The sequence below is a fragment of the Hemicordylus capensis genome, chromosome 14 (genome assembly GCF_027244095.1).
Source record: "Hemicordylus capensis ecotype Gifberg chromosome 14, rHemCap1.1.pri, whole genome shotgun sequence".
NCBI classification, from domain to species: Eukaryota; Metazoa; Chordata; class Lepidosauria; order Squamata; family Cordylidae; genus Hemicordylus; species Hemicordylus capensis.
Window position 1 is genome coordinate 20,637,399 of NC_069670.1, and position 141,445 is coordinate 20,778,843.

At 46.8% G+C, this 141,445-nt stretch overlaps 6 protein-coding genes across 17 annotated transcripts; 2 read left to right on the forward strand and 4 right to left on the reverse strand.

Annotated features, from left to right (window-relative positions):
* Positions 1-296: 296 nt before the first annotated feature.
* On the forward strand, positions 297-26,522 carry TMOD4 (tropomodulin 4). Its single transcript, XM_053277985.1, has 10 exons — positions 297-445; positions 10,703-10,887; positions 12,001-12,157; positions 17,255-17,377; positions 19,785-19,874; positions 21,224-21,354; positions 22,845-22,952; positions 24,251-24,394; positions 25,562-25,706; positions 26,212-26,522. The coding sequence occupies exons 2-10, from the start codon at positions 10,765-10,767 to the stop codon at positions 26,232-26,234; spliced, it is 1,044 nt and encodes a 347-aa protein (XP_053133960.1). The 5' UTR covers positions 297-445; positions 10,703-10,764; the 3' UTR covers positions 26,235-26,522.
* Positions 26,523-26,663: 141 nt separating this feature from the next.
* On the reverse strand, positions 26,664-44,478 carry SCNM1 (sodium channel modifier 1). 2 transcript variants are annotated; one of them, XR_008312213.1, is made up of 9 exons: positions 44,113-44,478; positions 41,484-41,554; positions 39,060-39,148; positions 38,465-38,562; positions 37,251-37,351; positions 36,907-37,076; positions 36,346-36,472; positions 34,858-35,047; positions 26,664-28,798 (listed from the first exon to the last, which is right to left on the reverse strand). XR_008312213.1 is itself a non-coding variant. In XM_053277987.1 (8 exons), the coding sequence occupies exons 1-8, from the start codon at positions 44,161-44,163 to the stop codon at positions 34,948-34,950; spliced, it is 807 nt and encodes a 268-aa protein (XP_053133962.1). In that variant the 5' UTR covers positions 44,164-44,478; the 3' UTR covers positions 34,810-34,947. The 2 variants fall into 2 exon arrangements, 1 of the variants encoding a protein (XP_053133962.1); XM_053277987.1 differs by lacking the exon at positions 26,664-28,798 and having other exon boundaries at positions 34,810-35,047.
* Positions 44,479-44,505: 27 nt separating this feature from the next.
* LYSMD1 (LysM domain containing 1) lies at positions 44,506-51,778 on the forward strand. Its single transcript, XM_053277988.1, has 3 exons — positions 44,506-45,421; positions 47,802-48,142; positions 50,758-51,778. Exons 1-3 carry the CDS (start codon positions 45,242-45,244, stop codon positions 50,918-50,920), a joined length of 684 nt encoding a protein of 227 aa, XP_053133963.1. The 5' UTR covers positions 44,506-45,241; the 3' UTR covers positions 50,921-51,778.
* Positions 51,779-53,302: 1,524 nt separating this feature from the next.
* TNFAIP8L2 (TNF alpha induced protein 8 like 2) lies at positions 53,303-76,454 on the reverse strand. Of its 3 annotated transcripts, none has more exons than XM_053277990.1 (2): positions 76,356-76,454; positions 53,303-55,592 (listed from the first exon to the last, which is right to left on the reverse strand). In XM_053277990.1, exon 2 carries the CDS (start codon positions 55,585-55,587, stop codon positions 55,027-55,029), a length of 561 nt encoding a protein of 186 aa, XP_053133965.1. In that variant the 5' UTR covers positions 55,588-55,592; positions 76,356-76,454; the 3' UTR covers positions 53,303-55,026. The 3 variants fall into 3 exon arrangements, with proteins under 3 accessions (XP_053133965.1, XP_053133964.1, XP_053133966.1); XM_053277989.1 differs by lacking the exon at positions 76,356-76,454 and adding an exon at positions 64,632-64,741; XM_053277991.1 differs by lacking the exon at positions 76,356-76,454 and adding an exon at positions 62,574-62,620.
* A 37,251-nt stretch (positions 76,455-113,705) lies between these two features.
* LOC128337707 (uncharacterized) lies at positions 113,706-121,376 on the reverse strand. Of its 9 annotated transcripts, XM_053278986.1 has the most exons (10): positions 121,082-121,376; positions 119,735-119,820; positions 119,483-119,608; positions 119,336-119,386; positions 119,197-119,253; positions 119,059-119,109; positions 118,906-118,959; positions 118,605-118,673; positions 118,280-118,351; positions 113,706-118,082 (listed from the first exon to the last, which is right to left on the reverse strand). In XM_053278986.1, exons 2-10 carry the CDS (start codon positions 119,760-119,762, stop codon positions 116,194-116,196), a joined length of 2,397 nt encoding a protein of 798 aa, XP_053134961.1. In that variant the 5' UTR covers positions 119,763-119,820; positions 121,082-121,376; the 3' UTR covers positions 113,706-116,193. The 9 variants fall into 9 exon arrangements, with proteins under 9 accessions (XP_053134961.1, XP_053134965.1, XP_053134964.1 ...); XM_053278990.1 differs by lacking the exon at positions 119,483-119,608; XM_053278989.1 differs by lacking the exon at positions 119,336-119,386.
* Positions 121,377-122,725: 1,349 nt separating this feature from the next.
* On the reverse strand, positions 122,726-137,141 carry LOC128337653 (zinc finger protein 420-like). The gene is made up of 2 exons (XM_053278884.1): positions 136,830-137,141; positions 122,726-128,841 (listed from the first exon to the last, which is right to left on the reverse strand). Exon 2 carries the CDS (start codon positions 128,609-128,611, stop codon positions 127,079-127,081), a length of 1,533 nt encoding a protein of 510 aa, XP_053134859.1. The 5' UTR covers positions 128,612-128,841; positions 136,830-137,141; the 3' UTR covers positions 122,726-127,078.
* Between the last annotated feature and the right edge of the window lie 4,304 nt (positions 137,142-141,445).

Genomic DNA, 141,445 nt, shown 5'->3' on the forward strand with positions numbered 1-141,445 from the left:
GAAATTGACTTGACGGGCACACCTTTACCTTTATAACGCAAAAACGCGAATCCTGTATTGTCTAGAAGGGGTACCCATTTCTGCTCCCCAAAAACTTCTGTTCTGCTCTCTGCCTTCTACATGCCCAGAGAAACGTGCAGGAGAGAGAATATTGTTCCCAGCGTCTCTCCTCTTTGCAATTCCATCGGGGCCTCCCTCAGGGCTGGCAGTTCACAAATGCGGCCGCTGGAGGTCTGACAGGGCCGTGGCCGGGCTCTGGAGTGATTGATAACAGAGTCTGTATATGTGATCTCTCCCTTGCTCCTACCCCGCCCATCTGCCCGGCTGGGAAGCTAAAATAATAAAATGCTGATCTGACACACTCTTCTGGCTGCCTCGCCTGTGCCCTGCCCGCTGGGTTCACACCGCTCAGAAAAAAGGCAGCGGCTGACACAGCCCACCAAAGGTAAGTCTGTCTTCTTTGGCCCTTGCCTGGTTTTTTGAATGTTATGAGATGAGAGAACGGGTCTTGAGAATACGGTTCTCAGCCAGGCAGGCTGCCGATGTTTGGGCGAAGTCCCTGTGGGGTGGGAAGTGGTGTTGAAGAATCAGTGGGCAGCTGTTCCTTACACACACATGCACACAGACACACAGATACACACACACACACACACACACACACACACACACCTGGGCTATTTGTGCAAAACATGGTGATGGAGTCCAAAGCGGTCAGGTGGGCCATATCTCTTGAGGCTGCAGGTGGACGAGGCCCTAATTCAATGCACCCCGGGTTTTGTCTTGAGCGGTCCTCGCAAGCAGAAAGCTGGTGCGTCATAGTTCGAAGAAAGCCGGTCTAAGCTAGTTTTCTTCTTGCAGGGCATTCTTTAAGCCAAAGTGATAAAGGGAAATGGGCTCGCCTACAGGTACGGTGTTAAACGGTACAGTCTGTTCGGCCACGGGAGGACTCGACCACTGGATGTTGCTGAGGGGGAGGGCAGGCCACACCTGTGGCTGGGGGCGGTGGGTTCTCCCAGAATTGGGTGGCTGCTTGCTACTGAGGACTTGGGAAAGGGGAGAGGGCCAGGATGGAGATCAAGTTACCCGCGTGGGTTGCTGAAGTGCTACCCTTTAAAGCTGGCTTTCCATGCTGGAAATCGGGGCGCTGGAGAGCAGAACAAGGTTCCCAATCCGCAATGAGAAAGGGTGTGAATAGAACCAGGTGGAGTGGGAGGGTGCCGGGTTGCTCCAGATGGGTTCATTTAGAATAAGAGGAGCGCCGTTTTTGCGCTAGGTGGCACCCCACGGCTTCTAGGAATGTGTGCTCAGTCGGATCCCGAGAAACAGTCTCTGGGGCTTTATGGGACAGGGCCTCCACAGGCTGCTGTTCTTACGTTTCTAGTGCCACCACGCCAAGGTAGGCTGGCTTGGCAGGGTGACGCTGCAAAACCGATACCCCCCCCCTTGCCCTGAGGGTCTGTAAGCCAAGTGTTGACAGTGGGAGCGGGCGGCAGAGGTTGAGGTGAGGAAGGAACAGGGCAGATGTCTCTAGGCGGGATCTGGTGTTATTTTGTGTGAGGGCTGAAGGGTTAAGCCATGGGAGAGGTGGTGCTTGAAGGAAGGGGGAGAGAGGTGGTACCATGTCGCTGATGGGAGGTGAAGGACTAAGGGGCAGCAGGGGTGGAGTCATTTAAGGACTAAGAGATCCCTGGGGGTCTGGAGGGTGGTCCAGGCATTCCAAGAGAAATAGCAAAGGAGTTTTTTCCCCCTCGGGTACGCCCCATTCCAAAATGCATATACTCAAGAGCATTGGCATTTAGAAGTTTATACTCCCAAATTCATAGGAAGGACCGACTTGCGGGGCAACACTGTTAAGCAGGGATTCCAGCACCCGTCATTCCGTTCCCAGCCAATCGCCCCTCATCTTGGCTGTGTACCCATCCCCCATGATTTCCCATATCCCCAGACTGCTGCAGATCCAGTGTCACACTTTAATGAAATTATGAAAACAGGTACGAAATCACACTGAGAATGCCCACCGAGACACACAGCCTGCACTTCAAATCCCAGTCAAAGAGCAACCTTATTTTGCCATCTTATAAACAGATGTATCAATAGAAGCATCAGTTACTCTTTATGTCATCAACTCGGTATCGATCATACTCGATCGAAGGAACCATTTGCTTTCCTGTGCGGACGTTTGCTGACTGGTTGGGCCCTGAGATGCGTCTGCTTCTGGGGTGGAACACAAAACTACTGTTGGATGAATGTTGAGACCCAACTTTGAAACGCAAAACTGCCCTTGAGAATTTTGAGATCCAACTTTGAAACGCTGGGGTCAGATCAGATGTTTCTAAGCAGGCCAGGGAGAGAAATGCACCCCTGTTAGAATCTGGCAAGGTCTTCATTGCAACAAATCAAGATAATTTCGTTCTTCTGGTGCATATGCTTCAGTCCCCATTTTCTGATCTGTCTCTGGTCAGTTATAGTCCTTCTTGTTTTGCCCTTCAGGAATCCCTTGATAAAAGATTGTTAGTGTGTGCTATGGAATTGCCATTCTTTCGGATTCAGCTCCCTCCTCGGGGGGTCTCCAAAAATTAAATCTCCGAAGGCAGATGTGTGTTTGTGAGAGAGAGAGTGTGTATGTGCAATTTATCTCTAGTGCGCATGCCCACTAAGGCACATAGGGCAATGTGCAATTTGTAGGCTAGGGTCTATTTTGAACTGTGATTGCACTTCGATGGTCACGTTCTTCAAAGACATCTCCAGCCCAAAGGATAAAAAGTCTCCAGACTTTTAAATCAGTGGAGGACTGGCAATTGCAGAATATATAAATACTGCATATAAATGTCAGAGGGCCATGTTTCTTAATATACCAAGTGTTTTACCAGCTTTAAAGTGTACGATTTGTAATGGCTGTTTGCTGAAAGATAGTGGCACAGCGCCCCCTGCTTTTGCTATGTTCAGATTTGGTGGGGTAGGGGGGTGGGGTTTTTGTGACTGATTTTTAGCTTTGATTGTGTGCATGCCAATATTTTATGGTTTAGATTTGTTTTTAAAAACTAATTTTCGATGAATTGAAATAAGTAGAAAACTATCCACTTACAACTTTAACTTCTTAAGAACATTTCTCAATTAAAAAGAAGATTGTACTATGAATAATCACAACATCTGAAGCCATATCTAATATCTTGTGAGGAGTATGCTTTATTCTGCCAATATTCAATAAATATAATCCAGTTTCCCACAAACTTAGCAAGCTTCTATTGACCTTCCTTCACCCTTGTGTAACATGCACGTTTTGCCATAACTGCATAACTGGATCTAAACTTGGTTTTATGCTTTGTATGGTTTTTATTACTTTGTTGTCTTAGGAACATAGGAAGCTGTCTTGGACTGAGTCAGACCCTTGGTCCATCTGGCTCAGGATTGCCTACACAGACTGGCAGCGGCTTCTCCAAAGTTGCAGGCAGGAGTCTCTCTCTCAGCCCGTGATAGAAGTGTCAGGTCAGGGGAAAGAGCGACAGTGTCTGAAAGGCCTGGGAGACCAGGATTCCAACAGTCTCAGTTGATGAAGCTTTTCTCTGCTCTCTGCCCTAAGAAAACGCTGTTCCTATTTTTGGCCTCTTCTTGGGGATGCCAGGCCTTATCACAATGTTGTTCAGGGGGACTTCAAGCATCACTCTTCAGGGTTCAATCCCCTTCCCAGGATCACTCGAAGTCAAATCTACATGCACGGACTCATAGGAACAGAGGAAGCTGCTATATACTGAGTCAGACCATTGGTCTATCTAGCTCTGTATTGTCTTCACAGACTGGCAGCAGCTTCTCCAAGGTTACAGGCAGGAATCTCTCTCAGCCCTAACCTTTGGGAAGCCAGGGCGGGAACTTCAAACCTTTTGCTCTTCCCAGAACGACTGCGGTTCCATCCCCTAAGGGGAATATCTTATGGTGCTCACACTTCTAGTCTCTCATTTATATGCAACCAGGGTGGACCCTGCTTAGCTAAGGGGACAAGTCATGCTTGTTACCACAAGACCAGCTCTCCTCTCCTAAGTGTAGGAATGTGTGAAATACGAATCAAGAGAGCCCCCGAGTGCATGCAGAGTGCATTTCCCATGCTACGGTGTAACCAGCAGAGGAGAGGGGTAGCAAGCATGACTTGTCCCCTTTGCTATGCAGGGTCCACTCTGGTCGCATATAAATGGGAGAGTACATGTGTGAGCACTGTAAGATATTCCCCTTAGGAGATGGGGCCGCTCTAGGAAGAGCACCTGCACGCTTGCATGCAGAAGGTTCCAAGTTCCCCCCTTGGCACCCCCAGATTGGGCTGAGAGGGAGTCCTGCCTGCAACCTTGGAGAAGCCGCTGCCAGTCTGTGAAGGCAATTCTCAACTAGATGGAGCAAGGGTCTGACTCAGTATAAGGCAGCTTCCTATGATGTTCCTATGGCTACATGTGTGAGCACTGTAAGATACTCCACTCAGGGGATGAGACTGCTCTGGGAAGCGCATCTGTATGCAGAAGGTTCCAAGTTCCCTCCCTGGCAGCATCTCCAAGATAGGGCTGAGAGAGACTCCTGCCTGCAACCTTGGAGAAGCTGCTGCCAGTCTGGGTAGGCAATCCTGAGCTAGAGGGACCAAAGGTCTGACTCGGTAGGAGGAAGCTTTCTATGTTCCTAACCAACCCCCAACATGTCCAAGCATAGTCAGGGGGAGCAGTTTCAAGAGAGAGAGTGTGGAGGTTGATTTCATGCAGACTTAGGGATGCCAACTCCCCCCCCCCACTCTCCCTTTTGGGCGCCAGTACTTTTAACAGGGACCAGGGCTGGCCCCGGGTTTTTTTTGGCACCCCGGGTGCCTCCGCAGCCAAGAAGTGCAGGGCCCCGACATTAACTTGGGCCATGCAGGTTTCTTGTCCATCAGGTCAAACCATCAGCCCCTGCTGGTTGGAGGATACAGTGGGAGAGAGTTCCCAGTCTATTATGAGGGCAAAATTCTAATGCCCCTTTGGGCGAGGCACTACGGAGGAGAACGAGGGTGAGGGCGAGGTGGTATTATTATGGCTTCTGTAGTTTTCAGATCCTGGGTGTTTCAGATGTGTCTTGGCTTGTCTGGGGATGGGGAGACAGGGGTTGTGTCCACTGACTATGGGGTGGCTATTCCGGTGCTGGTGGGGAATAGAAGAAGTAAAGTTGGCAGTTCAGCGAGTCGTTACAGGGGAAGGGAAGTAAAAAATCTATTAGCTGCTTCCCCTTCCGGTTGTCCTACCAGCAATTTGACCTTGGGGAGCAGTGCCAACCTCCCACAGACCCTCACCTTGCTCTTCTGTAGTGCTGGGTCTCTCCAGAATAACTCTGAAACCATCCATGATCTGATTCTGGATGAAGGGGCAGACCTGGTATATGTTCCAGAGACTTGTTTGGGGGAGGCTGGTGGCCCAATCTGGTCCCAGCTTCTCCCTCCAGGGTATTCTGTTGAGGAGCAGGTGCGGGGACATGGGCGGGGAGGTGGAGTGGCTGGAGTCTATAAGAATAACCTCTCCTTGACCAGGATCCCGGTGGAAGTGTCTGACCATATTGAATGTGTCTACCTAAGTGTGGGGACCAGGGATAGACTGGGACTTCTCTTGGTGTACCGATCGCCCCGCTGCCCAATGGAGTCCCTTCCTGAGCTGACGGACTTGGTCTCAGGTTTGGCGTTGGAGTCCCCCAGGCTTGTGGTGCTGGGGGATTTCAATGTCCACTTTGGGACCAATCTGTCTGGGGTAGCTCAGGAGTTCATGGCAGCCATGACAACTAGAGGCCTATTCCAAGGGGTCTCTCGGGACAGACACATGTTGCTGGTCACATGCTTGAGCTGGTCTGGTGGTGTTCTGTGGGTGGGGACTCCTGTGATTTCCCCATTGTCATGGATGGACCACCATCTGTTTAAGGTTGGACTCACAGTCACACCCCACCTTCGCAGGGGCGAGGGGCCCATTAGAATGGTCCACCCGAGAAGGTTATTGGATCCAGTAGGGTTCCAAGAAGCCTTGGAGGGATTTAGTGTTGGCTCTGCAGGTGTGCCTGTTGATGGACAATTGGAACAGCAAACTCACCAGGGCAGTAGACATGATCGCTCCTAAGCGTCCTCTCCGACCTGCTTCAGAATTGACCCCTTGGTATATGAACAAACTATGGGGGCTGAAGCGGCGAGGCAGATGATTGGAGTGCACGTGGAGGAAGACTCAACTCGAATCCGACAGATTACAACATAGAGCACATTTGAACATCTATGCTCTGGCAATAAGGGCAGTGAAGAAGAGATTCTTTTCAGCCTGTATTGTGTCTGCAAGTTCACATCCAGCGGAGTTGTGAGAAGGTTGTGAGAGGGCTAGTAAGTGCCCCTCCCTCAGTGTTCCCTTAGTAACAGGGATCCAGATGTTGTTGTCTACAACTCCCAGAATCCCCAAGCAAAAGCCATTGCTGCTGGGGATTCTGGGAGTTGTAGTCAACAACATCTGGGAATCCCTGTTAGAGGGAACACTGTCCTCCTCCCTTGAATCAGAACTTGGAACCATCTATTACCCGCTGGGATGTGCTTAATGATTTTTGTGTGGATACAATCTCTCGTATTCAGGCTGACTTGGATTTAGACTCCACCATTATTGCAGTGTCTGAATGTGAGGTGTCCAGTGACTCCTCTTATGTGGTCAGGCTGGATCAGTTACAGTTTGTGATTCGTGAGGATGTGGACAAGCTGCCTGGAGCGGTGCGGCCTACCACCTGTCCTCTTGACCCTTGCCCAACATGGCTTATACTATCTGGCAGGGAAGTTGTTGTAGAAGACCTAATAGAGATCATAAATGCTTCTCTGAGGGAGGGCAGGATGCCTCCTTGCCTTAAGGAGGCAATTATTAGACTACTTCTGAAGAAGCCTGCCCTGGATTCCTCAGAGTTGAGCAACTATAGGCCTGTCTCCAACATGCTGTGGTTGGGCAAGTCAATTGAGAGGGTGGTGGCCTCCCAACTCCAGGCAGTCTGGGATGAAACTGATTATCTAGACCCATTTCAAACTGGCTTTTGGGTGGGCTATGGGGTGGAGACTGCCTTGGTCGGCCTGTTGGATAATCTCTAATTGGGAATTGATAGAGGAGGTGTGACTCTGTTGGTCCTTTTGGACCTCTCGGTAGCTTTCAATACTATTGACCATAGTATCCTTCTGGAGCATCTGAGGGGGTTGGGAGTGGGAGGCTCTGCTTTGCAGTGGTTCCACTCCGACCTCTCAGGCAGATTCCAGATGGTGTCTTTCAGGGACTGTTGTTCTTCAAAATCTGAACTTCGGTATGATGTCCCTCAGGGCTCCATATTGTGTCCAATGTTGTTTAACATCTACATGAAACCGCTGGGAGAGATCATCAGGAGATTTGGTGCAGGGTGTTATCAGTATGCTGATGACACCCAAATCTATTTCTCAGTGTCAACATCTGCAGGAGAAGGCATAACTTCCCTAAATGTCTGCCTGGAGGCAGTGATGGGTTGAATGAGAGATAACAAACTAAGACGGAATCCAGATAAGATGGAGGTACTTATTGTGCAGGGTCGGAACTCGGGAGATTATTTTGATCTGCCAGTTCTGGATGGGGTCACACTTCCCCAGAAGGAACAGTCTGGGGGTGCTTCTGGACACAAACCTCTCCCTGGTGTCCCAGGTTGAGGCAGTGGCCAGAGGTTGGTGCCTTTTATCAGCTTTGGCTGATACACCAGCTCCATCCGTTTCTTGAGATAGATGACCTCAGAACAGTAGTACATCTGTTGTTCACCTCTCCAGACTTGATTACTGCCATGCGCTTTGCCTTTGCACGTAGTCCGGAAACTGCAGTTGGTCCAGAATGTGGCAGCCAGGTTGGTCTCCGGGTCATCTCAGAGAGACCATGTCACTCCTATCTTAAAAGATCTACATCGGTTACTGTTAGGTTTCCGGGCAAAATACAAGGTCTTGGTTATAACCTATAACCCTAAACAACTTGAACCCTGGATATTTAAGAGAACGTCTTCTTTGCTATGAACCACACTGCCCATTGAGATCATCAGGAGAGATTCGTCTGCAGTTGCCACCGGCTGGTCTGGTGGCTACTTAGGGACGGGCCTTCTCCATTGCTGCCCTGAGGCTTTGGAACATGCTCCCTGATGAAATAAGAGCCTCCCCATCTCTTACAACTTTTAAAAGGGCAGTCAAGACACATTTCTTCACCCGGGCTTTTAATTAGATACTGTTTTAATCGTTTGATGGTTTTTAATAGTTTCAACGTTTTAAAATTATAAATTGTTGTAATGTTTTAACCTTTTTATTTGTTGTTTTTATGGTTTTGTTGCAAACTACTCAAGAGACTTGCGTTTTGGGCGGTATACAAATACGTCAAATAACTAACTAACTAAATAACTCACTCACTCACTCTGTGGTTCCCAACTAGGGTTCCTCCAGATGTTGCTGAAGTACAACTCCCAACATCCCCAGCTTCAATTTATTATGGTTGGGGATGCTGGGAGTTTTAGTTCAGCAACATCTGGAGGAACCCTGGTTGGGAACCGCTGCTCTGAACCTTCAGAGATGAAAAGGTGCTTTTCATCAGAAGTGCAATGAGCAAAGAGGGACTCTGTCTTTGGGGCGCAGAGTGTGCAGGATTGGATCTTCCATTATGATGCCACTGTGCAGTATTTCAGGGATGCAATAAAAGGTGAAGTGGTATAGTCCCTGAAGCACCACACCCAGAGGTACACCTAGGTAATTTTGGAGCCTGGACCTAAAGGCCTTTGGAGGCCCCCCTCCTCTGCAAATTAAGCATCATCATGCTCTGCTGGGTGGCCAAACTACCCGGGACAGACCAAAGAGGATTGGGGGCCCCCCAGGGGCTGTGGAGGCTCTGGACTTTGGCCCCAAAGTCTAGGGGTAAGAGTGCCTCTAACCACAGCACATGAGCATCTACATGTCGGGAACTGGCCTCTAAAGAAGCCAGAAGAAGCAGATCCTCATAATCAGCTAGAGGGATAGGGAGAGTGGTTGGGGTGACATTCAGTCTCCTCCAACCTCACAAGGCTGTCTGTACACTCCTGGCAAATTGAGGGAAGTCCTTTCTGCTGGAAGGAAATGTTCAGAGCAGTCTGAAAGGCTGCCTTCATTTCTATCCATGCAGTGCCATCAGCAGCTGCTTAATTGAAGCTGTAAAAATGCATTGATCGATTGGTCTGGATCATTCTGCGAAGAACAGATTCACAGATTAAAATGGACCTGATGTGATTTAACACACACACACACACCCCTTGGGTACTCCATGAGTTTCAAAAGCAGCTTGTGTGAAATGGCTGCCAGGCCTGTTATCGGAGGGAACCCAAGTTTGAGAAAAAAAAGAAAAAAGAAATGGCAAATATCAATTTCTGGGTTTTAATTGACTTCAGGGTTCAGTCTCTGTACCTTTTTCTAATGCCAGGGCTTATTGATTTATTGATTGATTGAATGAATGAATGTATGTTTATAGTTCTATCCCACTCTTTCTCAGAGAAGAAAAGACCAGAGTGCTGTAAGTGGTTATGCTTATCCTTGCAACAACCCTGTGAGGTAGGTTAGGCTGAAAGAGAAGGGACTGGCCCAGAGTCACCCAGTGAATTTCACAGCTGAACTTGGGTCGCCCCGATCCTAGCCCGACACTCTAACCACTATATTGCACTGGACCCTGGGACATGAAATAAAGTTCAATGAGAGCATGCCTGAGCATGTGCAGAGTGCATTTCCCTTCCCTCACTTGGGTGACAATATCCATTTAGTTGTCTTATGTGAATAACTATATCCTCTGCTTTTCTATTATTGAAATAGCACCTAAGGTAGTGTATCAAATCATCATCATCTTCATCATCATGATCATGATGCTATTTACACACAGTCTACCAGATGTTATTGACTGGATTTGGTACTTTAATTATCGGGCCCTTTCCAAGGGTCTAGGATAACAAAATAAATATTAAAGATAGTGTCGTAGTATTTGTGCTGTCCCAAGTAGTGTGGTCTCCTGTAGTTGATGTGTTGTAATTTTATTGATGCCTAAGGTGTCAGGATGGTGTTTAAGTTCTTTTGGTACTGCACCAAGGGCACCCACAACTTTTGGCACCACTCTTGTTTTCTTTTTCCAGAGCCGCTCAATTTCAATCTGAAGGTCCTTGTATTTAGTTATTTTCTCCAACTGTTTTTCATCAACTCCTCTATCCCCTGGGATTGCAATATCAGTTATCAGAACCTGATTCTTCTCTATGACTATCAGAACAGGCATATTGTACACTAAATGCCGATCAGTTGATGATGATGATGATGATGATGATGATGATGATTTCTTGTTTACACAGTCAGACAGGTGTTATTGACTGGTTTGTTTTATCCAGACATCGAGTCCTTCCCAAGGACCTGGGATGGCTGAATTTTATCATCAATATTGTTGTTATTATTATTATAGATATCATCGCAAAATATAGGCTGTTCCCAGTAAAGTTGCTTTTTATAATTGGCTGATGGTGATTTCTGTGGCCCCTGTGTTGTTGTTGTTGTTGTTATTATGGGAGTTCCAGAGGTTAACACGGCAGAAGGTTCAGCAAGATGGGGCAGGGAGTTCCACTGGTTTGCTCCAAAAGTGCCCCATGGGACTAGATTCCAAAGGAGTCACTCACTGTGCTGCCTCTGTGCACCCCCCCCCCCCAGCTCCAGCCTCCTTTTTCTGCATCACCGGAGAGACGTAACCTTTGCAACAAGCTGCACCAGCCATGACTTCCTACCAGAAAGAGCTGGAGAAATATCGAGATATCGATGAAGACAAGATCCTGAAGGAAATGTCGCCGGAGGAGCTGGCTCAGCTGGATCTCGAGCTCCAGGAAATGGACCCCGAAGTGAGACCACAGAGGGGTTGGTGGGTGGGATTCCCGTGACCTCTGGGCCCAGCCCTGAGTTTTTGCAGGAGAGCAAAACCTAACAGGTGGGAAAGGGTGCCAAAATGACATTCCACGTGGAATTCAGCATCCCGCGGAAGTTAGCAACCTTTCCACATTTGAAAAATGTCAACATTCAACCACATTCAGGGAGACTTTGCTTTAAAAGGGGAGTCTTGGCAGTGCATTTCTATTGCTGATGTTTATTTCAAAATGCCCTGAAAAGGCTTGAACCCCCCCTCCCCTGCCCAATTTAGAATGTTTGCCTCTTTCCATTGGATGCCTGCTCCAATGGAACAGCTAGGGGACAGCTTTCAAAACTGAAAAGGCCAAAAAAGAAAAAGGATTACAGTTCAGAGGATCCTCATTTGCATGTTTGCAAAGCACAAAAGATCATTTTGCTTTTAAGGAGCCGGAGCATCAAAACTCCGGAGTTATTTCCCCCGTCTCTGGAGTGGAATGTGGCGACCATTTCCCTGCTTTTAGCAGGACAGGCCAAATTCCATCAGGTGAAGCATCTCTCCAAAAGGGAGATCCAGTGCTGTCAAAGGCTTTATCTGTTGAATTTATGATTCAGCTGCCTCGCGTTCCCTCTTCTGCACATCTGTGCAAGAGACCCAGAGGCGTAACTATAGGGGGGCAGGGGGGGCACATGCCCCGGGCGCCATCTTTTCTGGTCACGTGGGGGGCACCGCCATGACCAATTTTTTTTTTAAATTTTTTGTTAATACAAATGTTTCCTGCTCAGTGCAGTAGCGCTGCAGCAGTCAAGGAAGCGCTTCGGTGCCCCCTTCCCCATGAGCGGTCCCTTCCACGCCGCCTGCGCGCCCCCCACCCATTGCTTTGCTGGCACCTGGCGGCCAGTCAGTGGCCTGGCTTGGCGGCCGCGGCAGGCGCTTGTGAGAAAAAACCTAAGTATAATGTAGTATGTTGGGGGGCGGGGGGGGGTGCCATTTCAGTGCTTGCCCCGGGCGCCGTTTTCCCTAGTTACGCCTCTGAAGAGACCCTGTCCTATATTGTATCCAGATACTGCGAGCAAAATGCCTATTACCTTGATTCTACTCCACCTCTCAGAACGTGCTGCTCCCAGCCGGGCTACGCCAACGAGACCAGACCAAGAAGAGTCCCACTGGACCGCTGGATCGAGACGCCCTCATGCAGCATCTAGAGAAGCAGGCGCTGGAGGCGAAGGAGCGGGAAGATCTGGTGCCCTTCACCGGCGAGAAGAAAGGTAATTGGTTCAGGAGGAACAGCTTTGGTTGGTCTCAAAGGCCATGGCTTTCCTGACTTCATGCCTCCAGTGTCGTTTCAGGTGGGGTTGCTTTTCGACCAGTCATAGGAACATTGGGAGCTGCCATATGCTGAGTCAGACCATAGGTCCATCTAGCTCAGTACTGTGCACTGACTGGCAGCGGCTTCTCCAAGGTTGTCGGCAGGAATCTCTCTTAGCCCTATCTTGGATAGCCCCATCTTTGTGCTTTATGTATTATATTGTAAACCGCTTTGAGATTTATTTATTTATTTTAATGAAAAGTGGTATATAAATCGAAAGCTAGGGAGGGAACTTGGAACCTTCTTCAGGGCAGCAAGCAGGGAAGGTGCTCTTCCCAGAGTTTCCCCATCCCCTCAGGGGAATCTCATACAGTGCTCACATGTAGTCTCCCATTCAAATGCAAACCAGGATGGACCTTGCTTAGCAAAGGGGATCATTCCTGGTTGCTACATGGTCAACCCCTCCTGTATTCTACCAAAGACAACCACAGGGCTCTGTGGGCACCAGGAGTCAAAATCGACTCAACGGCACACTGTACTTTTCCCTTGACCAAAAGGTCAGCTGTTGCCCAGTCCTTGCAGCTGTGCTTTAGCTCAGTGACAGAGCCAATGCTTGGCATGGAGAAGGACTCCGGTTCAATCCTGGGCAGCATCTCCAGGTAGGACTGGGAAAGACTCCCGTCTGCAGCCTTGGAGAAGCCGCTGCCGGTCAGTGCAGACAATCAGAGGTGGAGCCACCATTGGGCGAGTGGGTTCCAAGAACCCGGGTCGCGGCCCCGACACGCCCCGCCCCGCATCTGATGTCAGAGTGCTGGTTAGCTCCCGAGCGGGGGCCGCACAGCCCCCGTCCGGCTGTTAAATGGCTGCTGCATTCGGCAGGGAAGAGCCACTCCTGGCTGCCCCAGCCTAACTCGCCAAGGGGTTAACTCGCCACGCATGCTGGCCTGACTCCTAACTCCCGAACGGAGCCATGGGGCGCCGTTCAGGAGCCAGGCCACGCCCCCAATGTGTCATCAGATGTGGGGGCGTGGCTACCCCCACCTCTGACATCAGATGCAGGGGGTGGGGCGAGTGGGCACACACAGGCCGTTGGCAGTCAGGCCTGCAGACGGTACTGAGCTAGATGGACCAAGGGTTTGGCCCAGCAGAGGGCAGCTTCCTAGGTTTGTTGTTTTACTCTGCCTCTCCATTGCAATTGCCTTCAAGGAGCAAAAGTAAAGTTCAGGCTAAACCATCCGGTTTGGGAAGCTGGGATGTTATTTGGGCTGGGACAAGAGATGCTAGAGGTACACACAGAGAGAGATACACACACACACACACACACCCCAGTGGGGTGCTAGGGACCAGCTGTGTTCCAGGATGGCGATGGACAAGAGCTGCTACTGGATGTTGCCAGTGTCCTACTGTGCATGCAGGCCCGGACTCGGGGTGGGATCAAGGGTAGGGAGTATATTTAGCTCAGCTGCAGGGCGGCGAGGCTTCAAAATAGCACGCTGTGTAGCTCAGATGTCCTGACCCCACGAGTTGCGTCTCGGCACCCCTGGAAAAGGTTGGCAGCATCGTTTGGCGTCGTAGCCTGTTCTTCCACACACCTGAAAACCCAGCCGACTGATCGCCTGATGCACATTGACAACAAGGGAAGTTGCACTGAGTTCCACTGGACTTTCTCCCAAGGAAAAGGATGACGTTGTTACAGACTTAGATGCCCCCTCGGTCACCACCGCTTGATGCATGACTAAAGGCATGAAAAGCAGGGAATTAGTTCTCAGCATGTCCACTCTGACTCTTGTCCTAAAAGTCCGTTAACATGAAACACATTCCGATGCTTCCTACTGCCTACGTAGGCAGTGCTGGAGGGGAGAGGAGTGCCCCCTAGACAATTAGCTTGTTGCCCTACCTGCCCCCATAATGTTGGACCCGTTGCCAAATAATACACTGAACATTAAAATGCGGCTGTAATCCTTAGCAGGCTTATTTGAAAGTTAACGACATCAGTAGGTCCGCCTTTGGAGAAAATATATTTAGGATGAGAGCATAAATGATGTATATAAAGCTGCCTGCTCCAAAGTGCATTTGTGTCTCGCAATCACGGGCACAGTATCCATTGGACAAGCAGGGACCAATGTCCCCGGGCCCAGAGGATCGGGGGTCCCCAAGGGGCCCCCAACCAGACTGCCCCGCTGCTTCTCATCTTTGCCCCTTTTGCGATGGCAGGCGCTGTGGCTGGGCTGGGCCTCTCCAGCAGTTTGGCCGGCCAGCAAGAGAGAGAGAGAGAGAGAGAGGCAGGCAGGCATGCCAGCTGGCTGGAGTCCGGCATCTTTGTCACAGGGGCAAAGATAAGAAGCAGCGGCGGGCAGGGGGTGGGTGGGGCAAGGGCAGCGGCAGCGGCAGCGGCAGCAAGGGCGGCTGTGCACGGCAGAGGCAGCAGGGGGGGAGATTTGTTGCCCCGCTCCTTCCATCTGACATCAGATGCAGGGGGTGTGGCTTGGAGCACACACACGATAGGGGGGGCCCCCTACAAAGATTTTGTCCCTGGGCCCCCCGGGGGGGAGGGTCTCGCTATGGCCCTGCTCCCAATTTCCCCCCCCCCCGAAGCCACCACTGACTGCTTTACATGAAGGGTGATTATATCATTCTTGATTATCTCACGCTGTTTGTGGACCTGCTCATTGGCTTGCTCCCTCAGTGGCTAAGAAGATCTCTCTGCCAGACTTTAGATCTGAGCTGTCTAGCGGCTTGCAGGACTTAAGATCTGAGCTGTCTAGTGGCTCTGCTTAACTTTGCCTTGCAAAGCTTTCTGCAGTGCACTTGCAAAAAAAACCAACAACATGCCATGCTTCTTTTTTGCAAAAGGACTGAGGACTCTTCTCTTGGCTCTCCTTTGTCCAAGCAGTGCCAGTTGGCAGGACCCATTTGGATTTGTTGGCCAGAGAGTAGTTGAAGGATTCACAGAATAATTCCCCCTCCTTGCTAAATAACCACAAAAAGTCCCTGCATATTTAGGATCATAGGCTTCTAGAGTTAATTCCTAAATGAGTAGCACTCACATCAGCCTGGAAAGCAAAGTTTCTGACCCAGAAGATCTTAGCAATTTTTTTGACCCAGCAAAGTTTCTGACCCCGATCTTAGAGACCATACATGCTCTCTAAGAGGATGCATGTGGGGGCTGATTGTTTTTCAAATTTTGTTTCATTTACACCAACATTCTGTTTGCCAGAATTCCCTGGGCAATACCTTCCCAGGCTTCCCCCCATTTACCCTCACAACAACCCTGTGAGGTAGGCTAGGTTAAAAGAAAGAGTGATTGGCCCAAGGTCATATAGTCCACTTCAGGGCTGCGGGAGGTTTTGAATGCAAGTCTCCGTCTAAATTTAACACTGTCTGCTACACCGCACTGCCTTTTTGCCCCCATCCCAAGTAGCTGAGAAAAGGAGATGAACTTCTCCAAGAGAGAACATTTGGGTAGCCTGAGGCAGGAGAATATCCTTCCCGGATATCTAGCCACCCCTGTTGAGCCAGGAAAGCACGGCTGATCTCGGCAAAGAGACGGCGGTCAAATACTCCAAGTGACTATGATAAGGAGCAACAGGTGGAGAGTGCCGGGAGATGGGGGCGATTTCAAGTCCGCCCGCTCTGTTTCCTCACTCGCTCAGTTCCCACGCTAATTTGCTTCGAACAGAGCGAGAACGAAGGAAGGATCTGAGGTCTGCAAGTGTGACTCTGGCCCTGTCTGGGGCCGCTCCCTGTCTTGTTAGGGGAATCAAGACATGAAGGCCGAGACCTGCTTTCCCAACGGTCATGGCGCCTGTGATGTCCCTTGTACAGCCACCACTGGCTAAATCCACAGCTCCAAGGAAGGCTGTTTTGAGGGCATGAGGGAGGAGGCCTGACAGACCGAGGTCTGCGATCCACGTGGTATAAAATAGACCTCAATACTGAATTTAAGATGATGATGGTGGTGGTGATGATGATGATGGAGGAGGAGGAGGAGGAGGTGGGGGAGGGGAGGGGGGCATGTTTCCTGATCTGTTAGCTTTCAAGCCATTATTCCCAACAGCTGTGCTGGAGACTAACTAGGGTGTTCCAAGAGGATGGCTTCTGTGCCTCGAGAAATATATAAATGAAACAATTAGAAGCTAACCCCGACATAGGTGGTTTGCTTCCACATTTTGGAGTCTTTAGTGCTGAAGTGTCGCTTTTCTGGGATCAGGTTGGGAGTGGGATTTAGATCCTCTCCATTTTCTGGCTGGGTATTAGTGATGAACAGCTTGTGAATTGCCCCTTGAAGAACCTCTAATTGCCCTGTTGTCAGTTTATGTTCCCACAAGGTGTGTAATTGTGTGTGAGAGGAACTAAATTACTGGTTTCCTTGCATCCCGCCCCCCCTTTTCAGTTTTTATAGTGGGACAATAAATAATTCTATGATTAGAAAAATGAAAGAAAAGTAAAAGAGCAAGTCGTTTATTCAGGGAGCAATTATGGAGCAATTTATCATTAGTCCTGCAGCCAAGCAGGAAAGCTGGCAGGACCAGCAAAGGGGAAGTGTTTAATTAAAAGCACAGAAGTTCTTAAAAGCCTCAGTCCTCTATGCTGGATAGGCTGTGCTGTGGTTGCTTTTGTTTCAACCCTTCCCCCTCACTAAAACCCTCCACCAAAAATTGGGTCTGAAAGTGCCGCATGCAACTATTTGACGTCATATTCTTCATGAAATGTGAGTGAACAGAGATGGCAAGTCCAGAAATGAGGACGAGTGCAGAAGCAACCATATGTTCAAACAACACTTGTACAGGAACGAGCATGAAGTGATGCCTCTGATTTTCATTCGGGGGTGGGTGGGTGGGGAAGTGTTTGCAGTCATTGTAAGTCTGGGAAAACCTGAAATCATGTGAAAAAATTAACCCCGTTCTGGAAGGATTTCAGAGCAGAAAAGGCAGAGGGGAACCAATAAAAAAACAACAACTTAGAAGTGATGTATCTTTTAATCCTTTTGTCCCCAGGCCTGCTTTGCCTTACCAGTGTTTAAGGGCTTTTTCTCCCTGTTTCCCCCCAATGCCAGGAAAACCTTTTATTCCAAAGAACCCCAAGAGAGAAATCCCCAAAGAAGAGCAGATCACACTGGAACCTGAGCTAGAGGAGGCCTTAGCAAATGCCACTGATGCAGAAATGTGCGATATTGCAGGTAAAAGGGAGGGGCAGAGGGGTGGGGACGGGCAGCAAGGGGAGAGGGAGGAAGTATGGTGCCTTGAACACAAATCATTGGCAGTAATTTCAGGACAGACAAAAACAGTAAGTTTTCTTCACATAACACAACATTAACTTATGGAATTCACTGCTACAAGATGTGGTGGAGATTCCTGTCTTAAATGGAACCTCCATATTCAACAGCAGCATGCCTCCAAATACCTGTTACTGAGAGGTACACAGCAGGGGAGCCTGTTGCCATCAAGCCTTGCTTGTGAGCTTCCCAGAGACAGCTGGCTGTCCACTGTTGGAAACAGGATGCTAGGCTAGAGGGCCTTTTGGTTTGACCCAGCAGGGCTCTCCTTACGTTCTTAAAAACGCTTGCAAAAGGGATCAAGCAGATTGAAAGAGGAGGTGCACTCTATCTGTGGCGATTAGATACCACATATAAATTAAAACCTCCGAGTCCAGAGGCAAGATGCCACTGAACGCCAGCGACAGGCTGAGGAAACATCCCGGTTTGAGGTGTGAGAACTAAGAGCACCTGCAATCATAGGAACCTAGGAAACTGCCATATACTGAGTCAGACCATTGGTCTATCTAGCTCAGTATTGTCTTCACAGACTGGCAGCGGCTTCTCCAAGGTTGCAGGCAGGAATCTATCGCAGCCCTCTCTTGGAGATGCTGCCAGGGAGGGAACTTGGAACCTTCTGCTCTTCCCAGAGCGGCTTCATCCCCTGAGGGGAATCTCTTACAGTGCTCACACTTCTAGTCTCCCATTCATATGCAACCAGGGCAGACCCTGCTTAGCTATGGGGACAAGTCCTGCTTGCTACCACAAGACCAGCTCTCCTCTCCAGGCTCGGACTGGCCCACAGGGCAACAGGACATATCCCCGGTGTACCCCACCCGTGCAGCGCCCCTGCGCCCCAACTCCCACCCTTAATTACCTATTCTGCTCAAAACCTGGTGCCCTCCCCACATACATTCCACCGCCCTCTCAGTGCCCCCAGCCCGGCCCTGCTGCAATCTTCATCTGGGGAGGGACTTTGTACCTCCACGATCTGAATTTCAGGAAACAATGAGCTAGGGAGATGGAATCCTAGCCAAGCCATTAAAATGGTAGGTGTGTGTGATACCCTGCGCTGCGAAAAGGGGTGAGTGGCAGGTCGCCCCACACTGGCTGCGAGGACTTGACCGGAAAGTCCCTTGATGTCACCTCCCTGCTGATGCCTCACGTATTTTTATTGCCGTAGCTGTACTCCGGCAGGTGTAAGCCGATAGTCCAAGGGGCCGGGGTTTCTGATTTTAGCTTCTGACTGGCGTCCAGGCACTCCTCCACTCTGTTAGCTGCTGAACACTGAGGAGGAGGGATTGAACGTGGCCGGGACAGAGCAGAAAGGGTCCCACTGACGAACCAGGCCTCCTGCCCACGCTGTGGCTCTTTTTAAACCATAATGCCCTCTCTCTCCCACTCACTACTGTCTTCCTGACATCAGTAGGATTTCCAAGATGGATTTGGAAAAGGAAGCCTTTGCTCACAGATGACTTAGGAGAAAACACAGAGAGTCGGTCCCCAGCCGGTTTGAACACGTGTATCCCTTCTGCTGCAAACCTTCAGTTCAGGCACCCCATAGAGATTTTGTCTGGATGCACAAATGTCAATGTTACGGTTATGAGACCGGCTAATCCCGTCACTGACTTACATCCAGACTCAGTTACTCATTGAAATCAGTGGGTAAGTAAAGTTGTCCACTCTCAATCTCAGTAAAACTGCTTATGAGTCACGTAATTTCGATGTGAGCCAGTGACTGAAGTAGCCCATCTTGTTACTGTAACATTTTTGTGTCTGTGTACATACATATATATACAGAAAAACATGGATTTAACTGTTTGGGAGACAGGTTGCTACAGTAAGTGGCTCACACCCACACTAAATTACTCATAAGCAGTCTTATAGATATTAGTGGGAGATGTTTATTCATCCTATCAATTTCCATGGGAGTCCTCAGTGCTAATTTTCTGATGCCTGTTATCAGGCTGAGGGGAGAGTACATTGAGCTTCAGCATGGAGCCAGCCAATCAGGAGAAGAAGAGGAGGGTCTTCACCCTCCCACCCTCCCCTTCTGCAGTGGATACATCGCTAGTAGCCATTGATAGACCTGAACTCCATGAATTTGTCTAAGCCACCCAATCTGGCGGCCACCACCACATCCCATGGCAGAGAATTCCACAGAATAACTATGCACTGTGTGAAAAGCACATAATTAATCTATGGAATTCCAGATTTCCAGGGTTCAGGAGGCAGGGCGAGGTCCACATCCAGCAACCTGCCCAGGAGTTGCTAAACCGGAATCCATAATGTATGAGGGCAAAAACCCCATCTCTCTTCTGCCTCCTTACAGCCATCCTGGGCATGTACACACTCATGAGCAACAAACAATACTATGACGCCATCTGCAGCGGCAACATCTCGAACACGGAAGGCATCAACAGTAAGCAGGTTCTAGACTGGGTTGTGGGAAGGGTTGTGGGTGCTTCCAGTTCAATTTAACTAAAGTCCCAAGTTTCTAGCTCTCATGTGCCGACATTTTCCTGTGGGCTGGTAGAGATATACCCCGTTGAGGTCACCACTCTTTTCTTCCTGCAGGGCTCCTGCATGAACAGGCAGAAATTCTGTAGCCTCATCTGCATGTTGGGAAAAGCTTTACCTTCTGAATTTCTGCCTGGCACATAGCTTCGGAAAGAGCCAGAAAAAGGTGGCAACCCTATACTCAGCAAGTTATTGGTATTCTTCACCCCACTATCCCAACTCCAGGCAATATTATGTCATCATGTGATATTATTCCCAGGCTGTTTTTATGAATGGAATTGCCCCAATCCGTCAGTGTTCCATGTAACAGGGATTCCCAGATGTTGACTACAACTCCCATCCAGGGGCGTAACTATCATAGGGCAAGGGGAGACAGTTGTCTGGGGGCCCATTGCCTTGGGGGGCCCTCCAGAGGCAAGTCACATGACTGACTCCCCCAGCCACGCACCCGCCTGGACTTCCTTCAGTTGTATTCATCTTCCGAAATTGATGTGAGTGTTAAGATCTGGAGCTGCCAGAACAGCATGTCTTTCTCTAGTACCATTAAATGACTTGCAGCGTCCACAATTTACAAAACCTTTTACAAAATAATTTAGGATGATGTTCTGTTGTGGCAAATGAGAGATAGATAGATAGATAATATATATAAATTTTACTATGTTTTTGTTTCCACTATTCAGCCTCATTTAAGATTTCATGAGCTGAACTTGGGGGGGGGCATTTTAAAATCTTGTCTCTGGGCCCACTCCAACCTTGCTACGCCCCTGCTCCCATCATCCTCAGCTGCAATGGCCTTTGGCTGGCGATTACCAGAGTTGTCTTCAACAATAGCTGGGAATCCCTGTTACAGGCATTTAGCCTCAACTTTTCCATCTGTAGTACTGGGATAATAATAGCTCTTCATTAAGCCTATTTCTAGGGATAAAAAGGAAGAGCCTTGATTTCTGCCTGTCTTCCCCCCCATCCCAGAGAAGGGACTACCAGCTCCGGAGGGGGGAATTTCAAAAATTCTCAAAGAGCTCAGTACCCCCTGCCCTGAACCGGTTCTTTTCCTCTTTGCCTGCTTTTGAGCTCCAAAAGGCATGTCAGGATTCCAGATCTCCTGCTCTTTTACCTCTGTGTTTGGCCCTGGGGCTGCACCAGCTTTTAGCACAGACTGGATCCGGAGTGTGGCTGGGAAGATGTAGGAGAACCGGCAAGGGAGGGGAATGTAGGCCCATGTGTGGACGTGTGGGTGCTGCTCTTTTGCAGGCGTGGTGCAGCCGGATAAGTACAAGCCCGTCCCAGATGAGCCCCCGAACCCTACCAATGTGGAAGAGACCTTGACGAAAATCCAGAGCAACGCCAAAGATCTGGAGGAGGTGAACCTTAATAACATTAAGGTCAGTGTCACAAAGATGCGCCGGGGAACTAAGCAGAGACGGACAAAATGTCTCCTCTGTTGGTTCTGTTGTTCAGTGCTGGAGCATCTGCTTTGAATGTGGACGGTTCCAGGGGCCCAACGCGTTTAAAATTAATTAATTAATCATATTTATATATACACCACTTAATAAGGTGGGCCTTGGGAAGGGCGGCAGCCTGACTCAATATGGCAGGCTCATTATTATTATTACTTATTATAGAGTGGCATGTATAGCAATAGCAATAGCAATAGCACTTACATTTATATACCGCTCTATAGCCGAAGCTCTCTAAGCGGTTTACAATGATTTAGCATATTGCCCCCAACATTCTGGGTAAGATGCTTTACAAACTACAAGAAGACAGGTCTCTGCCCCAAGGGACCTACAATCTATAATTGTACACAAGAGAGGCAACAGGGGAAGAGGAGGAAAATAGGGGAAGAGTGTGTATTTATCTCAATTATACATACCATATTTATCTGAACCCAAGATTAGGTCCCCCCCACCACGAAGTTCTTTGATGTTAGAAATTGGGGAGTAATCTTCCAGGAGTGTCGCTATAACTGAGTGGATGGGTTCAAAGAACCAGGGCCCCCCCCAGCTCCTGAGGGCCCCCCCAGCTCCACCACTCTCTATTTTCTTCATTCTGTCCCTCACTCCCGCCAGGGAGAGGGGTGAACAGAGGTACCCTCACCCTTAGCTAAGCCATGTCCTCTTCCTTTCAGGTAAATACAGGAATAATCTGTACTTAACCTCTGTTTTTAAGGGGGTTCTCTATTTGGGTACAGTACTTAAGCTTGGCTAAAGTGGGGTATAAATGAGAAAGTTTTGCCAGTTTGGTTAAATTCATTACTTAGAAAGGCATTGATTGACTAGAAACATATATTACAATGTGTTGTCTAGTTAATTGGAGAAGCCTTTCTAGTCAATCCTTTCTGATTAATGAGTTTAACCAATTTGGCAAAAACTTTCTAATTTATACCCTATTGTAGCCAAGCTTCTGTATTTACCAAAATAGAGAATATTTAATATTAGTACCTAAAAAAAATCATAGATGGCAAGTACCATCTCAGAAGAGATATTCTTGTTTCTCTTACAAACAGGAGATAATGCCTCTTCCAAGGTCTTCTGAAGGAACATAGGAAGGAATGTCTCATAAAATAGTGCCTTCTGCAGACATCGACTAGAAAAAAAGAAAGCAGGCGTCTAAAAAAGAAGAAAGTAGATCCTTCCCCCCTTTTAGAACTATAGTTTCATTCCCATGTAAAAAATACACACATTTAATCAAACCTGAATGCAACCAATGGACTAACGTTTCTTTAATCAGGCGATAATAATAAAACATAGTCTTAAGGAAATTACGAAAGGATTCTGTGATGGTCACCTGTATGTGTAGCTTTAGAGAATGGATTTCTCAGAATTGTGAATAGGTCTCTCAAAAGTATAATGTTTTCTCTTTCTTCTGACAGGACATTCCCATTCAGACACTGAAACAAATTTGTGAAGCCATGAAAAGCAACACTCAAGTGAAGAAGTTAAGCCTGGTGGCCACTCGGAGTAATGACCCCGTGGCACATGTAAGCATCCCGGTTGCTCCTCAAAAGGTTTCCTCCTTCTCCATGAGCTGCTTAAGGACGTTCTAGAGCCTAAGCTAGGACTGAAGTCTGGTGAGGAACTGGTACAGGAGAGTAGGAGCCAGAACTGGAGACCAGTTGGACAGATTGCTGGAGGGATGTCATGTATTGTCTGGCTGTGATCACCGATGGGATGTTCCAGACTGGGGTTGACCCCACTTGGAAGGGATTATTGGTTTCCTAGTTTAACTCGTGCAGAGCATCTGCACACTAGCACTTGATTGCTCTCCTCGCCACAGCCCCCTCACCTCAGAGATCTCTCCACCCTCACCTGAGCCATGCTCCTGCTCCTCCTCCTCCATTCCCCTCACCCCTCTTGGTCGCGGCTGCGGCATTGCCGGCGCCGATTGGCCAAGCCGCTGCCCCCTAACCCCAGAGACCTCCCCACCCTCACCCCGATCCTGCTCCTCCCTGCAGGAGCAGCAGCGGCTGACTGGGCCCTTCCTCACTGCTGCCGCCATGGCCACTCGTTCCTCTCAGGCCGCTGATAGGCCCAGGACGGTCCTTCACCCTTTCCCCTTTCTCTCTTCCTCTCTCCTCCGCTCGCTATTCCCCTCTGTCTTTCTTCCCCTCCCTTCCTTTATTCATTCTCTCTCTCTTTCTCTTCCTTCCTGAATTAACAGATCTTGTTCATCTTGTTTCCTCATCTAATTCACACAGTGGCAGCCTCCTTCTGCTGAAGGGGCTCTTTCCTCCCTCACAACCCCTCTCTTTGCAGACCCCTGCCCACTAATAGTTGCATTCCAACTGACCTTCACCATCAGAGGCTCCTCCTCCCTATCTGCATATGGAATCCCTACTCCCAATCACCACAGTGCTTTTGCTCTCACAGGCTCCTCCTCCCTATCTGCATATGGAATCCCCACTGCCCAGTCACCAGGTGCTTCTACTGTTCCCTCCAATTGGTAAAGCACTGTGTGGGCAGGGCTTGCCACGCACCATTTGCCACGGACCACCTAAGTGTGTGTGTGTGTGTATATATATATATATATTCATTCATATCTCACCTCTATGATACGATTGCATTCAAGATGGCTAAATCATATTTAGAACAGCTTAAATATAGCATTCCCAGCCAATCAGGGACAGAATACAGAGCTCCCAACCAAACAGAGACAGAGAGCAGTTGAACCAAGCTGGCCAACTTTCAGCCCAGCTACTGAAAATCTGTGGTGAAAATGCTACTTGTTATACTTTCTGTTACTGGGCTTTTTTTTGCTTTTTTTTTTTTTTTAAACCAGGCTTTGGCTGAGATGCTGAAGGAGAACAAAACCCTCCAAAGCCTCAATATCGAATCCAACTTCATCACCAGTGCTGGAATGATGGAAGTAATTAAAGCCATGAAGCAGAACACCACACTCTGCGAACTCAAGGTGGACAACCAGGTTAGGCAGCTTTCATTAGTGCAATTTTCATAGTGCAACTGCGGAGAGTTTCATACTTTATAGAGAGCCTTCTTTATGTTCTATTATGAACTTAAGAACTGGCCTTCTGAATCTGGTCCAAGTGGATCCATCTAGTTCAGAATCCTGTTTCCAACCATGGACAGCCAGATGCTTCTGGGAAGCATAGCAACAGCCCTCCTTTATTCCAAGCATCTGAAACTTTTAGATAGACTGCTCCTATACAAGAAAGTTCCACTTAGCTCTGAGTGGTCAACCAGATGTATCCTGGAAGCCCACAAGCAGGTCATGAAGGCAACAACCATCCCCTTGGTTTGCCCTCCCCAACTGGTAATCAGTGGTATACTGCCCTTGAACAGTATACCTTCATACTGTTCAGTATGAATGATATACTGTTAGCTTCATTTAGCTATCATGGCTAAGAGCCATAGATAGACCAATCCGCTGTCATTTGTTTAACCTCCTTTAAAAAAAAAACCCATCTAAGCCTGTGGCAATGGATTCCATCAATGAACGACAGGAGATATATTTTCAATTTCTTACTAATTTCATTGGGTGGCCTCAAGTTCTAATAGCATGAGGGAGCAACATTTCCCCCCTCATTCATAATTTCATAACGCTGTTGTGTTGCCCTTAAGTTGTCTTTCCAAAAAGCAAAACTTCAAAGGTTTTAGACTTTCCTCGTAAGGAAAGTGCTCCGGCCCCCTGATCACTGTGGTTGCCCTATCCTGCACCTTTCTCTGCCCTATGGCTTCCTTTTTCGAGATGGAACAACCAAAACTCTCCAAATTTATGTATGTATTATTTTATTTAACGTATTTATATACCGCCCAAAACTCACGTCTCTGGGCATCATTCCAAATGTAGCTGCATCATAGGTATGTATAAAAGGTATTATGATTTTGGCTGGTTTTAGTCCCTTCCCTAATTATTCCTAGCAGGAAATTTGCCTTTTTCACAGCGGTTGTACGCCTAGCTGACAAACTATCCACTATGAACCCAACATCTCTCTCTGATTTTGACCTTCATTGACTAAGGCAACTCTTGTATGCCTGGCCTGGGGACATATTTTTAAAATAAAAAGAGAGAGATGAGGCTCCGTCCCACTTCCGTCCAACGTAACACTGCCATCTCTCTCCCCACTCCCAGCGCCAGCGGCTGGGGGACTCTGTGGAGATGGAGATGGCCGCCATGCTAGAAAACTGTCCTTCCATTATCCGGTTTGGCTATCACTTCACGCAGCAAGGACCAAGGGCCAGGGCTTCGTTCGCCATAACCAGAAACAACGAATTACGTAAGTTGGCGATACGGAGGGCTGCTCTTTCCGTGGGCAAATCAAGAGGTCATTATAGGGGTGTTTGTCACAGTTATGGCTGGCGAAGAGACATGGTTCTGGTGTGTGCCACTGGCAGAGAGACTGGCGGAACTGTAAAAGCCGGCAAAAAAGGCATCAGGGCTGGGCCGTTACAAGACATTTTGGTGCCTGAGGTGAATTTTCCAAATGGAGGTTGGAGCCTCCCTCCTCAGGGCTCATGTTACATGATCATGAAATAGCTGCCAGTTTGCCATTCTTTAATGGAGGCCATGAAATAATGCCTCAGTCTAACGATAGGGCAGTCTAGCCTTCGTGGATGGCAGTGCTCTATGAGCCCAGGCTCCAAATGTCAAGGAACAAAACTTAAAGGCACCCAAATGATGTGCCCTTTAAAGGCAGCTGAGAGGCTTAGCTGAGCATGAACCACCAGCATGGCCTCGGGATTCTTCAACTGCTTCTTATGCTGCTTCTTTCCCCCTTGCAGGCCGCAAGCAGAAGAAAACATAATGACCCACTCCGTGACAGACTCCAGAGTGTCCTTAGCTCCCTCACGTGCCTAAAAAAAAGATCCTTCACGCTCCAGCTGCTCCCAAGACCAAACCTGGAGCTGCAGACAGAATTTTTTTTTTTTTAAGCCAAAGATTTATCAAATACATTTTTGCCCTGCTGTCCTCCTCAACTTGTACGCCACCTCGCTCTTACAATCTCAGGTTTCTTCCCTTTCCTCTCTCAGCATCGTAGTGCCATGCCCCAAATTTCAATTACCTCTGTAAATAAAGAGATTTCAGAAAGGTATCATTCACAGCGAAACTGTCTTTTTCTTCATAATGGACTCCAGGCAGCAAAACATTTTACAGTCTTTCCTAAAGAAGCTACCATTAACTGATTAAGCACCCATCTGGCATATATGCACCAGAAATCAAGAGCGGTAATAATTTTTCCTCAAGTTGGGCAACATTGAGTCAGGACTAAATCCCATTGAAATTAATGGGACTTAAACTAGATCCTTGATACTAATGTGATCCTACACTGCTTAAGTGGTGCAGCGGGGAAATGCTTGACTAGCAACCAGAGGTTGCTGGTTCAAATCCCTGCTGGTATGTGTCCCAGACTATGGGAAACGCCATTATGGGGCAGCAGCAATCTAGGAAGATGCTCAAAGGCATCATCTCATATTGCGGGGGAGGAGGCAATGGTAAACCCCTCCTGTATTCTACCAAAGACAACCACAGGGCTCTCTGTGGGTGCCAGGAGTCAACACCAACTTGAAGGCACACTTTACTTTACAGGATTTGTAGTGTGAAACTCATTTTCAGCCCATCTTGAGGAGCTGTGTGAGGGGATTTTGAGGAGATTCTGAGGGAAACGGAGGGAAGAAATCCCAGAAAGAGAACGCATTGGAGGTTTGGAGAAAGAGAGGAGGGCCAAGAGATCAAGAAAGTGAGCTTTTCCTGGACAGTAGTTTCTGCCTTTGCACTTTGTCTGACCAGGAATGAGAGAGGTTCCAGCCTCTGAGACTGGAGAACTGCTTTTAAGCTTGAAGACTCTGAAGAACTTGAAGAAAAGATTCTGTTCTCCATTAACCTGGGGGCCACTTTGTTGGACTCGTTTATCTCGCATTTTATGTTGCATATACACATGCTGTTACAACTATATGCATTTATTTGTATCATTCCTTTTGCTTCCTCACCCTTTGTCTGTGCTCCCCTCACAAATAAATCCTTCATGTTCTCCATTTCACTATGTGGCCCGCTGGTGTGTGTTTCCCCAATATCCTCTTAGAAAGAGTGGTGAGGCCAGTGGGCTGAAGGCCCTGCTAAATAACACAGGCTTCTGGTTTTCTTTTCCTTCACTCCATTGACTCCAGTTCAAAACAGAACCCAGGTCCCAGAGTTTCTTCCCCCACAACCAGGAGGTAGCTGATGGAGAATGTGGGGAGGTATTTGGAGGCATTGATGGGATATTGTTCTCAGTTCCTCAGCATGAGGAACATCTTATAGCCTTTATTTTTCAGCCAGTTTACCCTCTTGCATTTTAAAACCTTTACTGTTTCCCTGCAATTTACCCCACCTCTTCTCTCCCCCACCCCAACACCCTACTTCTCCTGATATGGAAACTGCTACGTTGGTTGATGGGTGCATGTGGGGAAATATGGAATCTACTCAGGCTCTTAAAATAGAGGGCATCCACTCACAACAGGAGTTTTCTATGAATGAATCTCTCCTCAAAGGTCTCCAGGTTTAGGGGAACATAAAAGCCAAGAGTTCTCTTCAAGAAATCCCCACATCTATGATTACCATCTTAATAGAATTTAATGTGGACATTGAGTTTCACAAGCCCTATCTACACACTATGTTCAAGGCATGTACAATCTGTGTACAGTGTTCACACATAGGTTATTCACATGTGGTGTTCAACACACATACATTTCCCATCTGTTTCTTGCTAAAAAGGACTGTTCACACAACCATTTGAATCTAAGGTTTAATGTGGGTTACCAACACTGAAGTTATGATGTGAACCCATGCCAAGGTGGGAACCTTGGGTCATAAGCTAGTTTGGCATGGGTTCACACAATCACTTCAATATTGGTGATTGATTACGTGCCATCAAGTCATCACATAGATAGATTCTCTCCAGGTTGATCTGTCTTCAGCTTGGTCTTTAAGGCCTCTCAATGGTGCATCCATTGCTGTCATAATCGAGTCCATCCACCTTGCTGCTGGTTGTCGTCTTCATCTCTTTCCTTCAACTTTCCCCAGCATTATGGACTTCTCAATATTGGTAACCCACATTAAACCTCAAGCGATTGTGTGAGCAAGCTTAATGTCTGAACAGAGCTACAGTTAGCCCCCAAACCTGAAAAGCTCACTAAAGGCGTTGAGTTGACTTCCCTCTCTCTCCTCAACACTCCAACAAGTTCTTCAGAGCAAGTTAGTTTTTGATTCATGGAAGTCTTTCCCCCTCAGGAAACGTTTCTAGCAAGTTTCATGCTCACTTATCACAGGAAGGAAAGATTTGCCAAGATGTTTGGGCTGGGATGAACCTCCTCTCTGCTCCTGCATCCACACCTGAAAAAATCACAGGGAACTTTTTCAGGAGGCTAAGAAGCCACACCACAAGACCCCTCCAAAAAGTTGCATTCTTCAAGTAGAATTAGATATATCACAGCAGGCAAAGAGGATTTGGGGTCTTAGCGGAATTAAATGTAACCTCACCTTCCCACTAGCTATATCTGGCTTTGAGGGGAAGAAACTGTAGGACCTGGGTTCTGTTTTGAATTTGAGCAATTTGGGTGAGGGGAAATAAAACTAAGACCCCACGTTCCTCTGTGAGGCCTCCAGTGTAGTTTAAAAGGATATAACACACACATATGAGCAACTTTGTGAAAGGGAGGGAAGAACATCAAGGATTTGTTTTTTGAGGAGAATGAACAGGGGAGGGAACCAAAGGGAACAACAGAAGAGTACGTGTGTGTGGTGTGTGTGTATATATATATATATATATATTGAAGGGTATGCTTAGGCACAACACAAAATGGGAGAGGACAGACACCTGCAAAGTGGTCCATGGGTTAATGGAGAACTGAATTTTCTGCAAAATTCTCACAGCAGTTCTCCACTCCCAAGTTGGGACATTGTAAGATCTTGTAATATTTACAGCAGATTTACTTAATTCAAACATATCTAACAGACATGGACCGCAGGTTGGAGTTTCTCTCATGTTTAGGCTGCAACCCCTTTTGGGACAGGGAATCTATTGACTATTTTTGCTATGTAAACTACTTTGAGAGAACTTCTTGTTGAAAAATGGTACATAAAACAATATCTATCTCTCTAATCACTCCTGATTAGGCAAGCTGAAAATGCATTTAAAGTTGTTCAGGAGATGCTTGTTCTCTTGGTCTCCTGGCTCCTTCTCGCTTCCTCAAAACCTCCCTCGCTTTCTCCTTCTGGGATCTCCTTCAGTTCTATCAGAATTTCTCTTCTTGGTCCTCTCAAATCTCCTTGGAATCTCCTCACTCAGCTCCTCTGTGGCAATTCATAGTCCCAAAGTGATCACACACTATACATCTAATTGGGTTACAACAGCAAGCATCCCTATATTGTGTTGAGTGTCCAAAACACTTCACACCCATTATCTCTGTCATCCAGACCATAGCCTGGTAAAGCAGGCTGTTGTTATCCTCAGATTTTATTTTTATTTATTTCATTTATATACTGCCCATGCCCAGAATGGCTCAGGGAGGTTCACATAAAATAAACATGTACTGGAACATATTTATTGCAAACATATTTATTACAGAGAGAACATCAGCTTGCCAACAGTCACCCCTATGTGGTTGAGGTGAGATTTGTAGAAATGTCTCATTCTTAGCCACTGTAATTGAGCCACTAGACCTCAATTATGATCGGAATGGAGCCCTGCTTCCAAACTTATTTTAAGAGAGATCATCCCTTCTTAAAACAATCCATCCATCCATCCATCCATCCAACCATCCCTTTTATTCTGGTACCGGTAGCTGACATATTGGAGCCTAATAAAGATTGAAGCCTTTTTGCAATTGCTCCTGTCTCCCCTGCTCCTTATTGATGGTGCTTACAACGCCTGCCAACACCAATCCCAGCAGCCCTGTTTCCATGTGATTCTGTACATGCTTGCACACTTAGTATGATAAATGGATTAAAGTGGAAATATAGCTCAGATAATTGCCACCAGCGTAGCAAGTTATAGGGAAGTTTAATTCGGCAATAATTGGCTTAGTACTAGAATATTCCGGAAAAACAGGCACTGAGGGGGATTGGTTTTCCCACACACTACATCTGCAAGTGCCCACTTACCTAAAATTAAGCCTATGTGCTTTCCCCATCTTGTAAAAGGGGAAATCCACTGCATGGGTGTAAGCTGTGGTAAATATAGCAAGGAAAGATCATAAGCAGCGACAGGCTTGGAGATCTGCCGAGGCTGCCTCCATGGAAGAGCTGACCAAGACAGGCCTTGGGTCTCTTCTGTCAGCTAATATCTGCCATCGGACGCCATGTGGGGCAGAGACGCACCTCCATTCTCCAAAATGTAATTTGGAATGGTTGGCTAAAAAGAACATGACATTCCCCCCACCCCGCTGTGGAGACAAACGCCGAAAAATCTTGAGCGCCAAAAGGATTGGATTCACTTTCCACAGCACTGTTGAGTGTGTGCGTGGAAATATGGAAACTGAGGGCATCCATCTCAGCCTGGGGAATCAACAAACAGCCTTTATTTTGGCAACGGCCAAGTGCCAGCTGGCTTTTCCCCAGAGAGCCCACGGGCCAATGGGATGACCATTTTATGGGTGCAAGGGATATTAGTCAGAAAGGCATTTACGGGTGCCTGAGGACATTGTAAACAAATTGTTTCCCTCTCTGTGCCCCATCTGGGTATCTTGTTCGGCGTTACCAGTCTCTGGAAGGGACACATGAGACAAGACCTACAATTATCAGACAACCGCAAAGGTTGCCTTGACAACAGCCGCCATCTTAGGTGGAGACTGGTGTTTACAAGTCCTGCTTTGGTGCCACTAGGGGGCAGCATGTCAAGCCATAAAAGCAAGAAGGAACATGTTCATGGATGAACAGAGCACAGCAGATTCCATTTTGGGTTGCTCTACCTTGCTGCATTTGATATAGAGCATCACCTTTCTTGTATTCTGCAGAATATAATAAAGTAAGTTAGATCTCCTCTTGGTGTAATCAGTTGGCATCGTTGCACCAGGTGCTTGAACCCTTTGCAGTTATCAGTTGCCTACATGTGACAATGCAACAGAGAGGGGATAACTCTGGGAAGGCACACCCAGAAAATCAAGTGGTGAAGGAGGCAATACAAAATTAGTGGGGTTGAGATAAAGAGAGCACCCAGGAGAGCTGGTCTTGTGGTAGCAAGCACAACTTGTGCCCTTAGCTAAGCAGGGTCTGCCCTGGTTGCATATGAATGGGAGACTAGAAGTGTGAGCACTGTAAGATATTCCCCATAGGGGATGGAGCCACTCTGGGAAGAGCATCTAGGCTTCCAGTTCCTTCCCTGCCATCTCCAAGATACGGCTGAGAGAGATTCCTGCCTGCAACCTTGGAGAAGTCGCTGCCAGTCTGTGAAGACAAAACTGAGCTAGATAGACCAAGCAGGGTTTCTCAATGTGTGGGTCCCCAGATGTTATTGGACTTCGACTCCCATAATCCCCAGCCCCAGTGGCCTTTGGTTGGGAATTATGGGAGTTGAAGTCCAATTACATCTGGGGACCCAAACATTGAGAATCCCTGGTCTAAAGGGAAAGTGGCTTATTTATTTTATAGATCTATAACTATACATCGATATCTAAGATGGAGTGCAGCAATCAGAGATTATTGCTTGAGAACAAGTGAAGTTGATGTGAAAAAGGTGAAAACGGCCCACAGTTGTATGAGATCTGAACCCAGATCTTTCCATGTCCATCTATGACACTCTTAACCACACTAGCACAAATGTGAATGCAGAAGGTGGGACTAGAAGGTGCCGAGATGAAACTTAGTAAAAGATGGATGGAATTGGATAGGTGTAATTAGGAGTTGTGCAATGGAGTATTAAGATGTGCATTCCAGGATTCCACTCACAAGATTTGGAGCAGCAGTCATAGAGCGCCTATCTCCAGGAACAAGACTCCTGTCCGAAACCCTGAAGAGCCCCTGTAAGCCCCTGTAGACTAAACTGAGCTAGATGGACCAGTGCTCTGACTGGTAGCTTCCTCTGTCCCCAATTCAGTTACTGGGACAGAATTCAACCTCTTGAGATCAACTTTCACTTAAGAAACAGAACACAACTCCCAAGTTTCTAGTCCTTGTGACTGAGAAAACAGGCCTCACAATGTAGATGCTGGATGGAGGAGCAGGGAGAAAGAGTAGAATTTGCACCATTTGGGGGCAGAAAGTCAGGGCCCAGCAGAGCTGCATGCCCCCACATGCCCTCCAGCGACAGAGGGACTTACTCAAAAGCATATGAATTTTTTTGCATTGTTTACACGAGTCAGAATGCAGCTTTTCTTGTGGTTGGTGATGTTTTCAAACAATCCTGGGCCCTAACCTTAGCTTTAAAGGAGAGGAGCGCAAACTGTCAAGTAATGGCTCAAAGCAGGAATCTCGCAAGGAGCTGCTGCTTGAATTATTCCAAGCAGGTGGTGTAGGGGCCAAGTAGCCCTCCCTCCCTGATGTATTTATACCCCCCGCTGGGATCAGCAGATGAACTGGAGACGTAAAGGATCAGGTTGCATGAAAGCTTGGAAGTGTTCCCACAAGGAGGAGAGAGAGAAGACCTTCAATACAGCAGCTCCTCTCTGCCCGGTTGCAATTTGTGGGCCTGAGCCGCTCTATCTCCGCCCCACACCAAGCGGAGGCTGGCGCCTCAAGCCAGAAGGCCTCCCCCTCCTAGTGCTCCGTGGTTGACGCCGACAGCTGAGGTGTGCGGAGAAATAAGGTCACAATCCCCCAAGCTGACGCAAGCGGGTGATGGAAATGACAGATCCAAAGGCCGCGGTGGCGTCAAAGATGCCAGCAGGGGGAGGCCATGGCGTTCCGGATGTCCAAACGCAGACCCTGAATGGCTTCGTTCCCAGAATGCAGTGCGGGCCCCACTTCCACCTTGTAACGTCGATCCCAGCTGGAAATAAGCCATCCAGGCAACGGAGTGGATTGGCGAGGTGGGCTCACTTGGGGATGGGGCAGGAAAGCACAAGTTTGGCAACCAGGCCCGAAGCTCACTTCGTGACCTCATCTCAGCCTAGCCCACATCACAGGCTGAGGAGGATGGGTGGGAGGGGAGGGAGGGTATGTTCGCCGCCCAGAGCTCCGTCAGGAAAGAGCAGGATAAAAAGGAAACCCAAGCTCTGCTGGTTACTAGTCTAACAGAAGGCAGACTGGCTCTGCTGGTTACTGGTCTAAGGAGGAGAGCTGGTCTGGTGGTCACAAGCATGACTTGTCTCCTTAGCTAAGCAGGGTCTGCCCTGGTTGCACATGAATGGGAGATGGAGCCATGGTGGGAAAAGCAGAAGGTTCCAAGTTCCCTCCCTGGTAGCATCTCTAAGAAAGGGCTGAGAGAGACTCCTGCCTGCAACCACGGAGAAGCTGCTGCCAGTCTGTGAAGACAATCCTGAGCTGGACAGAGCAATGGTCTGACTCAGTATATGGCAGCTTCCTATGTAAGTGCTACTGGCTACTATCATGTGGCTACTATTTTGGATGGCTATAGGCTACCTCCAGGCTCAGAGGCAGGATGCCTGAATTCCAGTTACAGGGGAGCAATGGCAGGAGAGAGGGCATCCCCTCAGCTCTGTGGGCCTCCCAGAGGCAGCTAGTGGGCCACTGTGAGAAACAGGATGCTGGACTAGATTGGCTATGGGCCTGATCCATGCAGGCTCTTCTTACATTCTTATATCGCTGCCCCACAAAAGGACCACTGGTAGCCTCAGACTACTCAGGAGGAGGAGGAGGAGGAGGAGGAGGAGAAGGAGAAGAAGAAATGGGGCTCCTGGCCTAATTCTCATCAAGGCCAGCAGCCCCACATGTTATTCCCAATGAGTCCACAAGCTCTGCTCTCTCTGCAGCTTCTCACTCAGCTGGCCTCTCCAATTCCTCCATTGACTCTCCAACGTTGCCTTCCCTTCTCAGAGCTTTCCTGGGCAATGACAGAACTGAAATGACTGGGTGGCTTCCTGCCTCTCCCACTGTTCAGGGAATCCCTTATAGCACATTTCCCGAGTACTAAACTTGCAGAGGTGAAGTCCTGCCATCCACATCAGCTCTCAAAATGGGAGCAGAGGCCAGAGAAGAGCTTCTTTCTTCCTCGATACCTCCCTGAGCCTTCCTAGGGAGGCCTGCCTGTGGATTGTCACTCCAGTGTACATCTTCCGCTCTTTTCATTCTCCATGATGTGCTCCTATAAAGGCCCCTTCCCACTCCCTTCCATGCCAAACGTGGCGCTGGGCAGAGCTACTGCTGAGATACCTTAAGGGGCCCAACAGAGGAAGCAACCCTGAAATGAAACCAGCAGGCTGCCTTCCCCAATATTTAACCATTGTAAGTACATAACAAAACCTTGGAATTTTAATTGCTGGCTGTGCCCTGCCTACCCAAGGACATTTCCCCAAAAGGTGCAACCTGTGGAGATTCAAAATGGCCACTCTGGGTTCATTCCCCTCAGAAAAGGAGCGATTGTGGAGTCAAGATGCAGACAGCGGTGGGGGCTCTTCTTCATCCGAGTCAAACTCCACATTCTCGTCTTTTACCCACTTGCCAGAGCCATCTGGGACCCAACCAGAGCTACCAGAGAAGGGAGGGAAGGAGACACGTATTAGAAGATTACTCAATTAATTTTGAGTTAATTGGCATGTTTCACAGCTGCTGCACACTAAGATGAATGAATGAATCTTTATTTTGATCACAGGCTAGGAGCAAAAGACACAGAAATACAATAGGTAAATTTATATACATCACCCAGTAACATTAACACTGACAACAAACTTAAAAGCCCACCCCTACATATATTACCTATACTGGTATCTATTCTGATGAAGCACACATCTTCTGTCAGACTCTGCTCATATTTTTAAATCATAAAATATGGTAAATATTAAACAAGACTTAGCAACACTGAAATATATCATATTGTTTGAATCAGATAAAATAATTTACATAAAAATCAAGCCCAAGTTGATGTTTCCATGGAACTAACCACTGTGACTTTAAGACCACAATCCTGGAGAAGCCCTCTTCAGACATTTTCAGTACATATAGGGGCACACATACATGTTTGTGTGTGTACACGCTTTAAAAAATAAATAAATCATTTTTTATATCCCGCTCTTCCTCCAAGGAGCCCAGAGCGGTGTACTACATACTTGAGTTTCTCCTCACAACAACCCTGTGGAGTAGGCTAGGCTGAGAGAGACGTGACTGGCCCAGAGTCACCCAGCTAGTCTCCTGGCTGAGTGGGGATTGGAACTCGGGTCTCCCTGGTCCTAGTCCAGCACTCTAACCACCACACTGGGCACATGCATCAAACATAATGGTGGAGGGGGGCTGGTCTTATGGTAGCAGGCTGGTTTGCTAAGCAGGGTCCGCCCTGGCTTGTCTTCCGATAGGAGACTACATGTAAGCACCCTAAGACATTCCCCTGAGGGGATGGGGCCGTCCTGGGAAGGAAGAGCCTCTTCCTGCTGGCATGCAGAAGGTCCCAAGTTCCCTCTCTGGCAGCACCTCCAGATAGAGCTGAGAGGGACTCCTGCCTGCCACCTTGGAGAAGCCGCTGCCAGTCTGTGAAGACAATACTGAACTATATGGACCAAGGGTCTGACTCGGTATATGGCAGCTTCCGATGTTCCCAATGTGTGAACAGGGCTAAAGTCACCTTCAATTCAGATCCCATCAGTGTTCATATGTTAATAGGATTGCTTGCCCCAACATGCAGCATTCTACTCTCACTCACAATGAACCTCCTATTCACCCCCAAATAACTGATCATGTGAATAGGCTCCCTGATGATTCCCAACATCTATCTTTCAAATGCAGCTACTGTGATCCCTGCAGCCACCCATCTGCCGGGCAGCCGGCTGACCTACCTTTTCAGTCGCAAATAGTGTTCCAAGGTCCGCCGCTTCTCTGGGGTGAGCTTGTCAGACCCAGTAGGAGAAGAAGTGGTACCTTTGCTTTTTTGGTCACTCTTTGGGGCAGCTTCTTTCGGTGAATCTAGAGTGGAGAGAGAAGGATTGACGACTGAGAGTGGCTTCTCCTTCCTAGTAGGCAATAGAAGAACATAAGAACAGCCTTGCTAGATCAAGCCTAAGGCCTCTTTAGGCCAGCATCCTCTTTCCCACAGTGGCCCACCAGATGCCTCTGGGAAGCCCACAGGCAAGAGGTGAGGGCATGCCCCCTCCCCAGCTGTTACTCCCCACAACTGGTATTTAGAGGCATCTTGCCTCTGAGGTTGGAGGTGGCCTTTAGCACTCAGACTAGTAGCCATTGATTGACCTGTCCTCCATGATATGCTCGAGCCAGGGATGGCATTGGCAAGGGAATCTGTAGATCACCTATATTTTGACCATGCTGAAATAATCTGGGGATAAGACGATAACAGGACGAAGCACCACGACCTCACCCTAACTGTTCAGACAGTTTTCTACCTGCCATTCTCTCCGGAGAGTCAGGCAACTGGGTAGCAGGCGTGGCTTCCATCCCCCGGGATCTGTCTTTGTGAATCTGCGTAGAACTCTTGGGCAACTCCTCTCCCTCGGCATTTCTGGAGCCAGCACCTGGCCTCGAAGAGTTAGGACCCGAGTTGCTTCTAGTGGTTCTGTACCAAATAACAGGCCACAGTGAGGCCAAGGAGCAGGCAGCATAACCATGGAGAAAGAAGCATTCCTATACCCACCCACCACAGCCCGCCACTCTCTAGGCATTGGGGAATATGGACACATTAACATTCAAGATCAGGGATGGATGTCATTTTCAGCTAAGCCTTAATTACCTGTTCCGCCCAGAGCAGCTGCTATAGGGGGCAGTTTTCAGCAAAGCATTCTGGGCAATTTTCCTGGTATGCACGAGCAAAGGAGCAGGGCCTGGAGTTGCCTAAAAAGGGGGAAAGGGGGTAAAAAAAACTATGCAGAGATCACAATACAAATATCATAATGCAACAAAAATCCATAGTAGCTCTAGCCATACAACTCTATGATGCAAGCCTTTTCTGCTCTGGCTGCCAGTTCAACAGCCACACTGAGTTTTTCTGAAGTGCCACAAAAACTTTACTGAGACTAGGAACCTTTGCTGGAAATATAGCTGGGATGTCAAAATGTGAAGGATACCAGAGATTACTTGGTCCTCCAATGTCTAGAATGGATTTGGAATGAAGTAATATTGTAAAGTCATCTGAGTGAATTTCAAGTGAATATCCGTCTTTCCCTTCCAACTCAAGAAAATTGTGAGAGATTGCCACCTTTCTTTCTCTAGACAGGCACCATTGCTGTATATTTATTTATTTTATTGTCAGGAGTGTATATCGCCTTTCATTTAAAAATAAATAAATCCCAAGGCAGTTTACAGTATCTTTAAAATAATACAAACATATTAAACAAATAATATAAAATAGTACAAGTCTATTAAAAGCATATACACAACAAATCAACACAACACAACACTACACTATCCAGAGCATATTGTCAAATCACTGACTGCCACAACAGGAAAAGCTTCACCTATTGATTTTGGCTTGTTATTTCATTTACCTGCCATGTTTTTATACCACTTTTCAATTCAATAATTTACAAAGCAGGTTACAACAGCTGTTAGCGCTGTTATAAAAGCACAGGAGCAGTGCTTTGAAAAAAGCTGGTTTTGAACAAGCCGATGTCCCTCATGCTAAATTTTAAGGCTGCAGTATGAAGGGGCAGTTACTAGCAAGTAAACCCCACTGCACTTAGTGGGGCTTTCTTTGGAATAAGCATGTCTAGGACTATACTTCAAGAAAACTTGGTTCTTGAATGCCAAGGCTGCCAGCCATGCTGAAGCCACTAGGAGGCGAAAAAGAGCACTCTAACCCAGGGTTTCTTAACCTTGAGCCCCCAGATGTTGTTGGACTACAACTCCCAGAATCCTCAGCTGCAATGGCTTTTGCTTAAGGATTCTGGGAGTTGAAGTCCAACAACACCTGGGGGCCCAAGGTTAAGAAACCCTGCTCTAACCAACCTGTGTGCCATCTTCTTCTGTGTGGAGGTATGCCTGGTGGTGGCGTTTCTGCACTTCCTTCTCCAGCGAGCGCTTCTTCCCATAAAACTTCTGCAAGCCTATGTGAAGAAGAGTGTGAAACACTGAGGGTGAGAGAGGCTGCTACAAAGTTCCTGGCGGAGCCCAGATTTAACCCAGGGACCTTGCTGGCTCACAGCTTAGCCAATATAGTACACTAGCCCTCAAAGCAATTCATGAGCTAGCCTTTACTTAGCGCAAGGAGCAAGACCTGCTGTTTATACACACTGTAACTATAGCTTGCTTCCTATCTCCAGTCAGGGATGTTATGCTGGCCTTGGGCCAAAACAAACAAACAATCAGGGATGTTGTTTATTCCCTAGCACAGCCAATCAGGTGATAATTCCGACACAGCCAATCAGAACACCCCAAACTACAGTGCTATCAGCAATATCTAGCGTCCAGAACTATGGTACTATCAGCAACATGGTGCCTTTGGGCTCCGTCTACCTCCAGCATCCAAGAGTTTGGAAGACTCACGTTTGAGACCTCAGCCCTGGGATGTTAAGGATTCAAAAAAGGGATTTAGAAGACTTACTGGCGATATGTTTCTTCCCAGAGCGGTGAACTGTGAGCATGTCAAGAGTGTCAAAAACTGGCCTGTGGAAGCATACGGTACAAGTATATCTGCAAGGGGAGAAGGAAGGAGTCAAGAGAGAGCCAAACGTCTGGAGTTTGGGCAACCCACATAATCATTTAAATTTAAAATAAGTGAATTGACTAAAAGGCAGATGATTATTCACCAAACATTCTATAATGAGTTTGACAGTATTGGGAGGAAAAACACGTTGATAAAACTTGGCTTGTTGAATGCGACATCGGAATGGAGGAAGCTGCTTTCTACCAAGTCAGAACCTGGGTCCATCTAGCTCAATATTCTCTACTCTGACCGGAGGTGGTTCTCCAAGGTTTCAAGCAGATTTTCCCAGCTCTATCTGGAAATGCCAGGGATTGAACCTGGGACCTTCTTCATGTCAAACTGCTCTGCCACTGCGCTTCAGTCCAGGCACACAGGAAGCTGCCATAAACTGAGTCAGACCCTTGTCCCCTTAGCTAATACCCTGGCTGCATTTGAATGGGAGACTAGAAGTGTGAGCACTGGAAGATCTTCCCCTCAGGGGATGGAGCTGCTCTGGGAAGAGCAGAAGGTTTCAAGTTCCCTCCCTGGCAGCATCTCCAAGATAGGGCTGAGAGAGACTCCTGCCTGCAGCCTTGGAGAAGCCGCTGCCAGTCTGGGTAGACAATACTGAGCTAGATGGACCAAGGGTCTGACTCAGTATATGGCAGCTTCCTATGTTCCTAGCTCCATATCGTCTACACAGACTGGCAGCGGCTTCTCCAAGGTTGCAGGCAGGAGTCTCTCTCAGCCCTATCTTGGAGATGCTGACAGGGAGGGAATGTGGAACCTTCTGCATGCTTGCTACCACAAAATCAGATCTCCTCCCTTTCCTTCGTCTCCTTCCCTTCAGAATCCCTCTCATCCCAGCCTTGCTACATTTTTTCCTCTGAGAATTTTTCTTCTGCCATATACACTGGATTTCTGCAATCACCCATATTGCTTAGCCTATATGTTTTTCCCAACATAACTGGGGGAAACTGTAATCAACACAATTTTATTACTGGGCGATAGAAATGTTGGTCAGCAAGATTCAGTTCCTCTAACACAACCCTAAATCATAAGAACACAGGAAGCTGCCTTATTAAGTTTGCCTTATCAGACCATTGGTCCATGTTGCTCAGTATTGGCTATTCTGACTAGCAGTGGGTTCTCCCAAGGTTTCAAGCAGGAGTCTTACCCAGCCCTCCCTTGAGATGCTAACAGAAACTGAACCTGAGAGCTTGATGCTCTTCCACTGAGCTACAGCCCCTAAAGAGAATATCTTACAGCACTCTCTGTAGTCACCCAGCCAAATGCAAACCAAGGCAGGCCCTGTTTAGCAAAGGAGACAGTTCATGCTCACTGCTACAAGTCCAGCAACCCTACAATAATCTTCAGAAGCCTTCCTCTGTCCCCGCCCCAACTTCTCAGTTTAGGCAAGTGGTTGCTGGAAAGCAGACCTTATTGGTGGTGGCCCCTAGATATGGAATACTCTCTCCAGGGAAGTTCCACCTGTGCCCAATTTGGCGTATTTTGGGCACCTATACCCAGTTTTGCGTATTTTGGTATTCATTCATTCGATTTATATACTGCCTTTCATAACACTCATCTCAAGGCAGTTTGCAAAAGTTAATACAATGAAATTCCATACAATCACATTAAAATATTAAAATCAATTAAGAGCATTATTCAATCAGGCATCTCACCCGAGTTACTTTAGGGAGGACAGCTGGTCTTGTGGTAGCAAGCATGAATTGTCCCCTTTGCTAAGCAGGGTCTACCCTGGTTTGCATTTAAGTGAGTGACCACATGTGAACAGTGGAAGATATTCCCCTTAGGGGATGGGGCCACTCTGGGAAGAGCACCTGCATGCAGAAGGCTCCACATTCCCTCCCTGGCAGCAGGTAGGGCTGAAAGATTTGCCTGCAACCTTGGAGAAGCCGCTGCCAGCCTGTGCAATATTGAGCTAGACGGACCAAGGGTAGAAAAGACATCTTCCTATGTTCTAAAAGCTGTTATTGATTTTACAAGCTCTAGCCACTTTCACTTTCTTAGTTTCTGCAGAGTTATTTTATATATTACTTTAAAAAAAAAATGACTCGGAAATCAGCTATACACTTGCTATAAACTGCCCAGGGAGTTTCTGTAGACCGAAGGACAGCATTTAAAGATTTTTGATATACATCACAGCCACCTGACAGTCCTCCTTGGGCCGGATATTTGGCCCAGGGTTTCCGGTTGCCAATCCCCACAATTGTGGTACAACACAAGGGAAAGATCATATGTGTTTGGCGATGGATGTCTATTTCTTAGCAGCAGTATCAACAGCAGCAAGGATTCCAGTCAGTATTCTACATTCCTCACCTTCCATCCCGCAAGAGTAAGGCTTCGTCTTCAGGAATATAGTTGGCCAAAAGATCAGCCACTCTTCTTTTCTGCAGAAAGAAGCAGCAGCAAATTTTGAGTATGTGTGTTCAGAAAAAGGGGAAACACATTAGGTATTCCTCTAGAGTGGTGTTTCTCACCTGCAAGGGTCAGGCCCCCAAACTACCCATGGTGCACCAACCTAGCTGCAAACATTTTTCATGCATTGATTGGCCAAGACTTTTCAGAGTGTGGGGGTCATAATATAGATATGGCAGCTTGGGAAAAATTATGGATAATGGATTCAAAGTTCACTGCATGTTATACTTTAAAAGAAAATTACTATAAGATGATGTATTTGACACCCCAAAAATTAGCGTTAATGTATAAAAATGTCCCAAACAAATGTTGGAAATGTGGACATTGTGAAGGAACTTTTTTTCATATGTGGTGGTCATGCAGGAAGGCCTTTGGGGTTATGATATATAATGAGTTGAAGAAAATTTTTAAAATGACATTTCCTAAGAGGCCAGAATCCTTCCTGCTCAGAATAACACAAGGAGAGTTCTCCAGAAGAAACTTAACATTTTTAATGTATGCAACCACGGCAGCCAGAATAGTATATGCGCAAAAATGGAAATACAATGAAATGCCCTCAAAAGTAGATTGGTTGATAAAAATTTTGGAATATGCTGAGATGGCAAAACCTACAGCACTCATAAGGGTTGAAAACTTGGAATGTTTCAAAGAAGATTGGGAGCTATTCTTACTATACTTAAAGAACTATTTTTCTAATATGGACCTTTCAGCAGGGTTTGAAATTTAGTAATAACAGCAGGTTGGGTAGAGTAAAATCGAGTTTGCAATGTGTAGGATATATGTTTTGAATTACTATAGCAATGGGTGACTTGTATAGTTAATGAATTGTGCAGATTGGTGAGTGGGAAGTCAATATTTACTTAATTAGATGTAACGAGATTGTTAAGATATTCTAAAAATCAATAAAAAATTTAAAAACCAAAAAAAAAGGCTTTTCAGAGTGTGGGTCACCCAAGAAACCTAATTCAACATGAACCTTAGGGATTGGGCCGTAGCTCAGTGGAAGAGGATCTGCTTCACACACAGAAGGTGCCAGGTTCAATCCCTGGCAGCATCTCCACATAGGCCTGGGAAAGACCCCCATTCTGAAACCCTGGAGAGCTGCTGCCAGTCAGTGCCGACAACACTGAGCTAGACGGACCAAGGAATTGACTCAGGAAATGGCAGCCTCCTGTGTAAGCAAAGCACCTGCTTCCAACAAAAGCAGACTGAAAGGAGAGAGGCAAAGACCCTGATTTCTTAGGCCTGGGAGCTGAAAAGCAGAAGGGGGGAAAGCCAAGAGGGCCACAGACGCACAGAGTGCAAATCTGGTTCCCAGGCGTCTATCAAAAACAAGATAAAATCTTTGCCAAGCAATTTACTCAAAGAGCTTCACACATGTTTATCTCACTGTTGTGAAGATTTTATATAAGCTTTTCAACCAAAAAAAGGTTCTCCAGCCTTCTTAAGTGTTTGCTTCTTTAGAATGTTTATATACTGCTTTTCAGCCCAAACAGAAACCCTTAAAGCAGTTTACATAGCAAAAGGAATGAGAAACAAGGGTTCCCTACCCCAAAGGGGCTCCCAGTCTAAAAAGAAACCCAAAGAGGACACCAGCAACAGCTCCTGGAGGAATAGGGATAGTTGCTCTCCCCTTGCTATGAATATTTATATATACTGATTGAGAGAGAGAGAGAGAGAGAGAGAGAAAACAGCCCCCTGTCCCCAAAGGGCTCACAATCTGAAAAAGAAACATAAGAGAGACACCAGCAACAACCACTGGAGGGATGCTGTGCTGAGGATGGAGAAGGCCAGTGGCTCTCCCTCTGCTCAGTAAAGAGAATCACCACTTTTAAAAGCTGCCTCTTTGCTCAGTTAGCAGAGGTACAGGTTATAAACCTCACAACAGCCCTTTTAAACCCCTGCTAACTGGGCAAAGAGGCACCTTTTACTGTGGTGATTCTCTTTATTTAGCAGGGGGAGAGTAACTGGCCCTATCTACCCCCAGCACAGTACTTCCAATGACTGTCGCTGGTGTCTATCTTAAGTTTCTTTTTAGAATGTGAGCCCTTTGGGGACAGGGAGCCATCTTATTTGCTATTTCTCTTTGTAAACCACCCTGAGGAGGGGCGGTATAGAAATCGAATTATTATTATTATTATTATTATTATTATTATTATTATTATTGGAAGGTCAGGACTGTTTCTCCTCTACTACTTATGGGAAGGCTGAGAGACTAGAGGCTTGCCGAAATCCACCTAGCAAGATCACGGCAAAAGCAAGAACCAGCAGGAGAATTCCTGATTGATGGCTCAGTTTCTTAACTTCTAAGCAAAACCAGCACTCTAGGACAGCGAGCATGTGCAGAGTGCAAACCTCGCTCAAGTTCTCTAGCATTGGAGCATGTGAAAAACACCCCCCCCCAACTAATCAGGGTCTGATTAACCTCGGGTTAAGAGCATGTACAAAGTGCTTCCCTTTCCAGGGAACTGAGCCCTGAGAAAATATGTATGGCTGGAAAGCTCATCTCCCCACTTGATGCCCCGCTTACCTTGAGCACGTTGAGTTGACTGGGGTCGTCTCCCTCTCTCTTGAAGGACATGGCCGCACAGCAGCCAGCTCCCACCTACCTTTCTCCCTTATTCAGACCAACCCAACTGAAAAGGAAGCACTCTGTCCTCTCCCCGCTGCTTGGCAGGAAAGACTCCAACTCCCAGCAGCATGCAGCGGGTTTCACGCCACCAATCGGGCTTCACGGACTACATTTCCCAGCATGCCATCAGGAGTAGGCCCGGTGTGGTCCATTGAGTTTCCCAGCATGCCTCAGGAATTCTGGCTCGGGGCGTCGCTCTCTTCCAAGCCCCTTGAACTGGGCCTGCTCCGCACCTCGTGTCCCCACCCTCCTTTAAATTAGCCTTGCTGAGTGCGTGCTTGTTTGTCTGGCTCTGAAGGACTGCAACTCCCATCATCCTCCGAGACAGGAAATGCCCCGCTACGCGTGGAGCATGATGGGCAATGTGGTCTTCCCTCTCCCCTTCCCTCTCCCAGGATCTCATAGGGTTTTTTTGTGAGCTTAAACTCGAGGTTAATAAAGTGTATAAGAAAGTGGAAATAATCCCTTAAAGGCAAAAAGGGGGGGTGGGTGGGGCTTAGAGTCGCAAGAAGAGTGGATTTCTCAACACAACAAACTACAACTTCCAGAAGGCTTTGCGTGGGAGGGAAAGCTGGGAGTCAGGCTGGGTTCTGTTCAACTGCCCGGAGTGGAAGGCACAGCAGCCAGGCACTTAGGGGGCAACTGACTTATGGGGACTTGTTTTTAAGGGGATCTCCAGGAAAATGGAGGAGTTAAAGCCAGAAGGAAATTAGGACCCCCTTTTTGTGCCCATGTTTTGGTTTCTGGAATAGGAGGGGGCGGGGAGGAGGAGGCTGCAGCTGGGTTGGTTGGAAAGAGACAGCTGAAAGTGAAAGACTGTGGAAAGGGACAGATCTGTGGGATTTCAGGTGGGGATAGAGCCTGGGGTGAGCTGAGCGTTTCAGAGAGAAAGGAGCTTCAGTGTGGTGTGGGGGGCTGCCCTTGAAATGGGTCCCCTTGATGACAAGGATTGGTGGCTGTAGTAGGGTCAGGCTGTGGGGGGGAGGCTGACCCCTAGCTGCTGTGGCAGCGGCCAAGGTCGAGGAGAATGGCTTCGCCTTCCAAGAAGGGCTCCCCCGGAGGAGGTAGGCTGCTGCAAGGGAGCAGGACCCGATCCTACGGCAGTTTGGTCAAGTCAGTGAGCTCACCGGTGCGGGAGAGGCGGGTGGAGCATCACCTAGAACCGGGTGACACCTTGCAGGGGCTGGCGGTGAAATACGGGGTCACGGTGAGTCCATTTGCTTAACAGGGGGGGCTGTCACAAAGGGGGAGTGTGTGGGGTGATCACCCGTGGAATTAATGGAATGTGGAACAGTGTTGCCCACTGCATAAATTAAATAAATACATTTAATTTATTCAATTCATTTCACACATTTTTATAGCACTCCATAGAGAAGTCCCTGGGTGGTTGGTTCACAATAGGGCGGTTCAGTTGTGGGTTTGTGGTGTGCCTGTTTGGAAATACGATTAATTTGAGCATTCATATATATACATACCACCTTAAGTGGCGCAGCAGGGAAATGCTTAACTAACAAGCAGAAGGTTGCCGGTTTGAATCCCCGCTGGTGCTATATTGGGCAGCAGCGATATAGGAAGATGCTGAAAGGCATGATCTCACACTGCGCGGGAGGAGGCAATGGTCAACCCATGCTGTATTCTACCAAAGAAAACCACAGGGCTCTGTGGACGCCAGGAGTCGAAATTGACTCGAGAGAGAGAGCGTGCACAAGAGGCCTGGTCTCTGCCCCAAGCTGCTTACAATCTAAAAATAGACTCAAGGGAATAGAAAAGGAAGTATAAATAATTATTTCATATACACTTACTGTATTTACCTAAATCCAAGACTAAGATTTTTCCAAGTTTTTTGATATTAGAATATGGGAGGTCATCTTAAATTCAGAGCCCTATTTCTTTTGAATAAATGCAGGTATAACCTGCGTTTAATCTCTACTTTTTAAGGGGCTTATCTTAAATTCAGAGTCATCATCGATTCGGGTAAATACGGTATTTAGATTTAGTTATGACTTCCCTGGAATTTGGGGAAAGAAGCAATCTGAGCAAACAGAGGTCAACCCGTAACTACAGGGGCAAATTTTTAATGTGAAGGACAAATTTATGAGCCTCCATATCTCTTTTAATTCTCCAGTACTGTGGATTTACCTCGAAACATGTTAAATATTAAAGTAGTGCCTCTGAGCACATGCAGAGTTGCTTTCTTCCTGAACTACAAAGTACCCATTATTTGCTTTGTTATCTTTGTGATTAGGGGCCTTTGGATCAAAAAGGGAAAGGAAACTACTGGTGACCACAGAGCCATGTGGTTTTCTTGGTAGAATACAGGAGTGATTTACCATTGCCTTCTCCTGCGCAGCATGAGATGATGATTTTCAGCACCGTCCTATATTGCTGCTACTGATCTAGGAGTTTCCCATATTCTGGGAAACACACCAGCGGGGATTCGAACCAACAGCCTCCTGCTCTCTAGGCAGGTTGCTTCCCCACTGTGCCGTGAGGTGGCTGTTTCAGGTCAAAGTGGGGTGACATTTCCTAGCATTCTTGCATTCTGGGTGTCCATTTAGCACTGGCGGGATGTGTGGAAAAGATGTACCACGAAGCAAGTATGTGTGAACACATGCTCTTGACATTTTTTTTAAAAAATGTGTTTAAGATGTCATTTTATAGCAAAAAAGTTGTGTTTTTCGCCAACTTTACAAAATGGATGAGAAAGCGTTTTAGGATTAAATAAGTTATATTACTTATAACCACTTCGCTTCATTCATCACAAGCGATTGATGCTTCCTCACGACGTTTGTGTTGATTCTTCCTTTCTAGGACGTCAAGTTCATGACGGCAGCCATTTACCAAACTTTCGATAACTATAATTGTGCTGTCAGAAATGGGTGACTATTCTAGCGTTTAAGCCAAAACAAGTTGAGCTGCTGGATTCATGTTTGAAAGCATTTCTGACTGTTTTGTAAGGAACAATGATTCAGCAGTGAGGGGGAAACAGGCCAATCACATTAGATTGAGAAAGGCTAGAGGAAGTATTGTTCCATACTATGGGGATGGCCTCTTGAAAAAAGTCTAGAGAACTCAATCGGGAATTAGACACACTCAGTGTTTTTCAACCAAAGTTCCCAGAGTGGTTTATATAGATATAAATAAACTGGTCCGCTGTCCCCAAAGGGCTCACAATCTGAAAAAGAAACATAAGATAGACGCTAGCAACAGCCACTGGAGGGATGCTGTGCTGGGGATGGACAGGGCCAGTTGCTCTCCCCCTGCTCAATATTGAGAATCGCTACTTTAAAAAGGTGCCTCTTGGCTTAAATTTGTACATTTAAAACCCTGCATTCAGGTGATTCACATATGTAAGAGCATATGTGAACGCATCACTTATAAGAAGGCATAAGGTTCTTTAACCTTATGCCTTCTTATAAGTGATGCGTTCACATGCGCAGTTCCTACTACTTTGTGTATCACGGCGGTCTTGAAGACTAGGAACTTGACTTTGTATTTTAGACAGATTAAGATGGAAATGATCCAGCAGAGCAGTATATGTATATGTATGTACCGCATTTCTAACTGCCCTTTCGGTTCCGTTCCAGACAGAGCAGATCAAGAGAGCCAACCGGCTTTATACCAACGACTCCATCTTCCTGAAAAAGACTCTCTACATCCCAGTGGTATCCAAGGCCGTGACGAACGGATTAAATCTCGATGAGGATGTAGAGGAGGTGGAGGAAGAGGTGGAGGAAAAGGCGGAGGCGGCCGCGGCCGCAGAATCTAGTCACCCTGAGCCTGTCAAGATGCAGAAGTCCCAACGGAAGAACGGTGCCTCGGCCTCCAAACACGATCTCTCCGCCTCGGATTTCCTCTTCAAGCTGGACTCTGAGATCCGCCGCTCCAAGCAGGCTGCCACCAAAAAGCTGCGGGATGGCGAGAGCGTGTGAGTGTGCCCTGTCCTTTCCCACAAAGACTAGCCAGGATCATAGAATCCGAAGGCCCAGAAAGGCTGCCGCCAAAGTGGAGGGAAGCCCACCACCAGCTCCCAGCAGATTAATCCGCACAATCCAGGCCGTGTTGTGCAGCAAGCGGCTTATGGCAGCACTTGTGTTTAGGTGGCTCATGCAAGCCAGTCCAGCTGAATTTTGGAAAGGTGTCATCTGGGTTGCGGTGCTTTTGATATGGGTGTTCCAGGGATGTCCCCGGTTGACGCTCCACCAAGCAAATGAGAAACCTCACCTCTCTCTCTTCTCCGGGGTGAAAAGCCTAGAGCTATCCCATCTCATCCGCTTCCTCCTCTCCCTCCACCTTGGCCTGAGCCACGTCTACACCAGGCCTGCTTAACTTTGGCTCCCCCAGCTGTTTTTGGAGTACAGCTCCCATAATCTACTACTACTAATAATAATAATTTATATACTGCTTTTCAACCAAAGTTCTCAAAGCTGTTTACATAGAAAAATATGTAAACCCATTAAATTAATTAAAACATAATTAATTAAGATGGCTAAGGAGGGGGAGCTTAATTAAGATCCACTAAGGAGGGGGAGCTGGTCTTGTGGTAGCAAGCATGACTTGTCCCTTATAGCTAAGCAGGGTCTGCCCTGGTTGCGTATGAATGGGAGACTAGAAGTGTGAGCCCTGGAAGAGATTCCCCTCAGGGGATGGAGCCACTCTGGGAAGAGCATCTAGGCTCCAAGTTCCCTCCCTGGCAGCATCTCCAAGATTGGGCTGAGAGAGTCTCCTGCCCGCAACCTTGGAGAAGCCGCTGCCAGTCTGAGCTAGATAGACCAATGGTCTGACTCAGTATGGCAGCTTCCTCTGTTCCACAAGGGCTCACAATCTGAAAACGAAACATAAGCAGCCACTGGAGGGATGCTGTGCTGGGGCTAGATAGGGCCAGTTGCTCTCCCCCTGCAAAATTTAAGAGAATCGCCACTTTAAAAGGTGTTGCTTTGCTCTGTTAGGATCCCCAGCCACAGTGGCCAATAGCCAGGGATTATGGGAGATGTAGGCCAACATCTGCAGGAGGGCCGAAGTTGAGCTGGCCTGGTCTACACAGACTGGCAGCGGCTCCTCCAAGGTTGCAGCAGGCAGGAGTCTCTCTCAGCCCTCTCTTGGAGATGCTGCCAGGGAGGGAATGTGGAGCCTTCTGCATGCAAGCAGGCCCCATCCCCTCAGGGGAATATCTTACAGCACTCACATGTAGTCTCGCATCCAAAGGCAAGCCAGGGCAGACCCTGCTTAGCAAAGGGGACAATTCATGCTTGCAACCACAGGACCAGCTCTCTACAAACCTCCTTGTCCCAAGGTCTCAGGTGTGGGTTTCAGTCTTATCCCAGACATCTAATGTCTTTTTCTGGAGTTTAATTACTATACAGCGAGATGCTAAGCCTTCAGCTAGCCTCGAACCCATGACACGTCTGCTCGAGAGGCTCATGCCCTTAACCTCAAATCTGGAAAAAGAGGCCAGTTACAGGCATTACATAGCAAAAGGCACTTTGCCTGTGCTTAGAAGCCTTCTGGTTCCTCCATACGTTCCAGGGCTGAACCCTGGCCTTGGAAGTGGAGCTCAGCCCTGCATGCCCCAGCTTGAACGAAGCCCTTGTTTTACTTCCTAAAACATTCTTGCAGAAAAGATAAAGTGTGCCGTTGAGTCGGTGTTGACTCCTGGCGACCACAGAGCCCTGTGGTTTTCTTGGTAGAGTACAGGAGGGGTTGACCATGGCCTCCTCCTGCCCAGTATGAGACGATGCCTTTCAGCCTCTTCCTATATAGCTGCTGCCCGATATCGGCGTCTCCCATCGTCTGGGGAACATACCAGCGGGGATTTGAACCGGCAACAGGGATGGAATGTGCTTGGTGTCAGAGGTTGTGGCCACCAGAGGGCGGCATTGCTCTGTAGAGGTCTCCACCACATTTTATTCACAAGTGTGTCATTTTGATTCCATACAGCCCCCTTCCCACTTCTTACTGCGTTTCGGCAAAATGCATACTTTATCACAAGAGGTTTGCAACACTGCAGGAAGCAGGATGTTGGACTAGATGAGGGCTAGGCAGCCTTGGCTCTCCAGCTTTTGTTGAACTACAACTGGGGGTGATGGGAGTTGTCGTTCAACAGCAGCTGGAGAGCCAAGGCTGCCTAGTCCTCAGCTAGATGGACCCTTGGTCAGATCCAAAAAGGTGTCTCTTAGGAGTGACACACTCATAGGAATGCAGGAAGCTGCCTTCTACTGAGTCAGACCATTGGTCCGTCCAGCTCAGTCTTGTCCACACTGACTGGCAGCAGTTTCTCCAAGGTTGTAGGCAGGAGTCTCTCCCAGGCCTACCTGGAGATGGTGCCAGGGAATGAACCTGATGCCCTCCCACTGAGCTATGCCCCATCCCTTAAGGGGAATGAATATCTTACAGCAGGCAGAACTCTCATGTAGTCACCCATCCCAGTGCAAACCGGGGCAGACCCTGCTTCGCAAAGGGAACCATTCCTGCTCGCTACTGCAAGACCCAGCTCTTCTCCCAAGAATCTGACCTCTCCCTCTCTCTCCCTTTTCTCTGCTCCAGCATTCTTCGGGATGAGTCAGGATGCAGCCCTGGGCCCTCCTCCTATCAGAACCAGCCTTCTCCTCGCTCCCAGCAGCGGGCCGTCCTTGGTCCCGTGCCGCTCACCAAAATTGCCCGCGCAGACAGCCTCCGTGACCAAGAAGATGAGATCTTCAAGCTCTGATGCCTGCCGCTTCCCTCTCTCTCTGTCCTGGCAGCCCCCCGGGGACATGCGTCACATCCTAACCACCTCTAGTGAGTGTCCCTCCAGCCCTGACGTTTTCCCCAAGGGTGCGAGTGGCTCTGGAAAGAGTCAGGGGATGGTGATGGTTTTTCCACTTGAAGAAAGAACATCCATGGGACCCGAGAGAATGCCCCAGAGATGGGCAGCCGAAGGGGCCACGCCTCCAGGAAAGGAGAGAGCAACGTTGAGCGAATGTCCCCCATAATTCCTTTCTTTGTCTCCCCGCAGACTCTGGACGGCCCCTTTGGGGTGTGTTTCCATCAGTGTTCTGAGTCCCTTTGCTGCTGTGTCTCCCTCCCTCCCTCCCTCCCACCCCCACATCTCTATTTATTGCCTCTGCAACCCAAGTGCTTTTTGACCCATCTAGGCTTCTGTCCTTGTACCGCCTCAGATCTGAGGCAAAGATTCTCACAATCCTTATTAGTCAATCTTAGGGGTGGCACGAGGCCTGCTTTAATGGCAACGGCAGTGATCACACTGAGCAGGCAGATTCCTCTCCACCCCAAGGGTAAGCTTTCCGGCAGGACAGGAATGGCCGCCAGTGGAATTCTGGGCAAGACTCTGCCATCTTGGTTTCGCGCTTCACTCGCCGGCCACTTGCAGGGGGTGGGCGATACTGCCTTCTGATTGGCTGAGGGGAGGATTTCTGAGCTGCGACAGAGCAACCCTCCCACCTCGAGGCTTTTTCTCCTGTGATCTCAGAATATTATTGTCACAGCCCCCCCCCCCCCCCCCGGCCAAGGTTGTATAGCATACCCTGTGATTAAATAGCCAGCAGGTTTTGCTGACGTTCGGGAATTGCGTTTGTATTCCTTTTCTTCCCACAGCCAAAGAAGAGCCTTCGTAGTGTTGGTGGTTTAGGGTGGTGATTCCTAAAACGTGGCCTTGGGCATATCGCAAGCCGGCAAGGGGCGAGCTAATTCCAAGCCCACCCACAGAGAGGAGGCTGCATAGGTCTGGCCTTGCCAGATCTTCAGTTATATATCCGTATCTGATGTGACGGGAACGTTGAATCAACCCCCCACTGCAAAGGCTGAAGAGAAATTCTCAAAAGCGTCGATCTGTGGTTCTGGCTGGGCCTCCTATTCAGCCTTGATTGAGTGATTGGACGGTTCAGTCGCTTGCAGTGCAGAGCCTCAACAGTGTGACCCACCCTGGGGGAGGCTGTCTGCAGTGATTCACAGCAAAACGCAAGGTGCAGGAATTAATACTCTTTTGCACTCCAACAGGAGGCCTTTTGGGCTGCAAGGGAGAGGCGTTATCCTAACTTTAATTTGGGAAGAAAGTGCAATTCAGCCATGGGAGGTTTGAGAAATGCCGGCTTAGTGGGGGAGGCATGTTTGGAACCTCCATGTCTTCCAGCAGTCTACCAGTGAGTACCAGATACTGGGGATCTGCAATGCAGGGAGGGCTATTTATTATTATTTTAAAGGGAGCTTACATCTCTGTCTACATCCCTGATTGCCTGGGGGCTGAGCTCAGACCTGAGCTCAGATACTGCCCCCCCTCCGCCGGTATCACTCCCAAACTCTTAAGTACCTCTGCTGTTTTCTTTCAGGCTGACCAAGAACCGACATAAAGCTCTTATTGAAGGTTTTAAGAGTCAAGACAGAGGAAAACAGGGAAGAGAAGCTCAGGGGCATAACTTGAGCAAAGGCCTCTGTCAGAGCCTCTATAGCAGGGATTCTCAACGTGTGGGTCCCCAGATGTAATTGGACTTCAACTCCCATAATGCCCAACCAAAGGCCACTGAGGCTGGGAATCATGGGAGTTGAAGTCCAATAACATCTGGGGACCCACATGTTGAGAATCCCTGCTCTATAGTCCTCCCCATTGGGGATTAAAGAGCCCTTTGTGTTTCAGTTTGGGAGAAAGTACCTAGCGTATGTAACTGGGCAAAGGCCTTTATGGTTTCCCCCATTAGCTCTTTTATTCTATTTGGGAGAAAGTGCCCAGAGTACATAACTGGCCAAAGGCCTCCATGGCGACCCCCAGTGTGGGGTCAAAGAGCCCTTTGTGTTCATATTTGGAGAAAGTGCCCAGGGGACATAACTGGGCAAAGGGCTCTGCCATGGCCTCTATTGCTGCTTGCACTGAGGAGGAGTTCATTAAAGTGCCCTTCGCATGCGCCTCTGGCCATAGCACAGTGAGTGAAGCCAGTGCCCCATTCAGAATACAGCCCGGGGTTCTGAAAGTAATTGTCGGACAGGATCCCAGGAAGAGGATGGTCTGCGCTCTGAGAAATTGCATCCTCTGCATGCGGATTATTTCTTGCCATCCTGCTTTCCCCAACAAGCAAGCAAAAAAACCCTGGCACACTGCTCTTTGTAAGAAAAACAGAAGAGAGCGAAACGTTTATTTTCAGTCTCTGCAATCCCTGAGGCAGATTTTAAGGGAGGAATCTGGCTGGCAAGTATCCCTGAGATGGCACCCTGCCTGAAGGGGGGAAGACAGATTTCCTGTGGGCCAAGGAGGGGAGGGGAGAGCTGTCCAGGGTGCTGACCATTTAGCCATTGGACCAGGCTATCCCGGATGAGATTCTGTTTTCCGTGCTACTTTCTTTCGCATTTACTCCATTCCTGCCTTTCTAATTCTGGGGAAGAGGAGAGGGAGGCACCTTGTATTTGCATCGCAACCACAGCGCATAATCATCACCCAGTGCTTTAGCACCCACCAGGGCCCATGACTCAGGCTAGGCAATAGCAATGTGCTTCTCCGCTTTTCTCGCAACCAGAAAAAATGGCCAGCTTGGAGTTACATTCCATTACTGGCGACTTAGATGTCCAGCCGTTCCCTCCCCAAAGAAAGGGCATGGAAATAGCCCAGAAATACGTCTGAAAAAGTTTCTGTGACTTCCCTGGTTGGCTATGCTCTGCCTTCCGCGCCCCCTGAATGTAGGTTTAACTAGGAGAATGTCCGAAACGGGCTCCGGCATCGGAGCGTGTGCTCTGTGCCCTCCCCAACCGCTTCCAGGTCTCCTGGAACCAGATTACTCCTGCTGTCCCATTCGGGGCACTTCCTCCCCTTCCTTGGCCTTCAAAACAAAATGGGCAGCTGGGGATACTCACGGAAGTGATGGGAGGGTGTGGCCAGCTGACATCATTTCCTCCAAAGATTGGTGGAGGGGACACCAAAATAGGGCAGGCATGCCTCTGGTAGCCAGAGTGTGGGGCACAGACAGCTAATAGGCTATTCTAGCTGCAGGGATGGAATCTCCAGTGAAGATGCCCAACACAGGATCGGTGTTGGCCCAATATTGGCTGCAAGATTTCAGACAGAGAAAGGTCTTTCCCAGTGCAGTCCTTTTAATAGGGGATGCTGGAGTGCAAAGCAGACGCTTTACCTGTTGAGCTAAGGCCTTGGCTAGTGTCAGCTTGGAACTAACTTTGGTGAAGGGGAAGGGAATATTTCAAGCATCCACAGCTTGGTAGGAAAAGCAAAATGTGGCCTAGTAAGAGAGGGTAACTCTCACCTTGCCCCCGGCTCCCGCTTTGAACATCATAAAAGTAAATGTTAGCTAAATACAAATATAAAACAAGATACATGTCTTCTAACCAGTGGTGATGCAGGAAAATTTTAGAGCAGAGCTAGAAGGGCAGGGTTCCCCATCCAGAGATTGGTTCCTCGCTCCCTGCCCCTCACTTGAGCATGTTTGTCAAAATCTCAGCTCTCTCTTGGAACAGCATTGCAAGTTTCTAGTCCTTAGGGGTCACAAAGATGAGCTGGCATGCAGAAAGGCTGCTAGTGGTCCCAAAGCCCCAGAAAGGAGGGTTGGGCATGGCCTCTAGAAACTGGGGGTGGGTCTTCTGCGGAGCCATGCCCTACTCTGAAATTCTGTGGATGCCACTGGCCAGGGTATGCAATCTCCATGGTGGTGGCCATGGACAGGAGTCCATCCACCACGAGGGTCAGCAGTTGACTTATGTTCTGTTAGCCTCTCACTGTGGAGTGGGCCTTGTATGGCTTTCCAGTTGGGAAGTCTGTGTCTGTCAGAAATTTGGCCAATATTTGCATTCCAGCATTTCCCTTCCTTCCTTCTGCCGGCTTCACAATTTCCCTTCGTCAATCAGCCGGTTCAGCCCGTCGCAGATCTTCTTCAAGCGAGGCTGGTAAGGTTCCCCGGGGCTGTACAGCAGGGTGAGGAGTTCCGTGTTGGCGAAATGATCGAAGACGTGGCGGATGCGCCCGTGAGACTTGGGCGTCAGATGTTTCTCGACCAGCTTCAGCAGCAAGTCCCGGCACTCGTGGAGGAGCTGGGCCAAGATGGCGTTCTCAAAGGTGAACTCCACCTCGTAGAAGCTGATGGCCGTCATGGCCCCGTGGTGCAGCTTCTGTTTGAAATCTTCCGCTAAGCTGAGCTCTTGGTCGCTGAAGCGGTTGTTGCGGTAGAGGACGGAGATCTTGACGGCCACCTTGATGAGGTTCTTGATGACCTTCTGGGATTCATTCCGGTTTTGCGTGAACTCCTTGGAGACGCGGTACAGCTCATCCAAGATCTCGCTGCTGGTGTCGTCGATAAACATGTTGACCATGGATTTGCTGGCCATGCGGCTGAGAATTTTCTTCTCGGCCTGTAGGGCCAGGTTACGGGAGCTGAAGGACTCCATCTTGGCTGTGGGGAAGAGAGAAACACAGCTGTTTAGGAGGGTTTTTTTCCTTCCATTACCCTGAGTTCCTCCCCTGATTCAGATTGGCATGCATTTACCAGCAGAAGAAAACTGGGAGTTGGTGTAAAAAAACTCTTTAAAACCTGGTGGTCTTGGTTGTGCCGTACCCACCAACAGTTCTCTGATGAAAACCAAACCAGGCTGTGGATGTATAGGGGGTGTGGTCAAGCCTTCTGGGAGGTGTGTTCAATGCGAGGGGTGTGGCCAGGCCACCTGAAAGGCATGGTGTGCAGTGAACAGGGGGCGTGGCCCAGCAACTCCGGAGACGTGGCATACAGCTCTGACTACAAGCATGCCACAAATAGAAGGCAAGTTTTAAAGCACATGCAGAGTGCATTATTCCAGATAATAGATGAGACAAGCCCATACACTCCAGCATTTCACAGACGAAAATAAGGATACGTTTTCACAACTAATTCTCGTCGCTAAAATGTGATTTTAGCAGCGAATCACTGCTTTTCTCCCTTTCATCCTACTTGAACCCGGGGTCTTCCAAGGAAACTGATTGGCAGGAGACACAGGACAGACAAAGGACAAAACCCTTTGGCATCACACATAATTAACTTCTTGAACTTCTTGAGGCCTACCATTGTTCTCTTGACCCTTGTCCAACATGGCTTGTTCTATCTAGCAGGTGCTGTTGTAGGCGGCCTGGTGGAAATCATAAATGCTTCTCTGAGGGAGGGCAGGATGCCTCCTTGTCTTAAGGAGGCAATCATTAGACCTCTTCTAAAGAAGCCTGCATTAGATCCCTCAGAGTTGAGCAATTATAAGCCTGTTTCCAACCTCCCATGGTTGGGCAAGGTGATTGAGAGGGTGGTGGCCTCTCAGCTCCAGGCAGTCTTGGAGGAAACGGATTATCTAGACCCATTTCAAACTGGTTTTCGGGTGGGCTACGGGGTGGAGACTGCCTTGGCTGGCCTGATGGATGATCTCCAATTGGGGCTTGACAGAGGAAGTGTGACTCTGTTGCTCCTTTTGGACCTCTTGGCGGCTTTCGAAACTATCGACCATAGTATCCTTCTGGAACATCTGTGGGTGTTGGGGCTGGGAGGCATTGTTTTACAGTGGTTCTGCTCCTACCTCTCAGATAGATTCCAGATGATGTCGATTGGAGACTGTTGTTCTGCAAAATCTGAGCTTAAGTATGGTGTCCCTCAAGGCTCCATACTTTCTCCAATGCTTTTAAACATCTACATGAAACCGCTGGGAGAGATCATCAGGGGATTTGGAGCTGGGTGTTACCAGTATGCTGATGACACCCAGATCTACTTCTCCATGTCAACCTCTTCAGGAGCTGGCATATCCTCCCTAAATGCCTGCCTGGAAGCAGTAATGGGCTGGGTGAGGGAGAATAAACTGAAGCTGAATCCAGATAAGGCAGAGGTACTTATTGTGCGGGGTCATAACTACAGAGACAATTTTGATCTACCTGTTCTGGATGGGGTCACACTTCCCCAAAAGGAACAGCTTCGCAGTCTGGGAGTACTTCTGGATTCACACCTCTCCCTGGTTTCTCAGGTTGAGGCGGTGGCCAGGGGTGCTTTCTATCAGCTTTGGCTGATACGCCAGCTGCGCCCATTTCTTGAGATCAATGACCTCAAAACAGTGGTACATTTGTTGGTAACCTCCAGACTTGACTTCTGTAATGCATTCTACGTGGGGCTGCCTTTGTACGTAGTCCGGAAACTTCATTTGGTTCAGCATGCGGCAGCCAGGTTGGTCTCTGGGTCATCTCGGAGAGACCACGTTACTCCTCTGTTGATGGAGCTACACGGGCTGCCAATAGGTTTCCGGGCAAAATACAAAGGGCTAGTTATAACTTAACTTTGTAGTTTAGGGGCTACAAAGCCCTAAACGGCTTAGGCCCTGGATACTTAAGAGAATGTCTTCTTCATTATGTGCCCTACCGCCCATTGAGGTCACTTGAGGTCCGTCTCCAGCTGCCGCCAACTCGTTTGGTGGCTACACAGAGACGGGCCTTTTCAGTCGCTGCCCCAAGATTGTGGAATGCGCTCCCTACTCAGATATGAGCCTCCCCATCTCTGGCAATTTTTAAGAAACTTCTGAAAACATCTCTTCAACCAAGCTTTCTCAGCTTTTTAAAACTTGTTTTTAAATTGTTTTGGCTATTTAATTGGTTTTTATGATGTTTTAATTGTTAATTATTTTATGCAGTTTTATAATTTCTTTTTAATTGTTAATTGGTTTTAATGTAAACTGCCCTGAGCCTTTTGGAAGGGCGGTATAAATTTTTTAATAATAATAATAATAATAACAACAACTGTAGTCGAGAAGAAAGCAAAACAAGTCAAAATAATCAACAAAGCAATACCAGGGGATAGCAGAATAGAAGAAAAAGAAATAGAAAAAATCACCAAATACAAAGATCTACAAATTGAAATTGAAAGGCTGTGGCAGAAAAAGACCAAAATAATCCCAGTGGTAATTGGCGCCCTGGGTGCAGTTCCCAAAGCCCTTGAAGAGCACCTCAACACCAGAGGGGCCACAGAAATCACCATCAGCCAATTACAAAAAGCAACTTTACTGGGAACAGCCTATATTCTGCGACGATATCTATAACCATTGACAATAAAATTCTGGCATCCCAGGTCCTTGGGAAGGACTCGATGTCTGGATAAAACAAACCAGTCAATAACACCTGTCTGACTGTGTAAACAAGAAATAATAGTAATAATAATTATTATTATTAATACATAACTCATGACTACAAGGTGTGGTGATGGTCATTAGCTTAGAGAGGAGGTGGAAAGAGAGTTAGAGAGGTGTATCTATCACGGCTCTTGATCATTACAGTGAAATTGAACCCACATGTTCAGGGGTATTCTACCCCCCCAAATAAACCAGTTGCTGTGGAACAACAGTGGGAGAGTGCATTAGTCCTCATGCATGGCTTGTGGGTTCCATGGATCATGGTTTGTCATGCCAAATGTTGGCTTGCGGCATCGCTCGGGAGCCGTGAACCTCACACAGGTTTCTTCTGTGGCCACGTATCGCAGTGTGTTAGAAACGTGGGAAAGAGCCTGGAGCAGCTTCACTTCAAAGGCTTTGAAGAGGCCCAGCAGCTCTGTGCAAAAGCCTTGTGCTTGACAAAATGGCCATTTCCTTCTCTCCCCTCCGCCTGCACCTCCCGCAGATGCAACAGGGGTTTCCTGTTTTTATCCTTTTGTCTTAACATAACAACCTCGGTTCTTCCTGAAGTCAGTTTCGGAGCTTCCAGAGGCCGACGGATTGGTCTGACCTTGCCTCTTGACTTTCCATTGTCTCAGATAGGTTCTGAGCTGAGCTTCATTTATTTACCACACACACACACACACACGTTGGTATTTTAGATTGGATTAAATTTTAATGTCTGTGCTGCCTTCTAGGGCTGGCTGGTTTGAGTGTGCCTTCTAGTGGGCCTTCTCCTACCCAGTTGGGCACCAGTGTTCTTTCTAATAGGGATTTCTAGACTACAACTCCCATAATCCCCAAACAGAAGCCATCTCCTTCCTTCTCCGTGGAGGGAAAATCTAGGGATGTGCATGAAATTTGCCTGAATTCAATTCAAATTTGAATCAAATTTTAATCGATTCGGTTTGGAACCACTGAACAGAGTGGAGATTTGTTCGAATCAATTCAAATTTGCTTAAATTCAAATTGGGTTGAATCGAATTGGAGCAGATTCACCCGAACTCTTTGAATTCAGGCAAATTTGAATCAATTCACATGAATCTCCACACTGTTCAATGGTTCCAAATCAAATTGATTTGAATTCTATTCAAATGCGGGTGAGTTTTGTGCATATCCCTAGGAAAATATTGGAAACTGGTTTATGTTGGAAACTGCTAGGGGCCAGAAGACCCACATAAAATGCCTCTCCATATCCCTCATCTATTAATTAATTTATTACATTTATATCCTGCTCTTTCTCCAAGGACTCCAGAGTGGTACACATGGTTATGCTTATCCTCACAACAACCTTGTGAAGTAGGTTAGGCTGAGGAATGTGACTGGCTGAGTTTCATCCAGTGAGTTTCATGACTGAATGAGGATTTGAACTTGGGTCTCTCTGGTCCAAGTCCAGCACTCTAATCGCTAAACTACGCTGGCTCTAATCTCTACACAAATCCCCTGTACCTTTTGTGTGGATCATAACTGTGGGAGCTGATCCCCCCACAAAAGCAGAGTATCAGTATAATCAAAATGTAAGATAATCAATCATTTCAGCCATCGCTGTCCACACACTGGGGCTGACTTCACTGTGCAGGTGGCCTAGGCAGCTGTCTAGGGCGACACCATTTATGGAGCGCCCAACTAGCTGGAAACGAGTTCGTCTCATAGGGATTTGTTGCTCTCTGTTTACGTTCAGTTTTATTTTTGGCCGGTGGTTTGGTTTTGCTCTTTTGGCTAGTCGTGATTATATTTCTGCTGCTCTGTGGCTTGTTTCATTTTGTGGGCTGTTTTGATTGTCTTGTGTTCATATGACTTGGCTTCCATTAGCTGCCTTGAGCATACTCAGGGAATGTTTGGGGTATGGATTCACTAAACAATTGCATAAAATAAATAACCGTTTATGGGTCGGATCTCTCTGGCTTTGTTTCTAGCATGGCTGCCTTTCCCTACAGGTTAAGGATGTGCCCTAGAATTCCCTAGGCTGCAGGAGATTATGGGTGCATTACTATTACCTGTATGGATGCACCCATAATCTCCTGCAGTGTGCTCTCAAGACTCCTGGCGCTCACAGAGCCCTGTGGTTTTCTTTGGTAGAACACAGGGGGGGGTTGACCATTGCCATCTCCCTCGCAGTATGAGATGATGCCTTTCAGCATCTTCCTATATCGCTGCTGCCTGATATAGTAGCAGCGGGGATTCGAACCGGCAACCTTCTGCTTGTTAGAAAAAGCTTTAAACATTGGGAATATTGAGTTCTGGTTGTCCTAACCAAGAAGCTGTGACTCATAAGCAGTGTTCCCTGTAACAGGGATTCCCAGATGTTGTTGACTACAACTCCCAGCCTCCTCAGCAGCAGTGGCATTTGGCTGGGGATTATGGGAGTTGTAGTCCAGAACATCTGGGAATCCCTGTTACAAGGAACAATGCTCCTAAGTGCTAGCTATCTCTTGTTGGAGCCCGGTGGGTGTAGGGAGTTGGAAGCTGGCAGCATCTCCTCCTAGACTGGCACGTTGGTGATAAACAATTCCTCTCTCACAGACACATCTGAATGTGTCATGTATCCTGTGTCTTTTAATGATTGCTCTGCTCCAGCAGGGAGGATGTTAATTAGCTGGGAGCTCCTGTTTGGCTTTGTTTTTAATAGTTCCCTGGCCTGCCGCCCATTTCCCCATAATAGGATAATGAATGAGTGCGCCTCCACCACCGGAAACCGAAACATGAGGTGGTGGGCCAGGGAGAAGCTCGCATAAGAAGGATCTGGAAGGAGAGATAATTTTTTCTCACTTGGATCTGCCCTGTTCTTCTTTGGCTCTACAGGGGCTTGGGACGGCCCACTCGTGTGGCTGAGTGAGGTGGTGGCCTCGGGAGGCCGATTGCTGGTGGTAGGCAGCTTGCATTATAGGAACATAGGGAGCTGCCATATGCTGAGTCAGGCCATTGGTCTATCTAGCTCAGGATTGTCTTCACAGACTGGCAGCGGTTTCTCCAAGGTTGCAGGCAGCAATCTCTCTCAGCCCTATCTTGGAGATGCTGCCAGGGAGGGAACTTGGAACCCTCTGCTCCTCCCAGAGTGGCTCCATTCCCGGAGGGGAAGATCTTACAGTGCTCACATGTGGTCTCCCATTCAAATGCAGAGACTGTGCCCAGCTCTGGTTCAAAAAAAAAGAGGGCGTAGAGTGGGGGGAAAGGGCAGAAAAGGGCAAAATGGGAAGAATAGAAAGCTGGAAAGGCAAAATCTTGTTAGTTTAGCAGGGAGAAAGGAAATGTAGGGATGGGACCGAGTGTTTATGGCATTAGACATGGAGTGGAGAAGGAGGAGGAGAGGAATACAATGCATATTTATATACTGCTTTTTAACAAAAGTCCCCAAAGTGGTTTACTTAGATATTAATAAATACAATGGCTCAGTTAGCAGGGGACAAATGTTTCAAATGTTTTCTCTCTCGGTCACTAGATCTCAGGGACGCCCAAAGAAATCGGTTGGCAGTCAGTTAGGGATGGACAAAAGGAAATAAATATTCACACAACGAGGCGATGTGAAGGCGTCCCCGCAGAGGGGCAGGGAAGCAGTCCTGGGCAGCCGGATCAGCCGCCCACGCGACTGCCGGCTCCGTCATGGACCGGGGACCATGTGGCCCCTGGAAGTTCCAGGACGCCCCACGCAAGTCCACGGGGCATGCTGGAGAGACCCCCCCCAAGGGCCGGGAGGCTTGTTTCAGTCTCTCGGCGGGGGTCTCCTCATATGTTGCCGCGCCGTGGCAACACACGATCCAAGAGACGGAGTGAGCGGAGCGCTCACTCTGCTAACCTCGTCTCAGGGGAGGGGGAATTAAGAGGGTTTGCTACCGGGAGCCACGAGGCTCCCAGGGCAGCAAACAATCCACCAAAAGCAGGCTAGGGTCCCTTAGCCCATTTTTGGTGGATCCTGAGGATCTCCCCCTTGTGCGATTCGTTTCTCGAATTCACTGCCACAAGATGAGGTGACCGCCCCTGGCTTCAAAGAGATCAGACCAGGCCTATACAACTTTGGCCCTCCCGTCTGTTTTTGGACTTCAACGCCCGTAATTGCTAGTCACAGGAATAATCGCAATAATTGTAATAATTGCTAGGCACAATAATCAGGGATTGTGGGAGTTGTAGGCCCATATTTGCAGGAGTGCCAAAGCCCTGGTTTAGACAAGTGCGTGGGAAAGGATGATGCATCTATCAGTTGACATTGTATGGAACCTCCATGTTCAAAGACAGTCTACCTTTGTGCGGGAAGGGCTATTGCCTTCCTGTCCTCCTTGTGGGCTTCTTAGGACCATCTGGCTGTCCACTCTTGGAAGCAGGATGCTGGACCAGACAGAGCCTTTGTCTGATCTAACAGGGCTGCTCTTATATATGTAAGTGAGCACTCTTGTTCCTTAGATGGCTTTTTAAAAGGATGGAACTAATGCACATGGCTGAGATCCATCAGTTCTGCATAGAACCTCCATGCGCAGGGGAGGTCTACCATTTGAATAACAATGCTGCTTCCACACCCCGTTTGTGGACTTCCAGGGTGCTGGGATAAATGGACCTTTGGTCTGATGTAGACCCTTCTGATGTCCCTTCTGTTCTACGACACAAGCTGCATTTCAGCAGGGACTTAGAAGGCAGGGCGTTCTTCACAACTAGCCCAGGGACTCCTGACCTTGGCTCTCCAGACGTTGCTGGACTACAGATCCCATCACCCACCGCCATGGCTGCCATTGGGGGTGATGGGAGTTGTAGTCCAACAACATCTGGGGAGTGCAGGCTGGGAACCCCTGGGCTAGAGCGCCACGACCATGATGCAAAGCAACGGCCCTGATCCGCAGCTCCTTCCCCCCAAGATGCGGAAGAGGCACTAGATGGCGTGTGTAGCAACGTGTGCATTTTCTGGGCATGCTTCCGGCACTTCAGCAAAGAAGGAACTCGAAAGGCGCTGGGGGTGGGGTGGCGGATGTGATAGAAGCTTATGAAATCATGAATGGTGGAGAAAGTATGCAGAGAAACTTTATCTCTTGCTCTCCTTGGCTCAGGATTCAGGGTTCACCCAGTGAATTTGTTCATCAGGAGGTTCCAGGCAACCGCAAGAGATCGGCTCTTTTACGTGATGCATACAAGATCACTGGGACTCACTGCCACTAGACTAAGCCCACTGGCTTAGTGGGCAAAAAGACAGCTCTACAGCTACTAGCCATGATAACTCAATGGAACTTCCAAACACAGGGGCAGTATACCTCTGAAGACTAGATGCTGAGGCCAAACAGGGGCAGACCGTCATCTTTAAGCCCTGCTTGTGAGCTTCTGACTAGAAGCCTCTGGCTGGCCATTGTTGACAACTCAGTCCTGGGCGATCCATTCTGGTCTAATCCATCAAGGAGTTTTTATATTTTTAGGTTATAAACAGTTCCCACGCTGGAAGACTGAAGACCTCTCCCTTCGTCTGAGACCCTAAACATATGAAAAGTCAACTCGCACATTTCTAAGCTGGTTTTTGCTCCCTTAAGGACTAGAACCTTGTCTTTGCCTTTTAAAAAAATTGTCTATTGTCGTGGTTGAATACACATTGCTGGGTGTTCCTTTGAGTAAATGTTTTCTTTTTGATGCTGTCTGCCCATCTTGTCTTTAGGAACTCAGGCCAGACTTAAACTTCCTTATATTGCATGCTCACTTCCTCACAGCATTTCGTTTCTTTAGAAAAGAGGTACTGGGCTTTAAACGTATCCAGAAGTCCTGATTCAAATGTTTGCAACCTGTTTGCAAGTGACGCAGTGGTGCAGACATAGGTGCCTAGGTAATTTTGGAGTCTGGACCTAAAGGCCTTTGGAGGCTCCCCTCCCTTGCAAATTAAGCATCATCATGCTCAGCCGGGCGACCACACCACCCGGAACAGACTAAATAAGATTTGGGGGCCCCAAGGGACTGTGGAGGCCCTGGATTTCGGCCTAGAAGTCCAGGGGTAAGAGGGCCTCTGGGTGCGGAAAATGCACTCTGCACGAGCTCAGAGGTGCAGTGCTCTCTTGGTGTGTTGATCAGGGAAAAAAGACCCATGGCTTCTGGGGATAAAGCCAAGTCCTCCTTCCCAGAGACACGCGCCTGCTGCATTTTTTAACCGCCACTACGAGTGATTCAGCCCTCGTTGCCTGTCGTAACGTGTTTGGGATCAAGATGAATTTTATCAAATGAGAAAAGTAAACAGGCAGGCATTTTCTCTCCAAAACTGGCCCTTTTCTCGGCTCTGGGTCCCAAGTGCCCCCCCCAGGGGTACACTGTCCCCCCCCCCAGCACGCATCACTCACTGTGGCCCCTGTAGTCCCGCGGCGCATACGAACAGCTCCTGTGAAGCTCTTGACATAGAAGAGAGGAAGGAGAAGTCAGCCAGGCAGCGGCAAGGTTGTCTGGTGGCCTCGCAGAGACTTCCTCGGAGGAGGAGGAGGCCCGCCCCATCAGCTGACAGATCTTGAATTAATACTTCGCAAGCAGAAGAACAGCTGCTGGCCATGACATCTGGGCACAAGCATCCGAGGGACGTCCTGGATGGTGCACATATTTGTGCACAACGCCATCATCGCTCTGATAACATCCATGCCCTGCGGGGTTTTTTTTGCTCAGGTGGAAGGTTGAATTCTGGACTAGACTAGGCAAGGTCTCTCTTTGCCTTTGGCAACAGCTGCCGTAAATATTTGTTTGCATCATCCACGCCCACGGTGGCTGGTGTAACCGGCAGCAAACTTGGCCTTTCGCCTCTGTGGCGCCAGCGTCTTACGCCGTGGGTGCCGGGGAAATGACCCACAAAGAATCACCAGCAAATAATTTCACAAATATTGTGGAGGATGGGTGCCAGCAGGGATCATACCTGTCTGGCCACTTTGGGTGGTTTCCTTCTGCACCGAAAAAAGTGACCTATTTGCTAAATAAATACATAGGAGGCCTACTTGGATTGTGTTGACAAAATAATTAGCACACATCGTTCGTAGGTTTGACGACGGATGGAGTTTCAGAAGGACAAGGAAAAGAGCTGGGTCTCTGCCTCAAGGACCTTACAATTTAAATTTGATGGTGGAAGGCAACAGACTTCGGGGAGAGGGGCAGACGGCGGATATGTATATACCACTTTCCAACAAAAGTTCCCAAAGCGGTTTGCATAGAAATATAAACATTAAATAAATAACAAGGGAAGGCTGGTCCTATGCTTCTGGGTTTCCTGCAGGCATCCGGCTGTCCTCTGCTAGAAACAGGATGTTGGGTCTTAAGCCTGCAGAGCCCTTCTTAAGGTGCCCCCCCCTTTAGTGGTTTGCCTTTTAGGTCAAGGGTGGCCATTGCATCTCGTTGCATCACACGACTTGGCTGGTCAGCTTGAGTCCCCTGGGGGCCTTTTTCTTTGTCGGCTATGAGGCATGTCTCAGGGCACACGATACAGCCGCCTTGCGGGCTGTATCACTTGGTGTGATCAGTGTCTGGATGAGAGATGTTGGCCACCTTTGGAGATGGGGCTGTAGCTCAGTGGTAGCACATCTGCTTTGCACGTAGAAGGCCCCAGGTTCAATCCCTGGCAGCATCACCAGGTAGGGATGGGAAAGACTCCTGCCTGAAACCTTGGAGAGCCGCTGCCAATCAGTGCAGGCAATACTGAGCTCAATGGATTAGTGGTCTGACTCAGTATAAGGCAGCTTCCAATCTTCCTTCAGGGCTCTGCTCTACCTGCTTGTTGCAAACTATATTCAGGATCGTGCAGGTCTATTGATTCAATTAACCTGTAGGAATACAAGAAGCTGCCATATACCGAGTCACACCATTGGTCCACCAGCTCAGTATTGTCTTCACAGACTGGCAGCAGCTTCTCCAAGGTTGCAGGCAGGAGTCTCTCTCTCAGCCTTATCTTGGAGCTGCTGCCAGGGAGGGAACCTGGAACCTAGTTACTCTTGCCAGAGCGGCTCCATCCCCTGAGGGGAAAATCTTCCAGTGCTCACACATCAGGTCACCCATTCAAATGCAACCAAGGAGGACCCTGCTTAGCTAACGGGACAAGTCATGCTTGCTACCACAAGACCAGCTCTCCTCTCGTAGCCCACCCTATCCTGAAGACTAGGGCTTGAGTAATGAAAATCACATATGCCAGAAAAGAAATACAAAGTTGATCCCATTAATCAAAACTTCCCCTCTTTTCCCCTAATATTTCACCATGATCACTGCCGTTTGGACCAAGCAGTTAGTCATGATGGTGTTCTAAAATAAACTCTGGTTTGAACTTTGGCGGTCTTCAGTGGGATGGTGTTTCATTGGGGGGGCGGGGGCGGGGAGCCAACAAGAATGCCACACAGAGGGTATCCTTCAGAAGATGATCTTGGAAGATGAATACGAATACAACAAATATTTATATACTGCTGCTTTTCAACAAAAGTTCCCAAAGTGAACTTGTACATAGATAAAATGGTGACCCTGTCCCCAAAGGGCTCACAAACTGAAAAAAGAAACATAAAATAGACACCAGCAACAGCCACTGGAGGGATGGATATGGTCAGTTGGTCTCCCTCTGCTCAATAAGCAGAAAATCACCACAATAAGAAGGTGCCACTTTGCTCAGTTAGCAGGTGAGAGAGGAGAGCTGGCCTTGTGGTAAGTTGTGCTGTCAAGTTGGTGTCAGCTCCTGGAGACCACAAAGCCGTGTGGTTTTCTTGTTAGAATACAGGAGGAGTTTGCCATTGCCTCCTCCCGTGCAGTATTAAATGATGCCTTTCAGCATCTTCCTATATCGCTGCTGCCTGATATAGGTGTTTCCCATAGTCTGAGAAACAGACCATGGGGATTCAAACCAGCAACATCCTGCTCCCTAGGCAAGTTTCTTCCCCGCTGCACCATTAGGTGGCTGGCCCTGTGGTAACAAGCATGAATTGACCCCTTTGCTAAGCAAGATCCACCCTGATTTGAATTTGAATGGGAGACTACATGTGTGAGCATTGTGAGATATTCATAAGAACATAAGAACAGCCCTGCTGGATCAGGCCCAAGGCCCATCTAGTCCAGCATTCTGTTTTGCCTTGGGGGCTGCTCTGGGAAGAGCATAAGGTTGCAGAAGGTTCCAAGTCCCCTCCCTGGCAGCATCTCCAAGAGAGGGCTGAGAGAGACTCCTGCCTGCAACCTTGGAGAAGCCGCTGCCAGTCTGGGTAGACAATCCTGAGCTAGATGGACCAAGGGTCTGATATGGTCTAAGGCAGCTTCCTATGTCCTAAGATGGCAGAGACAGTCTGCAGAAGATACAAGGTTCAATCCCTAGAATCTCCGGGCTGGGCTGGGAGAGACCCCTGCCTGAATCCTTGAAGAGCTGCTGCCGGTCAGTGCAGACAGGACTGAGTCGGATGGAGCCAGAGGTTTCAGCCAGAGTTGGCCCACCATGAAGGACGCTGATATAGGTGAACAGTGCTGGCGCATGGGGCTGCCTCCTCCTCCCGCTCCTTCTTCTTAGAAACTGCCTGAAACTTGAGAAGGGGAACCAAAGAGAGGAAGAGCCTTTCAAACCGCAGCAGTCTGAAAGGAAACGGTGAGAGGGCGGGTGAGGGGTAGAGAGAGCAGCATCCGATAAGCTTGCACGACCAATGACTGTGGTGGCATCTCCATCAAATAGTTCTTGGGTGGCAGTTATTTAATTTGCTCGCCGTTATCGGCTCATTGGAATAGCAGGAAACTCAAAATGGCCTCTCGTTTTAGCTTAAGAGGCTAGAAATATCACTGTGCTAGCACTCTGATTTGCAGATTTTTTTTTTTTAAACAGAACCAGTATGCAAGGGGGTTGCATACTGGGTGGGGGGAGAGGATCCCCTCAGACAAGTAGTTTCCCTTTCTATCTCCAGCGCCCCCAGTTTTCTGTTTCAGAAATCATCTAACATGTGCAACACAGCTCGCCCACCCAGAAATGCATGTTGCATTTGATCTGTGCCGTCTTCAGTTTTTCCCTAGTGTTTCCACTGCCACTATGTTAAAGCGCAATTTCCCAGAAGCTAGCACATCAAGAGAAATAGGTTTCTGTTTTAGATAAATAAGTTTTATCTTTTCCTTCCTCCAGTATTCATCAGTGTTTATCACTCCCTATGTTCTCTCTCTCTTACACGCTCTAGAAATAAAAATCTTGGGTCTTAGAGCAAAATTTCTTCCAGGTTCAACAGAAACAGTTATTCTCTCCTCTGTTCCCAAGAAGGTTGTGGCTTAACCCCTCATCTCAGGCTGCTGTAGTTTTTGTAATGGCATTTGCACGTATTCAGACCTCTCTCTTTCCTCTCCTCCCTCTGGGATCTCCCGACTGCTGACACGCAACGTTTTGTCTTTTTCACTTGTACATCTGAATGGAAATTCCCTGTGTTGGAGGCTGCCTACTGAGTCTGACCATTGGTCCCTCTAGCTCAATATTGTCAACACTGACAGGCAGCAGCTTTTAAGGGTTTCAGCTAGGACTCTTTCCTGGCCATCCCAGGAGATACTGACAGGGTTTGAACCAGGAATCTTCTGCGTGCAAAGCAGATGCTCTGTCACTGTGTGAACGGCCCATCCCCAGCCTGTCCTCTGTCAGTCTTTTCTTCCTCAATGCTCCCTAGGACAGCTTGGGCTCAGTGCTGGCCCAATGCCACTAGCCATCAGAAGGGTTGCCAGCTCCCAAGGACTGGCCTCTCGTCTCCAAGAATCAGCGTCAATCTCCAGGTGAATCTTGAACCCAATCCTGGATATCTTAATCACTTGATATTGGGCTGAAAATAGATTCAAATGGGTGGTTGGAAGCGGTATTGAAAAGGGATGGTAATGAAAAGCATGGCAATGGAAGTGCTGACCAGCAGGTGGCGATGTAAAAACAGCACAAGGCCTGTGCTCAGCGTGTGGCCAGAGCTCCAAAATTCACATTGAAGGTGGACAGGATTCTGCATGTACAAGGAGCCCAGGCAAGAGCCCATGAGTACATAAAGAGCCCGCTGTTAAACAAATGTCTGGAAAAGCCTAATGTGAAAAACAGTGGGGGGAAATAGTGAGGGGTGGAAAAAAGATCTCCAGGGAGTTATTCACACATGACTTCATGCTGCAGGGTAAATGTTGAGTGAAGCCACTTGAATGACACTCGTGGCATTGAGAAAAGCAGCCCCTCCCCTCTGCTCTTGGGTTTTGTTTTTATGCAAGTTCACATGGCAGGCGTCCGTGTTTTCCTTCTAGCCAATGGGACAGCGGTGTGGGGGCAGGGGAGAGCTTCCTAAAGAGCTAGATCTGAATTTCTAAAGAGAGCATCCCTCTTATCATGCTAATGATGCTAGTCAGTGCCTCTCTCTGTTTGCTCTTTCTGCGTTTGCAGAAAAAAGTAGCTTAAAACTAGCATTTTAAAAACCCGGAATTAACTCGAGATAAGCTAGGATATGCAAGACAAAGCCCAATGTGTGCATGGAGTGGGTCCAAGGATCTCAAAGGGACTTCTGGGTGAGTTTGGCTGGCGTGTGAATGCACACACTCTCTTCTGAAGGAGGTTGAGGGTAGAGACCCGGTCTGCAAAGCCTCCAGGGATAGTTTCAGCCAGAGTTGGCCACCATGAAGGGCGCTGATCTAGGGGAACCGTGCTGGCGCATGGGGCTGCCTCCTCCTTCCGCTGCGTCATGAAGCAAGCATGCCCCCTTCTAGTGAATTGGCAGAGGAGGCCACAAACCTCCCTGGTTGCCCTTGGCATACATTTTGCATCACCAGATGTCAGGAAACCTAGCTAAAAATAGGGCTGCCGCCTCTGGGTTTTTTCTCTGGCTGGAGAATACACACACTCTCTCCCCCTCTCCTAATCTAATCTAATCTAATCTAATCTAATCTAATCTATCAACTGATAGATTAGAGCCAGCGTGGTGTGGTGGTTAGAGTGCTGGACTAGGACTGGGGAGCCCCGAGTTCAAATCCCCATTCAGCCTCATAAGACTTGCTGGCTGACTCTCGGCCAGTCACTTCTCTCTCAGCCTAACCTACCTCACAGGGTTGTTGTGAAAGAGAAACTCAAGTATGTAGTACACCGCTCTGGGCTCCCTGGAGGAAGAGTGGGATAGAAAATTTAAAATAATAATAATAATAATAATAATAATAATAATAATTTATTAATAATAAATAATATTAATATTAATAATAAATAAATAATAATAACTGGGCATCTTTTAAAATGTTGTCTTCTACATTTAGCAGCGGGACAGCCACTGTCCCTATTCAGACCATCCAGTGGCTCCCTTTTGAGAATGGGAGCTCCTTTGGGCCAAGGGACCGTCCTCAGGCCCTCTCCTGTGGGCACACCGTTTGGGAATCCCCCCTGCTAACCAGACCAAGGGGCGCCTTTTTAAAATGGCAGCTCTTTTCCAACAACTGTTCCTGTTCAGCCCAACCCAGCATCCTGCCCAGGGGCTGGGGCTGGTGTGCCTTTGGGTTTCTCTTTCGATGGCAGGTCCCTTGGGGACAGAAGAACAGCCCGGCCGGATCAGGCCCAAGGAGGCCCATCTAGTCCAGCATCCTGTTTCCCACAGTGGCCCATCAGATGTCTTTGGGGAGCCCACAGGCAAGAGGGGAGGGGATGCCCTCCCTCCTGCTGTGGCTCCCCTGCAACTGGGACTCAGAGGCATCCTTGCCTTTGAGGCTGGAGGTGGCCCACAGCCTTCTGATTAGTAGCCGTTGACAGACTTCTCCTCCATGAAGTTATCCAAACCCTTCTTAAGCGGACGGACTCCACAGGGCCACGCAGGCCACCAGGGGAGAGAGGAGGCAGAATCTAGAATGATGATCGCTGTAGCCTGCAAACAGAGCCTCGGCGCATGTGCAGAGGCCTGAAACCAGCCCAGCCTACCTCATCTGGGAGGAAGGCGGGCGTGAGGGAGGAGCTTGCCGCCATCTCTCCTGCCTCCAGCGCACCTGCCCTGACCTCACTGGGCGGTCATCGTTGGGGAGGTGGGCAGAGGAGCTCTTGCCATCTCCGCCACTGCCACCCACCACCGCCAGTCTTGCAGTTGCCAGGTAAGTGCACTCAGCAGCTGTGACCTTGCCACATGGGGCCAAGCCCCACCCCCAGGGGGGCCGGGGGGCCCGCCCCCAAGAGTCCCCCCCCATCCCAAATTCGGCCAATGTAATGTTGGCAACCCTCACCGTTGCCTGGGTTAATAAGGTTAAGGCCTATTTTCCTATCCCGCCCCCCCACACACACACATTTGCACCAATTCATGTCCCATTGTAACAATAAAGCTTTTTTGCATTAATATGGTTTCAGGAGCAGGGGTGTAGCTATCATCGTGGCTTCAAATAACCTCCCCCCCAGATCCCCCACCCCATTTTCTTATTATCTTCCTCACACAAGTTTGGAGGGGCTGGCTGGTGGGGGCGGCAGGTGTATGCAGTGGTAATCAAGAGCTTGAGTATCACTATTCAATAGCATATAATTCGTATGTAATTGAATTATATGCTATTGAATTGTGCCAGCGTTGTTATTTATTGATTGATTTGATTTCTGTACTGCCCTTCCAAACTTGGCTCAGGGCAGTTTACACAGAGAAACAATCAATAAATAAGATGGCTCCCTGTCTTCAAAGGGCTCACAGTCTAAGAGCCAGCGTGGTGTAGTGGTTAGAGTGCTGGACTAGGACCGGGGAGTCCCGGGTTCAAAATCCCCGTTCGGCCATGAGACTTGCCGAGTGACTCTGGGCCAGTCACGTCTCTCTCAGCCTCACCTACTTCACAGGGTTGTTGTGAGGAGAAACTCATGTACACCGTTCCGGGCTCCTTGGAGGAAGGGCGGGATATAAAACGTAAAATAAATAAATAAATAAAAAGAAACATAAGAGAGACACCAGCAACAGTCACTGTGCTAGGGGTGCATAGGGCCACTGCTAAATAAAAGGGAATCACCACGTTAAAAGGTACCTCTTTGCCAAGTTAGCAGGGGTTACTAAATTATAATATTTAGAACATATTCAAGTTATACTACCTTTCAACCAAAAACGTCTCAAAAGAAGAAGCTGCTCGCCCCGCCACCAAAATGAGGGACAAATGCTGTCCCTCTAGGGGCCCACATTTCATCCCTGAAATGAGGGGCATCCTGCATAATGAGGAACAGTTGGCAACCCTAGGTGAACATGGGCCTCCTCTGCCCTAGCTACGCCCCTGTTCAGGAGTTCTCAGAGGAGAAAGATGGGCCTCCCAAGCCCCAGCCCAAAGGAGCCACCATTTTCTAATATTTCCCCCCTCAAGTGACCACTTTACAGTTTCCAGTCTTTGGTGAAACTGAGGGAGACTGGGGTATCTTGTTCACCCAGTCTGGTATACCCCCAGCGGGGAAGGGGTCAGAAAAGACCTTCCCAGGTTGAACAGGTAGTTGGAGCAATATAGGAACATAGGAAGCTGCCATATACTGAGTCAGACCCTTGGTCCATCTTGCTCAGTCTTGTCTACACAGACTGGCAGCGGCTTCTCCAAGGCTGCAGGCAGGAATCTCTCTCAGCCCTCTCTTGGAGATGCCAGGGAAGGAACTTGGAGCCTAGATGCTCTTCCCAGAGCGGCTCCATCCCTTAAGGGGAATATCTTCCAGTGCTCACACTTCTAGTCTCCCTTTTGTATGCAACCAGGGTGGACCCTGCTTAGCTTAAGGGGACAAGTCATGCTTGCTATCACAAGACCAGCTCTCTTCCCTCATATACCAGTCAGGCCCCACCCAGAAGGTTCTGGGGGGTCGGAACATCCCCACCTCTACAATCTATAATTAATAAACTTTGTTAACCACCCTATAAAAACCGGTTCTCTGGGTGGCTCATGAATGATGATAACATCCAATGGAAACACAAAACAAACGCCTTACAATAGAAAATACAAACGATAGTAAAATGCATCTTAAAACTCCAAAAATAAAATCAATTTTTAAAAGCCTGAGTGAACAGAAAGGCCCTCACCTGGTGTCGTAAAGAAGTGGTGTCTTAAAGAACAAAGGAAGGATAGACAAAGTGAATTGACGACAATGACAAGTATTTATATACTGCTCTTCAAAGTTTTTAAAGCGGTTTGCATAGAAAAAGAAATAATGCATAAATAATAATATGAGGTCTCCTGTCCCCAAAGGGCTCACAATCTAAAAAGAAACATAAAGTAGACACCAGCAACAGCCACTGGAGGGATGCTGTGCTGGGGATGGAGAGGGCCAATTGCTCTCCCCCTGGTAAATACAAGAGAGTCACCCCTTTGAAAAAGTGCCTCTTTGCTCAGCTAGCAGTTATCTAATTTTAGTGTTTCCCTTAATGGAGGAAGAGATCCAAGTTCTTCAATGGAGAGGCAGACCAAGGAGAAGGCAGCTTGTGGGGCAGGGATCTGGGTTCGTAGGCACCCTTCCAAGTGGAAGATGGTCTGCCCAACTGTCACCAGCTGCTCTTTCCTGATGGAAAACTCCTCTGGGCGGAAATGGGGGAAGCAGACAGGAAAAAACAGCCGAACTGTTCAGAGTACCAGGAGACAAAGGAGGGAGGCACACCTGTGGGGGCTGGGGGAGCAGCCCAGCCTGTGATGGACGGAGGGAGCGGGGATGCGGGTGGGCGTGCTTCCTCACTCATTTCCCAGGCTGCTCTCATGAGCATGGGGTTACTCTTCAGAGCGGATGAAACGGACACAAACCGGTGGCAGCATCTGAAGGTGATCAAAGATTTATTTATTATTTATTTTTACATTTATATCCTGCTCTTCCTCCAAGGAGCCCAGAGCGGTGTACTACTTGCTTGAGTTTCTCCTCACAACAACCCTGTGAAGTAGGCTAGGCTGAGAGAGAAGGGACAGGCCCAGAGTCACCCAGCAAGTCTCGTGGCTGAATGGGGATTTGAACTCGGGTCTCCCCGGTCCTAGTCCAGCACTCTAACCACTACACCACACTGGCTCTTATCAAAGATGCAGTCTGTTTAGGGGCAGAAGAAGTCCTTAGCTTAGGAAAACGTAACATAAGTTTCTAAAATGGTATTTTAGAGAAAGTAGGAGATCTCTCTCTCTCTCTCTCTCTCTCTCTCTCTCTCTCTTCCCCCCCAAGCTTGTCTGTTTGTCTCTCTCTCTCCCGCACCCACACACCACCAACCCCCCACTTTCCCCCTCTCTCCTTCCAGAGAGAGAAATCTCCCCCCCCCCGCACCCAGAAGATTCGAACCCAGGGTCACTAATGATATGGCTTGGCAGGAAATTCAGGAACGACCAAAGATTGTTCTTCATTACACATTGCAAAATTATGCTGCTGCTTGAGGCCAAAGAGCATGTGATTTTAAATGCTTTGCTGGCCCTGATGTGATTTCATCATCTTCCGTAAACAGCTGTCAGAACAGAGCCCTCGGCGGATCGGGATCATAGTGCGGGACTTTAATCCTCCACTATAACCTGTTCATCCATCTCCCTGTCTGGTTTGCTCTGCCTTGCATACACTGTTTTCCAGGGACATCTCCATTTCCCCCCAGGGACATATCTACTCATATTTTGTAAACTGCCTAGAGTAAAGAAATATTAGGAGATATTTTAGTAGTAAATAATAAATAATAGTAAATTTAAAGAACTTATCAGGGGAGAGCATGCATGTGGCGGGATTGGGAGTAGGGGGTAGGGGGAAAGAATCCCAACACTGTGCTCCTGAACTGTGAGGTGTCCTGATCTTAAGGTAACCATATTCTGGCTCTTCAAATCCAGGTACCCTGATTTGCATATTATGTAAATTGGATTGCAAAAAAAACAGCCCAAGCAGATCTGATTGAAACCAAGGGTGCTTACTTCTAAGTAGGCATGCATATCATATGAAGCCAAAGTCCTTAAACATTACAATGCACAGCCTGGTAGGCAGGCAGTGATTTACATCAAAAGCAAACTATCCTCTCAGCTGCCCAATAGAGATCCCCTGCTGATAAAAAAAACAACTTGTGGAACACCCCCACCTCCCCCCCGCCCCCATCCTCCTGTGCTTTGCTTCCCTTTATCCAAGTCCAGCATATGAGCAGAATAGTAACTGCACGTTTTGCTCCATAACTCCACTTCTACAAGGGCTAGAACTTAGCTTAAAAAGAAAGAAAGAAATCGGAAATCTGGGGGAATCCAGTGGGGGGGGGGCAATCCATGTGACATGCTTAAAATCCAGGTACTACCCAGAAAATCGGGGTGGGGGTGGGGTGGTAAGTTCAGATGGTACCTGATCTGAACTTTAGGTTAGACAAGCTTAGGAAGGTGGAGAGCCAGCGTGGTGTAGTTGTTAGAGTGCTGGACTAGGACCAGGGAGACCTGAGTTCAAATCCCCATTCAGCCATGATACTAGCTGGGTGACTCTGGGCCAGTCACTTCTCTCTCAGCCTAACCTACTTCACAGGGTTGTTGTGAGGAGAAACTCAAGTAAGTAGTACACCGCTCTGGGCTCCTTGGAGGAAGAGCAGGATATAAATGTAAAAATAAATAAAAAATAAATCTTTGATCATCTTCAGATGCTGCCACCGGTTTGTGTCCGTTTCATCCGCTCTAAATGGCAATTTTAAAATACACTCATAACCTTAAAACTATTATTCTAAAAACCACATAACAGTACTTAGCAATTGTTCTAGAAATTGCTGAATCTTCATCAGCTAATAAATACTTTACAAGGAAATCCTCAGTTTTTCCCTTCAAATTATTTAACAAGGGATTAATTAATTGCTGGCTTACATCCTGGTAAAGTGGACACTTTAATAGAATATGGGCCATTGACTTGATCTCCTGGCCACAAAGACATATGTGCTTTTCAAAGGGTAATTTGTTATACTTCCCGTATAATAGTGCTGATGAGAAGGCATTAAACCAAGCTAGATGGACCATTGGTCTGGCTCGATATAAGGCATCCTCACAAGTGGGCAGGTTATCCTCAGCAGAGGCATCAGCATGGTGTTTGTTTGTTTTTTTAAGTACAATTAGAAAACCCTGCAGTGGAATTTTCTGATGAAAAGCATTCTCCAAGTTTGGTTTTCTTCTTTCTCCTGCCTGCCTGTGGAGTGTCCACAAGATGTCCCTCTTACCTTATGATCCCAAAAGTGCTTCTTGGCTAGTGCAGATCTGAGGAGACTAGCAGCTTGTTTTAGGAGCCAGCTGATACATATTTATAAACACCAGCCTCCTAATTGTTTGTATTGGGATCTGGGTCTTTCCCCCCTCAGGCTGCTGTGTAAATTAATTAACACCCACCCATCATGACAATTAACTTCAGCTAACTAGACTAAGAGAAACTTTTAAAAGTGGTGATTCTCGTATTTTTTTTAGCAGGGTGAGAGCTACTGGCCCCATTTAATCCCAGCACAGTATTTCTCCAGTGGCTGGTTTCTCCCTTGAGTCTCTTCAAAGGTCTGTGAGCCCCTTTGGGCCTGGGAACTTCTTCCATGTAAATTGTTTTCACAATGTTTTCATGTAAAAGTGCAACAGTAGTAGTAGTATCATGAACAGTCAACAGTAGCAGTAGTATCATGATGATAGCTCAATAGAACCTCCATATTCAGGGGCACTTTACCCCTGACAGTTAGGTGCAAGGGCCAAGCAACCAGGGCAGCTTGGGTTTGGGTCCTGTCCACTGGGGAGGGAAGAGCTCAGGAGTGTTTGGGATTAAGGTATTTTTGGAGGTGGTGTTGAAGCTATGGAACAGCCTCCCACATGACAGCAAGACTGAACTTTTGATATTTCCATCTTCCTAGGCTTTTGAAATGCTCCTGCATTTGCTGTTTGGTAGTCCTTTCCTTTGTTTTGGGGTGTATGTTTTTAAGTGCATTCATTTTTGGGCAGGGAGAGATTCACCCCTTCAAGCATTTTGTGAAACCTTCTATCTGAACAAGATAATGATTCTCCCCATCTCTCCTTTCAGTCCTTTCCAGAACATGTTTTCATCTGTCCTAAGAAACAATTAGCAAGAAGAATTAGCAGCCAGGAAGTCTTTTTTTCCTTAGCAAGAAGAATTACCAGCCTAAGTCTTTCCACTGATTTCAATGGGACTGGCTCCCCAAGTAAGTGGAAATCTACAATCTTTGTTGAATGCATGTAGAAGCAGGAATTGTGTCACAACCAGGAGCTTTCCCAGACAGCAGAGTTACTGCTCGGTTTACTGTGAGGCTTTACTGTGAGTTTGAATTTGCCCAAAAAACCTGATGCAAAAAGTGGACTTTTAAACTTGGACTTTTATTAGATCAGGCTAAGCACAAATATGCAATGAAAAACCTGAATTCCCGGATAGCTTGCAGGGACTTCGACTTCAGTCTGGATGATTATGTGAACACACAAATGTCTTTCCAAAGTAAAGGCATTCCTGCCTTTGTTTTGTTGTTACCAGCTGAGCTCATCCTGCCTGCTCCCAGAAGCCTCCCTGGTTGCTGCTGCATCTCCAGGCTTAGAGATTGCACTTTTGCTATGCTCAGGAGCTGCACGGCCATGTGAGCTCCCAGGGGGACAATTCGCTGAGTTGGCAGTGGACTGGTTGCCCCTAGCTATGGGCTGCAAGTAACACAAATTGCAAAAGCGATTAGCTTCACAACCCCTCTCGCTATGTGGGGGCCCGGCTAAGCAGACTCTAGAACTAGCTACTATGAGTTATCTGGCATCCAAGGTCATTTTGGACTTAGAATGAACTCTAATCTTTTTATTATCTTTTTAACGAAGGGCGGTATATAAATGCAAAAATAAAATAAATAAATAAATAAAACTCTCCTCATCCTCTTGCAAGAGAGCTACCACCTGATGCTAACAAAGCAATTAGACCAGGAAGGAAAGACCAGCATCAGATTCCCTCACAATAGGGATGAGTCAGTGACGTAACTTTGAAGAGGTGCACATCGAAACTTTGGATAGAACTATTAGGAAGCCCTTCCCAGCACAGGATACTGTTGGCTGCACCTGCACACTCCAATTGTCCTCACAATCAGCCTTGAAGACAATCGGTGATTCACACACCTTCCGACTCAGGAAGGAAGATCAGACCCAATGCATTCCCCCAAGGCACGTTTTGGGATATACAGTAAGTATCCCTAACCCCATGACTCCCTGTGCTTCCTCTTGTATTACACCTGGGACTCCCACTGCGAAACATCTCAGTGTTCCCTTGTGCCTCTCTCACTCTCGGGACCCCATCAGACTGCAACAAGAACGCCAGCAGACCGCCTGGGTGTTCCCCTCTCCATTGGGGCCACCCGAGCTGAAATCACTACCTGCCTGGCCCATTCACTGCCCTCACGCCGAGGCTCAGTTTGTTGTGCCTGGTTTGAGATCAGCCCTCCTGCCGATCAATCCAGCTGGCCTCACACTGGAACTTTCCTCGTGAGCAACCCCACTAACTCCTTCGACTCTCCTGCTGCCAAAATGGGATCTTCATGAGGACAGGTAATATAGCGGCCTTCAGGGCTGAACCTCTCCTTTTCTCTTATTTCTAAAACCTTGCCCCTCTGTCTTAAAGTACCTCTCTAGCCCACTTGGGAATTTACCCGCAATCTGGAAGCTAAATGTGCCTTATAATAGTCTGTTTTAAAAACATATTTGTATTGCTTTAACTTTAGGACCACCTAGTAACTTAGTCTATTTCTCTTATTATTTCTCTGCCCACAAACTCCTTTTTGTCAATTAAGACCTCTCTCCCAAGTCAATTTTCTTGAGTTCATATGCTTGCACAAATTAAGGCTAATTGGAACTGTCTCCCCTTTTGAGCTAAATTCCCCACATTCGCCCAAACTGGCAGTTTTATCAACAAAGTTGAACTTGCCACCATTCTTGTCCGGGACGGGGTGGGTGGGCGGGAATAGCTCTCACATTCAAGCATTCCGGAAGACCTGTCATGTGGCACAACTTGGCATTGTTTTTTAGTCCTTTGGTTCCATAGGACCGGGGACGGGGTGGGTGGGCTTACTTTCACCTGTTTACTTAAGGGAAGTTTATCCTTCCAGTGCTGGGGACGTGGAGCGGTTCAAGATGATGTTAAGGGACTTGTCTGTTGAAGCTTTGTGTTCCTGATGGAGTGGATTGGTTTTTATGGAAACCTGATGGTCACAGATCTGTGAAGATATTATGCGTTCTCCATTTGCCCAGACAGTGACATTTTACATTGCTGCTGCTTGAGCAGTTTGGCTCCCTTTGTCAGGAGACAAGTAATAGAAACCGAAGTGATTCCATCTTCTTTTTTCTTTAATGGACCCTCCTATGTAGAGTTGCCATGTCCTCCAGAATTCTGGCTAGCACCTGGATTTTAAGCATCGCACCCAGATTACTTAGCTCACCTGGATTCCCCTGGATTTCAGCTTTCATTAAAAAAAACCAAAAAAAAAACCTAAGCTCTAGCCCTTGTAGAAGTGGAGTTGTGGAGCAAAATGTGTGGCCACTATTCTGCTCAACCACTGGACTTGGATTAAGAGAGGCAGAACATAGGAGGCTAGCTGAGAGAGTTTCACAAGTACAGTAATCCCCTGACGAATGTTGCTTTTGTTTTTTATCAGCAGGGGATCTCTATCATGCAGTTGAGAGGATAGCTTGCTTTTGATGTAAATCACTGCCTGCCTACTAGGGTGTGTATTGTAGTATTTAAGGACTTGCTTGGCTTTACATTCTATGCATGCCTACTTAGAAGTAAGCACCATTGGTTTCAATCAGATTTTCTCTCAAGTAAGTGTGGACAGAATTGCAACCTTAACTGTAAAGCTTTGCATTTTTCTTTTGTTCTATTGCTGTTGTTAATATGTCAAGGAAAATGGTCAGGCAAAGATATTTTCCTCAGCTATTGTTGGTAGATATGCAGAGCAAATACAAGTCAACTGGAAAGGGCAGCTGCTAACTTGCATATGCAAAATATTTGCAAGCCAAATCACACAATATGCAAATTAGATGCCCAGATTTGGAGAGCCAGAATAGGCCAACCCTACTCCTATGTGACTCTAGGTTGCTTATGAACGAGCTCAAAGCACCAGTCCCTGGACTTACCCCATGGTTTTATTTCCTCCTTTGCAATAACTGTCCATTTATTCCTGCCCAGTGCTTACTGGTGGATAACTGTTCTTTTATCAATCCCTAAAAATACCCAGCCTCTCTTACCCCATGGCGATCAAGTTTACTCAGAAGCCTTAGCTGAGGGGCTTCATCGCAAGCTCTTTAGAAGCCCAAGAATATTATGTCTGCCAGATCACTGGTGTTCCCTCAAAGGTGTGCGCATTTCTGCTCACTCATAAGTTCTTTGATGTCCACTCAGTTAATTTTAGATCCCACTCAGGTTGAATTGGGAAGGCCCCACTCTGAATGCTGTGCGCACACACTGCCTTGATACTGCTGCCCAGAAAACAACTCATTCTGCACACAGATAAAAGAAAATCAGAGGGACACTGCAGACCACCCCTACCTAAATGTTTGTTAGCACTCTCAAAGAGGTTGCTGAGGCAGGATTTTTCTTCCTAGAAACCAAATTGATCCGTTCCTCTCAAGGCTTGTTCTTCCATGTAAGAGAAGAGTTGTAAGCAACCGAGGATGGTGTATTTGACATTGAAACTGGTTTTGTGTTAACTGGTAACATCTGGCCGATGGTGTTTTATCTTTTATTTTATCTTTGTGCAATAAGGGGGTCTTAGTACTGCTAACTGGACAAAGAGGCACCTTTTACCATGGTGATTCTTTTTATTTAGCAGGGGGAGAGTAACTGGCCCTATCCACCCCCAGCACAATACTTCCAGTGACTGTAGCTGGGGTCTATCTTATGTTTCTTTTTAGAATGTGAGCCCTTTGGGGACAGGAATCCATCTTGTTTATTTCTCTGTGTAAACCACCCTGAGCCATTTTTGGAAGGGCGGTATAGAAATCAAATTATTATTATTATTATTATTATTATTATTATTATTAGAATTGCTTGGAGTTAATATGTGCATAGCATCACCAGCTTATCACCTTCTATGTATTTAATAACTGGATCTTTGATCATGCTTTCTACCAACTTGCTAGTGCTTCTGGCCTTCTCTCTGCGCTACAAACCCTGACCTCTACGTTCAAAAACGTGGGGCCCAGGTAGGACTTGAGAACTCTGCATATCCTCAGGGAAACTCTTGATGTCTGAGAACTTTCAGGACCCCCACATGGGCACTGGAGTCCAATTTGAATGTTTAGCCTGGGTAATCCCTGCTTCAGATAAAGCTGTGTGCATTCGTGCATCCAGAGCTGGCCCTGTAATCACATAACATGTAATTTTTAACTTGTATCAATTTTATGCTGATCTCTTACCGTAATAAAGGACTGATTGATTGAGCATCAATTGCCCCTGTTGCTAGGCAGGATCTGCCTTGGTTTGCATTTTGGATCAGAGCCTACCTGTTAAAGAGGTAGGGACCTTCTACAAGCATGCAGATCTTACAGCACTAAGATGAGAATTCTGCCTCCCGACCCATAGGAGATGGATGGGGCCAGTGGAAGAGCATCTGCATCCTTGCAGATGGTCCTAGGTTCACTCCCTGGTATTTGTAGGTCAGGCTGGGGAAGACTCCTATTTGTAACCTTGGAGAGCTGCTGCCAGCCACTGTAGACAATCCTGAGCGAGATGAACTAAGGGTCTGACTCAGTATGAGGCAGCTTCATATGTTCCGTTTTGTAGAGGGCTTTTGAACAGGGAATCTTGGGGCTTACACCCTTAAGCACGAGACAAACACCTGCCACACTGCAGGATGTTTGGCTTGTGTTAGGGGAAAAACCTTCTGTGCAGTTTCTGCATTTTTCTGTGGCCCTCGGAAGGAAAGGGAGGCATTCCTCCTGTTCCTCTTTTAATTGTGATTTTCGACTGTGACAATAGTCATTTTGGGGTGAGTGCAAAGCATCCTCTCTAATAAAACGCTTGGTGTCCGTCCGTGGACGGACACCAAGCGTGCGTTCGTGCCTGGCCTGTTCTGGGCATGCCCAGAACAGGGCAAGGGAGGCACGAACGGCAGGACCCGGCGGCCATGTTGGGGCCGGGAGAAGGAGAAGTGGCCGCCGCCTACGCCAGGAGGAGAGTGCGGGAGAGGCGGCGGCGCAGCCGTGGCCACGGCCAGAGGTGGCGGTGGCCGCGACGGGGCAACTGGCGGCGGGAGTGCGGGTGAGGCGGCGGCGGGGCCAGAAGCGGCCGCCGCAAATAAAGGAGAGAGGCGCCGGGGGAAGAGGCCTGGCGCCGCCAGTAAAGCCGGGCGGGGGGGGAACCTTGGGGCCCGATCCCACCATTCCCGTCCCCCCGCCAAATTACTAAGGGCCAAATTGGCCCTGAAAAATGCCGCCGCCGAACCGCCCTCCCAGCTGCCCGATCCCACCATTTGTACAGGAAAGAGGAGCTCGCCAGCAGAGCTCCTCTTTCTGCAAAGGCTCTTCTCAAACTGGCGCTTTGAGCGGAAAGGGCGTCCTTTCCGCTCAAAGCGCCAGTTTGAGAAGAGCCTTTGCAGAAAGAGGAGCTCTGCTGGCGAGCTCCTCTTTCCTGTACAAATGGTGGGATCGGGCAGCTGGGAGGTTCGGCGGCGGGGGCCGAAAGCATTACTAGCGCCCGTTTTTCAACGGGCTAAAATTCACTTGTGACTAAATAAACAGCAAAAGGCTAAATGCGTGGCAGTCAAGCTTTAATAGAAACAGAGTACATAAGGAAAGAAAACATGATCTGAGAAAAGCCGCTGAAACAGGAGAAGCTTGATGAGGACCTTCAGTGCAAACATATGAGCAGATTTGCCGTTGGATGGATAGATACGGATGTCAGATGAAGAGAGAAATGGTGCGGTGGAGGAAAAAGGGGAGGAGGCAAGAAGGAACCTCTCCTCCCACCTCCCTCAGGGCCTTGCTTAGCTGGATAAAAAGGGCCTCTTGTGGGCTATATTCACACTCTGCTTCCCCTGCTTCTGATGGCATGAACTAGCATAGTTAAGCAAGCTAAAGGTAAAGTGTGCTGCCAAGTTGATTTCGACTCCTGGCGCCCACCGAGAGCCCCGGGGTTTTCTTTTGGTAGAATACAGGAGGGGTGGACCATTGCCTCCCTGAGAGGAGATGATGGCCTTTCAGCATCTTCCTATATCGCTGCTGCCCAATATAGTCGCAGTGGGGAAGGAAGAAATAAGAGAGAATAGCAGGAAAACAACATGGAAGAAATAGCATCGCAGAAGCTGAGCTGTAGGCTCCAGCCACTAGAGGGCTCCAAAGCCCAGGACTGGGAAAACCAGGGAACAGATCAGAGGTCAAGCTAGGTAGACTGTCAGAGACCAGAGGGACCGGACAGGAGCCAGTAAGTGAGATGCCAGAGGCCAAGCCAGGTAGCAGTCAGGAGCCAGAGGGTCAAGGCAGGGGCTGAGAGCCAGTAAGATGCCAGAGGCCAAGCCAGGTAGCAGTCAGGAGCCAGAGGGTCAAGGCAGGGGCTGAGAGCCAGTACGATGCCAGAGGCCAAGCCAGGTAGCAGTCAGGAGCCAGAGGGTCAAGGCAGGGGATGAGAGCCAGTAAGATGCCAGAGGCCAAGCCAGGTAGCAGTCAGGAGCCAGAGGGTCAAGGCAGGGGCTGAGAGCCAGTAAGATTAGAGGCTCTTGGCTTACAGGAGCCAAGAGCCAGTAAGATGCCAGAGGCCAAGCCAGGTAGCAGTCAGGAGCCAGAGGGTCAAGGCAGGGGCTGAGAGCCAGTAAGATTAGAGGCTCTTGGCTTACAGGAGCCAAGAGCCAGTAAGATGCCAGAGGCCAAGCCAGGTAGCAGTCAGGAGCCAGAGGGTCAAGGCAGGGGCTGAGAGCCAGTAAGATTAGAGGCTCTTGGCTTACAGGAGCCAAGAGCCAGTAAGATGCCAGAGGCCAAGCCAGGTAGCAGTCAGGAGCCAGAGGGTCAAGGCAGGGGCTGAGAGCCAGTAAGATTAGAGGCTCTTGGCTTACAGGAGCCAAGAGCCAGTAAGATGCCAGAGGTCAAGCCAGGTAGCAGTCAGGAGCCAGAGGGTCAAGGCAGGGGCTGAGAGCCAGGAAGATTAGAGGCTCTTGGCTTACAGGAGCCAAGAGCCAGTAAGATGCCGGAGGTCAAGCCAGGTAGCAGTCAGGAGCCAGAGGGTCAAGGCAGGGGCTGAGAGCCAGTAAGATGCCAGAGGTCAAGCCAGGTAGCAGTCAGGAGCCAGAGGGTCAAGGCAGGGGGCGAGAGCCAGTAAGATTAGAGGCTTTTGGCTTACAGGAGCCAAGAGCCAGTAAGATGCCAGAGGTCAAGCCAGGTAATGGTCAGGAGGCAGTAGTCAGAAACAAGCCAAGGATGCCACTGAGCAGACTGTTGGGAGAAGTAACAGGAGGATCTTGATACCAAGGCATGGCTTGCGTCAGCCAGGAAGTTTTCTATGCTTCCAATTGCAGGGAGAGCCCGTGAGTGATCCCGCATGGTGGGGCTTGCCTGGAGCCTGCTGAATAGAAGCCCTGCCATTCCACAAGGAGCAGCATCATGCATGGCCAGCTAGGACAGGGCCCAGTGCATGATGGGACAAAAATAAGAAAAAGGCTGGTTCCTCTCTCCAGTCCCGTCTGGAAGAGCCAGGCTGTGTTTCTGACTCTCTAGCCCATGGCAATCTCAGCCGTGAATCCATCCCATGCCGTGCTGGTCGTTTAAACGTAATGATGGCTCCTGGCGGTGTTCCTTGGGAAGCCTTGGAGGACATGTTGGCGGTAAGGAAGAGTGACGGGGTTCTGACGGGGGGCTCCTCTCGCCGCAAGGTTCTCCATCGCAGGGACTGACACGTGGGTGGCAGCTGGCTGCCTCGGAAATCTTCTAAGTCCACCGTTGAGGCTTTGTCCAGTATGAACCGCGTTGGGCGTGGCTGCAAGAATGGTATTGGGCAAGGCTGAAGCAGCATTGCTAGCCGTGTGGACAGCATTGGGCATGGTTGCCAGAACTGTACCGGGCAAGGCTGATGCCACGTTGGTTGCCCTGTTGACAGCGTTGGGCGTGGCCATGTGGACCATACCAGGCAAGACTGAGGCAGTGTTGCTAGCCATGTGGACAGCATTGGGCATGGTTGCCAGCACTGTACCAGGCAAGGCTGATGCCACGTTGGTTGCCCTGTTGACAGCGTTGGGCGTGGCCATGTGGACCATACCAGGCAAGACTGAGGCAGCGTTGCTAGCCATGTGGACAGCATTGGGCATGGTTGCCAGCACTGTACCAGGCAAGGCTGATGCCACGTTGGTTGCCCTGTTGACAGCGTTGGGCGTGGCCATGTGGACCATACCAGGCAAGACTGAGGGAGCGTTGCTAGCCGTGTGGACAGCATTGGGCATGGCTGCCAGCACTGTACCGGGCAAGGCTGATGCCACGTTGGTTGCCGCGTTGATAGCGTTGGGCGTGGCTGCGAGAACATTGCTTGGCAGCACAGTCGCAGGGACCATGGACGTTCCCATCGTGATAGAGATGGCCGGAACCACCTTCCCAGTTGCACTGATGAGCTTCAATGCCCTGATGGACATGATCATGGATGGGATGACCTCAAATGGAGCAACAGCAGGTAGCATCTTGGACAGAGGAAGGCGGGTCTGAAGTGATATGTTTTGGAAGCGCTAGATTGAGAAGGAAATGATGATGATATTTTTAAAATGTCCTTGATAATACAGGTGCTGTCAAACATGGGTCCCCAGATGATGATGGGCTACAACTCCCATCATCCCCAGCCACAGTGGTCAACAGTCACGGATGATGGGAGTTGTAGTCCAACATCTGCAGGAGGACCAAAATTATTTTATTTTAATTTTTTAAATTTTATATCCTGCTCTTCCTCCAAGGAGCCCAGAGCAGTGTACTACATACTTAGGCTTCTCCTCACAACAGCCCTGTGAAGTAGATTAGGCTGAGAGAGAAGTGACTGGCCCAGAGTCACCCAGCTAGTGTCATGGCTGAATGGGGATTTGAACTCGGGTCTCCCCGGTCCTAGTCCAGCACTTTAACCTCTACACCAGATACTTTGGGTTCTACTTGGCTAATTGAATGGATTCATGGAGCAATGTCAGAGTGCTGGTCTTGTGGCAACAAGCATGACTTGTGCCCTTTGCTAAGCAGGGTCTGCCCTGGTTTGCATTTGGATGGGACACTACATTTGTGAGCCCTGGAAGAGATTCCCTATAGGGGATGGGGCCATTCTGGGCATAGCATTTGCATGCAGAAGATTACAAGTTCTCTTCCTGGCATCTCCAAAGTAGGGTTGGGAGAGACTCCTCTACTGCCTGCTACCTTGGAAAAGCCACTGCCAGTCTGAGTAGACAGTACTGAACTAAATGGACCAAGGATCTGACTAGGTATATGGTAGCTTCCTATGTTCCTTTGATTAGCACCATCCCCAGCCACAATGGTCAGCCATCAGGGATGATGGGAGTTGTAGTACCACACAATTAGGAGTTGTAGTACAACATCGGCAGAAGGGCCAAATTTCGCCCAGCCTTAGCTGATATTTTGGATTCTAATCGGCTAATTGAATGGGTTACCTAAGCAATGTAAAGACACTTTCATCTTATTAAACCATCTACACTGGAGGCTCGTGGATTATAGCTAAGGAAGTTCATTTGTCAGCAGTGTGAGAGCTAGACTGTAACAAAAACAATCTGTCATGATTTTTTTTTTTAAGGAGAGATCTTTTTTGTATATTTTCTCTTTCATCTGCATTAGAATCTGGGAAACAGAACATCTCTTATTCCAGTCACACACGCAAACCAACGTTGTCCTCACATAGGAAGATCTAGATTTTGCAGATAGTTTAATATGGGCTTTTCCCCAAGTACATTTTTTGTTTCCTTCTCCAAAAGCAATGCTAAAGCAGTAGATTTCTATACCGCCCTTCCAAAAATGGCTCAGGGTGGTTTACACAGAGACATAATAAATAAATAAGATGGATTCCTGTCCCCAAAGTGCTCACAATCTAAAAAGAAACATGAGACAGACACCAGCAACAGTCACTGAAAGTACCGTGCTGGAGGTGGATAGGGCCAGTTACTCTCCCCCTGCTAAATAAAGAGAATCACCACGGTAAAAGGTGCCTCTTTGCCAAGTTAGCAGGGGTTCTATGTGAGATGCACAAATCTGTTTGGGTTCAGCATCTCAGATTACTCTTCCAAAGCCTGGACGAAAGGCCACATCTACCCACAATATCAAGATGTAATATTGCAAACTGCCTACTTTCCTGTTAAAAAGACAACTTACCAAACAGTGTAAAGCTGGAGCAGGAGAGCAGAATCGTTTGAAATCAGCTGTTGAGGGAAAGCTTTTATATGGTTTTTCCAGAGCTCCGAGGAATTGAGTCAACCCTGAAAAAGCCAAATTGACCACCTGAAATTGCTAGCTCTGCAGAATCCGAGTTGGAACCAGTTATCCTATAGGAGCTTCACGTACCAAGAGGCTGCCTTTCATCTGAGGTCAGGATAGGCCTGTGGGGTGTTCTCCCTCCTTTTCGAGATGTTCTCCACTAATCCTCTGTTAATTAGGTTGTTGTGCTGTTGTCTCGGGGGCATAATAATCCAAAAGTCATAATATAATTTGCTTCTGAGGCATATTACCAAAAAGTAATCATATAATTGGAGTATCTGCCATTAGCTCAAATTACAGAGGGATCAAATTTAGGTTAGTCATTCGGAGAAAGACGTGCTGAGATTTTCAGGCTGCTTTCAAAATTTTGAACTGTTGGGAGTTGAACCTTTGGGAGACAGAGTAATCGGAAGATCCCACAATGCCAACAATCTGCCAAGGTTGGCATGACGTTGGTGTAGCTTAGTGGATGGTATAGTGGTTAGAGTGTCGGACTAGGACTGGGGACACCCGAGTTCAAATCCCTGCTCAGCCATGAAGCTCACCGGGTGACTCTGGGCCAGCCAAACCTACCTCTCAGGGTTGTTGTGCGGATAAACATAACGTTTAAATAAATAAATATACACTTGGCTGCGGAGATGTTTCAAAGGGGGAGAGCTGGTGTTGTGGTAGTGAGCATGAATGCTAAGCAGGGTCTACCCTGGTTGGCATTTGAATGGAAAACTTCATGTGTGAGCACCGGGAAATATTTCCTTTAGGGGCTAGGGCCGCTCTGGGAAGAGCATCTGCATGTTGCTTGCAGAAGGTTCCAAGTTCCCTCCCTGGCAGCATCTCCAGATAAGTCTGAGACTCCTGCCTGGAACCTTGGAGAAGCTGCTGCCAGTCTGGGTAGACAATACTGAGCTAGATGGACCGAGGGTCTGACTCGACAGGCAGCAGCTTCCTATGTTTCTGTGACAGTGGCTAACATCCTTATGGAGTGCTAGTGGAGGGCAGTATAACTCTGGTCCTCCTGCAAATGTTGGACTACAACTCCCATAATCCCTGTTGCTGAGGATGATGGGAGTGGTGGTATTTCATATTCCTTTAACACATCTGCTCAATAATAGCTTTGCCCCACTAACATCAGTGGCACCACTCTAGATTGTGGCTAAGTTGGATAACCCACATTTCTGTCCTCTGTAATTGGGGTTAATGACGTGTTCCCAAGATGATGGTTCAAAAGTATGAACAATTAAATAATTTGTAGGAACACAGGCAATGAAAGTGAAGCAAAATGTCCAAAAGGGCCTATAATATTCTAGGACAAAAGGGAACATCTTGGAACGTATTTTATGAGCGTCACAAAGCATTAAGGACTATAAACATGATGGCAGAAATCTCCAGCAATTTGAGGGAAATAATTAGACCCTGCCCAGCTGAATCAATGCTCGAAATTTCTACAGAACCTGTATGAAAGCTCTCACTATTGATGTCTTCCCAGCAGCTTCCTTTGGCTTTTGTGGTCCCCTACTCTTCTGCTTCTTTTGCTGCTACTTTTGTGTTCTTGAAGAAAATCTCTTGGGGGAAATTTGCAACGAAGGAAGTGATCCTGATTTCCTTGTGATTTTATCCTGTAAAATTTGCTTTCCATTCACAGGAAGACCTCACTATGGCTAATCTGAGATGCTCAGTCCAGATAGATTAGTATAACTAGCTGGTTATTACCAATAAAGCCCTTAACAGCTTGGGCCCAGGGTAACTGAGAATGTCATGTCTGCCACAAACCCCACTGCCAACTAAGGCCCCTCCCAACTCTTATATTGTCACTTGTCTAATTTTGTCTCTTGAAAATAACACAGGATGTGAAATCCATGCCAACATGTCTCTAATCTAGATCTTCCAAAGTCATCGCCGGCACCCGCGGGGGAGGAGTCGTTATCCAAGGAGAAAGCATGGGGGGAGGGTTCAGTTCAGTCCAAGTCCCTTGCTGCTGGCAACCCTACAGGATACATGCACCAGGTCTTTGGAGGAGGGGGAAGTCCTGTACGTACCACTGAGATCCGAAGCTCCAAGCCCAACAGGAAGGGAGCTTCAACATGGAGGTCCTTGCGCACCTCTGAAATATTCTAGAGGATAGCAAAGTATGCTTGGTATCTGGGGAGAGAAATGCCTCATGCAGGGGCGTAGCTATAATTGAGCAAAAGGGTTCAAAGAACACGGGCCCCCAGCTCCTGAGGGCCCTCCAGCTCCCTCCCTCCCTATTTTCTCCAATGTCTCCTTCACTCTGTGGGGCCGCCAGAGAGAGGGATGAACATGGGGCCCCTCTTCCCTAGCTACGCCCCTGGCCTCATGGTGGCCAATACGGAGAAGCTGTCTTCTCCGCGTAATCTCCTGGCTGCGCGCCAGTACCAGCGCCACCTTCATTCTGTCCTTCCATGCCAACTGCCCCACCACTCAAGAGAGATCCTAGTTTCTGCTTGGTCTGCTGTCTGCCCCTCCCTCTCAAGCTGTCATTCCCACGGTTGCCCACCGCTGGTCTTGGAACTTCACTAAGCATGCCCAGCCTCACATATGCAGTTTCTGTCTGTCCATCGGTTCTAGCCATGGGCTCGTCTTTCTTCTCAAAGAACTTAGTCTCTCTCTCCCCACACCCCAATTAATCTTTCTATTTGTGCTGTATCAGTGAAGAAAAACGACTCCTGCTCCTCCCTCCGGAAAAGTTAAGGAGCAACACCAACTTCAACCACCTTATCTTTACACTTGACAAGAGGCCCAGAAGCACAATCCAGCATTGTCCCTTCCTGAAGTGGGATGAACTCTTTAGGAGTTCTGCAGAAAGATGAAGCTAGTGGTGAGAGCATCCGTCCACAATTGAGAGCTGGAAGGGGTTCTTGCATCTTGCATGCAGACTTGGGACAGAGTTCAGACAAAGAAACAGGCCCGGGACAGAGCGAGAAGGCCAAGTTCCGCCCCAGGCTAACCAGCCATTAGCTTAAACCAGCCAGTTTATTGGGGAGACAAAGAAGAGGAAAAGAAAAAGGAGTGTCCATGACTGGTCGCTGCACTGGTTACCCATTCGCTTCCGAATTCAATTCAAAGTCCTGGTTCTTACCTTCAAAGCCGTTCAGGGTTTGGCGCCTGTTTACCTACAGAATCGCCTCTCCCATCCAGTTACATCCCGTCCTGTTAGATCATTTCAGATGGCCCTTTTGTCGGTCCCTGATTTTTGAGAGGTTCGGAGGTTCCACGAAATGGCTTTTTCGATTGCCGCCCCACTTCTTTGGAATTCTCTTCTCCTTCAGATTCATCTAGCCCCCTCTTTACCGGTCTTTAAATCCTTATTGAAGACCTTTATTTTCCTCCGGGCATTTGCCCTGTGGTTTACTTTATTTCCTTTCCACTATCTATTTTAGTTTGCAATTTTTAATGTAATTTTTGATTGTAATTTTTTAATGTTACCTTATTTACATGTCATTGTACATGTAAATGACTTTGGAGTCTTTGGAGTGGATGGTATATTAAATGCTTCTAACAAACAAGCAAATAAATAAATGATGTCCATCAGCCCCAGGGCCAGCAAAATAATAATAATAATAATAATAATAATAATAATAATAATAATAATAAAAAAGCCTAGGGCCCCAACATTTTAACTCAGCTGAACATTTTTGTACAGTTTTATCTGTTTTGTTTCCTTGGGTTTGTTCTTTGTCTGTCATCTTGTTGTCTATTGAACAGTTTGGGTTTTATGTGTGGATCCTTTAGTAAATATTGGCACAGCATGCTTGACTAAATGTTACTGATGATGCCATGAGAAAGGGAAGAGGTCATAGTGCCTCAACCCTGGCCTCTGTGCAGGTTGGGCTTTTGCCTTGTGAACAAGCCTTTTTGTTATGTGATCCAACTCCTGTCAATCAGCTGTAGGAGGGGACTTGCCCTGCAAATGCAACACCATTATTTACAATTATCTGTGGACATATCACATGATTTGGCTCCTAAATTGGTTATGGCTTTAGAAGGGGCTTTTCAACAGTGCCTCCGGTGGCCAGCTGAGGTACTGAATGACAGCCGCTCTCCTTTGTGGGCCTCTCCTGAAAGAGGCAGGTGCTGCTTATGGCTGGATCAGATACATGACCCATAAGAAGGGCAAGCTCTATTCCTCTTTTTCCTTAGTATCAAATTGATGGTGTCACTTTTGTCACCCTGTTGCAACTATTCCTGCTACTGCTAATGTGATTTTCTACTATTGGCTTAAGATTCTGGCACAGCTTTTATGTTTGGGTATTATATACAGAAAACCTGCAAGTGGTGTCAGAAACTAAGAGAACATTGTGAGCAAGGTACGTTCCACCTCCTTAGGTTCCTAACTGAGAGGGGACATAAGGTGTTGAGAAAGAAGGTGCATTTCGACTTCCGGTTGGACTGCCAACGAGGCTGCATGCTTCCCGACAGGGGAGACCGAGGAGGAGTTATTTTGGGGTTTTTTGAGTCTTCACAACCCCCCCCCCCACCACCCTGGATTAAAGGGTTGGATCAAGATTGACCATTGTATCCCCCGGAGCCTGCTCCTTATCTCAAAGCTGAGCTGGAAAGTACAGCTTTGATTTAAATCGAGCGGTGGGGGCTGGGATTCATCAAGCTACACTCCTTCATTGGAAATCCAATGGACAGAAGCCGGTCTGGTGTCCAATCTCTTTTGGTTTGGATTATAATTAATGCTTGAAGTTCAAGAAGCTCACCTCTCAGCGTGATTAGTGATAAATTGCTGGAATTCTACCTGCTTTTGCTGCAAAGATTGGACAGATCTCAAGCCGATGCTGTGAAGTTGTCGTAAATCTGCCAACTATAAATTAAGGATGGGTATTCAATCTGTGTACTAAATGCTGGAATTTAAAAATTGAACTGATGGCTAAAAGTTCTAAAACTTTAAAAAGCAAAGCAGTTGGAATTATTTTTTTCCCCCAGTACCTTCTGAGAGTTTAACTCAATGAACAAGTGATTTGCTGATTGCTGTTGAATATGTCTATCATGAAGTGCACCAGTTAGAGCAAGAAGGCGGATTATTGAACCATGGGAAAAATTTAACTGGTGGTGATAAGATAGAAAGGTTGCGGTCTGGAGCAGAGTTTATTTGGAAAATAATTGCAGGCCTCTACTTTCTTGAACAACAGGGAGGCTGAATCTTGCTGTAAGAGCTGTGTTGCTGGAGGAGTTGTAAATAATGCAAAAGGCAAATAAGCAGAGCCAAACACAAACTAGGAGACTTTCTGTTCCAAACCCAGGCCTGGGTGAAGGGAAAATGTCTTCAGAGTTAAATGAGACACCAGTTGCTATGAAATAGTTACTAGAAGCTAATACTGGCACCCTCCAACAAGTAAGTCAGGATATACAAACACTTAATAAGAGGACATCAAATATTGAGGAGACAGTGGAAAAAATTGGCAGAAGACAACAAAGGATTTAAAACAAGGGTGGAAAGCTTGGAGCAAGATGTGGGATTACTAAGAGATGATAGGGAAAAATTATTAGATCAGATGGCTTTGTTGGGACTGAGGCAAAAAGAGCGTTTCCTGAGGTTTAGAGGAATCCCAGAAAAAACTGGTCAAGATATCAAAAAAGTGCTTAGGGAGGAACTCGCACTGCTTTTGGGAATTTCAAGTGAAGACATGGAACAACGGATAGATGCAGTTTTCTGTGTGAATTCTGAATATGCAACAAGAAACAAATTATTTAGGGATTGCATGGTTCTATTCAACTCCAAATCAATTACAGAGCAGATACTGAAAGCACATTTTGCCAAAGCCCTTACCATTGAAGCTCAACAGATAAAAGTTCTGAAAGAAATACCATCCAGGATTTTAAGGAAACGTAAGGATTACAAATTTTTAACAGATGCTTTAAAGATGAAGAAGGTAGGATGCTAGCTTTGGAAATCTTAGTTTCCGGAATCAAAACGGTGATGATTGGAATTTATGCACTCAATGGAAAAAAAATAGAATTTTATGAAAAATTAGAACAGATGAGGGCTGAGGTATCAAATACTAATTTAGTTTTACTGGGAGATTTTAATGGGGTTGTTTCTACATCCTTGCACAGAAAATCTGATACGTCTGAAAGGAATCTGCAAGGCAGGCTACCTAAAGCTTTTTTTGATTTAGTAGAACATATGGATCTCTACGACTTGTGGAGAATCAAAAACTCAAATGCAAAGGAGTATACTTATTTCTCTGAAAGATACAAATCTCATTCAAGGATAGATATGGTCTGGACATCTAAAACTATTACACCATGTATGAAAAGAATGGATATCTTGCCCAGAACCTTTTCAGATCATAATGCAATTTGCTTTACATGGAAGAAGAAGGGAACGGTTTCCTTTCTCTGGAGACTGAATGAATACTTGCTGAAAAAAGCGGAAGTTGTGGAGAAAGCCAAAAGGAAGTTAAAGGACTATTTTGAACTCAATTTAAACCAAGGAATGGACAATAAGATAGTTTGGGATCCAGAAAAAGCAGTTATGCGAGGTTTTTTTATACAACAAAATGCATACTTTAAAAAACAAAGGGGATTGAAAAAAGAGGGATTATTGATGGAGATTTCTAAAAAAGAAAGAACTTCTATGGGCTAAGGACAAAAAGAAGATTTCTCAAGTCATTAAAGTGCTTCAGCAGCAGCTCTCTATGTTACTATTAAATGAAGTTGAACGGAACTTAAAATATGCGAAGCAAAAGTCATTTGAATTTGCAAACAAACCAGGCAAGTTGCTGGCTTGGAAAATTAGAAGTGAGAAAAAGAATAAGTACATATCCAAGATATCAACAAAAAATGGGCTTTCCTATGACGAAAGGAAAATAAAAAGGGAGTTTTTAAATATATTATTCTGAATTATATAAAGGAAATAAAGTAGAAGTTATAAAAATTGACAAATTTCTCAAGACACAAAATATTCCAAAACTTTCTAAGGACCATATAGAAATTATGAATGCACCGATATAAATAATAACAGAAGTAATAAATCAAAGCAAAGCTAATAAGGCGCCAGGGCCCGATGGGTTACCAGCTTCGTACTACAAATCTTTTAAAGATCAAATATTACAGAGATCAATATAAAGATCAATATATTACAGCCTTTGCAATAGATGATGAATGATATTTTGCAAAGAGGAATTATGCCGGAGTCTTGGAAGTATGCCAATATTGCAGTAATTCCAAAACCGGATCAAGATTTAACACAAGTAAAGAACTACAGGCCAGTTTCACTCTTAAATAATGATTATAAACTTTTTGCTGCAATTTTGGCAAGGAGAATGAAGGTTGTATTAAGACTTTTTATTCACAAAGATCAAGCAGGTTTTTTGCCAAAACGGCAATTAAGAGATAATGTGAGAACAGTTCTGAATGTACTGGAGTATTATGAAAAGCACAATGATAAACAGATAGCTATGATCTTTCTGGATGCAGAGAAAGCATTTGACAATGTCTCCTGGCAGTTTATGTGGAGGCTACTGGATGTAATGGGAGCTGGTAATAATTTTATTAGGGCTATCAAGACAATATATTTGGAGCAATACGCTAAAATTATTATAAATGGGGAATAATCAGATAATTGAAAAATACAAAAAGGAACTAGACAAGGCTGTCCACTTTCCCCATTACTTTTAATATTAGTACTGGAAGTGATTTGCAGAAATATTAGAGAAGATGATCAAATACAAGGCCCGAAAGTTGGGAAACAAGAGTTTAAACTTAGAGCCTTTGTGGATGATGTGGTGTTTTTTTAGAAAATCTATTAGAGAAGATTGGAAGACTTTTGCAAAAAATACAACAATTTGACCAATTGGCCGGGTTTTATATAAATAAGACTAAAAAGGTGTGCACAAAAAATATGGACCAGAAATCTAATGATAGATTTTTTGAAAAAAGTGAACTGAAAGTGGAGAAGAAAATTAAATACTTGGGCGTCTGGTTGACAAACAAAAATTCTTTGTTGTTTTCAAATAATTATATTAAAATATGGAATATAGTAAAAACCAACTTGCAAAGATGGACTAGAATGAACTTATCTTTAATGGGAAGAATTTCAATTGCGAAGATGAATGTTTTACCTAAAATGTTTCCCTTTCAGACTATTCCTATAATTAACATGTTAACGTGTTTCAAGCAATGGCAAAAGGACATAACCAAATTTGTTTGGCAAGGGAAAAGACCAAGAATTAAATTTAACAGATGCTAAAGAAAGAGGTGGTCTTACCCTGCCTGATTTAAGGTTGTATTTTGATGCTGTTTGTTTGACGTGGTTAAAAGAAGGGATAACATTAAGAAATCCCAGAATACTTGATCTGGAAGGATTCGATAGAAGGTTTGGATGGCATTCATATCTGTGGTACGATAAAAGTAAAGTGCATAAAGATTTTCTTAATCATTATGTAAGAACGAGTCTAATGAGAGTGTGGGTAAAATATTAAAAATGGTTAGAATCTAAAACTCCATTATGGCTGTCCCCGATTGAAGCTTTAGCATGTAAAGAGATAAATATGCAATCTGAATGGGGTACCTATAGGGATTTGTTATGTTTCCAAGAAAAGGGATGTAAATTAAAAAAACTAATTGAAGTACAAAATTTGGTTAGTAACTGGTTTCAGATTCCGCATGGGGTTGGTAAGACACAACTTCTGTCAACTGGCCACTAGACCAAGTACAACATCCAGCTCTTAGCTGCAGCACATATTACCACTGTTTGTTGCCAGCCCCTTAACCCTGTTTCTCCTCTCCCCCTCCCCTCCATGGGGGGAATGGACTACCTCATGACTGTCTTCCTCTACGTGATGCCTCATCCCTACCTCGACTTAACTGATCGGGCTTTGCAGAATGCCAGTAGGATCTTCTGCATTGATGGATCCTTTTCCCATGATGAGCAAGGAGCTATGTTTACTGGTTGTGCTGTTTGTAAAGACTTTTCTATGTTAGAGACTTTTTCTTCACCCAATTATAGAAGCGCCCAGCCCACTGAGCTGCTAGCTCTCATCCCATAGGGACATAGGAAGCTGCTCTATACTGAATCAGACCATTGTTCTATCTAGCTCAGTGTTGTCTTCACAGACTGGCAGCGGCTTCTCCAAGGTTGCAGGCAGGAATCTCTCTCAGCCCTATCTTGGAGATGCTGCCAGGGAGGGAACTTGGAACCTTCTGCTCTTCCCAGAGCGGCTCCATCCCCTGAGGGGAACATCTTGCAGTGCTCACACATCAAGTCTCCCATTTATATGCAACCAGGGCAGACCCTGCTTAGCTAAGGGGACCAGTCATGCTTGCTACCACAAGGCCAGCTCTCCTCTCCATCCCTGCTTGCATTCTTGCTTCTGGCCTTCGTGCTACTATCTACACCTACAGCTGTTATGCCTTCGGGGTTTCCCATTCCTTTGGTGCCCTCTGGGAGAGAGGGGGATTCCTCTCCTCGGCAGGGACCCCTATCTCCTATGCTGCTCTTATTTCTGAATAAGAAATAAATGCAATATTTATGATTGCAAGCTATTATGTTACCTACAGCCCTGGCTATTGTACATTGCTGCGCTCACACTTCTGCTACTGACCCAGTTGGCTGCTTCACGTAAACCACATAAACCACATACACCCCAAGGACCTCAGCCACTGCTCCAAGAGGGCTTACCCTCTGCATTGGACCAGGAGCAAAGACACGGCCATCTGCAAGGCCCTGGACTGAGGGATCCTTCAGGTGGACTTTGCTGCCACCTGCTGGGGATGGTTTGTATTTTTCCAGGGTAAACAGAAGGTTGTCAAGCAACTGATGACTTATTTTACCCCAAGATTTGGACTTCCTCAGGAACCTGGACTTAAAGACTATGTTGTCTAAAGTGACGCGAGACTCTAATCTGCCCTGGGCAGGTTCCAGGAAGACCCAAGTTCGAATCCCCATTCAACCACGAAACTCACTGGGTGATTCTGGGTCAGTCATGTATCTCTCAGCCTAATCTACATCACAGGATTGTTGTGAGCAGAAACATAACCATGTACACTCCTCTGAGCTCCTCGGAGGAAAAAGCGGGATAGAAAATGTAATAAATAAATAAATAAATAACCAGAGATGCCCCCAAGGAGAAGCATGGAGTATTAGTGTTTTCCAAAAAGAACAAAGTAAGAAATGGGAAGATAAATAATCATACAATTGAACAAGTTGTTTGCTTTAAATCTCTAGGCATAGTTTTTGAAGCATCAGAAATTCGTATTCAAATTATGCACTGCTAATGCTCAGAGATCTGCAAGAGCTTTTTTCTCTTCCTCTCATTCCCATGTTGCCCAATTTATACCTGTCACAATTAAATTATTTTTAGCTAAATCATCCACGCAGTTACTCTATGGAGTTCAGATCAGACCCCCCAAAATGTTCGGTAAATTAGAAGCCCTTTGATCAAAATATTTAATAATTATTTCTCAGGCACCATGGTGCATGCCCCATGTGACATTTCGTCTGGACTTCGGGATCTCCAAAACCGAGACCTGTCAATGGCTAAGAATCTTTGACCTCTGGTTAAAAACTGAATTTCCATCCTTCAGGTCTGGCAGCACTGGTACTCATAGATGGTTTTCAATCTTATTGGAAACAATCTGTGGTGAATAAGTTATTGTACCATGGGCTATCCTCAGGTGATCTAAAAATTGATGGACTTCTCAAAAGTCAAGTAGGAAGTTAAGCAACCTCTATTAGATATGGAGAAGCAGATAGAGCTTAGTCACATGCCCAGAGGCATTCTTTAGGGAAACTAAGCTGTCATTAATAAACCAGCCAGATATCTTGGTATCTAGTCCCAAGAATCACAAAGCTCTAACAATAGTTGGTCTCAATGCACTTCAAACGGCAGTCCTCGAAGGGAGGTACAGTAAAAGACCTTACGCTTTGCCCCTGTAATAGTGGGAGTATAGAAACAACAGCACACGTACATATTGTGATTTGTATAGGGATATCGATGGTGACTATTTAGTACCCTTCATAAAAGAATTTCTGGGGCATTCCGCTAATATTTATCTAAATTTGCTTTTAGTTGACGCATCTGATGAAACTTCATTAAAAGTTGTCAAGTTTTGTTCAATAGCCGGGAAAGTTCATTGGAAGCTGGTAGTTTAAATGTTTTGTTTGAGTGGTGGTATAATTAATTAGTTAAATCTCCAACTGTATTATGGATGTAAAAGTGACTTCCACCTTTTGTTTCTCTTTATTGTGATATTGTTTTGTGTTTTACTTTCCCAGGTCCCTGCTGTCTCTTCTAGGGATGTGCACGGTCCAGAGCAGTCCGGACCGGCACCGAAGGGGGGCCTTCCTTTTAGGGCGGGGAGGGCTTGCTTACCCCTCCTGCCTCTTTGCCCCCGCCAGAGGCCGTATTTTACAGAATAATGGGGCGCTGGAAACCAGCCGCCCCCACCGCCTCCCCCCCCAGCCGCGAGCAGATTAAGCCCAAAACTACTGGTACCACTGCCGCCGCCGTCGCCCGCCAGCCCTCCCTCCCTCCCAGCAGCCCTCCCGCCCGAGTCCTCACCCGATGATGCCGTTGAAAACAAAGAGAGGAGCTACCGAACAGAGCTCCTCTCTCTATGAAGTCCTGCTGGCTACTGAGGCTTTTTGCGCGCGCATGCGCGCACCACAAAGGACGCCGATCGCCGGAGGCCCGGTCTACCCGCCGGGAAAAGGCCTGGTAGACCGGGCCTCCGGCGATCAGAGGCCCGGTCTACCCGGCCTTTTCCCGGCGGGTAGACCAGGCCTCCGGCGATCGGCGTCCTTTGTGGTGCACGCATGCGCGCGCGCAAAGCCTCAGTAGCCAGCAGGACTTCATAGAGAGAGGAGCTCTGTTCGGTAGCTCCTCTCTTTGTTTTCAACGGCATCATCGGGTGAGGACTCGGGCGGGAGGGCTGCTGGGAGGGAGGGAGGGCTGGCGGGCGACAGCGGCGGCAGTGGTACCAGTAGTTTTGGGCTTAATCTGCTCGCGGCTGGGGGGGAGGCGGTGGGGGCGGCTGGTTTCCAGCACCCCGTTATTCTGTAAAACGCGGCCTCTGGCGGGGGCAAAGAGGCGGGAGGGGTAAGCAAGCCCTCCCGCCCTTAAAGAAATACCCCCCACCCAGACCCAAACCAGCCAGGGCTGAACCGGTCCGGCAGTTCAGCCATTCTTTAGAATGGTCTCCAGACCGGTTCAGACACACCTCTAGTCTCTTTCCTACAATGGGACTCTTCTCCCTGACATTCTCCAGGGTTCCCACCACTGGCCACCCCATTCCCCCCCCCCCAGATCTTTCCCATTCCCCACATACCACAACAAGTTGAGCGCCTCAATGCAGAGGGAGAAGAGGTCGGGAGGCTCTTGGTCCTCCCATGTATATCCCATCTCCTCCTGTGAGGGAACAGAGAGTCCCCCCCACAGGGCTTCCCTACGCCTGCTCCAACTTCACCACCTGCCATCTCCCAGCTGGGTTTTGCCCTGTTCCAAGGGCTGCCTCCACCCTGCTCACCCCCATCCAGGCCTCCCCTCCCACCCCCAGCTGCCCATCACTCACCAGCACAACCTGGGCCACCAGTCCTTTTTGAGAAGGGAAGTTGGGAACCTGTGGTTTCACATTCAGGGGTGGCGCTTCTAAATAAAAAAGCCTAGCCAAGTTCTTCTCTTTGCGGGGAGGAGCTACTTGATGCAGACCTATGTTTTGAGGGCCCTTCTGATGCTCAACCACATGCTAAGGGAAGCCAGAGATGAGGTCATGTGGAGCAGGGTGTTATCTGTATGCTGATGGCACCCAAATCTATTTATTTTCATCTTCAGGAAATGGCACTCATTCTCTAAATGCCTGCTTACAGGCAGTAATGGGCTGGATGAGGGAGAACAAATTGAAGCTGAATCCAAGAAAGATGGAGGTGCTCATTGTTGAGGATCAGAATCTTTCAAAAACTCAAAACATCCCTTCAACCTGCTGAGACTGGGTCTCTCCCACACGCCTTCTATTCAAAAGAGGTCTCTCCTGCCCCTCCCATGTACGGACTGGATTTTCATCCCTTACCAGTGACCATTTGGTGGTTTCGGCCACAGAATGCTGCTCAAAAGTCTCCTGTGGCTGGAGGTCACTGAGAGAAGAAAAAAAGAGAAAAGACACGAGTGAAAGGAACCAATAGTGGACAGCCAGATGCCTTATGGCAGGGTGTGAAAGCAAGAACCCTCCCCACTCCCCTTCCTTCCTTCCTTCTAATTGAATTTATATACCGCCTAGTATAATAATCTCTAAAATATCTCAGCTCCCTTGGAGAGTGATTGCCGGTCAGAGTGGACAGGCATGCACCAACTAGAGCAAGGGTTGGACTAAGCACCACATGTTCCAAGGGGCTGCCATGACCCCCTCCTCTGCCCCCCAGAGGCTTCCAATACTCCCCATCCCAGCTGCTCTCTTTCCCCTGCAACCACTCCAGGTGGCCCCATGGGATCCAGCCCTGAAGAAGCAGCCAGCCACACATGGGCTACAGTGTCATGCTCTGGCTGGCTGCAGGGCTCAGCTGGAATCCAGGGCCTGACAAATGGTGGGCTGAGCACACCAGCCCATGGAGTCTCTCAGCCCCACCCCAGTCCTCACAGAGCAGACTCTGATCCCCCCACCCCACACATCCTCATTTGAAACCCTAGGGAGCTGAATGGGCCTGAGATCCCTCCCTCGCGGTCATAGCTCAGACCCCTCAGTCAGAAGAGGAGCGGGAGGATTTGGTCGGGAGAGCAAGCTCAGAAGCACAGCAGGAGGACTTGGCTGTGAGAACAGACTCTGAAGCGGAGCTGGAACGGCAGCAGACAGAGGAATCTCAACAGCTGGCAGAGATGAGGGCAGAGGAGACTGATCAGGAGGAAGCTGGAATTGCACTTGTGTTAAGATGATGTCTCAAGAGAAAGGCTCAGATCTCGCAGGAGAGGAATAGAACGGCTGAGTCAGGAAAGCTTGATTGGCTGCCGGTTATCTTGAGCCCTATATCAAGCAAACGCTGTTTCTGAGACGGTACTATCAGCAATGTTGCCTACTCCAGACAGTGTTCCTCGTGCTTATAATTGCCCAACTTTTCTTGTTTCAGCCTGTCCTTGTTCTGTTCCTTCCTTGCTCCTTTATTTCAGTTGTTGCTCAGAGATCGTAGAGAGGGGTACCTAGTTTAGTTTCAAGGGGACTTTATGTTTGTTTTTACTACTTTATCTTTGAGAGCCATCGTTTGCTTTCATCCGTGCCGCTAAGCTGCTACTTTCTTATCTACAGAATTTCTATCTTGACTCACAGAAGTGGAGCTGGAGGGACGATAAATCCTGTCGGGTCCGCCGTGCCAACATGAACCCCTGGATCCTCCTCCAGAGCCCAAGTGGCTCAGACTGATGGGCTCCTCTCCTTTGGAATTCCCTTTGCCTGCCCTTGCTGTCATTCCTTTCTGTCCTCCCAACATTCCAACAGTCAGAACTTAGTCTGGGTGCTCCTTGCGAACAGGGAGGGACCTCTTTGGGGGTCGGGCTTAGGAACGTGGGGGGTCATGACTTCTATAGCAGAGTATTTCTGGAGCTAACGCACTCCCATTACAGCAGAAGTTAACAGGGTCTCAGGGGCAACAGCTTGTAAATGATAAGCATGGAGATTCTGTAAGGTTAAACGAATCTCCTTTATTCAGAAGTACATGCTGAGAGGAAAAGACCTATCTCTAACTTCTGGCGATGTGTTGGTCAGAGAGAGACCTGTAGTGGTCATCTGGGTCATCATTCCTCTGCCACATGTTCAGTGTTTTATCCTCGATTTTAATAGGGATCATTTGGAATAGAAAGAATAGCAAGTTCATCTTTGGGGAAATAGTCATTTTAACCAATGCTATCCTTCCCAGCCAAGAAAGATTTAATTTCCCCCACCTTGTTAGATCTGCCATAATAATGCTCCACAACGGTAAGTAATTATTCTTGAACAGGTCTTTATTATTCACTGTTAAATTAATCCGTAAATATTTAATTGGTTTTTCTGTCAGTTGAAATATAGTCTTGTCTTTCAAATATAAAAGTTCTGTACCTGACAGGTTCCATGTGAGGATCTGCATTTTGTTTTTATTTATCTTATATCCTGAAACCATGCCATAATGATTGATATGCTCCATTACAGAGTCCAAAGAGTGCTTTGGTTGAGCAATTGTAAGAATTACATCATCTGCATACAATTTTATTTTATGTTCTTGATCCGCCATTTTAATTCCAGAGACCTTTTGTTCCTGCTGTATCTTCATCACCAATGGCTCAAGAGCTAGGATAAACAGCAATGGTGAAGGGGGACACCTTTGTCTAGTGCCCTTTGTGATGGTACATTTTTTGGAAATTGTCCCATTCACTATTATCTTTGCTGATTGTTTTTGGTAAATGCTTTGAATCCATGAGAGAAAATTAGGACCGTAGTTCATTTTTTCTAATAGTTTATTTATTTGTTCGATTTTTATACTGCCCTTCCAAAGTGGATCAGGGCAGTTTACAATTAAAACAAAACCATTAAAACCAATAACAGTTAAAACAGAACTATAAACAATGTAAGAGATCAATTAACAATTTAAAACATCATTAAAAAAACAATTAAACCATCAGAACAATTAAAAAACCCTGAAAACCAGGTTACAGCATTAAAACAATTAAAACTAATTCAAAACCCTGGAAGGCCAGGCCAAACAGATAGGTCTTTAAGGGCGCTCCTGAAGGTCAATAAAGAATTCAGATTGTGGATTTCTGCCGGGAGTGCATTCCACAGCTCAGGAGCAGCTACAGAGAAGGCCCGCCTTTGAGTCACCACAATACGAACCGGTGGTAAATGGAGACAGACCTCCTCAGATGACCTTAATGTGTGGTGGGGATCATGTAGAAGAAGGCACTCTCTAAAATAACTCAGACCTAAGCTGTTCAGGGCTTTAAAGGTAATAACCAGCACTTTGCATTTTGCCCGGAAACGTATTGGCAGCCAGTGTAACTGTTTCAAAACAGGCAAATTATGGTCTCTCCAGGTTGCCCCAGAGAACAATCTGGTTGCCGCATTTTGAACTAACTGAAATGTCTGGACTATGTACAAAGGCAGCCTCACGTAAAACGCATGTTCAGCCTCACGTAGAACTCCAGTCGAGACTGGAGGTTACCAGCTGTTTTGAGGTCATTCTCTTCAAGGAATGTGTGCAGCTGTCCATTCAGCCGAAGCTGATAGAAAGCACTCCTGGCCATGGCCTCCGCCTGAGATACCAGGGTGAGGCCTGGGACCAGGAGTACTCCCAAGCTGCACACCTGCTCTTTTGGGGGGAGTGTAACCCCATCCAGCACAGGAAGATCTAACACACCCCTCAGAGTCTGAGCCCCCACAATGAGCACCTCCGTCTTGCTTCGATTCAGCTTCAACTTGTTCTCCCTCATCCAGCCCATTACTGCAGGCATTTAGAGGATGAGTGCATTTTCTGAAGATGAAAAGGAGAAGTAGATTTGGGTGTCATCAGCATACGGATAACACTCAGCACCCAAATTCCTGATGACCAAAACTCTTCATGTAGATATTGAAAAGCACTGGTGACAGAATGGAGCCCTGAGGGACTCCATATAACAGCTCCTGTTCTGAGGAGCAAGTGTCACCAAGCTCCACCATCTGGAATCTACCCGAGAGAGAGGAGTGGAACCACTGCAAGGCAGTGCCCCCATCCCCAACTCCCCTCGGCGATCCAGAAGGATACCATGGCCAATGCTGCCAAGAGATCCAGAAGAACCAGCAGAGTCACACTCCCTCTGTCAATTCCCCGGTAAAGGTCATCCATCAGGCTGACCAAGGCTGTCTCAACCCCATAGCAAGCTCTAAAGCCAATTTGAAATGGGTCTAGATAATCAGTTTCCTCCAAGACTGCCTGGAGCTGGTCGGCCACCACACTCTCAATCATCTTGCCCAACCAAGGGAGACTGGAGATTGGCCTGTAACTATCTATTGTAAGGGGTCCAGGGAAGGCTTCTTTAAGAGTGGTCTAACCATTGCCTCCTTCAGACAAGGAGACACCCTACCCTCCCTCAGTGATGCATTTATGATTTATGATGCATTTAAACAAGAAAGACCAATCAAGATTGTCAAAAGCTTTCTCCACATCCATGAAAATCATTGCTGCTTTACTCTTTTTCTTTGAAATATCATCTATTGCATTCAATATATATCTCAGATTGTCTTTCATGTATCTCTTTGGTACATATCCTGTCTGATCCAGATGTACCATATCAATTAAATAGCCTTTCAGCCTTCCTGCCAAAATTGCTGCAAAAATGTTGTAATCCACATTCAGCAGAGAAATTGGTCTGTGTGATTCTGGTCTAGTTGGGTCCTTTCCTTCACTGTAAATAAGAGAGATGAATGCTTCTTGTCAAGAAGAGGGCAGCGTATTACAATGTAATATTTCATTCATCATTTGGGTTAGTGGGGGGCTGATTAATATTTCTTAAGAAGACTTGTAATAAACCGCTGAAAGTCCATCCAGGCCTGGTGCCGCATTAGGCCTCAGCCACTGTATGACCTCTTTTGTTTCTTCCTCTGAAATTGGTTTATTCAGCAGCTCTTTCTGCCGATCAGTGAACTCTGATATTTGCAAATCCTCTAAAAACTGTGAAACCTACTCAAGATCCAGCATTTCCTTTCTGTATAATCTGGTATAGTATTCCTCCAATTGGCCTATCATCTTATCCCTATTTGAGACGAGTTCCTCCCCATTCCATATTGAAGTGATCGTTCTCTTCTCCTGCTCTTTTCTCAATTGGTATGTCAATAATTTATCAGGCTTGTTACCTTTCTCAATATATTTTTGTCTTGCAAAAGTTATATTCCTGTATGTCTGTCTCTATGAGATCCATTTGTTTATGGAGCTCCTTTATGCTTTGCTATATATCCGTCAAGGGATTTGCCTTATGAGCCATTTCTAATCTATTCAACTTGCTCAATAGGGACTCCTTCTGTTACTGCTGAACTTTCTTCCGCCTCAAAGCCTTTGAAATGAGCAATCCTCTCATGAAGGCTTTACTGGATTACCATACTGAGAATAATGAAACATCAGGTGTCATAGTTTTGTCAAATGCTGGCGAGAAAACTGCATTCCAATCTCCCATAACTAAGATTTCTCCTTCAGTTATCTCAAGCAGTGTGAAAATATTGCTCATAAAATCCAGTTTTATTGTCATTCGGTGCATAAATTGAGGCAATCGTGATTTTTAGTTGTTGTTGAGTTTGGAACTTCAGAATAATATATGTGCCAGCTTTATCTTGAGTTTGTTCTTACAAGATCCATGCAAATTCTTGATATAAATCACCACACCATTTTTTCCCTTATCCCCAGTGACTACATAACTTTGACCAAGAAATTTACAGTCCAGTAAATTGGCATTACTCGTCTTAATGTGAGTTACTTGAAAGCAAATGATGTCTGCTTTTTCTTTTTTCAATTTCAAAAATATTTTCCCCCTTTTAAAGTGGCTATTCAAGCCATTAACAGTTACATTAAATATTTTTAATTCACTCATCATTCCAAGTAATTATTATTATTTTGACCTTTTCTTTGTCTTTCTTTCTAAAAAGCCGAGGCTTGATCCTGTTTTAAGTCTTCAGATTAGTCCCCCTCTGGGATTTTGTCTGGCACAGTAGGAGTATTTGTCACATTCAGAGAAACCAGTAGACACTTAGCATCCTGAGTCGTCTATATCTGTGCCTTCCCTCGATCCATAAAAACTTCTAGACAAAAAGGTGCTGCCCATCAATATTTAATCCCTCGTTCCTGGAGAATGACTGTCAAAAATTTCAATTCCCGGCGTTTTCTTAAAATATCAGCAGGAATATCTGGTAAAATTTCAATCTCTTTGCCTTCAAGTTTCAGCAGGGAATCTCTTTAAGCATGAATGATTGTTTCCTTGGTCCTCTTAAGTTTAAAGAGTTCTTGACTTAGGACTTCCGGTTGGACTGCCAACGCAGCTGCATGCTTCCCTGATAGGGGAGACCGAGGAGGAGAAATTAAGGGGGTTTTGAGGCTTCAACCCCCCCCCCCACGTCACCCTGGATTAAAGGGTTTGACTTCAAGATAACACACTGTATCCCCCTTATACCAGCTCTCTAATTTAGAATTGCGTTGGAGAACGCGGTTCTGTTTTAGGTTGAGCGGTGGGGGCTGAGTCCAATCAAGCTTACTTCTCTCTCAGAAATCTTTTTGACTGAAGCTAGCTGGCAGCCAATTTCTACGGTTTGGATCTAATTAATTGCTTAAAGTTCAAGAAGCTCACCTTTCAACGTGATTGATGACAACTTGCTGGAATTCTTCCTGCGTTTGCCGGAAAGGTATCACAAAACTCAAGACGCTGCTGTAAGTTTTCTTTGACTACAGTTAAGGAGGGGAACCCAATCTTCTTGTTAAATATTGGAACTCAAGAGTTGAATTGATGTTTCAAAGTTTTTAATACCTGGAAAAAGATCTTCTTAGTGGGAATTACTATTTTTTTTACTGCTGTTTGAAAAAGTTCATGGAAGAGGTGTTTTGCTGTTTGCCAATGAAGCTGTCTATCACTGACTCAGCCAATTAAAATAAAAAGGCATTTCACACTATCGTGAGAAGACTGAACTGCCAGTGATAAGATATATGAGCTGTGGTGCAGAACTGTTTATATTTGGAAAATAACCACAGGCTTTTACTTTCCCTTTTGAGATCAAGGACATTAAACCCTGTTGTGAAAGTGTTCTATTTCCCCCCCCTCTCTCCTCTATACTGTGAAAGGGGGGGGAGATAATGCAAAACAACAACAAAAACAACAAAACTACAGCAAAGTCAGATATATCCACAGCCCAGGAAATTTTCCCTTCCAAGTCCAGGCATGGGGGAAGCCAAAATGCCTGTAGATTTGGATCATACACTATCAGAAATGAAACAACTGCTCCAAACAAACGCAACTGCTCTTCAACAAGTTAGTTCGGATATGTCCCAAGTGAAACAAAATATACAGCAAATCAAACAAGACACACAGACATTAAATGATAGAACATCAAATATTGAAGAAACAGTTAAGAAATTAGCACAAGACAATAAAGAATTTAAAACAATGGTTTCACAGAACCATACAAAACAGGCCTGTGGATGTTAAGCCTTCCAATGAGTTGGCTGTCTACCGTACTGTAGACTGAGTTAAGCCTTCCAATGAGTTGGCTGTCTACCGTACTGTAGACTGAGTTAAGCCTTCCAATGAGTTGGCTGTCTACCGTACTGTAGACTGAGTTAAGCCTTCCAATGAGTTGGCTGTCTACCGTACTGTCTACGGTAACACTAGCCACAAAAAATCCAAGACTCTTATGCTAAAAAAAGGGGATCATGTTAGGATTTCAAAGATTAAAGGGTTTGAGAAAGGCTATGAACAGAACTACACCACAGAATTGTTTATAGTGGACCAAGTCATCAGAAGAAGGGAAAGACCTGTTTACCTGTTAAAAGATTACATGGGGGAGGCTGTTCACGGCAGCTTCTATCCGGAAAAAATGCAGAAAGTTAAAGAGGGGGTGGACAAGGTGTACAGGGTTGAAAAAATTATAGATACAAAAGGACGTGGAAGAGTAAAACAACATTTAGTGAAGTGGGCAGGTTGGCCTGATAAGTTCAACAGCTGGGTGCCTGCTTCAGATCTATGCAAACCAGTGTAGAATGGCAGGCAGAGGGTTTTATGTTACTCTACCCAGTAATGCCAGCCATAAGGCCTTCCCACAGAACACTAGTTCTGCCTACACTATCCAATTAGCAAAGCCCCTGGATCTTCCCGGAGAGTGGGAAGTGGGCCTGGTTGAGATACAGTACCCGCACAGCTGGAACACTATTACGGAGGATACACCCTTTGAATATACCAGGTGGCCAAGGACGCGGCTCTTCACTGTACGAAAGGGGTATTACCCAAGCATTACAGATTTGGTTGACAATATTAATGAAATCGCAAGCACCAAGGCAGCCATGGAGGGTACAACCCTGAAATATGACCCTGTGAGTTCATATATACAGATCGTTGGTCGTGACAATTCTTTTGCTTTTTCAGCGGAAGCAGAATTAGCCCACATATTAGGACTCCATCCTGACACACCTACCAAAATATTCCCTTTCCCTGCAGACATAACTGGGGGGTTTAACACACTGTTTGTTTATACAGACATTGTGGAACATCAGATAGTGGGAGACCACTATGTGCGCCTTTTGCGGAACGTACCCCTACAAGGGAAAAATGGGGAACGTGTTACCATTGTCTATGATAAGCCCCATTATATCCCAGTGAACAAAAACCACATCAATACGATAACAGTAGAAATAAAGAATGACCAAGACCGGAATGTATCATTCCGTTTTGGCAAGGTGATTGTGAAGCTGCCCTTTCGTCCTCAGAGAGGTGCGCCGTTTTTAAAAAAATAAAAAATGCCAACTCTGAAAAGTTATGGGGATCCCACCCTTTACAAAAACTATTACAGGGCCCAGGCAGGAAGGGCCCTCACCGGTTATGCGGGCACGCCTGTCATGTATGGTGCTGGCATAGGTGGTATATTCTGGCGCCTATTCAGGATGGCAGCACCCCTTTTGATAAAGGGGTTGGGGATCCTTAAACCCCACTTTAAAGCAGCCGCCCAAGGTATTGCAAAAGACGTAGCTGGTCACATCACTCAAACAGTTGTGAATAGGATGGCCCATAACCCAACCACCCAAGGAGGATCAGGGCTCATGTACAGGTGAAACTCGGAAAATTAGAATATCGTGCAAAAGTCAATTAATTTCAGTAATGCAAATTAAAAGGTGAAACTGATATATGAGACAGACGCATTACATGCAAAGCGAGATAAGTCAAGCCTTGATTTGTTATAATTGTGATGATCATGGCGTACAGCTCATGAAAACCCCAAATCCACAATCCCAGAAAATTAGAATATTACATGGAACCAATAAGACAAGGATTGAAGAATAGAACAACATCGGACCTCTGAAAAGTATACAGTGTACTGTGCTTGATTGGCCAGCAAACTCGCCTGACCAGGCCCCATAGAGAATCTATGGGGCATTGCCAAGGGAAGGATGAGAGACATGAGACCAAACGATGCAGAATTGCTGAAGGCCGCTAATGAAGCATCCTGGTCTTCCATAACACCTCATCAGTGCCACAGGCTGATAGCATCCATGCCACGCCGCATTGAGGCAGTAATTGCTGCAAAAGGGGCCCAAACCAAGTACTGAATACATATGCATGCTTATACTTTTCAGAGGTCCGATATTGTTCTATTCTTCAATCCTTGTCTTCTTGGTTCCATGTAATATTCTAATTTTCTGAGATTGTGGATTTGGGGTTTTCATGAGCTGTACGCCATGATCATCACAATTATAACAAATTAAGGCTTGACTTATCTCGCTTTGCATGTAATGCGTCTGTCTCATATATCAGTTTCACCTTTTAATTTGCATTACTGAAATTAATGGACTTTTGCACGATATTCTAATTTTCCGAGTTTCACCTGTATATCAAGAGAAAACGAAAAGCATCACATGTGCAACTAAAGGGACCTCCCTGTCCTCTTAAAAGAAAAGCTGTGAGACAGCCGAAGGCTCATAAGCGTAAACGTGGACCTAAGAGGAAGAGGAGAGGCTCCGCTGGTGATATCTTTTAAAAACACACAATGGCTTTTATACATAGCAGCTCTGAAGAATGTGTTAAGTCTGAACTGGACCTGTTTCAAATTGCTCCGACGTAAACCAGTATTGAAAGAAGTGTGTATGTTGAAGTGCCACCCTTAACAGCTCTGGCAGACAATGCCCCTCTGGATTTCTTTATTGCAGGGGCCAGGGATTTTTACATGGACTTAAATAACACGCTTTTATACATATGCTGTAGAATTGTCAATGAGGATGGAACAGCTCTTGCCCAGGATGCAGCAGTAGGGCTAGTGAATTACCCTATTGCGACCCTTTAGCCAGGTGGATGTAACCCTGGGAGACCGTCTTGTCAGACAGAGCAGCAATACCTATCCCTACAGGGCTATCATCGAAACGCTGATGAATTACAGCGAGAACACCCTAGCCACCCAATTCTCAGCAGGTTTATTTTATAAGGACACGGCCGCCCATCAGGACGTCCGAACGTTGGACGGCGAAAATTTTGGATTTATAGAAAGGGCCGCCTTTACGGCTAGAGGCCGGAAGGTAGACCTGCTGGGGCGTCTTCATGCAGATCTGTTTTTTCAAGAAAAACTACTGTTAAACGGTGTAGATATGAAAATTAAGCTAACACGCAGCAAGGATGCATTCTGTTTGATGGATGATGGGGCTAACCCCAGATACAAGTTGCAGATAGTGTCAGCTTCTCTCTTTATCAAGAAATGTTACCTGAACTCTGTTGTGCGTTTAGCACATCACAGCCAATGCGAAATACCCTGTGGATCGTGTGAGTATGAAGGTGTTTAGCATTCCGATCGGAAGTCGTGTCAGCAATCAGGAAAATTTATTTTTAGGACAACTACCAAAAATTGTCATAATTGGTTTTGTGGCTAATGATGCCTTTAGCTGAACATTCTCTAAAAACCCCTTCAATTTCAAGCATTATGAAATTAACTTTGCATGTCTTTATATGGACAGCACCCCTGTGCCCATGAAGCCTTACCAGCCGGACTTTCAAACCGGTAATTGTGTCCGTGAGTACATGGGCCTTGCGCAGGCCACTGGTAAGCATCTGGAAGATAGAGCACTGCTCATTAACAGGGAAGAATATAGGAAGGGCTACACACTGCTAGCTTTTGATCTGACTCCAGACCAAGAATGTGGGGGTCACTATTCCCTGATTAAAACTGGGAACCTGAGAGCAGAAATACGTTTTGCCAGACCCCTACCAACAACAATCAACATGCTTGTGTATGCAGTATTCGATAATCTCATAGAGATAAATCACAGGAGGAATGTGCTGTTTGACTGTATGTGAAATGGATAGCATACAGTTAACGCGTGTGTTGTCTGTAAGCCCCTGCTCCCAAAAGACCTTCTTTGGAGTCTTTCCTAGTGATGGGTTGCCGAGAAAGAGAGTGCTACAAAGACTGTCCGGTCTTGTAGTGAACACGCATCCCAAAAACTTACCCGGAGAGCATTGGCTTGCCATCTACTTGACAGAGGACAACCGGGGAGAATTTTTTGATTCTTATGGACACCCCCCAAATTACCCTCTGTTTCCCAAAACCATCATGAATTTCCTAAGAAAAAACGCCAACCAGATAATCTTTCAACAACGTCAGCTACAAGCTCCAGATGCCGTGACATGTGGCTACCACTGTGTGTTTTTTCTGCAACAGAGGAGTAAGGGGTTAACATTTAAACAGATTCAAGAATTGTATTCTGAGGATTTAGAAAGAAATGACCAAATGGTGGAGATGTATGTTAAGAAAAAGAAATGCATACCTAGACATGCCCCAAATTGTTTCCAAAACAGCCATGTCTGTGGATCTTGTACTGATTTCCACAGAACAATAAAGTAAGCCTTGAGGCTTTTAAAAAAGAGTATGTGTGCAGCTGTATTCCTTACCCGCAAAAACAGCAACTACCAGCCGGAAAAAATATATTTCAGAGAAAAATTTTATTTGACACATTATGTAACAGGTTACAACTGGAGCCAGTGAGTTCTCACGGGTATTTTAGGAGTCCTGGGTGTAGGAGTTAAGGGTAGAGGGCTAGCTGCAGGGGTTGGATTCTTCACATGCTCCAAAAACTCCCTGCTGGTAGGGTTTCCTGCAATAGAGGTAGGGACATTTAACTCTGCCAAACCGCTCATGAACAGATCCCAGCCTTTAGGGAAACGTTTCGGGTGCAGGGCATGAACTTGGGTGAATGCTTTGATCAGGTCAACCAAGTTGGAACCCTCAACAGCAGCACCCTTATAGATGAAATGACCCCTCTCATCCCACGCTGTAACTGGAGCATTCTGCCTCAGCTTGTTTAACAAAATCTTTGCTGAGTTCCTACAGCGCACAGGTAAAGTGTCCAAGATCTCCTGAAAGGAGGGATCCGGGCTATGTGGAACTTCAGCAGCAGCCATCTCGGGTTGTGGTAGAAACAGGTTTAGTTTTCCTTTCTCTTAATCGCCCTTTCTTACATGGGTTAAATATTTTTGAAGTAGAGCTTCATAGAGTTTAGCTTTTTCATATTCTGTTAAACCTGTCCTCTGAAGAACCCCTTGCATTCCAGTGTCTAAAGCATAGATAGCACCCTTTCTGATGTTTTCCTTCTTGGGAAAATTAGTTTTTAAAACTTCTAATTGACTTTTAGGAACCAAGAACATTTTTTCAGCGTGTTCCATTAGTGTCTAGTTAAAAGACCCATTATCAGAGGAATGGCTATGCTTAAGAGAGGAGCAATAAATCCCCCAGATTGTTTTACAAGCAGCTTCTTTTTTCTTAGACACACACATTTGTTACTCAGGTTTTTAATTAAGTTGCGTCTTCTTCTTAGTAAGCTCACCTGTCTTGGGGATAAAGGAATGTTCCCTTTCAAGGTGTTCAATGCTATCTCTGATATAGCAGCAATTAGGTCATCAGACGCTGAGCATAAAATGGCTTTTCTCTGCTTTGGTGGAGTTTTAATAATAAGTTTTAAGAGGACGAGATTTCTCTTCACGCATTTAGACATGATGTCCCTCAGAGGAGGCCAGGTTGTAATATGTGTCACCAAAGATTAAAGACCTCCCCTTTTTGTATCCGGGCTGTACTTTCTTCATGGTGTACACCACTGGCCAGTCAGGAGGGAAAATGCCACTTCTGAGCCTGTAAGATTCTGGGGTTTCAGGATTTAAATCCACAACCAGATAACCATAGGGCTTTTGAGTAGCATCAGCGTATGCCTCCATGAAATATCTGACATTGCCTGGGAAAATTTGATGTGCCAGAGTTACAATCTGTAACTTATCCCTAGGATTTTTGAAGAGCACCATATACTTAGCATTAAGACTTATGGTACGTGTGGCTTTTCCTTTACAGAACACATTTTGTGTAATGAAAAAAATACTCAGGTTCCGGTGGTGAACGTGTTGAGTAAACCCCTTTTCAATCTGAATGTTGTCAGAACAAGAAGCCATAAGGTCATCCAGTACAAGAAAGCAGTTTTTATTGGGGGGTAACAGCTCATCATCTGTCAGCTGCAAGGGTATTCCCTCCACAAAGGTAATGATTGGATATTTACAGAACAGTTCTTTATACAGAGGCTGCCAACAGGCATAACACCATACAATTTTATCAGGAACAACAGATAGGACAGTGTGAGCATTGTCCAACATGTTTTTTTATTAAAAAAAAACTTTTGCCACAGTTACTAGGGCCAGCCAGAATGGCTGAGAAGGGGTGCTGCCAGCGGGTATCCATTTAAAAACCGTAAGGCACTGTTTTAAACCCGTTAACAATGACACGTTTGTCAAAAACAACCCTCTGTGTTTTCCTTAGAGTTTTTGTTTCGAGTGTCCACTGCTTTTTGTTCCTTACTATACCTTTCTGTTCCACTACAATCTCATGCTGAGGGTCCTCACCAGCAGTGTAGGCAAAGACAAGATCTTTGAGAGTGTCAAAATTAATTTTTGATTATTCGCATAATTCAAAGTTATTCCTTTGACTTTTACACAGGTATCACCCCCAGTCAGCTTGTACCTGTAAGATTTAGGACCGGTGCTCACGAACTCAGTGATGTGTTGATCTGAGGGCAGCTCGCTTGTCAGCTCCCCTAAAAAATCACCGAGGGGAGGGTTGTACAAACCTTCATGGCTTACAAATATCACAGAATGTGTATCATGGTATAAGCAGCGGTCTTGCAGTTTGTGTAACAGTTGGTACAATTCTAGATGGCCATAGGCTGTTGTAAAACAGGCTAGGAAAACATTGGTTGTACCTGAGGTTGTTATGCGGTCTTGGGTATGTTTCCAACAAACACAGCATACGTCATCATCAATAAACGCACACATTGAAACCTCATACTTATTTGAAAACAGATAGTGAAAAAACTTATCAGGGTCCCTCAGAATGGATGTGTTAGGCAGGTTTGTTCTCTGAGCAAACTTACCCCACAAAGAATTTAAAAACAATTTGTCAATTTGACGCTTTGTGGGGTTGACATCAATCTGATCATGGCGCAAGAGCACTCCTTCTCTTTTATGGTAATCGCGGATGTATTTCTCTTTATCCTCCGCACTAACACACCACTGGGGAAACCCCGATGCTTCCTGCTTCTGCCTGAGAAAGGTATTGATATAACCTGTGAAGAGTTTGTCAGATTTTTCTTCAAAATGCCACACCTCATAGATCTTCACAACGTTATACCCCCTGGCCATAGCCTCCATCAGTTCGACTGTACACCATGTACCAGTAAGCGCCCGCTGCTCATTCGTGTGTTCACATTCTTCCAACTGTTTAGTAATTGCACAGGTCATGCATAGAGGGAACATGAGTTTTCCACTCACCTTGACGGCTAGTATGGGGGGGGGAAGCCCCCGGGGTGTGTAGACCTTCACTTTGGCTAAGCCAAAATAGTCAGAGAGGGGTCCAAAGTTCTCATAAATGATTTTGGGATGCCCAAGAGGGTACTCTCTTTGTTTCATAATAAAAGGATACAGGCTGGTAAAATCCCTATAATGGATCTGTTCATCCTCTTTGCTTTGTAATATAAGCTAACACAGCCGGTCCTACCCCCGAATAATGCATCCCTGAGCTGCAGAGGCTCTGGAAACTGCTGCTCTGCCATGAAACTCTGCACTTCTTCAGAGGTTCTTAGGATGTTATTCCACTCATGCTCCCATATAGATCTGACTTCAAAACCCATCTTCTTTAGCACAGCTGCTTTTCTTTCTGTACCATTGTGAAGAAATTCATATGTTTTGGCCAGCAGGCGGTGCTGGGCCTGTGAATCATAACACTGGGGACAGCCATGCCAAAAGCATCCATTAAACTCAAAGGCTGTCTTCTTACCATCTATGACAGAATAGCCATCGAGATAATACTCTTTGGCTAGATCTTCAACGTACCTTAGGTTTCTGGGGATTTCAACTTTAAATTCCCCACCCTTCAAAGCATGCTGAATATCTATCTTTTCCTTCTGCTCTATGTATGCCAACCACTGAATAGAGGGTGTGGAGAATCTTTTACACTGCTTGTGATAATTATCTGGAGAGGGTATGGCAATCCTGCCCTCCTCAAGAAACTTGTAGCGATACATTTTTAAGCACACACTAGCCAAGGTGAGGTATTGAAAAGGATCAATACCCACACACTCAAAGACCCATTTCTTACCCTTGCACACAGGAATGGTTCGGAGGGTCATCTCTATGAGCTCATGTCTATATGTTGTACAGGCCTGCATTAAGATGTTTACATCTTGATGACAGTAAGCGGCCAGTTCCTTCTGCAAGTCAAAGGTGTTTGACTTGTTCTGTTCATACCAAGCCAGGAATGCTGACCTTTCACTGGGCATCATGCTGTAAACACCATAATGTTTGGTGTCAGGCATTTCCCCTACATATTCCCAATTTTCTTCTGTATTAAAGAAGTGGGGAAAATATCCTTTAGCCTCTTGGAAGCCCATGGCTTTGGGTAACTTCACCAGGGCCATTGGTAAATGACATTGCCACCTTGAGTAATCAAATCAACATCAAACTTTTCTTTGAGTATCCCTCCTAGGATTAGATAGGCATCATATCCCCAAAAATTATGGCATATGAAATGGGTTTTCTTGAAACTCAGGTCTGAGGTAAATGTCTGAATAAAGTCCTTTAGACAGGTGTCCCCCTTAAATTCCCAACTCTCACCAGCTGGTTTCCATTTCTTTTTAGGAACAGATTTCACTGTTTCCTCTTTAAAAGCTTTTGCTACAATTAGATTTGGTATATGTATGCCACTTTCCTGTCTACATTCACAATCATAAAAGACATATCTGATGGATAGTTTAGGTTGCTTAATTTTCCCTAGGTAGCAGTAATACGTACGGCACTGCTTCCCTTGACACACCATTTTAGATTCATGGTTTAAATCTACATAATGATCACACTTTGAACATAATATTCTCAGAGTGCAATCTACCTTTTCCTCTGATGCAAGTTTTTCGTGTATGGTTAGACAGGCCTTGGATCTGCACTGCAGTTTGCATGTGGGGCACCTGTGTATCCTCCCTACTTTTTTAGGGCACTCTTTTCTCAAACAGCGCCGACACGTGTACATACAATCATGTGTGTGAGAATAGGGTGTACTACATATCTGACAAAAGTTTCTGGACCCAAAGAACCCACTAATATTCTTAATCCCATAATAGTGATCATTGTACAGCAGCATGTAGCAGGTGTCTGTGTAGTTTTGCTCATCAGTTTTAAAAATCCCCCACTTAGTGCCATTCCAGTGAACACCGGGTATCTTGACCTGTAAATATTGTTCAACAGCTGACACATCAGGTAGGGAAACCTTTTTCTGAGGTGACCAACCAAGGTCCATGTGCATTTTCTCAGCATCAACTATTATTTGTTCAAGTGTAGGACTATTAGACAGCAGGGTCAGGACCCCACCGGCAAAACAGAGATTGGTACCCTGTATATGAGCATCAATCAAATGTTGTTGTTTTCTCTCTATGATAGAACTATAAGGGATGGTCATTATGGATCTTCGGGCACCCCCTTCTGGGGGGTTTACTATTACGACATTTAACCTTAAAGTATCATCCCCCAAGATTTCAGCATAACTTTGGAGTAAGTTGCTAATGGCTGTTAAGTATTCCTCAGCACTTAACTCATTCCTGTTTCTTCTGACCGTAAACAGAGGATTATTCAGGCGGTCACCCTGTAATCTGAGTTGAACATAATCATTGGGGCCTATCACCCCATTTACCGTGTCTAGTAGACTCTGAATGGCTGTGTGTATTCCAGCAATGGCTTCATGATAGGAGCGTGCTCTATGTAAATTCACAAAACGAAATTCAAAATACATTTCACGGGCTCTGTAGCGGTTGTTGAGCCTTTCCCAATTCCTGATAGGGTCTAAGTACACATCACCACCTTCACCATCATCAGTGTCTGAGTGGTAACTCACAACTGAATCAACAGTGTTCTGTGTTTCAGGGAGAGTTTCTGCTTCTGTTTCTGTAGATTGTACAGAATCAGAATCAGTTTGTGTATCAGAGTTTAGTGTCCTACCCCCTCCCCACAGTGTGGCACATCTAGTTATGCTATAGGGATACATCAGTTCATTTTTAATATCTTTCAGAAAGTCAGCCATGCCAGGCAGATTGTATCTTCTGACATCTCCTTCCAGAAATTCTGTTATGTATGATTGGTACTGCTTGAACCTCGTGACAATTTTCTGCTTCTCTGTGATGATGTTTTCATTTTCTGTTATCTTACGGCTCAACTGAGTTAGATGTTCACCAGCTTCAATTAGCTCCTTTGCAAATTTGGTCACCTGGGCTTGGTCAGGACTCTGTTGCACAGCATCACCAGCAAGTTCTAAAGTCAAGAACACATACACGGGTATTAGAAAACTATAAGCCCTAACCCCTGCTACTGATATAAGTCTTGTCACTTTTAAAAAAACTAATACACCTGGGGCTCACCACCCAGGTATGTATATAAACATAATTATGTGTTAAGGTTGCTACCCAAGGCATTACAGGGGCTGGGGTACTAATACAAAGATCAATTACCCGATTCCTCATGTTCCTGTTTTTTTGATTTCTTCATGGGAGGAGCTCCTTCTGAGATATCTCTCTCTCGAGCTATAAACAAGAACAAGATACATACGTTTATTCCTCAAGACCTTATAGCTTATGAATATATTTATTTATACAGGTCTATGACTGTTGCTTATGTCTATCATGTTTCTTTTTAGATTGTGATCCCTTTGGGGACAGGGAACCATCTCATTTATTTATTATTTCTCTGTGTAAACCTCCCTGTGCCATTTTTTGGAAGGGTGGTATAGAAATGGAATAAATAACATTATTAGGATTAATATTTTGTTTCTCTTACGCAGGCCAAGATGTCTTCTTTTCAAAGCTCTTTTCACTCTCCCTCCTCCTTCAGAGGTACCTGGCTCCCCTGTGATTAAAAATAAATAAAATAGTGTTACACAGAGCCTAAAACATATGTGTTTCATCATTGTGTTAGTTAGGGGTTGTTATTTTCTTGCCTGGAAGCTCCTGTACGCTGTTGTTAACACCAGAATCCCCAGCTACTTGGCTAACTGTGGAGAGGGGGTGGGGGGAGATTCTCTGTTCACCTGTTTGCAACTGCATAATTATAAACTATCATAGAGTGAAAAGTTACTTGCCATTGCATCCCTTTGCAGACGGCTGCCCCTGTTTCTCAGAGACCTTGGGCTTACCTATAATCAGAAGAAAGGATAGAAATTATATACATTTACACAGAGCCTATAACATATATGCTTCACCAGCATTGTGTTAGTTAGGGTTTGTTTTCTAACCTGTAAGATCATCATCTGTGATAATGATCTCTGGTAATTCCACTTGGTTGACTGTGAAGAGAGGTAGATTATTTGTTAACCTATTAGCACATTGATGATATGCATCATCAGTGTGTTAGTTAGGACATGTTTCCTAACCTGTAAGATCTTCATCTGTGATAAGGATCTCAGGCACTTCCTCTGGTACTTGTTTGACTGTTAAGAGTGAGGAAGATTCTTTGTTAAGCTGTTTGTAACTGTTTGATCCTAATAAGGATAATGAACATGTGTTTCTTACCCTCAAACAGCTGCTTTCTTTTCACACTTCCTGCTGAGGTATTTGGTTTGGCTAAAATCAGAACAATATACTGTTACTCGGGGTCTATCACATACACGTGTACAAATCTAGCTCCCAGATATAGGATATATAATTACTACTATTTACACTGTGCCCTGTGAGCTTCTGCTTCTGCTCTTGCTACTAGTCCAGGTTCTTCTTCTTCTTCAGATGGGAGGGGAGTTAAGGGTTCATACATGGGTGAATTAGACCGCTGTGTAAGTATAAAGTCATCTATAGAAGACAGAATATATATATATATATATATATATATATATATATATATATATATATATATACTTACTAATACACATGATTCACAAATATGTGATAATAATGCCTATTAATTATTATCATTACCTGCTGAATCATAGTCTGATGTATCCATATTTCTATGTGTAGCTGCATAAGCAAGTTGTTCTTGTGCCGTATATCTACATGGATGGCTAGAATATATAAAAAGAATTAATTGTAATTACTTTTATGAATTGTATGTACTTTATTTAAGCACAAACACAATGTATGTTTAACTATTCAAAAAACTCTGATGGAATAGTTTAAAAGATGTTTGAACAGAACAGGCTATATGAAATACAAGAATTATATATAAATCACTTAAAAGAGAGAGAGAAGAAGAAGAGAGAGAGCACATGTGGGGGGAGGAGGAGGGGGGAGGAGGAATAGCACATGGTAGGGTGAGAGCACGTGTGGTTGGATGAAAGCACATGTGGTGGGGGGGTAGCACGTGTTTGGTTGAGAGTACATTGTTAGGGGGGGCGTTTGAGGCATGCTGGAGGAAGCAGTGACAAGGCTTGGGGTGTAAAACGGTCAGAGACGAGGGTATAATGACAAGAATTGAGTGAAAAATGGTTTCTGAGAAAATCCATTTTACATGTTTTTAAAAAACACAGAGTGAGTTTAGAACAGAACATGTGCTTTGAAAACAACAACAACAACAACAACAATAATAAATAATGACTGTAGGACACAATAGATATCATTATATCAGGTTTAAATTAAAAACTCAGCTCTGAAAAATATTTAAAAAGCATTTTAAAGCATGTTTTAACTATATGTATTTTAAAGCATGTTTAACTATAAAAAATATTTAAAATTACCATCAGCCCATACTTTTAAAATATGCTTCACTATTAATACATAAGCACATGCTTAACTATTAATAATAATAAAAAACAAAACTGAGGGGAGATTTTAAAAGAGAAGTTTGAACAGGGGATTTGAAATACAAGGAGAAGACACTTTAAACACTTCAGCTCTGAAAAATATTTAAAATAGTCTTAAGTATTTAAAACCATATCCATAATTATAGAAAGCTTTAAAAGATAAAGCTCAGCTCTGAAAATTATTTAAAATAGGCTTAAGTATTTAAAACCATATCCATAATTATAGAACCCTATTAAACAAAATTATTATTATTGTAGGCTTAAATAAAAAGCATGGCTTCAAGGCACCATGTGCTTTTAAAAAATGCTTAACTATTAATTAAAAAAAACTGAGGGGAGATTTTAAAAGAGAGGTTTGAACAGGGGATTTGAAATACAAGAAGAACACAGTTTAAACAGTTCTTTAATTATAGCAGACATTAATAAATACAAGTCAGTTCTGAAACATATTTAAAAATTTAACGGCTCAGCAAGGCTGAGCACATGCTCAGGATCAGATAAGAAAAAATGGCCATGGACTTACCACTTGGTGATTCTCTGGGGGTCTTCGCGGAGAGAAAGAGGGTGAATTCTGGTGTAGCACAAGCATTTAAACCCCCCAGGGGTTCACATCAGAAAGGGCTGGGCACCCTCTGGATTGGTCTGCACAGTCCCCCCTATAGAATATGCACCAATAGCTATCGAGGGGGACAGAAAAGTGTGTCCTTGTTCTCAAAAAGCATAGCTTTTTCTTAGAAAACAAGGATGGGGAAAAATTTCTATTGGCCTCCTTAGCTGCTCTATAGAAAATTAGCCTATAGTAAACCTGCAGCATTGACCATCCCTCTCTAACTCCCACCCCATCCCACCCCCTTCTTACACACAGGGACCCTCTGGGTCTTATCTCATACTTACACATTTTCACACCTGGCCGTTTTTTTGATACCAGAACCCTGGCAGGTTTTTTTTTAAAAAATACCAGAACTGTTTAAAAAATGCCTTTTTATTTTCTCAGAAACCCTATGTAGATTGCATGATTTCTCTAACCTCTACAAGTCTTTTGATGCTTTTTTATTAGTGTCTATGTGTTACTTGTATCCCAAGCTCCACAGGAAATGAGTTTTCTGTTGAAGACCTAACAGTGGTCTTCTCTTATGACAGTATGCTAGCTCCTTTAACTTAATCCATCCTTTAACTTTAGAGACAAGCTCCATTTACTCTCTCAAAATAGTTTTTATTTACAGAGAAAGCCAATGGTAGCTTGCTAGCTTTCTCTAGCCTCTACAGGATGGAGTAATTTTGATGTCTTTAATTAGTACTGTATGTGTGTGTTAATTGCTAAACCACCCCCACCCCCCGGCTCTCATGCTTAAAACCTTTGAAGAAGGCATGCTTTTTGGATAACAGAACTGTTTAGAAATGCATTCCTTAATTTCCTGACTAAGACCTAAAATACAGCCTCCCTAGCCCCCCCACTTCTCGCACACAGACCAGCACACAGGCTGCTGTCTTATCTCCTGACAGCAGCCTGCTCCCCCACCACCCTTCCAGCACTCATGAATGCAGGGAGACAGACAGCCACTTTTCTCTCTCAAAAATCATCATCTTTATTGAGGTGGTAGAGACTTCAGAAATGTTTTATAATCTTTTTCTTGTATAACATTGTTAACAAATCCATACAGTTGCACATCCCCGGGTCTCAAAATATTGTCCAGAACATTGTGTGGATTATCAGAAGTATGAAGTTTAGTAAAAATAATTAGAGATTCGTGGACAATTTCCTCGGTTAGAACCAAACATTTTATTGCAAAGCCAAAACATACTAAAAGATGGAAAAATGATTTAAGACATAATTTAGAACAGAGAATCTTAATAAAGGTTGAAATTTGTTTCTCAGAGTAGCGTAAGCAGTCATGGTCTTCTTGAACCGGGGCACGAATGCTGCAGCCAGAACAGGCATCCCTGGCGTAACACCTCAGGCAATAATTCATAATTCCATAGATGACAACTCTCACAAGTTTTTTCATAGCCCCTCTACGCCTCGCAGGGGCAATATAAGGTTCTTCATTGATATTCAGACCCAAGAATTTCTGCATTGCTACACGAGAAGGCTTCAGACTTTTCAAAAGGGCTGAATTCTAAAGGGAGACAAGAAAAGACTATTAGTTTGATGTCCTTTTTTCACACACACACACACACACACACACACCCTAGACTGTAAAATATATTTACCTGTGGCTCAGCTGCCATGGTTGCCAGGATCTCTTGCCACATTTCCCTCGTCTCAGCTTGTTCTTCAGCATAGGTTTTCACAGGAGGTCCTTGTGGTTCATCATCTGAACTGGTGCTAATATAACGTTTTCTTGGCTTAGGTGTAGAATCTGGCTGATTTGTTGCCACATTAGGACTCTGAGGAGATTCCATAATCAAACCCACAAGCAAACAGTTGAATTGTTAACTTTATGCAATGGGTACTATGCTACAAGCCTTGTAGGATACTCCATGCAGCAGCAACACTATAGTCATTGAACGGCAGGCAGGGACCACCTTCCTATTGGTCCTCACAGGTCAGGTGGGTAGGCCTCATAGTACAGGAGGCTCTGGGCATGCCTGGGCATGTTCTCTGGAGGGTTTTCAACTCCTCCCTGCTGTGGTGACATCATGCCCTTCAGTGGGAGGGGTTTGATGATGTCTTGCCCTTACTAGGCTCTGACTTAACTTTGCCCATAGTTCTTGCCCTTACTTAGTCTGTGGCTTCACTTGCCCTTACTTAGGCTCCACCCAGGTATGTGCTGTATATAAACTACTACTTATGGTTATTATGCTCTGTGAGTTTGTTCATGTGCAGTAAGGCTTGCCTTCCTCCTGAAGTTCTTTTGAACACTCCAAGCATTCACGTGGTTTTCTCTATGTGGGTTCTATGGGATACAGTAAGAGCTCCACTTGTGCTGAAGTCTCTCCATACGCCAGGCATTCATGTGGTTTCTCCCCAGTGTGCGTTCTATGGTGTTTATTCAGGTTGAAGCTCTTTCCACACTTCAGGCATTTAAGAACAGCCCTGCAAGGGTCATCTAGTCCAGCATCCTGTTTCGTACAGTGGCCCACCAGATGCCGCTGTACGCCACAGGCAGGAGTTGAGGGTATGCCCTCTCTCCTGCTGTTACTCCCCCGCAACTGGTACTCAGAGGCATCAGGCCTTTGAGGCTGGAGGTGGCCTGAAGCCCTCCGACCAGTAACCGATGATAGACGTCTCCTCCATGACGTTATCCAAACCCCTCTTCAAGCCATCCAGGTTGTTGACTGTCACCACATCTTGTCGCAGAGAATTCCACAAGTGCATTATGTGTTTTGTGAAAAAGTACTTCCATTTGTTGGCCCTAGATTTCCTGGCAATCTATTTCATGGGATGATACCTAGTTCGAGTGTGATGTGAGAGGGAGAAGAATTTCTCTCTGTCCCCTTTCTCCATACCAGGCATGATGTTATAGACCTCTATCATGTCTCCCCACAGTCTTTTTTCTAAATTAAAAAGCACCAGGTGTTGTAGCCTTGCCTCATAAGAAAGGTGCTCTAGCCCCCTGATCATCTTGGTTGCCCTCTTCTGCACCTATTCCAGTTCTACAATGTCCTTTTTTAGATGTGGTGACCAGAATTGTACGCAGTACTCCAGGTGTGGCCACACCATAGTTTTGTATTAGGGCATTATAATATTAGCAGTTTTATTTTCAGTCCCCTTCCTAATGATCCCTAGCATGGAATTGGCCTTTTTCACAGCCTCCGCACACTGAGTTGACACTTTCAATGAGTTGTCCACCATGACCCCAAGAACCCTCTCCTGGTCAGTCACCGACAGATCAGATCCCATCAGCATATATTTGAAGTTGGGGTTCTTCGTCCCAATGTGCATCACTTTATACTTGAACCACATTTGCCACTTTGTCGCCCACTCACCCAGTTTGGAGAGATCCTTTTGGAGCTCTTCACAATCACTTATGGATTTTCACTACCCGAAAAAATTTGGTATCACCTGCAAATATGGCCACCTCGCTGCTTACCCCTGCTTCTAGATCATTTATGAATAAATTAAAAAGCACCAGTCCCAGTACAAAAGTCCCTGGGGGAACCCCAATTCTTACTTCCCTCCATTGTGAAAACTCTCCATTGATACCTACCCTCTGTTTCCTGTCTTTCAACCAGTTAGCAAACCACACATGTACTTGTCCCCTTATCCCATGACTGCTAAGTTTCCTCAGGAGTCTTTGATGAGGATCAACCAATCCTCTTTTGAAGGCAGTTCATTACTCTTCCATTTCTGTGCATATATTATTCTAGCCGCCGTAGAAGCATACATGAAGAATGTTAAATTATTTGTAGAAATTACACCTTGTGTTATTCCCAGCAGGAAGGATTCTGGATTCTTAGGAAATGTCATTTTGAATATTTTCTTTAATTCGTTATATATCATGTCCCAATAGGCCTTAGCCCTCCCACAGGTCCACCACATATGAAAAAAGGTACCTTCAGAATACCCACACTTCCAACATTTGTTTGAAACATTTTTATACATTAATGCCAGTTTTTCTGGTGTCAAATACCATCTGTACATCATTTTATAATAGTTTTCCTTCAAAGCATAACAAGCAGTAAATTTTAAATCATTTTCCCATAACTTTTCCCAGGTTGCGATTTCTATATTGTGTCCCACATCTTGAGCCCACTTTATCATAGTTGTTTTGACCACTTGCTCTTTTGTCTCCTCCAAAAGTAACAGTTTATACATTTTAGAAACTAATTTTTCATAATCTTGCCATAATTAGGAACTTCTCCATCATTTCACTCCGTCACTCCGTCATTGTCCAACCGCCTCCCTGGCAGGTTTCCTGCTTCTGAGGCATTTAAAGAAGTATTTGCTATTCCCCTTGACTTTTTAAGCTAAATGTTCCTCAAACTCTCTTTTTGCCTCCCTTATTGTCACCTTGCATTTCTTTGGTCAGAGTTTGTGTTCCTTTCTGTTCTCTTCATTTGGACAGGCCTTCCAATTTCGGAAGGAAGTCTTCTTCCCTTTTATGGCTTCCTTGTGAGCTGGAGAGTTTGAACTTCTAGCCTATGCTCTGGATGGCTAAATAGCACTTGATCTGTGTTTGGTACACAGGGGATCCAGATTCTGTATTCAGAATCCATTAATGATAATGAAGTGCATTTTCATGCATTAAGGATAATGAAGTACATTTTCATACATGTTTTTGCACATTGCTGTAGAATGTTAGCCATGCTGGCATCCTCCTGGACATAGTGGTACCTTTCCTCCTTTTGGGTATACAATCTAACTGGGCTTCTAGTATTGTGATTTTGAGTAAACTCCATGCACTCTGTAGCCAAGTGACTCTCCTGATTGTCCCTTTCCGCTTTCTTTTCACCATACTCCTCATTTTGGAGAAGTTTCCGCTTCCGAAATTCAAAATGTCTGTGTTAGACTTCCTTGGTGATTCTCTCCCCGTATGTATGCTGAATTTGATCACACTATGGTCACTGTTCGCTAAAAAGGGTTGAGGATACTGACATCACACACCAGGTCCTGGGTGCCACTGCCACTCAGGATGAAGTCCAAGGTCACCTTCTCTCTGGTTGGTTCCAAGACCAACTCTTCTAGGGCACAGTCATTCAGCGTATCTGATTTGACCTCTTTGTCATTACCTGACTGAATTTACCCAGCCTATGTGTGGGTAATTGAAGTCACCCATTATTACAGCCCTGCCTCTCCTTGATGCCTCCCTGATTTCCTCCTGCAACTCCCAGTCGCTGTCAGCGTTTTGATCCAGAGGGCAATAGCACATCCCCAGTAGCACGTTCCCTTTCAGGCCTTGTATGGGTTTCTGTGGAGGACTCCAGAACAACTAGGTTTTCTAGCTTGTTAGATTCTATCCCTTCTTTAACATACAGTGCTACTCCACCTCCAAGGCGCCCCTCCCTGCCTTTTCTATAGAGTTTATATGAAGGGATAAAAGTGTCTCACTGGTTCTCACTGTTCCACCATGCTTCTGTTGTTTATGTGGCTTCTCTCCAGTGTAGGTTCTAGTAGTGTGCATGAAACCGCGGAGATGCAGTTTGACGTTGGGGGCAGTGGTTCTTTAAGGGTGGGGAAGGGTGCACTTACCCTTCCCTCCGCTTTCCCCCCACCGGAGCTCCATTTTTAGCAAAACCCATGGGGTGGCAGCATAGCTCCCTGCCGCCCCTTCCCCTGTTCTTGGCCAGGAAAAGCCCCTGCGCATGCACCCATATCATGTACATACTGAGCACACATCGTGATGGGCGCATGCGCTACTTCCAGCCATTTCCAGCCAAGAACGAGGAAAGGGGCAGTAGGGAGGAACACTGCTGCTCCATGCGTTTTTGCTCAAAATGGAGTGCCAGAGGGGGGGAAGTGGAGGGAGGGGTAAGTGCACCCTCCACTGCCCTTAAAGAACTACCACACCACCGGCGCTGAATCTTTGAGCCAGCACTACCTTTGAAGCACCACCTCTAGAATGGCCTCCGGACTGGTTCATGAACATCCGTAGTGGGTTCTATGGTGTACAGTAAGATGTGCTTCCTGGATAAAGCATTTTCCACACTCCAAGCATGTATGTGGTTTCTCCCCAGTGTGGGTTCTATGGTGTGTTTGCAGATTTCCAATCCGGCTGAAGCTCTTTCCACACTCAAGGCATTTATGTGATTTCTCCCCAGTGTGGGTTCTGTGATGTTTACTAAGATATCCACTTGTTCTGAACCACTTTCCACAATCCAAACATTTATGTGGTTTCTCCCCAGTGTGAGTTCTGTGGTGTAGAGTAAGATGTGTACTTGTGCTGAAGCTCTTTCCACACTCTAGGCATTTATATGGTTTCTCCCCAGTGTGGGTTCTATGGTGTACAATAAGATGTGCTCTCTGGCTGAAGCTCTTTCCACACTCCAGGCATTTATGTGGTTTCTCCCCAGTGTGAGTTCTATGGTGTATAATAAGCTGTGTACTTGTGCTGAAGCTCTTTCCACACTCCAGGCATTTATGTGGTTTCTCCCCAGTGTGGGTTCTGTGGTGTACAATAAGTTGTGTACTTGTGCTGAAGCTCTTTCCACACTCCAGGCATGTATGTAGTTTTTCTCCAGTGTGGGTTCTGAGGTGTATAGTAAGTTTTCTACTTGTGCTGAAGCTCTTTCCACACTCCAGGCATTTATGTGGTTTCTCCCCAGTGTGGGTTCTATGGTGTCTAATAAGATCTGTACTTGTGCTGAAGCTCTTTCCACACTCCAGGCATTTATGTGGTTTCTCCCCAGTGTGAGTTCTGTGGTGTACAGTAAGATGTGCTCTCTGGCTGAAGCTCTTTCTACACTCCAGACATTTATGTGGTTTCTCCCCAGTGTGGGTTCTGTGGTGTATAATAAGCTGTGTACTTGTGCTGAAGCTCTTTCCACACTCCAGGCATTTATTTGGTTTCTCCCCAGTGTGGGTTCTGTGGTGTACAATAAGTTCTCCACTGGTGCTGAAGCTCTTTCCACACTCCCGGCATTTATGTGGTTTCTCCCCAGTGTGTGTTCTACAGTGTATAGTAAGATGTGCTCTCTGGCTGAAGCTCTTTCCACACTCCAAGCATTTATGTGGTTTTTCTCCAGTGTGGGTTCTGTGGTGTATAGTAAGTTTTCTACTTGTGCTGAAGCTCTTTCCACATTCCAGGCACTTATGTGGTTTCTCCCCAGTGTGGGCTTTGTGGTGTACAGTAAGTTGTGGTCTCGTGCTGAAGTTCTTTCCACACTCCAGGCATTTATGTGGTTTCTCTCCAGTGTGGGTTCTATGGTGTACAATAAGATGTGCACTTGTGCTGAAGCTCTTTCCACACTCCAGGCATTTATGTGGTTTCTCCTCAGTGTGGGTTCTATGGTGTCTAATAAGATGTGCTCTTGTGCTGAAGCTCTTTCCACACTCCAAGCATTTATGTGGTTTTTCCCTAGTGTGAGTTCTGTGGTGTATAGTAAATTCTCCACTCGTGCTGAAGCTCTTTCCACATTCCAGGCATTTATGTGGTTTCTTCCTTGCGTTCATTTCCTTCTAAGATTGAAAGCTGAGTTCAGTAGAGGAGCTTTTCCTACACGGAGGACACAGGCTTCTTTCTCCTGCTTGCTGTATTATTTGCTGGATTACATACTGAAAAGCATTGGATTGATTCCTCTTCTCCCAGTTTTCTCCAGTTTTTAGCCTCTCTTGTTTCCTTTTTTCCCATCTAGCAGCTCCATCCATGGGGTTTCTATCATTCTTCCTCTCCCAACATTTACCTGCAGTACCCCGAAAGAGAAAACTAGTTAGAGCCTGGGATCGAAAAGGAAACTGAAGGAGACCCTATTGTCACGAGCCAATGGCCCAGATCCTGTCTGCACGTGTCTCTTCTCCTTGAGAAACAACATGGGCTCTGAAGTGCTTACTGAAACTACTGAGCTAAACCTGTTAATCTATTCATTTCCTTAGCAATGCCTTATAAAATATTGTTATTAATATCCAGTTGATACTTGTATTTTGTATTCTCTTATAAGCTGCCCCCACCAAAGGACTATGGGCAACAACCAAGAATCTTGCTGTTTGAACAAGCTAATATTTTGGAAGCTGAGCAACGTGCCTCAGTGACCTTGCAGATTACAGAACCAGGACCTTCACTGGTTGGCTTTATTTATTTATCTAACGATTGAATAATAAAATAAAAAAAATAATATTTTTATACCGCCCAAAACACAAGTTCTCTGGGCGGTTTACAAAACAATAAAAACAACCAATAAAGATTGACACATTTCAACAATTTAAATTTAAAAAGGCAAAACTATTAAAACAATATCTAATTACAAGCCTAGGTGAAGAAATGCATCTTGACTGCCCTTTTAAAAGTTGTAAGAGATGGGGTGGCTCTTATTTCAGCAGGAAGTGACCTGCAATTTGCGTTGGTCCCAAGACCCTTTGGGATAGGCCCATAGTCGTCATGGCCACTATGAACTCCTGAGCCACTCCAGACAAATTGGTCCCAAAGTGGACACTGAAGTCCCCCAGGACCACAACCCTTGGAGACACCTGAGACCAAGTCCGTTGGCTCAGTAAGAAACTCCATTGGGCAGTGGGGCGATCGGTAAACCAAGAGAAGTCCCAGTCTATCCCTGGTCCCCAAACTTAGGTACACACATTCAGTATGGTCAGGCACTTCCCCAGGGATCCTGGTTAGGGAGAGGTTATTCTTATAGAGCCCAGCCACTCCACCTCTGCGCTCATGTCCCCGCACTTGCTCCTCAACAGAATACCCTGGAGGGAGAAGCTGGGACCAGACTGGGCCACCAGCATCCCCCAAACAAGTCATGGATGGTTTCCAACTTATTTTGGACAGACCTGGCACTACATAGGAGCAAGGTAAGGGTCTGTGGGAGGTCCACACTGCTCCCCAAAGTCAAAGAGCTGGCAGGGCAGCTGGAAGGGAAAACAGCTCATAGATTTCCGACTTCCCTTCCCCTGTAATGACGCGCTGACCTGCCAAATTTACTTCCTCTATTCCTGACCACCCCATCATAGCCAACCCACATTCAGTGGACACAACCCCTGTCTCCCCATCCCCAGACAAAACAAGACACATCTGGAACTCCCAGGATCTGAAAACTACAGAAGCCAAATCTCATCAGGCCCTGGCCCTCGTCGCCCCCTAAAGGGGCTCTCACAAAAGGGCTACCCCCTTTAGTGTTGCCCCTTCGGTGTGACCCCACCGGTGGCAGGCCCAACGCCACAGGCCAGCCGTCCTTTTATAAGCCCAGAAAGACAGCTAATCTGAGCAGCTGACCCTCAAGAACTGCTGACTCACCCCCTCTGGCCCCGATCCCGCACATACAAACCTGCAGGGTAGCCAGAGCCCCACACGCTAGGGGGCACACAGGCTGGCAAGCTGACCACAGCAGACAGCAACCACACAGGCTCTCACCACTGGGCGGCCACTGTCTCTGGGAAGCAGATGTTAAAGCCTCCTCCTCTCTACAAGGCTTCTAGCAACTGTGCTCATGTTTTAGATTCAAGCAAAGTGCCAGCTTGTTACTGGCTAGATGTTTCCCAGACGTACTGAACAGAAATTAGCAGGAAGTAATTCACGCTTGTTATGGTGCTAATTGTTGCATCTTCCAGGCCTTTTGGCAGCTCTTGTTTGTATTAGAAGGAAGAGTGCTCCTCCCTCCCTCCTCCCATCAACATCAATGAGGCCAGCCCTAAAGGCCAGGACAGAGATATAGGCTTTTTGTTGCTGATCTATCAAGGCCAGAGAACACTTCACATGACACTAGCCGCTCTCCGGGCCTGTCCCAAAACAGTGGGGTGCAAGAGTTAACCCTGCTTAACACCAGAGGACAACTTGATGGACACCTGACAACTCTAGATCGGCCACAACCCCAAAGATGGGCAAGAGGTTTCACATATGACACCCCAGGGAGAAGTGGGAAGACCCTGCCCCTCGAGAACCATCCAAGTGATCTGCGGAGATATCCATTGGGACTGGAGACAGAATTTGCCAGAGAGCTGGACCCTCCCATCAGTTCTCTCCCACACGTGCCATCAGCGCCCCCCAGTTTCTCGTCTGTTCTCTGTACCCCAATTACATTGAACTCAAGCTTCTGATAGGTGGGAAAGGATCAGACCTGGCCAGTTTGGCCTCTCCTCCACCAGACCCTTTCCCAACCTCCTCCCTTTGCAGACACATTCCAACCTCCTCTCCCCAACCTGAGAGTTGTATCTGGTTGGGGAGAGGAATAGGGCTCTGCACAAAACCAGGTTGTCCAGTTTGGTTCGAATCTGGAGCAGACTCCAACTGGCCTGGGCATGTTCGGTTTTGTGCACCCCGAAGCCCCTGGTTTGGTTAGGTTCACGGTTGGGTTTTTTAACCCCCCTTTCCACCCCACCCCACATTTATATTGCACTCTTTCTCCAAGGAGCCTAGAGCAGTGTATATAGTCAAGTTTATTTTATTGTCTATGCCTGTGAAAGGCTGAGAGAGAAATGACTGGTCCAGAGTCCCCCAGCAAGTAGCATGGCCGAATGGGGATTTCAACTTGGGTGTCTCCACTCCTAGTCCAGCACTCTAACCACTACACCACACTGGTTCTTCAGAAATATAACTCATGGCTGCTGCTCCAGAGGGCTTTTCAGAGGACACTCCCCCTGCTAGCCTCTGTTAATTTCAGAATTGCCCAGTCTTTGGGCAGTCTTCAGCCCATTCTAGACCTGCCCGCTGCCGCACATGCCCAATGGGTCTCTATGGGTCACCTGCACCGGCCCAATGGGTCTCTATGGGTCACCCGCACAGGCCCAATGGGTCTCTATGCGGCAGCCTCCAAAATGGCCACTGTGACAGAAGTCAGGACCGGAATGGGCCAAAGACTGCCTGAACCAGGCAATTTGGACATTAACAGAGGCTGGTGGGGGAGGGAGGACCTTCGGAGAACCCATGTGGCCTCGGAGAAGCTCCCCAGAACAGCGGCGGCAAGTTATATTCCTTTAAAAATAAATAAATAATAATTTAATTTAGAACCTCTCAAACAGGCCAGGGGGTTCGGTTCAATATCAAACAAAACTTGGGGTGGGGTTGGTCCAATACTGAGCTATAAAACCAAACCAGTTCAATGTCCAACAGGTTCAGAATCGAACTTGTTCACACATCCCTACTGCCATAGCCTCTTCTCTGTATTTCTTTCATATACTCTCCCAGCAAGATACACAAGACACAGTTTCCTTGGGTTTTTTCCTCTTTCACTGCAACCACCGTGGGAACCATGGGATGACATTATTTATGTAATCAATGGGGCAAACCAGAAAACTCTGCTCTTGGAGAACTGGGGAAGAATGAGGGCTGGGCTGATGGACCTCCCTACAGGGAGGCAGCCTGGGGCCCCGCCTGGGGTTGGTAATGTCCCATGGAGGTTCCCAGGGGAGACAGGTGGCTCCAGGAACCGAGATCATTCACTCATGACATGCCCCAGGCTGCAAGCCTTCCATATTTGAGCTGGGTGACTTCCCGGGGTTCCTAGCGGATGCTTAATAAGGGAGCAGGCAAACCACCCTCTTGGCGCCTCCCTCCGGTAGTAGCAGGAAACCAGAGGTGAAGGTAGAACTTGCAGCGGGAGAGCCCAGCTCAGAATCACAGGCCGCCTCAGAATTGTGAGCTGCTCTCCTGGGACGTTGCATCAGCCCAGCTGCTGCTGCCCAGGGGAGAGGGGGGCTCTCAGGCGGCTCTTACTGAAGGTCCCCTGGGGAGAAAAGGGGCTCCGGGACTAGAACTGCTGGCTGACCAACTGACTTGGGTCACTTGAGGGGATCCAGCCCACACCCGGGGGGAAGAAGCACCTGAAGGCTTCCAGTGGCCTGTGCACAAGGACGTTGGCTCTGGCCTGATGCTCACCACATTGCCCAGTGCAGTGGTGTGGCCACCATGGAGGACTGCACCTTGCTGAGAGAACCTTGGCAATGCGCCCTGTAGGTCTGTCTAGCTACTACCTAGGAAGACTGTGGGGTTCTGGCCAATAGCCTGTGGGGGTAGACTGTGCCTTGCCAAAAGAAGCCCCAGTGATGCCCTTTAGGACTCCGGCTGCAGCATCCCAACTCTCTGGGAATTACCTCAGTGGAGCAGCATCTACACTGAAGGTGGACCATTGAAGGTGGAAATGAAGGAAAACCCATTCTGCTCAGAACGCTATGAGAAATGTTTCCACTTATGAGGTGGAAATGTTTGGCAAGCTTTTTCCACCTTTGATGGCTATATGATTACTCTAAAATCTGTTGGACTCAAATTAAGAAAAGAATGGAGAAGAGATTGCAAATAGAAACAGCTTTAAACCCTCTTAGACAATGATCTGAAGGAGGAAATCAGGGAGGCATCCAGGAGAGACAGAGTTGTGAAAATGGGTGTCTTGAACCACCCTCCCTTGGAATGGGCAAATTCCCATCTGGGTCAAAGAGGCCCGATTTCTAGATACACTAAATGACTGTGCCTTAGAACAGCTGGTCATGGAACCAAATAGGGAGAAGATGACCCTGGACTTAACCCTGAGTGGCGCTCAGCACCTGTTAGGAGATGTCAGTGTCATGGAGCAGATGGGGAACAGGGACCAGAGAGCTATCCAGATCATCCCATATGCGAGCGGAGACTTGCCTAGGGAGTGCAATATGGCCACTTTGGGCTTCAGAAGAGAAAAAGGCTCCAAAATGAGGGGGGTGTTGAAAAGAGCTGAATGACGAGGCCGGCTGGAGGGTGAGATGGACCTTATTCAAAGCCACCATGAACTAAGCCAGTCAGAACTTGCATTTCCAAGTGGCCTGGCCTGCAGCTGTTAGCAGGGGGAGCTTTTTCAAATGTCCCCTTGGAACGGAATCTCTCAAGCTTCTGCTCTACTTTTTCTGTGTGAACTGCTTGGGGAGATTTTTCTTTGAAAGGCACTACATAGCCTGCTTCTGTCTGTCCTCGCCCCAAGAAAAATGGGACAGACATAGTTATTCAAGGCCCAAGAGCCATTGATCAGCTTGATCTACAGCTGTTCAAGGGATTCCTACTGGACATACTTCCAAGCTCCTGCCGGTGATGGAGAATGATTTCCAATTTTACTTGGGAAGCCGCAGGGTCCATTAGTATGACCAGACACCATGGCTCCTTCTTTCTTCTCTCCATGCCTCCCTCTCCCACACCAGAAAACACTGAGGGATGGCTATTATTATTATTATTATTATTATTATTATTATTATTATTATTATTAGCCCCTTTTGCACACTAAAGATGGAAGCAGCCCCCTTTATTTCCTAAGTTTTGGTGGGGGTTTCATTCAACACCCTTCCAGACTTAGTCTTTCTTCTAGATAACAGCTGAAAAGCAACCAACAGAGACCTCGTTTCCTCCAGGGCAAAGGTGTGTGTGTTCCCCAATGAATTGATCAAGGGGATTGATTCAGAGCAAAAAGCCAGATGAGCCTGTCGGAGCTTCTCTGGGTGCATCTAGAGAATTTCACTCCAGCTCTAATGACTGGGGAGATGGGCTGAAGGTGCTTTCAAGTCATGCAGGTGGCTTCAAATTGTGTTTGCTAATTATACCTAGGATTAGAGAACCCTAAAAGTTCTTAAAGCAGTTTGTATAGAAACATAAGATCAATGAATAGATAAAGAAGGAGAGTGAGAAGTGGGTTGACTGGGATGGGAGAGACCCAAGTTCAAATCCTTTCCCACTCAGTCATGAAGCTCAGTGGATGCCCTTGGGCCCATCACTTTGTCTCCTCCAAACCTACCTCACAGGACTGTTGTAAGAAGTAAAATGGCGGGAGAAAAAGCCTTATGCCAGCCTGTGCTCCTTAGGCACATAGGAAGCTGCCTTCAACTGAGTCAGAACATTGGTCTCTCTAGCTCAGTATTGTCTTCACAGTCTGGCAGGGGCTTCTCCAAGGCTGCAGGCAGGACTCTCTCTCAGCCCTCTCTTGGAGATGCCAGACAGGGATCTCGGAGCCTTCTTTCTGTATGCAAGCATGCAGGTGCTGAGTCTCTTGGAGATCGGCAGGAGCAGAGAGTAAAAAACTAGATTCAATGTGAACTGGATATTCACCGTATTCATAATGGGGATGTGAGTGTGAGTGCATGATATATTGTGAAGTGTGTTTGTGTGTGTATATCAGCGAGGGGCCCATTTTAAAATCTTGTCTCTGGGCCCCCTCCAACCTTGCTACGCCCCTGCCCTAAGGGGAATATCTGGCAGGGCTCACACCTGTAGTCTTCCATTCAAATACAATGATGGGGTGGGGGAAGCCAGACCACCAGGAAGGTCCCTTCAGGCACAGGGGTCACCCCTGGCCTCCTCTTCCCCACCTTCCAGGACCCCACTTACAGCTTCAAAACTATCTTTTCATTCCCAGCAGAAATCTGGGCTTGTGGGCTTGGAAACTGTGAGGATCCTTGCCTATCAAAGGCCTTTTCCCCAGCTCACTATTATCTCTCTATCTCAAGCTGCTTGGGACTCACTCACTCTCGGACATGAACTCCCAGACCAACCCTCAAAAGACTAAAACATTGGTTTTGTTTTTGTAGGTAGGTTCCATAACTTATGCAGACTAGCAAAACAATTTTTTTTAAACCCCACAAAATAGCATCCTTTCCCCAGAAAATGCAGGGAAACTCTCCTTTTGAAAAGAATGGAGGAGCAAGAAAGCTCCAAGGAAAGAAAGGCTAGAGTCACAGAGAGAGAGAAAAAATTGGATTGTGGAGGAATGCTTTCAAAATGCAAGGATATATCTATCACACACCCCTGGGGTGCAGCCTGAGATCTCCAAAGATGTACTTCAAGCTAGCAGACAGATAGAAGACAGAGCCAAAGTTCTCAGTTCTGCCTTGGAAAAGAATGGCATCTCCACAGCTGATCACTCTGCATGACTCTAGTGTTTTAGGGACTTATATCTATGGGAAGGAGCATAGATCTCCTGTTTGAAGCAGGAGATACAACAAAGCAAGCCTGGGAACCATAGAGAGAGAGGAGAGGGATAGGCCTGCGTCTGGGATAGCAAGCCAGGTCCAGTAGGATTCGAAAGAAGTGGTTGGAAGAAGATACTCAACCCGTATTGGGCTCTTCATCTGAAGTGGGAATTGGGGGGAAACCCCTACCGATATACTCAACACACCTTGAAAAGTATCATCTGAACTGGCCCTTTGGTCTCTTTGCAAACAGGAGTAGAAAGGAAAGAAAGAATCATTAGTTCAATAGGAATGGCAAGGAGAAACTTTCCCCTTCCCCAGCTCAACACTGACTGGTTGCTGAGAGCTTTGGGGGTTGATCTGGGGTTGGAGCAAAGAGTTATAATCATTTATTATTTTACATCGTTCTCTTCCTCCAAGGAGCCCAGAGCGGTGTACTACATACTTGAGTTTCTCTTTCACAACAACCCTGTGAGGTAGGTGAGGCTGAGAGAGAAGTGACTGGCCCAGAGTCAGCCAGCAAGTCTCATGAGGCTGAATGGGGATTGGAACTCGGGTCTCCCAGGGCCTAGTCCAGCACTCTAAGCTCTGCACCAGGCTGGCTCTCTTCTTGCAAACCCTCCTGGCCTCTCTCTCTCTCTCCCCACCCACCTCCATGCCCTGGACAGGTGGATGCTGCTGGCTGCACACCTCAGAGCCATGCCGGGACATTTCTGACAGCAGAAAAGACTGCTGGGTGGCTGGGAGAGGGAGGGGGAGAGAGAGACCACCACCTCCACCCCTTCCCCGGGTGCTGCTGCTGCTTTTCCTCCCTTACCTTGTTCTTTATCCAAAGCATGCAGCAGCCCAGAGTCCTTCAGGCTGGTACGGTGTGTGTGTAAGAACAGGTGCAATCCTTCAGGCAGCGCTGTCCTCTTGCACCCTTCTGCAGACTCAAGGAGGCCCCTGAAGACTCAGGAAAGTCCTGCTCGTTATGAGGCCCAGTTGGCTTCTGCAGCCTCCTCCAAGCTCTGCCTCCTTTCCAAGCGCTTCACCCCCCCCCCCCGCCTTCTCTTCCGCTTCCTCCTCCTCAGCTGCTCCTCTTGCAACCCTTTCAGGCTATTGTCAGCATCCCCAAATCCCTGGGGGGGGGGCTATCCCACAACGCATTGCACAGGAAGCTGAGAGGCGGGGCATGGAAAGGAAATGCAGCTGCAGCAGCTCCTCCCTTCCTGGCCGCTCTTGAAGCAGCACTCCGAGGACTTCAGGAAGCCGGGCTGCGGGTGGGAGACTGTGATGATGAGGGAAGGCGGGGGGGGGGGCACAAGCGGAGGGTGGTGCAGCCTGGGGAGCTCAGAGCCCGGCCGGCAGCAGGAAGAGGAGGAGGAGGAGGAGGAGGAGAGAGAGATCCAGGGGGAAGGGGGGGTGATGGATGCAGCCGCAGAAGGCAGAACTCCTGGCCCCAAGCAAGCAAGCAAGCAAGCAGCTGGTCTCTGGCTCCTCCCGTCTGCTCTGAGGAGGGAAGCTGAGGGGGAGGGAAGGAAACTGCCAGATCCCCGATGGAAGGGCTGCTGCACCCCACCTCCTGCACAGCCCGGCCTCAGGGGGATCTGGGGGTCAGTGGGGCCAACCTAGGGGCAGAGGGGGCCCTGCCTGAGGGCCCTCCTGACTTCGCCTGACAGTGACACACAAACACACACAGACACAGGCACTCCATTCATGATGGGACTTGGGCATTATGGGCAGGGGATGATGGGCCTTTTAGTCCAACCACATCTGGGGAACCCTGTCTGGGAACCCCTGCCGTAAAAAGACAAGAACTGATTTGTGCCAGAGAACCGGCTTCTAATCAGCTTCACTTCCATGGTCGTGAGAGTGGATCACCACCACCCCACATTCTGGCTCTATGGCTTGGACACGTCCAACTCTCTCTTTCACTCCCCTTCGTTGTCTTTTAGCTTTGAGAAGAGAGATGAATCTTTCACCTTTCTTCCTCAGGAAGGTGCTCCAGCTCCTCGATCTCTGGACTTGCTTTTTTCTGTACATTTTCTCTTGCTCGATGCTGCCTTTTTCTCCCTCCCTCCCTGCCCTGTTTCTTGAGATGGGACCATCAGAACAGGGAATTTGTTTCAAAGAAGGATTTGGTCCTGTGATTCTGCCCTGACACACCCAAGTGACAGAGAGAGACGCAAGTTGACAAACTGGAGGTTTTTCACACCCAGCTTTTAGTTCACATCACCTCCAGAATGGAGGATGTGCATTCACATATTGGGCAGATTGCTATCGGGGACCACTTTACACAGGATTTGGATTTTTCATTACGCGTTAGAGTGCAACTTGATTTAAATCTGTGGTTAAAAATCCACTTTTGGGGGCAACATGAAGTGGTTAGAGTGCTGGACTAGGACCAGGGAGACCTGAGTTCAAATCCCCATTCAGCCATGATACTAGCTGGGTGACTCTGAGCCAGTCACTTCTCTCTCAGCCTAACCTACTTCACAGGGTTGTTGTGAGGAGAAATTCAATTATGTAGTACACTGCTCTGGGCTCCTTGGAGGAAGAGCGGGATATAAATGTAAAAATAAATAATAAAAATAATTTTAAAAGCCTGCTGTCTGAAAATGCCCTATGTGGGTGAGGAACTTGGCCCTGGGCTTTCCTGGGAAAAGGTCTTCAAAAGTAGCTTAGTTTGGATGCATCAAGTGTGAACCAGCCTCAAATCAGACTGACTCCAGTTAAGTAAATAAAATAGCCACGGGGCACAGCTGTCATCTTTAAGAGGCCTGGTTTGGAGTTAGTGCTGAAATTCTCAATCTGCACATTTCTCATTTGTTTGGCATTTCAAGTCAGAGAGGATTGAATGACATTTTCAAATGAAATGGAGATGTTCAGAATTATCTCCCCTGCCCTGGTCCAGAGTACCATGTGTATGCAAGACCTGTGCTTCATGCTTGCATAAATCCCCCCTGATTTGGAAATTCTTGGGGCATTTCAGCATTGGCTCTGAGGCCCCCTCATCTGATGTGCCCTCGGATTTCACAGCCTCCATGGGTAGGCCCTGAACCAACACTGTCACACAGGCTTCTTAAAAGCTGGGCCTGGCTTGCTTCTTTGAGACTTAACACCCAGTGAGTTTCATGGCTGAGAAGGGATTTGAACTCGGGTCTCCCTGGTCCTAGTCCAACACTCTAACCACTATGCCACATGGGCTTCTTGGCACAGAGCTGCTTTCCTGGCCAATGGACATATCCAGAGCCACTTTGCCTGGAGTGGGGGAGAGACAAACCCAGCAGCGGGATGAGGGGGTTGCAAGATCGGCCCTGCAGAATGGAGGGCCCCCTCCAGGGGTAGATGCAGGCAGGAGCATCTCACAGACTACGAATATTTATATCCCACTCTTCAGCTATCAAGGGAGGAGACAATGCTCTTGCATTCTACCAAAGAAAACCACATGGCTCTGTGGCACCAGGAGTCAATACCAACTCAAGGGCACACTTTACCTTACCACAAGATATATGAATTGTCCCATATGCTAAGCAGAGCCTGCTTTTGTTTGCATTTGAATGGGAGACTACCTGTGAGCACCACAAGAGGTTCCCCTTGGGGGATGGGGAGAACTCACCTGCAGGCTTGCATGCAGAAGGCTCCAAGTCCCCTCTCTGGCAGCATCTCCTGTCTGAAACCTCGATGAAGCTGCTGCCAGTCTGGGTAGACAATGGTGAGCTGGATGGACCAAGAGTCCGACTGGGAAGAAGGCAGCTTCCTGTGTCCCGATGTCCCCTGTGCTGGGATGAGCCCTGGGGCAGCAGCAAGGGGCTGGGAGGAGCTGGGCTCCCTTCACCAGAGCAGACACGGCAGCCCTGGCAGCTGATCTCCAGCAGGCCGGCTGCTCTGGTGGGCTACGGAGGGCAGTGCCCAGGAGGCGGCTGTCAGGGCCTGTGGGCTGCTCCTTCCGCCCAGCAGGCAGCCACTGACTTCCGGGCCCACTGCAGAAGGGCAGGGCAGGGCAGGAGGGCCAGAGAGGCTGCAGAGAGCAGGCAAGGCTCACCGGGCTCCCGGATCTGGCCTGTCCAGGCACTTGTGTCCAGCTCCGGGCTTGGCCTGCCCAGCTGCATTTCCAAGAAGGCCAGGAAGGGGATTTCTGCAAGGAAAGGGGGGCAAAAAGAGTGCGGGGAATCCCTGAAGAAAGGCAGAAGGCAGGCTGTGGGGCGAGGTGAGGAAAGGGCTTACGAAAGGCCACTTCTCAGCCAAATGGGAGTAAAGTTAGCCCCCTAGAGAGAGAGAGCAAAGAGACCCCTTTTTAAAGTGGTGATTCTCTTGTATTTTGTAGTGGGAGAGCAACTGGCCTTATCCAGCCCCAGCACAGCATCCCTCCAGTGACTTTTGCTGGTAACTGCCTTATGTTTCTTTTAAATTGTGAGCCTTTTGGAGACAGGGGACCATTTTATTTATCTATGTAAACCGCTTTGTGAACTTTGGTTAAAGGTAATGTGCCGTGGAGTCGGTGTCGACTCCTAGCGCCTCCAGAGCCCTGTGGTTGTCTTTGGTAGAATACAGGAGGGGTTTACCATTGCCATCTCCCTCACAGTGTGTGATGATGCCTTTCAGCATCTTCCTATATCGCTGCTGCCCGATATAGATGTTTCCCATAGTCTGGCAAACATACCAGCTGGGATTCGAACTGGCAACCTCTGGCTTGATAGCTGAAGAGTGGTATATAAATGTTCATAGTGGCTTTAGTATCTTGTGGTGCTCACAGCTAGTCTCCCATTCAAATGCGAAGAACAGCAGAACTCTGCTTAGCATTTGGGACCATTCATGCTTGAAAAGGTGAGGACAAGTCAGGGGAGCCCAGTGGAGGAGGATGCACAGAGCAGGGGCTGGCTGGGCCTGGGAGGAGGAGGAGGAGGAGGCCCACAGGTAGCCAGGCAGTCGAGTTCACTAGCCTTCATCCCCACCAGGAGGAGATCCCTGTCTGGAGTCATTGCACCTTATCAACAGAGCCGTGCTAATAGAAGGAAAGCCATTGTCAAAACTGTTCTGGCAGCTTCCCAGGTTCCTAGGAAAGATCCAGCACTGTCACTAGAGACTCAGGTGTCCTCTGTGGCTTGGAGCACCTTTGATCAGTCTCAGCTGATACGCCAACTGGGACCTGACCTGGACAGAGAGAGCTTGGCCACAGGGACTCCTGCTCTGGGGACCTCACACTTCGTTTACCACCATGCATTGTACGTGGAGCTGCCTTTGAAAAGGGTCCGAAAACTGCCGCTGGTACAGAATCGGGCTGCGAGATGGTTAACTGGGACTGGACACTTTGTGCAGTGTTTGGTCAGCTGTCCTGGCTCCCAGTCTGTTTCCAGGCCCACTTTACTGGGAACAGCCGATATTCTGCAATGAGATCTATAACAACAGCAACAGCATGGACAATAAAATCCAGCCATCCCAGGTCCTTGA

Excerpts from the sequence above, each read along its gene's own strand:
- SCNM1 (XM_053277987.1), bottom strand. The coding sequence starts at position 44,163 with ATGTCCTTCAAGAGAGAGGGAGACGACCCCAGTCAACTCAACGTGCTC. Across the intron at positions 39,149-41,483 it reads TTACTCTTGCGGGATGGAAG|ATATACTTGTACCGTATGCT; the intron begins GTGAGGAATGTA and ends CTCCCCTTGCAG. Across the intron at positions 36,473-36,906 it reads CTCTCCGGAGAGAATGGCAG|ATTCACCGAAAGAAGCTGCC; the intron begins GTAGAAAACTGT and ends TCTCCACTCTAG.
- LOC128337707 (XM_053278986.1), bottom strand. The coding sequence starts at position 119,762 with ATGGATACATCAGACTATGATTCAGCAG. Across the intron at positions 118,674-118,905 it reads GTCTGCAAAGGGATGCAATG|GGGAGCCAGGTACCTCTGAA; the intron begins GCAAGTAACTTT and ends TTTTAATCACAG. Across the intron at positions 118,083-118,279 it reads ACAGGAACATGAGGAATCGG|AACTTGCTGGTGATGCTGTG; the intron begins GTAATTGATCTT and ends TCTTGACTTTAG.
- LOC128337653 (XM_053278884.1), bottom strand. The coding sequence starts at position 128,611 with ATGAACGCAAGGAAGAAACCACATAAATGCCTGGAATGTGGAAAGAGC.
- LYSMD1 (XM_053277988.1), top strand. The coding sequence starts at position 45,242 with ATGGCTTCGCCTTCCAAGAAGGGCTCCCCCGGAGGAGGTAGGCTGCTG. Across the intron at positions 45,422-47,801 it reads CGGTGAAATACGGGGTCACG|ACAGAGCAGATCAAGAGAGC; the intron begins GTGAGTCCATTT and ends GTTCCGTTCCAG. Across the intron at positions 48,143-50,757 it reads CTGCGGGATGGCGAGAGCGT|CATTCTTCGGGATGAGTCAG; the intron begins GTGAGTGTGCCC and ends TCTCTGCTCCAG.
- TMOD4 (XM_053277985.1), top strand. The coding sequence starts at position 10,765 with ATGACTTCCTACCAGAAAGAGCTGGAGAAATATCGAGATATCGATGAA. Across the intron at positions 24,395-25,561 it reads AACTCAAGGTGGACAACCAG|CGCCAGCGGCTGGGGGACTC; the intron begins GTTAGGCAGCTT and ends CCCCACTCCCAG. Across the intron at positions 25,707-26,211 it reads AACCAGAAACAACGAATTAC|GCCGCAAGCAGAAGAAAACA; the intron begins GTAAGTTGGCGA and ends TCCCCCTTGCAG.
- TNFAIP8L2 (XM_053277990.1), bottom strand. The coding sequence starts at position 55,587 with ATGGAGTCCTTCAGCTCCCGTAACCTGGCCCTACAGGCCGAGAAGAAA.